The sequence below is a fragment of the Podarcis cretensis genome (assembly GCF_951804945.1).
Source record: "Podarcis cretensis genome assembly, chromosome: 4".
In the NCBI taxonomy this organism is placed as follows: Eukaryota; Metazoa; Chordata; class Lepidosauria; order Squamata; family Lacertidae; genus Podarcis; species Podarcis cretensis.
The window spans coordinates 48,903,379-49,047,388 of NC_137173.1; the positions used below are offsets into that span (position 1 = coordinate 48,903,379).

General features: G+C 41.5%; 1 protein-coding gene and 1 pseudogene across 3 annotated transcripts; one reads left to right on the forward strand and one right to left on the reverse strand.

Moving 5' to 3' along the window:
* Window positions 1-17,766: 17,766 nt before the first annotated feature.
* On the forward strand, window positions 17,767-50,171 carry CXADR (CXADR cell adhesion molecule). Of its 2 annotated transcripts, XM_079972081.1 has the most exons (8): window positions 17,768-18,091; window positions 33,507-33,667; window positions 34,018-34,216; window positions 35,142-35,294; window positions 35,927-36,049; window positions 36,165-36,303; window positions 38,328-38,514; window positions 49,641-50,171. In XM_079972081.1, the coding sequence occupies exons 1-8, from the start codon at window positions 18,037-18,039 to the stop codon at window positions 49,680-49,682; spliced, it is 1,059 nt and encodes a 352-aa protein (XP_079828207.1). In that variant the 5' UTR covers window positions 17,768-18,036; the 3' UTR covers window positions 49,683-50,171. The 2 variants fall into 2 exon arrangements, with proteins under 2 accessions (XP_079828206.1, XP_079828207.1); XM_079972080.1 differs by lacking the exon at window positions 49,641-50,171 and having other exon boundaries at window positions 17,767-18,091; window positions 38,328-42,309.
* A 26,461-nt stretch (window positions 50,172-76,632) lies between these two features.
* On the reverse strand, window positions 76,633-79,958 carry LOC307213826 (glutamate--cysteine ligase catalytic subunit pseudogene; annotated as a pseudogene). Its single transcript, XR_013844007.1, has 2 exons — window positions 77,090-79,958; window positions 76,633-76,713 (listed from the first exon to the last, which is right to left on the reverse strand). The product of XR_013844007.1 is annotated as a glutamate--cysteine ligase catalytic subunit pseudogene (transcript).
* Between the last annotated feature and the right edge of the window lie 64,052 nt (window positions 79,959-144,010).

A 144,010-nucleotide genomic window follows, 5' to 3' on the forward strand; every position in this document is an offset into this window, starting at 1 on the left:
CCGTCAGCGTCCGAGGACTCAAACCCCGCTTCCCACCCGCTCCAATTTCTAACGGGAGGGGCTTCCCAATCTGATTCCTCCTCCCCTGACGATTCTCCTCCTTCCTCTTGGGACGCTGGAAAACCCACAAAGTCCTCCTCCTCCTCATCGGTGGTGGCAAATTGTTCCTCCCAGAACCTCCCCAGGAGTTTGGGCTTCCTCGGATACCTGTTGTGGAACTCTCCCACCAGATACTCATCATCTATTACCCCTTCTGGAACCCACGTGTTTTCTGACTCGGGTTCACCCTCCCAAGCCACTAGGTACTCCACCTGCCATCTCCACCATCGCGAGTCCAGGATCTCCATTACCTGGTGGTGGTGTTCCCTCTCTTCCAGTGGTGGGTGTGTGAGTCCTTCTCCTCCTACCCCCCGGATCCCCCGCTCCCCTCTGTACGGCGAGAGCAGTGACCTATGAAATACCGGATGGATATTCATGCTGTCCGGCAACTTGAGCCTGAATGCCACCGGGTTGACTTGGTGTGTCACCTCAAATGGTCCCAGCCGCTTCGGCCTGAGTTTCTTACATCCCCCCTTGAAGGGCAATCCTTGAGTAGATAACCACACCCGGTCCCCCACCCTAATGGTCTCCCCTTCCCGGCGATGCCTATCTGCTTGCCTCTTGTACTCCTCCTTGGCCCTGTCCAGATTCATCTTAAGCTGCTGGTGCAGTGCTTCTATTTCTTCCACGAACTGCTCTGCTGCGGGCATGCTCCACCCTTCCTCCCCCCTCCCGGGAAATGCCCGGGGGTGACACCCATAATTAGCCAAGAACGGGCTCATCCCCGTGGACACATGCTCCGCATTGTTATACACAAACTCGGCCAGAGCTAGTTTATCTACCCAATCGTTCTGTCTCTCGTTAACGTAACAGCGGAGATATTGCTGTAATATGCTATTCGCTCTCTCTGCTTGCCTGTTAGTCTCCGGGTGTCTTGCCGTCGAGAATCCCACCTCCACCTGCAATAAGTTCATAAGCCTCTTCCAGAACCTCGAGGTACATTGTTTCCCTCGATCAGAGATAACCCTCGAAGGAGCCCCATGCAACCTGAATATGTGGTTGACGAACAGCTGTGCGGTTTCCTCTGCTGTCACCGCGTGAGAGCATGCTATAAAATGGCACATTTTGGTTAGCAGATCTACTACCATGACTGCTGTTTTACCTCTGGATTTGGGTAAATCTGTCATGAAATCTATCGACACCACCTCCCAGGGTTTTCCCGGCGTGGGTAAGGGTTCTAGTAGCCCTGCCAGGGCTGCCCGCTCCCCCTTGGCTCTTTGGCAGCGATCACACCCCCGTACATACTCTCGTACATCCTCCCTCACCACCAAAACTCCCTAGTGACCAGTAACATAGTCTTGTGTTGCCCAAAGTGCCCCGCTGTAGGGTTGTCGTGAAGTTGTTTGAGCACCCTTTCCCGTAGGGCCCCCCCCGGCACATACATAGCTCCCTTGTAATACAGTAACCCTTCCCTTTCCTCGAAGTCCCCACGGTCTCTCCCCTCTTCCCTTAGTTCCCTGATTCTGGTTTGGGCAAATTCATCCTGGCGAATCAGCTCGGTTAGTTCTCGTTTCCCAACCAACGCCCCCCCACAAACCCATCGTTCCTCCGGGAACACATGTCGAGCTTCCGGTGGTCCTTCTCCTTCCGTGTACTCCAGTTTCCGGGAAAGCGCGTCTGCTCTCACGTTCTCTTCTCCTGGCACATACTTGATCTCAAAGAAGAACTTGGAGAACTCCTGTGCCCACCGAATCTGTCTCTGGTTGAGGACTCGCGCTGTTCTCCAGTATTCCAGGTTCTTGTGGTCAGTGCAAACCTGAATCTTGTGCTGAGCCCCTATTAGGAGATGTCTCCACTGGCAAAATGCTGCATAAATAGCTAACAGTTCGCGATCATACACTGTGTAGTTCTGTTCCGATTTGTTCAACTTCCTCGAGAAGAAGGCGCACGGCCTCCAGGTGTGTTGGCCCCGTCCCGGCTGGAGTAACACCGCTCCCACCGCTCTGTCCAATGCGTCGGTCTCTAGCCTCATCGGCTTCTGCAGATCCACGTGCAGGAGTTGTTCCTCCGAGGCGAACGCCTTCTTTAGCCTTTCGAAGGACCGTTGGGCACTTTCCGTCCAGACGAACTTCTTTTTGCTACTGAGACAATCCGTGATGGGTGCGGTCAAGTGGGCGAAGTTCTTGATGAACTTCCGGTAGAAGTTGCTGAACCCGAGGAACCTCTGCACATCCTTCCGGGTTTTGGGGGCCTTCCATTCCAGCACCGCCTGCACCTTGCTGGGGTCCATGGCTAGGCCTCTGTCTGACAACCTGTATCCCAGAAATTCCACTTCTTTGGCATGAAATTGGCACTTTTCCAGCTTGACCCACAGCTGGTGCTCTTGTAACCTCTTCAGCACTTCCCTGACGTCCTGGACATGCTGTTTTTCATTGTCCGAATAGATCAGGACGTCGTCCAGAAATGCTACGCAGTTCTTGTACATCAGGGGACCCAGCACATGATGCATGAAGCTTTGAAAACAGGCGGAGCCCGACTGTAATCCAAATGGCATAACTAAGTACTCAAATGCCCCTAGGGGGGTGAACATGGTGGTTTTCCATTCGTCCCCCTCTCTCATTCTAATCAAATTGTATGCTCCCCGTAGGTCCAGCTTGGTAAAAATCTTACCCTTCCTTACCCTAGTTAGAATGTCATCGATTCTGGGCATAGGGAAGGTCACGGGTTCCGACACGAGGTTCAATTTTCGATAGTCTACGACGAGTCTCGGCTGATCCGTGTTTTTTTTATCCACAAAAAACACAGGGCTGCCCCCCACTTTCTTATATTCTCTTATAAACCCCCTCTTCAGGTTCTTGTCTATAAAGTCTCGCAACTCCTGCATCTCCCGGTCTGACATGGCATACAGCTTACCCACTGGCAGCTGCGCCCCAGGGAGTAGGTTGATTTGGCAGTCAAAGGGCCTATGTGGCGGCAGCCTATCCGCTTCCCTCTCGCTGAAGACCTCTTGTAAGTCCGCGTACTGTGGCGGCACTTCCGCTCTCTGCTTCAGAGTAGTTGCTGCCACTCTGGCCAACCTCACTCTGGGCTTCACTCCCCCTAGACAGTGTTCCAAACAGTGCGCTGACCCGAAGGTGACTGTCCATTGATGCCAAGCCACCACTGGATCATGTAGCACTAGCCAGCTCATGCCCAGTATTATAGGGGGTCCCGCCAGTGTGGCCACATGGAAGGCAATGGTTTCTGTGTGCCTGGACACACTCATTCTCATTGGCGGGGTTTGATGCGTTACCTCCCCTCCCAGCAGCTCCCTGCCATCTATCGTGGTCACTTGGAGTGGGAAATCAAGTGGGAGCAGGTGGATCTGGTGCTCCATTGCAAACTCCTTGCTAAAAAAATTACAGGAGCTGCCTGAGTCCAGCATTGCCTTCACCTTGACTGGGTGTCCATTTGGGAGTTCTAGCACCACCTCTATCGCTATAGAAACCTTGGGTGGGTCAGGTTGGGGCACTTCTGTTAGTTGTTCGCTTGGCTGCTGCGCCCCCCTGTGGGCAGTCAAGCGCTGGCATTTCCCTGCACCTTTGCCTCTGCCCCCTCCTCCTCATTTCCAGCGGCTCCCACCATCCCTTGCCAAGCCTTTCTTTGTGGACAGACCCTGGCAAAGTGTCCTGGCCGTTGGCAGAGGAAACATTTCTTGGTGCTTTTCCCAGCCTTTCCTTCCCTTTTGACTGCTTGGTGGGCGCTCTGAACCTCGCGTGCGCGCGCGCCCCATCAATTTCCATTGGCACCATGTCATCGGAAGGCTGCTTTGGCATCTCAGGAATGCGGTAGTCAGGGCAACGCTCTCCTCTCCCTTCCCGCCTTTCCAAAGCGCGCGCTTCCTGGCGAGAGCCTATCGCCATCGCAGCTTTCGTCAGCTGATCCATAGTTTCCGGGCGGGGTGCGTGGGAGAGCTCATCTTTAATGGTTGGGGACAACCCCTCCTCAAACAGCATCCGTATGGGGGGGCTATCTAGATCCCATTCGAGCCTGTGTATTAACATCGCAAAGCGGGACCAATAGTCTCTAACGGAAAGATCCCCCTGCCTGCATCTCATCAGCTCCCTTTGGGCCAGACTCTCCCCCAATTGGCTTGAATACATAGCATCCATTGCCTGAAGAAACTTCCTGACGTCCTTCATGGCGGGGTTCTGCGCGGCCATTAGGGGTCTAACCCATTCCCTCGCGCTGCCCTCAAGGTGCCCCACGATATACGCCACCTGCGCTGCCTCGTCAGCAAAGTCATCATGCTGCAGCTGCAAGGCGTACTCTATTTCTGTTCGGAATCCATTATATTCCTGAGGCTTCCCCCAAAATTTGTGTACCAGTCTGGGCACCTTCTTTGCCACTGGGGTGGGTCTCACCTGCGCGTCCTGGGTGCGTCTCTCGTCCAGCCGCGCCATCAGCAGTGCTACATGCCGTTCCAGCTCCTGGTTCCTCTTCACCAGGTCCTGCGCCCCCGCAGCTGGCTCCGCTGCCCCGGCGCCTCCAGTCTGGCTCATGTTTCCACTGCTTGGGCACAAGTAACAGCAGAGATTGACGGATTGCTGTGATGGTTGTAAGGGGTTACTTGTGCGTAAATTGCCTTCAGTTTAGTCAGTTTGTTTGCTCAACCATGTTCAGGGTTAGAGCTCGCCCTCTGTGACCTGTTAGTCAGTTGCAGAATCCGTCAATGGGCGTTTCTTGAATCTCTTCCAGCATAAAAGCTGTTTGACCCCAAGTCTCCTCCTATGTTCTCTGCGTGGAACGCGTCTGCGCAAGTAAGGGGAAGGCAGGGGCATGCCAGCACTCTCTCCGCTAGTTTTGCTTGAAGAGTCTTGGAGCCCTGACACCGCCTCCTTCATCTCCCTCTCCTCTCTATTGGTGTCACGCTGAAATCCTTCCCCTCTGCTGGTTCCCTCCCCGGCATCGTTCGGGTGCCCTGCCTCCGTTTCTCCCTTTGATGTCAGTTCCCTGACACTGCCACACAAAAAAAGCACATGTGCAAAGCTAGCTTGCACAACTATTTTATTGACTCAGTTCTTCATAATGCACTAGAAACAAACTGTCATTATCGGCTGGAATTCTAAGATTAAGAAATCATATAAATCATAGAAGAATAGACTACTTGCTGGAAGAGTACTGTAGTCTTCTTCTCTAACATAAGCCATGGCACACAGCAATAAGGAACCATATTGTGCTGGATTCTTCAGAGGTGGTGCTAAAGAGCTTTTATCTTAACACATGCTTGTAGTTTCCCAGCTGTGCTGCTGTTATGAGGCAAGCCATTTTGAATCTGCATCCACTTCATTGTAAATGAACAACATGCTGCAGGAGATATGCTTGAGAAACCTTCTCACACAGTGCAAAACAATTCTGGAAAGTGTCCACAGTATTAACTGAACACCCAAAACATCGGACATTTGATCTTCTTATGTGAACTACAAAGCTAAACATATATAAGGCTTGTCATTTTGAGGCATCTTGGAAAATAATTGATAACACTATTACTGATCATTGTAAGGCTGTGAAAAATATCTGGGTAAATTTATTAATTTATTCATCAAAATTTATAGGCTATTTAATAATATCTAAGTGCTTAACATAAAATAGCAAAAACATAAAATAGCAAAAATACTATTTTTTAGAAAACAGAGAGGCATGCATGCCATTGTATTGGCTGGAGAAATCAGTATTCCCAACTCCAGTTTTCAGAGCAACTATGCTAAAGAGTGACTTTCCTTCATTTCTGATGCAATCAGGATTGTAGAACCTTTCGTTTTAGATGGAGCAGAGGATATGGGAGGAATCTGATAATTAGGTCTGACTTCCTGCCCTGAGGCATGATAGCTTTGCCCAAATAACTTGTTTTCCAAACTATTTTAGAATGTTTGTAGCTCTCTTCTGAATCTCTTCCACTATAGGCTCCATAGGTCAAAACCAGCACCTCAAATTGGGCCCAGAAAACAACCAGCAGCCAGGGCAGTCAGGCCAGGATTAGGGCAACAATGCTCAAACTGTTTTGTCCTGGTTGCCGAATTCTGCACAAGCCAGTTTCTGAACTGTCTTCGGAGACAGCCCCCCCCCCACTCTTAATACTGTCATATCCTTTCATTTTAAAGCTAAGTGTCTGTAACCTGGCTATACTGAAAATTTAGCATAATGAAACTTTGCAGCTCAATGTTAGAAATAGGATACATTTGGGTGTGTATGTTTGATTGGCTTTTGCTTACAGAGACTGAGAGCACCAGCTGAGAGCATGGAAGTATAGAATCATGAGTACTGTAGAGTTGGAAGGGATCTTGAGGGTTATCTAGCCCTGCAATAAAGGAATCATGTCCTGGGTGGGTGTTTGAGCCAAACTTCTGGTTAACAGCCAGATGAACTGAGCCATTGTGCCACAGGAGTCTTAAGGTTGGTGGACATGAGCTTTGAAAATCAAGCTGGAACAAGCAACCTGAGATTTTCTATTTTAATATATGGAGACTCTGGGCCTACATAATGCATGTTCCCATGTTTGTGAAGTGGTCATAGCTAGAAAACAGATTTTGGCAATGCCATTCTCGATCCTGTTGGGTAGGATTTTGCATTCCAACCCATGTCCGTACAAAAGGAATTCTTTCTTTGTGCCAGTTCAGAGAAGTCTATGTGGTGAACTCCTAAAGAGGCAATGTGTCTGCAGTACTTCCTTTTCACACCTCACCCTTTTCCTATTTTTGCTTGCTACAAGGATTCCTGGCCAAGATAACTGGTGTGACCATCACTCCATCCTTGCTCTCTGTGTGTGGAGGGGTAGGGTAAGGTGGGGGGTGGGGTGGGGTTAGGGTTAGTCTTCTTGTAGCACCCTGCTTGTGGTTAACGCTTAGCTGGAATGAAATATTCAACGCAGCAATAGAGAAATTAAAATAATAATTTATTTGTCAGACAAATAAATATGAGGCACAGTGGTATATGGTTACCAAGCTCTGGCCTGGCCTCCTGCCATTCTGGCCAGCACTTATATTTCCTTAATCCAGCCCCCTTGCTCCTCCTGTGGCTGCCTCTGTCCAATCAGCCTGGTTGAAATTCCTATTGGCTGTTTGCTAGAACCAATCACAAAAGATACACCCATTTCCTCATGCCCTTTTTTGGGAAACAAAAAGCTATATATTCTTCTATCTATAAATGACAAATAAGTGGTAATATATCTTACATGTGTCTCAACAAGGAACCTTAATTACCAGCTCACCTCTTGCCCTCCTTGCCCTATTGCCCTCCAAAACAAATGGTTTAATCTCAAATTTTTATCTTAAACAGATGTCAAGGATCATCATTGAAAGATCTCCTTCCTTTGGAGGTCTCTAAACAAAAGCTTGACAAATGCTCTAATGATGTTTCCTGCTTGGCAAGGGGGGCTGGTGGCTGATGGCCCCTGTGATCTCTTCCAACTATATGAAATAAGAATCTAGCATAAGGATTTAACATTTCTTAGCTTCTAATTCCTTTGCATAATTACATTTAAGCCAATATATATTTAATACATAACATAAATAACCTTTTAAAAGGAAAAGAAATCTTAAAAGGATCTCAGTTTAAGAAAGAAACAACTTTAGAAAAAGACTTCCCAAAATACTCTCTTCTCCAGCCAAGCCAGTTGCCTTTTTCACTGCTCTTGACCTTTCAACCTTAGGAAAATATGGCTCAAGTTTAATGGGAGGCACATGGTTTTATTTTACTATTTACCCACTCTTAATTATGTTTATCTCTTTTTTTTATCTTCTGTAATATGTAGGGTCAGTGTAACCTTGGCTGTCAGCCTGTAATTCCCTTTTAACGACTTTGAGAATTGTTTTCTGCTATAAATCAGGGGGCCCCCTTGTCTAGGAGTAAAAACATTGCCAAGGTTCTTAGGCAGCTGCTCTTCTGCCTGGCATGAACATTTGAAAATCTTTAAGCTCATTTTAAGATACAGGCCCTGATCAAGCCTTAATAAAAATGCAGGCTTATGATTAGATGCCTCATTCTTAGGTAGGATAAATCTTCTCTACAATTTCTATTCCCCTTTTCATAAATATAACTTTCTGTTAGAGAAAGGGCACCCTAGCTGTGTAAAACTTTGATTAGGAAATAAAACTTTTAAACTTTCATTTTTGGTCTGGTTGTTTGCCTATGTATTCCAATATGAAGAAGGACCTCAGGCTGTGGTTATTTGTAAAGAAATCTACTGGGCTGTGTCTCAGGCCTGATCACTTTGGCACACACAGCAAGGCTATTGTTTAATAAATTAGCAATCCAATTCTGGCCCCAAACTGGATCCTAACAAGTAAACTGAAGGGTGGCATATATATTGTGATCTATTTTGGAACTCATTTGGGCCTTGAGAATTATGAAGGGAAGGAATGAAACATTTTTGCAGAATTGATGACACATCTATTTACCATTCGTTTTGAACTGTGGATTGGTTTCACTTCCTTATTACTAATCCACTAAAAATGATTCTTCCATGTGTCATTTCGGAAAATATAAAATTATTAGAACGCACAAAGAAACCAGCAATGAGCTATTTTAAAGGTGGGATTCACAATTCAGTTTGTATAAAAAAATTATCTCCCTTGCTTTCTCTTTGCCTATCCTCAATAACTGCTTGAACAAAGGTTCACTGTAAAGGACTATGCAACCCTTTAAAAGGAACCTTATCTGCCAAAATAAGGTATTGTTTAACCTTGCAGTAGGCTTTCCAGAGTTAGCATAATACAGCAGACTGTCGAAACCTGCCCAACCTGTTTTAAATGTTTTGAAAGCAGTTTGCATTGCTTGCTCTTTAAATACACATGTTGTAAAGGGTTTCAGAAGGTGTTATTTCAGAAGGCAGGTGCAGCAGCTTAAAGAACAAGGTATCTTAGGCTATACAAACTTATCTGAAACTACCATTGAACTTAATAGTATTTATTTCTGAGAAGATTTCTTAAGTAGACATGTATAAGATTGCACTTATAGTCTGTTTCAGATAAAGTAAAACAAGTGAAGTGACACTCTTGAAAGAAAATGGGTGATCACAAATTTTAAAAGTGTGTGTGACATTTAAAAAGGTAAAGGTACCCCTGCCCGTACGGACCAGTCTTGACAGACTCTGGGGTTGTGCGCCCATCTCACTTAAGAGGCCAGGGGCCAGCGCTGTCCAGAGACACTTCCGGGTCACGTGGCCAGCGTGACATCGCTGCTCTGGCGAGCCAGAGCCGCACACGGAAATGCCGTTTACCTTCCCGCTGGTAAGCGGTCCCTATTTATCTACTTGCACCCGGAGGTGCTTTCGAACTGCTAGGTTGGCAGGCGCTGGGACCAAGCAGCGGGAGCGCACCCCGCCGCAGGGATTCGAACCGCCGACCTTTCGATCGGCAAGTCCTAGGCGCTGAGGCTTTAACCCACAGCGCCACCTGCGTCCCGTGTGTGACATTTAGATATAGCTAAACAGTTTTATTATTCATATACCCACTTATCCAAGAATATGTACCATTGAACTCTGGTGCAAAAAACTACTCATTGTGGTTTATATGTTGTAACACAGGTTAACATTTAAATTCTATAAAACAATTACAAAAAAGAGAAAGGGTCCACATTTTTTTTAAAAAGCATAGGTTTTTATGTAGCTAGCAAAAAATAGGGAAGGAGAGGGGAGCCAACCACACTTTATGGGGCAATGTGTTTTGTAATCTTGATGCAGTCTTAGAAAGGGCACTGTATTGTCCCTCCCACCAGCTATACTTCCTCTCTAGCTCACAATCCAATTCTAACTTGTTTCCTTGGCCTGAGACTTTAGTGAAACCTACTTCCTATTAAGTGCCCATAGGTTTTCCTTACCTTGTGGCCTACAGTCTCACTTCTGAACCTATGATCCATGGACTATTGACTTGTTTATTTCTGCTTCTTTCAGCCACACTGTTTGACTGATACATGATCACTTCACTTTCTTGTTACACCTTTGGCTTTTATTAAATTATGTAATCGGGGAGTCATTATCCCATTAATCTCACACTGAATTCTTGTAAAGTATTCATCAGATTCTAAAGATGTTTCATCATAATCAGACTTGAGCCAAGTATCATTTATTCTAACCACGTGACCCTTTCCTTGGAATAGATAAGTTGTGGTTTGCTTTCATGCCTGTTCTTAGGTACGGAGTTTCGATAACTATAGTTCAACTGCAGAAACACTGTGGGGTTTATTTAATTAATGCTTGCTCCATGCTAATCACCATGGTGCCTTACTGTGTATATCAGGCATAGGCAAACTCGGTCCTCCAGATGTTTTGAGACTATAACTCCCATCATCCCTAGCTAACAGGACTAGTGGTCAGAGATGATGGGAGTTGTAGTCCCAAAACATCTGGAGGGCCGAGTTTGCCTATGCCTGGTGTGTAGTATTGCAGCCAATATTGATGGAGCTGTGTTCTCCTGAGATATGATGCTGCTTGTTTCTCTCTTTCTCCCCTCCTTTCCCCTGGGAGAGTAAAGAAAGACTTTCCTCTTCAAAAGCCTGAAACTAAGTCATTCCATTTCTTCTTACCTCAGACTCTTACTTTCTTCTTTTGCTTTTTGGCAGTGCAGTGCTGGAGGGCACATCTCCCTCAATATGACAAGTACTTTTTCTCCACATGACATTCATACTTTCAGGGGATGGGGGCAGGATGGACACCTGTGTTTCCACTGCTGTTCCTCTCAACTGTATGACCAAGTATAAGCAACCTGTCTGTGAAGCAGAAGTTCATCAAATCCCCCAAATATGTACCATACAGATGTGCCTTTATCCACTCATGGCTTCCCATTAAAATTAGTCATTAAAAACCATTCAGACACCTTTCTCTTCTAGTAGTGTTCATCATTTAGCTAGTCAAAAAAGAGAGCAAGAGATCCAATGCCTGTATCACACACAAGAGTAGACTGAATAGACATGAGAGTAGACTGAGTAGAATACAGGTGAGTAATCAGACCACAGGCTCCCAACTTTATTTTATGCAACCCACAAAGCTCCTATACCTTCATTTCCCCATTTTACTGACTTGTGTTTGTCCCTCGCTTTCTATGTAGAAGCTTGTTTTAACATGTTTCCCCTTGTTGTATGGCTTTAGGAATAGAAGTTTTATTTTTCTCCTTTTATTTTTCACACACACGCTGAGTGTGTGTGTGTGTGTGATATCGAAGTCAGAAAGGAATTACCTTCACTGACTTTCCAGAGCAATGGCTGTACTGGTTCGTCAGAGAACAGGGAAGCAATAGTATTTCCCCTTTTCTTGAACATGATGCATAAGTGACCATGATGGCTACAATAAGCAATTTAATGATGAACAATGATGTTGATGTTTAGGTTCACATAATTTTACAGATTTAAGCCCCATAAAGATATCTTGTCTATACCATTTTGTAAACAAGAAAAGACTGCGCTAAATTCAATTAGCTTTCATCTTTTTTCCATAAAGCCTCTTAATTTTAGCGACTTGCTGAGATACAAAGATCTCATTTCAAGCCAACAGGAATATCATTTCCCATTCACTCATGGGAGCAGATCTGTGAAGTCTAAACACAAGAGTTTCAGTTTCCAAAATGCTGTATAGTATTACATAAAATTACTAGGTGGTGTTATGTTGCATAAACATGAAGACCACCAATCTAACAAAGATAGCTTTTTATTTTTCTGTGCAGGGTATAATTACCTGATTAACTATTCCATCATGTACAATATATGTCAACAGGCCACGCAACCAGGTTTTTCACTCATCTAGTCTATAAAAACAAATTTAGACTACTACTGGTCTTCAGAACATCAAGGAGAGTGATGTATAGTCAAATGTATATTTCCAATCATGTATGATCACTCATATTAAATAGAAAAATACCACTGCAAATCTGCCTAACGTAATTCACCCCCACTCTCTAAATACCCAGGCTCTCACCCTGAGTGGTGTCACAAGCATCCATAGCAAATGACTCTCATTTCTTATCCACATTCGGAACGGAGAACAATACATACACAAAGGAAAAGAGAATGGCAGTATGCCATAGATTGTGTTCCTTTCCCCTTCCCAGTCCTGGGGAAGCTCAGGAACCTCAACAAGAAACATGCAGATGGCTTTACTGGCTACCCACATCTCTCTTCTCCTTAGCAGCTGACACAAATAGTGTTCAAGGTCCTAGACTGTATGCATATAGTCATTTGTACTGGGAAATCAATGTGTCTTGCCTCCTAGTGTTCCCACTGTCCAAAGACTGATCTGAACTCAGAGCACACCAATTATTAAGGTAAGGTAGTTATGGGGGCTGATATCTCAGTACAGAGATACTGATTTCTCCTCTCTCCCATTTTTCCCTTTTGCAATATGCAAAATAGTTCACATCAAGCGAATAAATTAAATCCCTTGCTTAAAGAACAGATGCAGGTTGAAATTTCCAGATAGGTAGCCATATTAGGCTGCAATGCCAAAACCAGCAACAAGTTTTATTGCAACACAACTATAAAAAAATTTGATTCTATGATAAAGACTAACAAATGTCTCAAACCAGGGATAGCTGCCCAGATTTTGCTGGACCACAGCTCCCATCAGCCCTGATCATTGGCCATTCTGGCTGAAGCCAAATGGAGTTGCAGATCAGGAACATCCACACCATGTTGGCTACACCGTTGTAAATTTAATCTGATGGTTGACACTAATCAACTATGTTAGGGTTGTAGTCAACATTAGTTCTGCTCAGAGTAGACACTGACAGTAATGGACCTATGTTAGTCATGGATACAACTTTTACTCTTCAAGGTGCCACAATACTATCTGTTGTTTATTCAAGTTAAAGAGATTCATGTTGTTTCTAAAATGGCTAAAAATACATTGGCTTTAGGGCTTGCTTAGTAACAAAGACTCATGATCAGTCTAATTTGGCAAGCCACATGTGCTTATTGTAATCTACCAGACTTTTCTTTTGGGGAAAAAACATACCTTTTAAAAAGCAATGCTAAATATATAAATAACCCCTTACACAAACATTTGTTTTGCCTGATCTGGAGGAAAATCTGAAGAAGCTGTTAAGCACAGTGATTGCCTTTGTAAAGGGTAAACAGTACTTTCAATTGTACTCTCAAGGAAAAAAATGACATGCATCTACTGCGTCGCCTGTAATTTTACCAGGAAAACAGAGACTCAGATTTGGCAGGTAAAAGTTGTAGCTTTATCTACGGTAATATAACTAATGATTTCAGAAGAGATAGGGGACATTTACATATTCATTATTTCAGTAGAAATGGAGGCATCCTGATTCTCATCAGTGGGAGCCATCTACCACAGCAAGTGACTAATAACCACCTTTTTGTTAGTAAGAAGAAAATACACTCTCTTAGGTAACAACCCATTGGCTCTATTAATGTCCATAGAAGGCATAAATTAACTTGGGTTAATAGGGCTAGATTGATACTATGAAGGAATACTCTCAGACTCTGCCCAGTCATTAAAACTCATTTTAGTAACCACAGTTGCATTGTTCTCTATACAATGCTGTTTCTTCCCACTGCAGTTTAACTAAAACCCCATTCCTGAGACACTTGCATGCTTTAGACAAAGTCCCATGCCTTCAGCAGAAATACAAAATGATGCTTGTGAAAGAAAATCCAAATATATGGAATTCATCAGTTGTGATACCACTTCAGTTTTTCAAAATGTCTTGCTGTTCACTTGATTTTTTGCAGCTTCAGACTATATATTATTATTTTATTTACTTTCCCTGAACAATTGTGTCTCTTTTTTCACCATGCTGTCTGTAATTTACAATTCATGAACTCTGTGTATTGGGGAAATCCTCCTTTAGTGTCTGTGTAATTTAATTCAGATCTTTCCTCTTCATGGGATTTCTTCCATGCAGGGACCTTATTGGGGATGGCCCCACAAGGTCTTTTGCACCGTAGCCCACATTTCCTGGTCCGCTCTGTGCCTTTTTAAAAACATATTTTTAAAATAGTTTACTTACAGAGCAGTTGAGCATCCTGTGAAGCACAGTACAGTTGAACCTTGGAAGTTGAACGGAATCCATTCTGGAAGTTCATTCGACTTCCAAAATGTTCAAAAACCTAATTGCGGCTTCTGATTGGCTGCAGGAAGCCAGTCAGAAGCCATGGAAGCCCCGTTGGATGTTCAGCTTCCAAAAATAGTTCGCAAACAAGAACAGTCAATTCTGGGTTTGCGATGTTTGGGAGCCAAAACCTTCAGGAACTAAGCTGTTCGAAAACCAAGATACAACTATAATAGTGAGAATCCAGCTACCTATCTTTTTCATTTGCTCAGAGGTATCTATCCATATAAATTAATATATGGGTATTTTATACCAATTTGTGTCATGCCTGGGCCCTTAAGTACCTAGGAATTCCCTTACTCCCATTTCCTCACAATAGCTTTTCTTTTAAAATTCTGTGAGGATTTTTTTTTAAAAAGACACTGTATATAGTTCAACATTTTGCCATAAAGTACACCCAACCAGCCTCCAGAAATCAATCCATGTAGACACTGGGCCACCCCAAGCAAAGAGCATTCTGTGAGCGTGTTTATAAAGGAGTAGTTGCAGGTGACTCTTGACAACGAGCCAAAGCCCTTCCAATTAACCATGGCACACTGTTTCATAATAAATTATTATTGGTTGAGGTATTTAGTTTTGTGGGTGGATTTAGGCATAGTTAAATAATCAGTCACTTGAACTACAATATGAAATTGTTATAGGAGAGTTAGGGAGTTCGCAAACATGAATTTAAGGAGTTGCTGTAGTGGAGGGGCTTTTTTAAAGGTAAAGGTAAAGGTACCCCTGCCCGTACGGGCCAGTCTTGGCAGACTCTGGGGTTGTGCGCCCATCTCACTTAAGAGGCCAGGGGCCAGCGCTGTCCGGAGACACTTCCGGGTCACGTGGCCCGCGTGACATCGCTGCTCTGGCGAGCCAGAGCCGCACACGGAAACGCCGTTTACCTTCCCGCTGGTAAGCGGTCCCTATTTATCTACTTGCACCCGGAGGTGCTTTCGAACTGCTAGGTTGGCAGGCGCTGGGACCGAGCAGCAGGAGCGCACCCCGCCGCAGGGATTCGAACCGCCGACCTTTCGATCGGCAAGTCCTAGGCACTGAGGCTTTAAACCACAGCGCCACCTGCGTCCCTGGAGGGGCTTTTTTAGCTGAATGCAAAACATATCACAATTAGAATAGGGTTTGACACCGTGTGACAGAATGAAGAAATCTCTTCAGTTAATACACAATCCCATAGCTGTCAACTTTTCCCTTTTCTTGCGAGGAATCCTATTTGGAATAAGGGAATTTCCCTTTAAAAAAGGGAAACGTTGACAGCTATGCAATCCTTCCTCCTTATAAACTATCCTTCTCAAGCAAACTCCTATTAAACTGTTTCTCATAACATTTTAAAAACACAAATACACTTCAAATGTTCAAGGTTTAGTTAACAATGTACCATCAGCTATCTCTATCTACTTGTCAGCAAAATTATATTTGCCAAGCTCAGTGTCTATTCTGAGAATGGAGATAACTGGGCACATGCAAACACATTCCAGTCCTAATCCTTCTTTCCAATGCACATTATCATCCTTCTTTTAACTGAATGTTAATGTAGTGGCTAATGTTGGCCTTTAACCTTATACTTTTACCTATTAGATTTCTTACCTGCCCTTTACTATCAGGTCCCAGGGAAGGTTATAATGCTGAACTATACAGACAAACAAACAAACAAACAAACAAACAAACAAGTTACAACCATAACAGCATAGCTTGACACATGTCATTGAAGTGCAATCTGTCTACCTCATAGCACTGCTGTTCAGGTGAAAATGACATCCTGAGCTCTATGGAGAGAGCCAAGACTTTAAGTAAGTAAGTAAGTAAGTAAGTAATAATAAAGGCTTGTAAATACACACTCCAGCCTAAGGTGTATATTTTAGACCACACTGCTGTATAAAATCCTGAAGTCCTGATCAGAGTTTAGAACTGTTTAGACAAATCAGCAGCTCTAGTTTTTAAACATTTGAGTTCTCACAATGAGTTTGATAACATTTCTAATGCACTGTTAGTGCAACTGTTTAACACGAGTGTTGGTTGGATCTCCAAATCCACTGAAGTGGTTGACAAGTGCAAGTGTGTCGGGGTTTAACAGAGAAATCGAAGCTCCTCTTATGCTGGCTGGGGAGAAGGGTTGGATTGGGTGGACGTGTCCCTCCGCCCAGTTCTGCTGGCTAAACTGACCTGTTGGTGGAGCGATGCAGGTGTCATTCTGCCAGTGCAGAATGTGGGTACCCTATCTGTGGGTAGGAGTGCTGTTGGTAGGGTAGGCAGCAGAAGCCCCCCAAAATCAGGTGTTCTGGAGGAAAGAAGGAGATGCTGAGCTGGCTTGGGATCCACTGGCTCTGTGGGCCCACTTGCTGTAGTAGTAGCTCTGCACTGATTATTCAGCCCCTTCTTTCCCTCCTGGCCACTATGAGAGGTAGAGCTGTAGATGCAGCAGTAGCCATGTGGCTCTCTTAAAGCCCCAGCAGTAGGAGCAGAAGATCTGGATTGCTCCCTTAGACCTGGAATCTTTTTTCACTAAACAAGTTCAGTGAGGAAATGCCTAACAGTTCCTTAGGGCAGGGATGGGCAGAAGGTATTTTGGCATCCGCTAGTAGATCCCTAATAATCTGCTATAGGTTGGGAAGGGTTTCTGACTCCCAATTGCTTTACAGTTGCAACAATGCAACTTTTTTCATCTAAGGTGCTGAAATGAAGAAAGCCAACAAGGCTGGCCTTACCAAATAGGCAGAATGAGACAACTGCCTCAGGCAGCAGATTGAATGGGGCAGGTAGCATGGGCAAAGTGTTGGAAGGTAGAGCTATACCCTACCCTAATCTGCTGTCTTCAGGTGCTGTGGAGATGTTGTCCATAGCCAGTGCTGGGGTAAGAGTCAACTATCAGTATGTCAGGGTTCCATATGTGGAATATCTTTTTTTTTTCCTTTGCCTAGGGGTACAAAATATATTGGGAGTGGAATTTTGTGCAAAAAACCCCCGTGATCTTCAGTCATCTCTGGAGCTGAATTCAAACGCCAACATGTGCTCAGAAGCACCCTGTTCCTTAATTTATAGTCATATCCACACCATCCCTTTAAAGCACTATTATGACACTTCAATAATTATGGCTCCTCCCAAAAAATCATGGGAACTATAGCTTGTTAAGGGTGCTGAAAACCCCTATGCACCTCCCAGGGCTACAGTGCCTTATGTAAAGATAGTTAAAATGGTGTAGAGTGTGGGCCTTTGTGCTGTTTGGTTGGGAGTGTTGCTGTAGCAACTGCAGCTTAGTTAGAGCATACCTACATGAGTGCCACATGGGCAAAAAACAAAACATGGGGATTCTGCGGAAAATAAATCGAACTCGCACTCCTTAATGGAAATTGGAATGGCCCCACTTCACTCACAAACAAGATATCAAAAAGGGGCAGGGGAACTGACACCCTTTATGTGTGAGGCTTTTCTTTTCTTTTTTAAGGTGCTAAGGAGCAAGCAACCCTAGCCATGTCTGCTCAGAAGTAGATCTCATTGAATTCAACGGGGCTTACTCCCAGGTGAAGAAGCAGCCGCGGAGCTTTTGCAGCCATTGTTGAGAGAGGAGCGCGCGCGCTGAAAGTGACCGCAGGGGTGTGCGCGGCGCTGCCTCGCCCGGCGGGCATTACTTGCTCGGTGGGAGGCTGCAAGGTAGGTGGGTGTGAGCTCAGCCCAGTCAGACGCGCAGGCGGGGAAGCCCGTCCTCCGCGGCGAGTCCGGCGCCTGCCTCAGCCTCCCATTTGTGCCAGCGCAGCGCAGCGGAGCGGGCGGCGGCGGAGCCGTGGCCAGGCGGAAGTGACGGCCGCTTCACCTGCTGGGCTTGCGAGGGTCGGGCCGAAGAGTGTCCGCCGGGAATTTACTCGGGAGTCGGCTCTGCTGCTTCTCCGGCTGGCTTGTCCCCGCCATGGAGTCGCTGCTGCTGGCGCGCTTGCTGTGGAGTCTCCTGTTTCTGTGCGCAGGTAAGGAAAGGAGGCGACGGAGCCGGCGCCCTGAGGGGAAAGAGACCCCGCTTCCTCCCCCCCCCACCCCGCTTCGCTTCCCCGACACTGTTTTCCCTGCGCCCCGCTTCGTGGCGGCCCCCGCCCCACCTTCCGCGCGCGCTTCCCGGGCGCTTCTTCTGCCGGTCTCCGCGGGAGGAGGTGGGGGAACAAAGAGTCGAAGTCGCGGTGGGCAGCGCGCGCGCGCGTGGGCTGATTTTCGCGAAATATGGCTGGAGGTCCTCAATCACTCAGCGCTTGGGCTGCTCCAAAGTATTGCCTACAGATACCCGCGCGCACTTTCTGAAATAAAAATGTTTTCGGAACTATGGATGAAAAAGAGAGATACGAGCGCCTCTGCTTGGCGCGAAGTACTTCGCCTGTTGGCGGCTTCCCACGTAGCTTTAGTGTTTTAAAATGTGGTGTGTGCAACTTCTCTCTCTTTTTAAACCTTTTTTTGTGGGCTTTGTTCCTGGGGGGGCGGGGGCGGCGAGGGCGCACTCAAACCGGACTGGCCTCAACCTGGGCTGGCCGAGCTCCTCTCTGGTGATTCACCCGGGCTGAGGTCGAAGGCTTTGTTGTGTGTGCTGAACGTCCGTCCGCCGCCCTGCCCTTCCCCACGCCCCATAGCGAAGCCCTCCCTCCTCTGGACTCGGCTGCCAGCCGGAATTTGTGTGTGTTCTTTGCGTGGGATGACTTCTTCTCTTAACAAAACAAATAAAAGCAAGGCTTCTTCCAGATCCTAGCACCGCCATCTCAGTCCACACAATCCAAACGCGGCTGACTGGCTGTGCTTTGGAAGGTGCAAGCAAAAAAAGAAAAGAAAAAAAGATTTTGCCAAACGTGGGCTCTTCGACAAGCAGCCAAGCCGGCAGCGCCAGGAGGGCTCAAGGGAGAGAGGGAGGAGGGGCAAAGCTCTCCTTGCAATCTCTGTGATCTGGGCAGCAGCGTGGTCCTTTCTTCTACTCTCTTCCCCTGTGTTTCTGGGAAAGAAAGAAAAAGACACCGAAGATCTTTTAAAAAAAGCAAAATATTGTGCTCTTCAGTTTAGGATTAATTTTTAGCGTCTCTTCAGAATTTGACTCTGTGACTGTAGATTGGGAAGCTAGTTGAATACTGGAAATAAATAGGATTAATAGCTGCATGTAGAGTAGGTCCTTCTTTTTTGTTTTTTTTTTTTTGTTTTGCTTAAAGGCTGAGGCTATTTTGCGGCTTGAACATGTGAACTTAAAGGCTGCCTTCATCACAGTGATTTTTTTACCTTGGTATCTCTAGGAAAGAAAACCTGTATTACCGGCTGTACTGAAATAAATCCATAATGCATGGCGAATGCATGTCTTTTTACTTTGGCACAATTCACAAAATGGGCAGGACTTAGAATCATAGAGTTGGAAGAGACCACAAGGGCCATCTAGTCCAACCCCCTGCCAAGCAGCCCCCTGCCAAGCAGGACTGTTTCTTAGTGGTTTGATACGACTTATATTTAGAAGATTCAGTTCCTGAAATCTGCAGGAGGAACAAGACTGGCTGGAGTGTCTATGAAGAAGTCTGGCAGTCTTGAGGCAGCTGCACAATGCACAGATATTAGTGCACATATGGTTGGTTTGTTTTTAAATGGAAGTCATATCCATAAAAAAATTGAAGTGGCTTTCTTCTAGTGTGTCGTCTTGTATTGAACTTGAGATACTGATGGAGCATCTTTGGAAATGAATTGATGTAGATGTTCTGCTCCATGAAAAATGCTTTGCCCACCAAGTATTTCGGCTAGAGCATAGGATGGTGGGAGTTTTGTGTGTGTTCTCCAAGTTGTAAATATCTTTGGTATGCTAACTTTTCAATAACCACAAACTAAATTATAAATGTAAGTTTGCAATCTGGATACCTTTGAAAATATAAAAGCTTTGTTGAAGGTTTTCTTCATATAACTGGTAATGTAATAGTGGACAATTCTCTTCATTTTGAGTAATTGCTTGTAATTATTTCCTCTTCTCAAAACCTAGCTATTAAATTGCATGCAACAATCAGAATTCAATGCATGCAACACCTGTGGGGTTAAAAGCTATGCAAAATAAAAGCTTTTCAACACTTTTCAGCCCTTTGTTTCCTGTTGAAATGTTTTATGCTATTGTTGATGTCATACATACTTTGGAACATTACTCATGGGATAAAAATCCTGTCCAGTCATCAAATAATATTTTGTTCAAAGTACATAGAAGTAAAAAACTGATCCAAGTTTTAAATAGTAGCCTAGAATCAGACACCAGCTTTTACTGTGTGGTAATAAAAGTGACGATTGATTAAATCTCATTTATAAGGCAATACTATTTTAACTTTGGTCCGATGTCAACAAATGCTTTCATTTTATCTGGAAAAAACAGATGGTTCAGAAATGGATTTCTTTCCCAGTTGTCACAGAATTATACCATACACATATAACTTAGGTTGCTCATCAAGTGCTGCACTGAATGTTAATCATCATAATTCCTCATGTAACAATGAAGGCATATAATAACACTGACCACTAGTTTATAGTTTGTTGGCTGGTAATTAAGAATTTTCAGAATTGAAAATAGGGTTGTACAGTTGAAGGTTTGCAAATTTTGACTTGGATTACTAGTTAAATTATTGTTTGTAATCTTCATAGAACTCTCCCTGTAGCAGACCTTTGTAATTTGCAGATACATTTAGGAAGAGCAAGTGCTTGCTTGCTCTTCTGCTAGACTTTTGCAAATGGAGAAATGGGTTCTGCCATTGCCAGCTTCTGCAAATGTCTAATGGGGAAAGGGAGTGAACCCATTACTCCTTTTCTTCCTCCCAATTCTCTGTGGTGGAACAGGAAATGTTGCTAATCCTATAGTAAGAAAAGCTGCAAAATCCTATAGTAACTAAAGCTGGGGATATAAGGGGAGGGGAAAGGAGTGGTTTGTTTTCTGTTTTTTTACTTACTACAAAACCCAGAGGTGGGACAGAACTCACAGCTTTTGCTCATTAAACTTTTATGGGGAGAAAAGGGCAGGGTAGTTAATGTCTCATGAATGGAAAAGCAGGGATTGATTGATTTATATTTATTAAGTTTGTATACTGCCCTTCATCTGAAGATCACAGGGCAGATCACAACATTAAAATACATAATAAAAACAAAAGCAAATCAATAACCCCCCCCTCACGCAGCACATTTAAAAGGCTAAATTCTGAGCATTTGTAAGGTCTTACTTCAGTGTGCGTTCTTTTATGTTTAATAAGATCAAATGGAGAAGTAAATCCCTTGTCGCAGTCTGAGCATTCTTATGTCCTCTCCACTTCATGGGTTCTCTGGTGTGCAATAAGCTGTGTGCTGCTCTGGAAGCCCTGCTCACATTCCAAGCATTTATAAGGCCTCTCCTTGATGTGGATGAGTTGATGTCTAACAAGGTTTGATTGAGAACTATATCCCCTACCTTAGTCTGAGCACTTGTGTGGATTTTCCCTTGTATGTCTTCTCCAATACACTTTAAGGCTGTTTTTGCAATAGAAGCTCTGTCCTCATTCTGAGCATTTAAAAGCCTTCTGTTTAGTCTTGATTCTTTGATGCACACTAAGGTTGGAATGAAAAGTATACCTCTTGCCACAGTCCGAGCATTCGTATGGCCTCTCCCCTACGTGGGTTCTCTAGTGTGCTTGAAGGCTGGTGCTGTAATTTAAGTTCTGCCCTCGTTCTAAGCATTTATAAGGCCTCACTCCAGTGTGAGTTCTTCCGTGTTCAGCAAGCTTTTCCTTGTAACAGAAGCCTTTCCCCCCCACATACTTGGCACACATATGGCCTGTCCACAGTGTAGGTTACTTGGTGTAAAGTAGGGCTTTGCATGAAGCTTTTTTTGACACAGTTCACATTTATAGAGATGCTCTTCAGATGTGGGAGGGTGGTTGCTAGTAGCAAGCAGGCAAGTTAATGTGCAGAACCTTATATATTAGAAAGAAATTAAATTGGGAACACCTAATAAACGGTTAAAGTAGTCAGAGCAGGCTTTGTAATTTTCCTTGTTACACCTGTTTAATGCAATGGCTCTCAGTATCTTAACCACATTTGATTTCTGATTTCCACAGTTGATGGTTCGACCACATGTTGCACGGATTCTTGTTCTGCATCCTTCTTACTAGTCGAGTCCTTGGAACATTTCAATGCGTGGAAATGAACAGGATAGTCCATTGGTGGTGAAAGGGTGTCTCCCAAGAAGTGCAAAGCATTCCACTTCTACAATGCGGCTCACTTGTGGCCAAAGCACCTGTCAGTTACAGGTGGTTGTGATTGGCAAGGAACCTTTTTGTGGGAGGAAGGATATATGTGAAGACAGATTGTGGCTACTAAAAAGTTGTGAATTGCTGGATTGAATGATTGTTGGCTTCACTTTAATTATTTAAAGGATTTTTATCCTGCCCATAAGCTAAGACTTCCCGAGCAGCTTACAGATCATTTAGTTAAACCCATCCAGACAGTCCCTGTCCTCAGGCTTTCAGTCTTAACTTTGGGCCTGTACAGATAATGCAGTGCAAATCAGATCTGATCCCATGTGATTAATCCTAGACATTCAAACTAAAATGTGCACACAGTTTTCAGACGGAAAAAACGCATTTCTCAGCACTAATATTTTTTAAAAAAATTAAGATGTACACAAACTGTTCACCAATCTTAATTTTTAATTTCATTATTTGTTAATTAAGGAAGAATGCTAAAATTCCAATTTTTGCAGTTCTTGTCTGGCAGGCATAGCATTTCTTAAGTATCTCAGTGTTTCCCAACCTTTTATGGGCAAAGGCACACTTGTTTCATGAAAAAAATCTCGAGGCACACCACCATTAGAAAATGTTTAAAAAATTAACTCTGTGCCTATATTGACTATATATAAAGTAACTCTCTTTAATAGGAATCAAATAAACACAAAGAAAGTATTTTATAATTACTTTATTATGAAATAGTAAGTAAACAGAAATATGAAAAAATATAAAATACTTTATTCAGTGCACCTTTTGTCCCTCTCCTCGAAATGCTCCAACTCAATGTTCCTCCGCGGGCTGGCCATTGGAGAGCCATGTCGCCCACACCGCAGCCCAATACAATATGAACCCTCCCCTCGCAAGCGGCAACCCCTCCACACTCCCCACCTTAAGCCTCCACACGCGCCCTGCCCAAAGAGATGCCCGCCCGCGCGCGAGGGGATCCTTTACCTCAGCATCCCACCCAAAAAAAAAAAAAAAAGAGGGCGGGAGACTGCGGTCCCTCAGAGGCTGGGCGTTAGGAAGAAGCAGCCGCCTTCATCCAAGCAGGAGCAGCAGCAGCTGTAGCTGTAGTAGCGCCAAGCTGTGCCGGGGACTCCGTGCCCATGAGGGGAGGGAGGGGAGAGAGAGGAGAGGCAGCAGGTCGCCCTCTTAAGTCACGCGCGCGCAGGCGCCCTCTCGCAGAGCCCCTGCTCAGCACCTCCCGCCTCAGGGACGCCCGTCATGAGCCGCTGAGAGGCCGCCAAGCCTCCAGGCTGCTCCCATTCAGCCTTAGGCGCGCGCCCGCCTCGGGAAAAGCGGTGCTGGGAGGCGGAGAGAGAGAGAGAGGACGCCGCTGGCCGCGTCCCACCCTCAGTCAGTCGGCTCGGAGCTACTGAGGAGAGGGAGGTGGGGACGACGGCGCGTCTGTTCCGCTCGGGGCCAGCGCGCCCCCGCCCCCCTCTCCAGAATCCCCAACTAAATACGATGCGCTAAGGGAGGGGGGAGAACCCACCCACAAAGAGGACGCCTTTCTGCAGGGCGCCTAAGGCCTCTCGCCGCCCGACTCGCCCGCCTCCCTCCCACGGCACACCAGGCAACGTCTCGCGGCACACTAGTGTGCCGCGGAACACCGGTTGGGAAACACTGAAGTATCTGATAGCTAAATAATTTATTAGTTTTTGAATTTTGTTCTAGCCTTATGTGTCTAAAATAATGAAAAGAGGCTGCAAGGTTTTGTTTTAGAGTTTGTCTTCTCTCTCTAGCATTAGAAAACAAAAATTTAATTGAGTGTTCTATGTTTTAGAAACTTCCTTTCATTCCCCTCAGTCTCTAGAGGTCTCTGGAAGTAATTATATATTACAAAGGGAAATGTGGTGGTCTTAATTCTGTGTTTTCTTGTAACATCAAAGCAGTGACAGAGTTGGCAGTTGCAGTGGTGTGGAGATGGAAGGAGGTGCATAAGCTTTCTGCTTTCTACCATTCTCACTACAAATGCCCAGCCCAGCAGATGTTTACTGGTTTTCGAAAGATGTGGGTAGGATGTTAACTAGCTACCTTGTAGTTCTGCTCTCTCATTGTTAACCACTTTCTAGGTAGTGTTATCTTGGCAGGCACTGGGCAGCCAATCTTTAGTGGCAAAGTTTTGTGGCAACACCTAGATAGGAGCTGGCTGGTGTGACTACAACATAGTCTTCTCTAGGACAGTTCAGCCTCTCAGGCCAAGTGGGCTGGGCTGCAAGAGTACTTTGACACAAAACCTGTGAGCCACACGCTGAATTCAAATTGTAATACAATAAAATACAATATAGAGGGATGTGGGTGGCGCTGTGGGTTAAACCACAGAGCCTAGGACTTGCCGATCAGAAGGTCGGCAGTTCGAATCCCTGCGATGGGGTGAGCTCCCGTTGCTCGGTCCCTGCTCCTGCCAACCTAGCAGTTCGAAAGCATGTCAAAGTGCAAGTAGATAAATAGGTACCGCTCCAGCGGAAAGGTAAACGGCATTTCCGTGTGCTGCTCTGGTTTGCCAGAAGTGGCTTAGTCATGCTGGCCACGTGACCCGGAAACTCTAGGCCGGCTCCCTCGGCCAATAAAGCGAGATGAGCGCTGCAACCCCAGAGTCGGTCACGACTTGACCCAATGGTCAGGGGTCCCTTTACCTTAAAATACAATATATACCAAATAAAAGGAGGAATTAGGATACAGTTGTACCTGGGTTCTCAAACGCCTTGGTACTTGTATGTTTTGGGTCCCAAATGCTGGAAACCCATAAGTAAGTCTTCTGGTTTTCTAACGATTTTCAGAAGCTGAATGTCCAACTTGGCTTCTGCTTGAGTGCAAGAAGCTCCTGCAGCCAATCAAAAGCCGCCCCATGGTTTTCAAATGGTTTCGGGAGTCAAATGGACTCGTGGAACGGATTAAGTTCGAGAACCAAGGTTCCACTGTACATAACAGCTTCTAACACAGCACATTATTAATGTTTACAACAACCAGAAAAATCATTAAGTGGTCCACCAAAGACCCTCAGCAATTTTCAAGTGGTGGTGGTGGGGAGAAAGTTGGGGAACTACTGGTATTGAAGATTTACTGAGGAGAAGCTACTCAGGGAGAAGACTTGGAACTTTAGATGACTGGAAGTTTTAGATCAGAAATAGCGGCAGTGGAGTTTGTTAGCACTGTCTCGCCAACAATTGACTAAAACATCCACGGATGTAGATCTATTTTCTCCTTATTTAACTGATACCGCAGCTCCCTTCTTTTCTGGGTGCAAGAAGCTTGTATGTATAGTAGTCACCTTCTCGGTAAGTGTGCCCACCCTGTGGAACGCCATCCCATCAGAAGTCAAATAAATAAACAACTATATAACGTTTAGAAGACATCTGAAAGCAGCTTTGTTTAGGGATGTTTTTAATGATTGATGTTTTAATATATTTTTAATCTTTTGTTGGAAACCGCCCAGAGTTGCTGGGGAAACCCAGCCAGATGGGTGGGGTATAAATAATCACTACTACTACTACTATCACCTATTGACCAATCTAATAATAATAATAATAATAATAATAATAATAATAATAATAATAAATTATTTATATCCCACCCTCCCCAGCCAAAGCTGGGCTCATTGCCATGTCCTTTCTGCTTCCAAAAAGGTAGCAAATATCAAGTGATGCTCGGTTAGCTCCCTTAAGTGCAGACCATTTCCTATGTAGGATTGTTTTAAGGATTGTAGCATGGATTTCTATAAAATATGATTGGGGCAGCCTAACATTTTTCTAGTATTTTGTCCTATGCTCATGATTCCACTAATGATGTGCTCAGTGCCAGAAAACTCGTGACAGTGTGGATGCTGTCAAAAGAGTTTCACATATGGTCAGAATTCACATTGAAGCAAAGACTTACGCTGGCCACCACTGATCTCCAAATGCCCACACTTACTTCCTCCACCAATTCCATAAATGAATAAATGCATACTTCCTAAGGGCAGGGTCATGCAGATAAAATACTTTTTTTAGGTCGTTACCATCATCATCCCTTTCCTTGTCCTAATTTTCCATGTGTAACATTCCCTATTTAATGATAACAGGGTTTTGGTATGTATGTATTTTTTTTAAGGTGTGGGAGGAGAAATGGCGCCCTGCATGACTCTCTAGTAAAGTGGCTGTTACTGCCCAATTGGAACTGCTTGTAGCACAACATGTGGCAGTTGGCTTGCACGGTAGCGACACGCACAGTCTTCAGCTACTGTGAGCCAGCTGATTTGTGCAGTACCACAGAAGCAAAGTCCTCCACCCCTCCCCCATTTTTATGTCTTTCTGAGGCCAGGCTGGCTGTCAGAGCTATGATGGGGAGAAGAATGCCATGGTGCTGCAAGTAACAGCCTGAGGAGTGAGTGAAAATGGTGGGGACTGAGGTGGAGTGGCCTTGGTTGGGGGGCACGGAGGCGGAGGACCACTGCTGCTACTACTAGCTCAAATTGCCACTGTTCCTGGACTTCTGAGCCACTCGCGTGGGGACTGGAATGTCACATTCCATATGTGCTATATGTAATGGGGTGACTAACTGTGGTTGCGCGGGACTGAGTGGGAGGAAGGCAGGAGGTGAAGGGAAGAGAGCAAGGGAGATGCGAGTTGGTGCCCTCCTTTGCTTTTGTAGGAGCTGGAGAATGTGCCAAGCTGGGATTTCTCCTGGGCGACTGCGAGAGGAGTGGGAGACTGGCGCCTGCAGGCTTCTCCCAACTTGCGCCTTTTCCTGTGTTAACCAGGCATGCTGGTTAGAGCTAGAGGGTGTGGGGAGGGATGGGGGTGCCTGCCTGCCTGCCTCTGGGTTTAGTCCCCAGACAATGAAGTCAAGTGCTATTATGTTTGCATGAGTGGGGAGGGTGGCAGGGGGACTGACAATGAGATATTCTTGCTGCTTAAAGGCTTATTTTTCTTTTTTAGCTACCCTTTAAAAAAGGATTTTCTTAAAAAGAAAAAAATAGTGCTTTGAACTACCTGCATGCTCTGCCAGGGTGCCGTCTGTTGCGGCTGTGTGCAGCAAGCAGCAGGAAGGGACAATGGGAGAGGGCATGCACCCCAATGGAGGCGATACCTCCTGAACTGGGAAGGCAGGTCAGCTGAGGAGGGAGGGGAGTGTGGACAGGAGGCATTGGCAGCACACAGTCTGGAACTGTTTCCAGGTGCGTTGCAGGATACTAGGAGGAGAACTTCCTGACCTCTGCTGCAGGTTTGGCTTGGCTCTCCCCTCCCAGTCTTGCCCACTTAATTCTAGAGTGGGGGTGCCCCCCTTTCATGCGGACGCCACCCTGTATACTCCTTCCTATCTTCCTCCTTCCCTCTCACCTGGTTGCTCTTGGCTGGCCCAAAAACAAAGGTAAAAATAACAAAACCGCAATCTGAGACCAAAAGAAACTGAAACCAGCAACCACAAAAAGGGGCTGCTTGGGAAAGCTGTCTCTTAGCATTAATAATAAGGACGATAATGATTATTATTATCCTGTTCCAAGAACTTCCACAATTGGGCCTTTGTTTTTTACTATTCTGCTGAAAAGTGTGTGTACATAGGATTTCAAGAACTACGCTGTCAAGGCATGTTTTGCTCATCTGCAGAGGTTTACATTTGCAGCTAAACTCAAAAAAATTCTTCTCTTTACCTGTCAGGTTGCTTAACAAATACAGAGACTCTCTTTGGGAGCTGCAACTATATTTAACATAACTGCAATACAATCCTCCTCCTCATAGAGGTGTCATATGTCCTTGGGAACTGCTGTTAAGAGAGTTGCCTTAGAAACATCTTCATTCTCTCCCAAGTGGCACAATAGTTGCCTGGATTCTGTTTGGCTACTATATTTACTTTTCTAGCCAAGAAGGGATGGAAATAAAAGCATGGTCACACAGAAGTATATTATATCTAATCATCCATCCCAGGTTACTTCATAATGTATGTAAAGTATCAATTTCATTTTTTGGGGGAAACCCACTCTATTTATCCATTCTTCAGTGCTGGCCAGTATCTTAAAAAATACTCAGACCTTTAAAAGCTTAGTGAAAGGAGGTTTTCAGCTGGTGCCTACAGTGAGATGATATCAGTGGCAGTCAAAGCCCAGGATGGAGGATGTTCTGTAATAGAGGTGTCATTTCTGAGAAAGCCCCTGTCAACTCCTAGACCTGCAGATTACAGAAAAAGGGGGTTCCTCCAGTTGATTCTCAAAAGCACCAGCAGTACAGTATGGGAAACACATTCACTCAGGTAATTAGGTCTTAAGCTGTTCAGGGCTTTTTTATATGTCAAAACCATCGCTTTTAATAAGGCTCCATAAGAAAAGGCAAACAGTGCAGGTCTTCCAGCACTGTCATTCCACTGTCCCAAGTTGTTAGGCGTATTAGATCTCCAGCAGCTGCCTTCCTTATGCACTAGCTGCAATCATTTCAAGGGCAGCTCCACATAGTACAGCAAATGAAAATGGGTAAAAGCCCTGCTAGATCAGACCAAAGGTCCTTCTAGTCTAGCTTCCTGTTCTCATTGTGTCTGTTCACAAGCCAGAAAATGAGCACAATAGCACTCACGATTCCTAGCAACCATTTTTCAGAGGACTGCTTATCCTTGAAGTCATGATTAGTAGCCACAGATCACCCAAACCTCTATGAATATTTCTAATTCTCTTTTAGTTGGTGGCCACCACCTCATCTTGTAGGAGTGAATTCCATAGTTGTACTGTGCACAGTGTAAAGTTGCACTTCTTTTTGTTAAGTTATTCAAGAGTCTTTGGTGAGAAACTTTATTAAAAACTTTGACTTAGGTTGTGCTATGGACTGCATGTCTTTCAGTAGGGTGCATGAAAGAGACATGACTTTTCCCACAATCCAGAGAAACCTTGTGAATATCAGAGTCCTCCATTCTTTCCTGACAACCCGTAATTACTCCAATTTGCGAGTGTCTTAACGGGAGATGAGACAGACTTTTCCTTTCCAATAGAGGCACAGCAATGTACCATTTCAAATGTATCTCAAAAGGACCAGCAAAGTACCGTTTCAAGCAGTGAACTCCTCCACCTTGATGCAAGCCTTCAAATCAGTTTTGGATGATATATTGCTATATTGCTGAGCCCTACACACCAAAGCTCAGGAAAGGCCCTGACATTCTAGGGGCGAGACAAAAAATGGCCCGGGTGGAAAAGCCCCAGTCACACTGTTCTCAAGTCCTGGAACATGTTGTGTTACAAATAAGATGCTGAATTTCATGCACTGCAGCACAAACTAAATCCTAGAACCGCAAGAGACTGTGAAGTCCGTGCACAAGGGCCAGAATGTTGCACCAAACAGTCAAGTTGGCAAACATGCATTGCTGCACATGTCAGCAACTGGTGAGATAACAAATAACGCTGATGCCATAGGCTCCCTCATTCTGTTGATAATTCTTTTGACCACAGGACTGACTGGCTGGTGCTCTCTTTTACTGCAGCTGAAAGAAAACAAATGTTTTCTGAATTTGATAAATGTGTCTCAGTAGAGCAAGGCCATCAACTGTTTGTTGCTAGGAGAAATGTTTGGTTAACGTTTAATTAAATTAGATTCTGAATTTGTTCAGAAAATGCTGTGAACCCACTAGTTTTTAATAATGGAGATATATTTTTATTTATATATTTATAGTTTTATTTTTTATGAGAATCAGGAGTGTATCTGTTCAACTACAGAAAACATTAAAGCTGTGCTGTGAAGTAACGTGTTAAAACGTGTTGCTATGACATAATTTACTGTGAGGACTGTACTGGTAAGGACTGTGTCAAACAATGTATAGTCCCTGGTAAGGGCATACACAAACAATGTACCGTATGTTTTCAAGCAAAATAGACAACAGCTCATGCAGTAGGATTTGACTTTCCTTGCCTCCGCCCAGTAGCAGGTTTTCAGTATCTGCATTGGAAGGTTGCTGGGGTAAGTGTGGGCTCTCTGAAGCAGATTTTGGAGATGCCCATTGGGTTGCAAGAGAGAGATGCGGAAGGTGAAATCTTCTTGCATAAGTAAGTCTTCTCTTCCAACGTTGGATTCCACCCAAAACTTACACATGAAATTTCAGTTTTAATTATGTGTTTGATTTATTTATTGCTATCTTGACTTTAAAGATCTATGAAGATGCTGAAGACAACACAGTTTGGTTCTGTCCATGCTAGCTTAAGAAAATAAATAGACATTTGTAGTGTAGAATATGAGCTTGAGGTACTTACAGGCAATAACTTTCTTATGCGCATCTGTGCATGTGTACATCACAGCGAACTGGAAAAGGGAGTGGAGTGGTTGTTGCACACGTTGGCCTGGAATGCAACCTCCACACAAATTGGCCGTTGCCTGTATTAGATTGTGGTTCTCTGAAGATTTTACTTTTTAGTAATTAAGTAGTACCCTAATTTTACATGAAGGAAACTAGTGTGAAAGCTCATGTTTGTGGTGGTATGCTTTTTCATGTCTACCTGGTCTGCTCGTATATCTAACCCAGTGTAGTGCCCTCCAATTGTTTTGGACTACAATCCCATCAGCCCCAGCCAACATAACTTCTCTGACTGGGGTAGTGAGAGTTGTAATCCCAAACTTCTGGAGGGCACTAGGTTGGTGAAGGCTGTTTCCTATATAGCTATTAGAATTATAGAGTTAGAAGGGACCCCAAGAGTCATGTAGTCCAACCCCCTGCAGTGCAGGAATCTTAACATGTGGTTGTCCATCCAAGTTGAAAACATACAGGACCCTGCTTAGCTTTGCAATTGTGCCAGCAGTTGTGTTGCTGCAACACTAGGAAGATGAAGTCTATAGGTAAAGTTAATGCATCACTTACCTTGAAAATTGCTCTACACTGGTGTTCATATGACACTTCTGTAAATCATGTAGACTGAAAACAGAGCCTGGTGAATTCTTCATTGTGACCCTAGTGCCTCTGCAGCACGGGCGTATTGGTCGTTGCATTCTAAGCACAAGCTGAACCACAGCTCTGGCACAAAACCAAGAAAATGGATTTGGTGTTCGGGCTTGCATCTTTTTAAGATGTGCATCCTGTTCAGCTCTAACATTGCAGGAGGGAGCTTTAGAACTACAAGATTACATTTCATGTCCAAGTAACACATTCTGTCTACAGAAAACCCACACTTCCATACATGTGAAAGTTCATGTGAGCTGTCCTGAGAAAATGAGAAGAGCACCATGGTAGCACCAAAACATTATGGAAGAATTGCATGTTGGAATGTTGGATAAATTTGAATGGAGGGGCGGGGAGTACGATTTCTATATATATCTAAAAGGGCTTTTATCCCAGGTATTTCTGGCAATATATCTGTGTTTATGTTTTATTTCCTATATTATACCTTTGTGGAAAACAGTATTGGACAAACAAAAATCTGTTTTAAATATAAATCTATATGTCACAGCATATGTTATGGATTAATGGCATTTAATAACTCTAGTACTGTATGGTGGTATAGCAATTCTTGCATGACTTTGAAGCATTCCTTATCCTTTGTTACTTGGATGTTAATGTAAAAACAGTAGAAATCTGCCATAAAAATTAATTGGTAGCAAAAAACAGTATAGGAACAAGTTTGTTTCTTTTTTAAGCATGGCAGAACACACCTCACCATTTATATGGAATAATTTTGAAAACTACTTTTCACTTGGTTTTTTTGAGAGTTGAGAATGTATATTCTTTTTAGGATCCCCAAATTTGTACAAACATTTCTCTTGGTCTTTACTTAACTTATCTCTGAAAAAGTTCTTTGGCCATTATGCAGATGTTGTAATCATTTGCTTGCCTAAATGTGTGTGTCAGAAATTTATTGTCCTTCTGAGTATAGCATGCAACTGAGGATTATGCTGATGTTCCACGAGGAGATGAAGCAGAAAAGGCTGCCAAAAGCATTAGATCTGAAAACTCATTTGGGATTTTATGAAAATGTTAAACTACACAGTTGTTTAAAATTAAGCTGTCTTTGTCTGAAAATGGAACTTCATGATATGGCTGTAGATTTACCGTGTTTTCTTTTGAAGAACGGTGTGAGAAGTGTCATATGAATTCACTGAGAAATAGCAGCCATATGTTGATAGTCCTACACTTAAAATTATATAACTTTTGTGAAAAATAGGAGGAATGAAGTAAATGTTTCCTGATTCTAGTGAATTGTTTATCAAACAGTGGCCTGTTTCTCATATTACATCAAGCCATAGTTAAAAGAAACGATGGTTTAATGTGAAGAAGCTGCATGTACCACTTCCCAAAAGTCCACACTTCACTCCTCCCTTGCTCCTGCTGTGCTGTAAAATAAACAAGCCAGAATCTTGCCTTTTCATGAATGAAAACATGAGCTTGTGATTTTTTTCTAAGCTAGGTTTGTTTTTGGGGGGAGAAACTATTGATAAGTCCGTGTTCACACATGATGGCAAGCCAGACTGTGGCTTGTTTCATTTCCAGCAGGGGAGGAATTGAAGTGCAAATAGCAGTGCATACAGCATGGCCACATAATTGGTTTACTATGTGAATTGGGCTAATATGTCAATACTAGATTATTGTCTGAATGTGGACACATGGGAGTCTCAACGTTTGACATTACCAACTAACATCCCCCCCAGTAATAACACACAGAGAGATTTATGGATGCTCAGAATAACTCCATGAAGTTATTGCAATGAAAGTACCGTACTCAACTTTGCCTTCCTCGTCCCTTGATTTTATAGCGTGTCTCTTAGATTATAAACCATTATTGTAAAATGGAAACTACTTTTGCTGTGATAAAAGGAGGTAGATAGTATACTGTTACATCATCGTTACGCAGGTGCCGTGGTTGTAGAATTCAGTCCTACTTGCTTTAGCCTGCACAGCGTTGCACTGGCCTTTAAGTATAGCAGAGTAATGAAAAAGGCATGCAACATCTATTTAACATAAAAAATTCTTCAAAAGATATGAGTAATGTTTTAGTCCCTAAGGGCAAACAGCTAATGTAATCACTGTTTCCTTTGTACCTTGCAATACATAGAAATGCAAGAGGTTTGCAATAGTTGGTTCCAAGTCACGTGGTTTATTTAGATGTCTAAAAGAGAGAGAAGCTATTCCTATTTTCAAAGTTGTGCATACAATATATTTTCATACTTTTTAAAACTTCTAAGGTGTTAAAATTTTGGTTTGCTTCTAGATCTCACTGAGGGCGTAACAATAACATCAACTGAACAGACGATGGTAACAAAGGCTCTAGGAGAGAAGGTTACTTTGCTCTGCCAGTATACGCTTGCAGCAGGAGATGAAGGACTACTTGACATTGAATGGGTTGTCTTGGAGCCAAAAAAGGAGCAACCAGTAAGTGAAAACCTTTATTAAACTCCTAGGTCTTCCATATGTTTCACTTCCATTTTGAACGTAGGTGAGCCCAAAGGTGAGACTAAGAATTCAAATGTTTAACCTAATGTCCTTCCAGAAATAGTTCCAGGACATATTTATTTACTACTGGGAAAAATAGAAATCATATTGGATAGAACATACATAACTGTAGAGCATGAGACTCTTAATCTCAGGGTTATAGGTTTGAGCCCCATGTTAGGCGAAACACTCCTGCATCATAGGGGGTTGGACTAGATGACCCTAGTGGTCCCTTCCAACTCTGTGATAACATATACAAGATAGAGTCATCTGTCTCTTTTTCCTTTCAGGTAATTATGTACAGTCAGGACACGGTTTATGACAAGTATCACATGGCTGGGCGGGTACAGTTTGTTAATCAGAACCCAGCTGATGGAGATGCGAGTATTGATATCCTGAACTTACAGCCGGCCGATAGTGGCACATACCAGTGTAAAGTGAAGAAGGCTCCTGATATGCAGACCCATAGAGTTCAGCTGATTGTACTTGGTAAGATATTTCTAGTTTTGCAATTGCATAAACTGTACATAGTGCAGGCTCGTGACACTCTTTTCTGTTGAGAGCTGTATTTGCTTGGAGATACGTGTTCGCTGCATGTTGGCAGGGGGCAAGGCTACAGCAGCAGCATGTGGAAATGGGGCCAAAAGTAGGTGCCCCCCCCCCCGCTTTCATCCCTTTTCAGCAGTCTGCGGAATAGGGGGAATGGATAACTCTTTGTTTGCAGAGGGCTTCTGAAATCATGAGCTGCAGGTTGCCCTGCTTTAGTGAGTTATTGCATGCATACAATTAATATTACTTTTTATCTGATTTTATAAAGTGGCTGTAAGTATTGAATGAATAGTTGGAGATTTGCTAGTATTTATTTCAATTCATATAATTTATATATCACCCTTCATCTGAGGATCATAGGGCAGTTTATAGTATAACAACACAAACAGAACAGTACCACCCCCTCTCCCACACAGTTTAAAAGGCTACAGATTCTAAATATTGTAAAGAGGAGTTGTTAGATGGACAGTATTTAAATCAGCCCCCTTATTGTCTTGCATTAGCTGGGCCAGGAAATAAAGCATTTTGCATGCCATATTTCAGATTAAAGGGCACCATGGCCATAAGTTTGTTACATTTTGAAGCAAGACATAGTACAAACTGGTGGGTTGGACAAATATGTGGTGTGATATGCTAAGAAATGGCTCTGTAGTTGGTCTCATATTGTTCATGGAAGACGTAGCTTAATATTTTTGAAATTGTAATAACAATTTGTTGGCAAACTACTGATACTGTATCTGAAAGACAATAAAATATCTGTGATGTCTGTGATGTATGTATAGTTTATGTTGCGGCTACATATACCATTTAATGAGCACATAGTTCTAAAGTTTGCATTCATAGTACAATAATATTCTTTTATTAGAAAAACCCCAAAAGACCAAATGCTATGTCGAAGGATCGCAGGAGATTGGAACTGATGTTACTCTGAAATGTAAATCCCAAGGAGGCACTCCCCTTATAAGCTACCACTGGGGGAAGATGGGTAAAGAAGGACTTCCGGACAGATCTTCACTGAGTATGCTTCTATATTATTACTGTCTTTTTCATATTTGAACACGAGTGTCTGTGCCCTTCTAACTTCAAATACTAAACTAATTACAAGCAGAGCTTTGAATTTTGAAGAGTTGATTTTTAAAAAATTGAGTCTGCTTTGCTGAGTTTCTTTAAAGAATTTTCCAGAGATGTTTCCTTGGGCCATGAAGGTAGTAGAAAAACCCAAATCTCGAGATCAACCTAGATTAAATGGGTGAGTAAATATGTGGAGGCAGGAGTTTTTCCAGACACCTTATGAAAAGTCAGTTTAAGTTATAGCTAGTAAACATCTAAATAGCAGTAGCAGATTTGGTTGCTAATCAGTTTGGTACCTCATAGCTACTTCATCTTGATTTGGAGGGTGATTATAGCAGCAGCCCCAAGACTATTCCTAATAGGAATGGGGTGAGTGAGTTGGCAGAGTGAGTGTCTCTGAATATGTTTGGAAACCAAACTTCTTCTGCACCTTAGCTGTGTTGAATTATTTTGTGTAAGTAATATGCACAGTCAAAAGTTAAACACGTAAGAACATAAATCCATGCTTTATTGATTATTCCTACCAATGCTACTTTTGACAAATTCTAATGAAGTTTATATGTATATATATATTTACAGATTCAGATACAGGTGATCTTTTGATTAAAAATGCTTCTCGGGCTTCCTCTGGCACATACAAATGTGTAGCTTCCAACAGAGTTGGTGCAGATGAGTGTTCTCTTGTGCTGAATGTCACCCCTCGTAAGTATTATGCTTTGAAAGCAAAAACATAGAAATAATAATTTGGTAAGGCTTTATCATTAAACTGAAGAATTAATTCCTGCCATCTCATACATCATTGTTCTATTTGTTTTAGCGGTGAATAGAGCTGGAACCATTGCTGGAGCTGTAATAGGGACTCTTTTAGGACTCTGTTTATTAGCTTTTATCATCTTCTGTTGCTGCAAGAAACAAAGAGAGAAGAAATACGAAAAAGAAGTGCATCATGATATAAGGTGTGTCACTCTGGCATGAGAAACTAGGCATGAGCTCAAAAATTTAATTGTCAATTTTACAAAATGTTTTGACAAAGGCATATAGTTTAACCAACTTGCATGAAATACCAGAAACGTTGACATCTACTCATGTACTTCTTTGACTTCATACTTTTCCCTTCCCCTGTCCTCAGTTTGAAAGCTCAAAGTTACTTATAACTTATACAAACAATTTAAAGAATATTAAATATATACAATAGTATGTATAGGGTTTATAAGACTAAAATATCCTAACAACTTGCCCTGGGGAAAGTAGTACATAAGCTACCAGTTTGAACTATTTCACTAAAAAATCACCACCTTGCTTAATCTATACAAACATCCTTTAAATGCAGGGGAGACTATGTAGTGTATGTGCCAAAGTTGGCCCCTAAGAGGCAGTTTCATAAATGTGTAGTCATTCCTTGGATCAAGCACCTGGTATAGTATTTCATGCTTCAGCTATTTAGTGGTGGCGACAAAGAACGTTTCTTGGCCATCATTGCATTCACAAGTATCCATCCAACACACCATTGCAGAGTCACCTGACCAAGAGAGCCTTGCTTTGACACCATTGAAGGCCTGCTGTAACAACTCTGCGAGGCACTTTAGGGACAAAATCACTTAGATTTCAGTGGCATTGGATGCCACAATAAGAGCAAATCCAATTGAGGGGTCTGCAGCTCCATCTATAATGGATCAGTTTAGGTAGTTGCAGCTTGAGGATGATGTGGACAAGCTGTAGGGGTTGACTGGGTGGGTCCAGAGGGTGATTAATCAGCAGTGGTGCTCCCTCTCCTTAAGAAGATATCCTTGGACAATTATCACCCAGTGGCAAATGCCCCCTTCCTGGGCAAGGTGCTCAAGAAGGTGGTGGTGGTCCAGATTCAGGCATGCTTGGAAGAAGTTGATTATTTAAATCCATTCCAGTCTTGAGTTCAGGCTTGGTCATGGCACTGAAAATGCCTTGGTCTCCCTGGTTGATTACATTTATTGGGAGAGAGCTGGGGAGAGTGGAACTCTGCTTGTTTTCTTCAATTTCCTGGTAGCTTTCAGTACTGTTGACCACAGTATCCTTCTGAAGTGTCTCAGAAGGTTGGCGCACTGTTTCAGTGGTTCCACTCCAGGACCATTTTCAGAAAGTAATCATGCGAGGCTACTATTCAGTGCCATGGGAGTTGTCCTGTTGGATCCTGCGGGGTTCAATCTTGGCCCCCCACCCCATGCTATTTAGCATCTTTTGCAAAACCTCTGGGAGTTGTCATCAGGATATTAGAATTGTCATCAATATGCAGTTGACTCCCAGCTCTGTCTCTTTGGTCTAGTTGTGGTGTTAGATTGGTGCTTGGATGAGGGGATATGCTGGATGTGGGCCAATAAACTGAAGCTGAATCCTGAAAAGACGGGTGTTGTGTGTTCCAAGTTCTCATGTGCAGGAGGTGGGGAGATGGCCTGCCTGGACAGAGTTGCCCTCCCCTACAAGGGGCAGGTTCACAGCTTGGAAGTGCTGTTGGATCATTGCAGGCTCAAGTGGATTTGGTGGCTAGGAGTTTCTTTTTTCACCTCTGGCTGGTTTGCCAACTCTGGTCCCTTCTGGACAGAGATAACTTTGCTCCTGTACTCCATGCTCTGGTAACTTCCAGATTGTATGGAACAGTGCTTGAAGGCAACTTGGAAACTGATTGGTCCAAAATGCAGCAGCCAGACTTTTGGCTAGGCTTCTGTTTATATCCCATATAACCCCTGTTTTGAAACAGCTGTACTAGTTGGCATTTCATTGCTGGGTCCAATTCAGGTGCTCAGGATGGTGCTTAAAGCCACAAATACCTTAAAGACCACTTTCCCTACAGACCTCAGGTACCAGGATAGGCAGAGGGGGGCCTTGAGGCAATGTTTCATTGAAATAAATGGTACCAAGTCAATATGGATAGGGATGTTTCTAAGTGTTTGGGTTTTCCTTTCTACAAGACTCTTAAGTAATTTTAAAAATCTGCTTAATTTTTCAGAGAGGACGTTCCTCCTCCGAAGAGTCGTGGTTCAACAGCCCGAAGCTATATAGGGAGTAATCGCTCTTCTTTGGGTTCAATGTCTCCTTCCAATATGGATGGATATGCCAAGACTCAATACAACAAAGTACCAAGTGAAGAGTTTGAGCGTACTCCTCCTCAGAATTCAAATTTTCAACCACCAAAGGTAGCTGCACCTAATCTAAGTAGAATGGGAGCAATTCCTGTGATGATTCCAGCACAAAGCAAAGATGGTTCCATAGTATAGTACAGCATTGATTTATACTTTCTGCAGTTCCGTGCAGAATTGATCTCGAGCATTGACAAGTGCGCTTTGTTTACCACCTTTGTACCAATTTTGACCATATACACTAAAAACTGAAACTTTTGAAGAAAGTTTTGTCATCTCTGAGTAAACATGAAACACTAGCAATATTTAAATTCTGTATGGGTTGTTAAATGAACCCTTTGCTCTGAATTTTTGATAATATTAGGAGATACTGAACTGTATGACATGAATTGTTTGTTCTTACATTTTTAGAGTGAATGAAATATATTCAACATCTGTTACAGTGATGGAAATGTCTTGTGAAAAGATGGACGTAAATTCTTGTAATATAGACCCCGGAATATTTTTATCAACAACTTTAAACTGAATGAATTGTCAGTTCCAGTTAGACACAACCAGCTTGGTTGATTTTTTATTTCAGTTGTTCAGAAGGCACTACCACTGATCTCTTTCTCTTGTAGGAAGATAGTAATTTACTATGACCATGCAGCCACTAAATATATCTTGTACTGCTTGCCCCATGAGCATAAACCTCTTTATTTTTGGATACATAACACTGTGTGTGTTTGCACAATAAGCACCTGATTTTTAAAAAAAGAAAATTTAAAACTGAAGTCTTATTTCTAAATTAACACTTTGCATTCTGTAACCAATACTTGCTGCATGTCAGACACTCTGAATTTCTGCGGATTTGTGTGTGCAGAAGTCTGAATTGCGGGTTTGTTTGTTTGTTTGTTTTTTTTAAAAAACCCACTATCACTTGTGTGTTTTTGGGATATTTAATATTGCTCTTTATGTTGTGTAACGATAGTGAAGGACTTAAGGATTTTGTCCCCTAGCTTTCCTGCAGTATTGATACCTTCAATGGCTCTTTCCAATACCTTCTGATAATATTTTTTGGTTGTTCCTCCCATCTGTGTTCCTATACTATTTTAATTAGAAAACAGAAAAGAAAAACCTAGGAGGCCATAAAAGTGAAACCTCTACTTAATTTATAGCCTTTTATCTGTTTATTTAAATAACCAGATGAATTACTAGGAAGCCATTGATACTGAATTTGTATAGAAATGTTCCCTGTCATAATTCCACGGATTTAAATATCAGCAGATATTTAAACTGCCATTGCAGTAAGCTATATTACTGTGTATTATTTGCTCTGATGTTAGTAAATACAATGTCTGCATTATCTGCTCTTCCAACTTGAAGAAATTTGGATTACCTGTGTGTGTAGCTATGAAAACATCAGATAAAAAGCCAATGCTGTAAATATCTATGATTTTCTTAACTTGGGTAGATCTGATATTTTCATGTATTATAGTGAGTATTGCATAACTTCACATCAGGACTCTTATGTGAAGTACATACGCCCTGATGAATTTTGGTAGTGAATAGATTGTAAGTGTGTAAATAGTATTCATATACTGAGATGTTTTACATTATCTGATGCCGTTGGTTTGAATATCCTTTTTTTTTTCATCTGTGCCTTTTCAATAAACTTTACATCTGATTGTAAGTTAAGTTTCAATTATGGAATATTCTGGTGCCTGACTTTACTTTTCTTAAAGGTGCTACAAGATGAAGGTATAGTTTTCAACACAACACTGTGACTTAATTCCTTCTTACTTGATGTTTAATTTTTTTCTCCCTTGCCAATGTTTTGGATGTTGCTCAATTGCCTACATAATGTCATAATGTCCTGTATTTCAAAACGACTCCTTTTTGTTTGTTGCTGTGTCTATGATACCTTCATGGGGATTGTTACTATTTCCTGTAAAACTTGTTTATCTACTGTGTTGCACCAGACAGATGGATGATTAGGAATTTAACATGTGGCTTTTGAAAAGAGGAGACAAATAATGATGATGATGATGATGATGATGATGATGATGATGACAATAATAATAATAATACCTAAACGTGCAATATGAAAGCAAGCCTCCTTTAAATATGTAACATGGTAGAACCATTTTTTTTTGAGGGGGCAGGGAGCACACACTGCTATTCAAAAAGGTTACCCTTCTGCACTGTTTCTGAAGTAATACAGTCCAGATTCTAGAATTCTGCCACACTGCTTAAGTAGATTAACTCTCACTGAACGATTTAAAAATGCCGTGTTGCACAGTTGATAAACATGGGGTATATTCATATAGCATTTTCTCAGTACTCTCTACTTGTGGTATAAATGGGCAAAAGGCATAATTGTGTGGTAGCACACCAGTCAGAAGAATTTCTGCATATTTATTAACTTGTCATCTCACATGAAAGTAATAAATGGGTAGAATGAAGGATAGCACGATGAGCCTTCAAAACATAGCTCTTAGGCTTTGGGACCTTGACAGTGTCTGCTTGTTTATAAAATTGCATGGAGATTGTAGTAATAGGAACTGACATAGCAGATCTATATGTTTTAGGTAAGAAGTGACTTGGGACAGACTTTGCTCTAAGCACTTAACTTCTAGACCCTACTGAATAACCAAAACACCAGTCTGAAGGACACTGCTATTATAAACATGATAAGGTCCGAAAAAGTTTCCCGTGGTAAACTGTCGGATTTTCTTTAGGCTGTGTGTGTTGTTGCTTTGACAAACCAGGAAGCAGGAAAAGGGAGAGAGGTCATGGCCTGGGATGGCACTGTGCCCCTGCATACCAATAGTGTCAACACAGCCAGTTCATTATTGTACTAATTTACCATCTGGATGCTGATTATCTGTAGAGGAGCTGTGCAACAACAGCACAACCAGTGTTTGAGAGGGGAAGCTGGTATGTAGGGTTTAAGGTTAATATGGTCTGCATTGATTTGACATTTAAAAAATAGATGTCAGATACTGATTTATGTAGAAGAAAAAATAATGTCATCCCAGTTGCTAGATGGGAGGAGGTAGCAGAATAACCTAAGTAAAAGTCTTCAGATGGTAATAGTACTTCTGCTAAACCTCTCTCTGAAAGGCAGCAAGCAGTTAAATAAAAATATTAGCGCCATCTGTAAGGTAGTTCATTCACAGCAGTTTCGTATGTTGTTGATTTTAAAATGGCAAATCTTTTAGCTTAAATATAAAATCGCAGTCTTCATGAAATACATTTGTTTTCAATCAAAAGATGGTACCTAGAATGATTTAATAATTTTAATGTATTACCATACATTTAAGCAAATAAATATTTAACAGTATTCCTGATTGGCATGCCCTCATAACATTGAACTGATAATAGTTTTAAAAAAGGGATTATTTTTAAAAACGTCAGTAACAAAATTTTGAATATCATCTCCTTGGGTTTGAGCCTCCTCACTGTTGATAGAGGCAATCTTGATATTGTTCCTCTTACGAAATAATTCATTTTTCTTGGCATGTACAAGTCGTTGTCGCACAAAGGGTAATTCATTTGTGGTAATTCATTTGTTTAAAGGCAATGGGATAAATGTACTTGTGGACCTTCCTAGTTTTTGCTCATTGTTAAGAATGCTTAGGCCCATTTGGTGTTAGTGTATAACTCAGCAATTGGAGCAATAATACAGGACATTAATGAGGCACCGTGATAGGTTTTGGATTTGGCAATGAATGCAGTTTGTATGCAATTCGCTTTTTCAGACTTCTGAAGTACAAGCACTGAAATTTGTAGGACAAGTCCCAAATTGTTGTAGTTTCATGACTTATGTATTACTTGAAATAAAGTTGTTAGTGAAAACTATTATTCTGATACAGTGTCTGAGTGTGTGTTCTCTCTGTACTCGCCCCCATCTTCTCCTGTAAGTAATTTTGAAAGGGTTATTCGTTTTTGTGAAAGTTGATTGTGGTCATTCTTAAAAATTAAGATAGAAAGTAAAACCATGCGGAAAGCTGGGGCAGTTGTCCTGTTTATTAGCATCTAACTGTTGAGGTATAATTTGTGTCAGCATGAAAGATGTCAGCTTATCCACAAGCCTTTTTGCAAATGTATTCTAACACATCAGACAGCAAACTAGAAGGAATTGTGGGTTTAGGGTGGCTGTCAGCTATATTGATGCACACTTTCTACTGTGCTAATGCAGTTGCCTTTGCATCCAAGGGACAGTGAAACATGGAATTAAACCTTAACACTTCCCAAGTAGGTGCCTAAGCATAATTTGGACTCGACGCAACATGAAAGCAGCCAACATTAAGCTTCAATCATGCCTGGCTGTGTGTGGAACTTCAGCTTTCAATCAGCACGTAGTCCAAAAGGGAAAATCGTAATAACTGCACACCCAGTATGGCCAGCAACCTTGGGGTATTTTTATCTTAAGTATTTATACTCCTGCATATTTGTATTCCTGAATATGCTCAATACTTAGTTGATGTGTGCTTTCTGTATATTTAGTAAGTTTTATGTTCTCCCTTTCATGAAAAGGAAAATCACATAAAATATTTTTAACACAATGCAAATCACATGAACTTTGTATTTCCAGAGGATGGCGACATGTTTTATGAAAACATAAAGATGGCTTGTAAAAAATAATGGCTTTGTTATTGCATATCTGTTCAGCCTTGTGCTTATTATTGGATTTTAGATATTTTAACTACAGTATAATGTATGTTGTCAGACAGATGATTGAATGAGTAGGTGTGTGAACATTGAAACTATTGAGGTGTTTTTTTTTTGTATACTGTACCTTCATTATATAGAAAGAGCAGGTCTATCAAGAATAGAGTCTGGAGTGTCTGGATGTTATTGTGTATATATTTTAATTATATTTTGGTTTTTTACATTTCTGTTGTGCAAAGCACTTGGAAGCACTTCTTGAGAAGCTGTTTATAAATCCTTCATTAAATCTCTTTAGGATTTTCAAAAATTGGTAGCAGGCATGATAGTTTATTTTTTTCCCAGGTTTTCCACAAATAAGAGTCTGGATTCTTGAAAGTAGCTAGCCCTTTTCATTGTTATAACAGGAGCTTAGTACATTATTTGCTTTCAGGATTTATAAACTGCTTCCCAACAAGTGTGTTTGTAGGAAAGACATGTAAAAACAAAAATCCATATGCAATAAAAATAAATTTATACATAACAATCTAAAACCACGTATTAAATCATAAAGATTCCACTTGCTAGTAGTATAAAATGGCTGAGCCTCCCCTAAGGGAAAATTTCAGTAACTATCTAAAAGCAAAATACAAATATTTGTTCACAACAGGGGTTCCTGTAGTGTTTAAGATTGGGGTGAAACTAATAAGATACTTTCCCACCAGTATTACAGAGATTTGGAAAACTAGAGAACATGGGAAAACCCTAAACTCATTCATATTTTTGTAACATAGTTGTTATTCATTTTCATCTGTTTAACATTGTTGCAATGAGATACATATTCACTTTACATTACAGCAACAATTACCTAAAGTTAAAAATAAAACAATAAACACCCAGATAAACGTTTCTGAATATATTCACAAAGTTAACAATTATTACAAATACTACAGATATGAAATGTTTATTAACGTTAAATTGGCGACCATAAGCAAAAGGTACTTCGTATCAACAACAATTAGAATTTATAGGGAGGAGAGAAGGGAAAAAAATAAAAATACAGTGGTGCCCCGCAAGACGAATGCCTCGCAAGACGAAAAACCCGCTAGACGAAAGGGTTTTCCGTTTTGGAGGTGCTTCGCAAGATGAATTTCCCTATGGGCTTCACAAGACGAAAATGTCTTGCGAGTTTTTCCGACTTTTTTCCCCTTTCCCCCCTTTTTCTAAGCCACTAAGTCGCTAATAGCGCTAATCCGCTAAGCCGTCAATGGGCTTGCTTCGCAAGACGAAAAAACCGCTAGACGAAGAGACTCGCGGAACGGATTCTTTTCGTCTTGCGAGGCACCACTGTAGGCACTTTATTCATGCCAGACTGTGCTGTAAGCTATGGGTACTGTTCCCAGACTGCATACAAATTCTAAACTCATACTTTTAAAATTCTCTTTGTGTGTAGAAATTTGTGTAGTTTTCCCATTTGGGGTATGATTGCAAAAGTTCTACTTTTGATTTAAAGAAAAACATGTTGTCATAACTTCTGAAGCCAATTTTAAGATTATGGGTTGAGATAAAAATTCACAAAGCCCAGAAAGGCTTGCCCTCAAAGCTTGCAAAGGATAGTTAATGATGCTCAGAAATCAAAACTTGAGAATACCATAATTGTTATACTACTGGTCCTGTAGTATAATGCAGCTCTAATAATAAATGATATCCCACTCTTACTCTGAAAATATGAAGAGTAGAATTCGTTTGTTGTCAAAGGTGTGACGCTTGATAAATCAATTTAGGACTTTCATTCCCTTTCTGCTTATACCTTTTTCTGTTACTTTTATCTAATTCACTATACTGAATCATACAAAAGCTATGCAAGGCTTTGGACTAGTGAATGATTACTTTTGAGGCTGAAGCAAGCTGACATCTCTGGGCACAGCTGGTGAATTGAGGAACATAGTTGAGAGCCTGTGTTGTAGCTGCCAGCTTTCTCTGTGCTAGATGCTACTGCTTTCTGGTAGTAAATAGATTGCCCTTTCCCATCACCTCTAATTCTATAACTATCCATACTGTAGTATTTCCAGTAATACAATATTCTTAATAAAACAAACGAAAGAGGAAGTGCAATTTGTTAGTCATGGGCAACTTAAAACCATCAGGAGCGACGCCTCATGCCTTTCATATGGACTGAAGATTTTGGGTGTCACGTGGCAGTACAGAGTTTCAAACAAATATGTGCTCTCCCACATTCCAAGCATGTTTGCACTCCTTTCTCAGTGACACCTATGCTGTCTTGGTCATGTCCACAGAATGGAAGATGGCAGGATCCCCAAGGATGTGCTCTATGGGGCTTAGGGCACCAGGTTCATTGGCAGACCTACTGCATTATGAAGATGTCTGCAAATGTGATGTGAAGACTGGCAACATCAACCCTGCCGTGTGCAGACAACCACAGTGCCTGGAGACATAGTCAGGTTGCGTATCAATAGCAGTGACCAGAGAAGGAACGACTGCTGGGGGAGCACAGAGAGAAGAAACACCATGATTCATCTGCAGCAGCACAACCGGGCGCCTTCATTTGCCCCAGCTGCAACAAAACAGGCCTCTCCCATATCTTTGTCTACAGCAACAGCAGGCGCTGCAACCTTCCAACAGTTCAAAGGAGCAGTCCTCCAGTGTCTCCTGGGACAGACGGATGCCAACAAATATCTGTGGGACTTAACATCTCTCTGGGAATAGGAGTAGAAGCTTCAGGGAATGGAGTGACAAATATTGGATCTCAGCCTATAGATTAATACTTTCCCCCATTGAACTGCAAGTTTTATTTAACCTTGGTCTACACTGGTTCTTAACATAGCCTAAGCACTGTGGCTCATGCACTGGTAACCCTAAGGCTGGATTCTGGCTGGGGCAGGGAACTTTGTTTTCACACCAAAGGCCCCATTCCCATCTGGGCATCCTGTGGCCTCCATGCCAGAAAGGGCACACACACACACGTAGACAGGTACTTCCTTTTAGAATGGGGTGGCCTAAATAAAATATAAACCATAAATATTGACCTCTGTGGTAAAGTAAGCAGTTCCTCATTGTTGCAGTAAATGTTGCTTAATATTGGTTAGAAACAGTAGAAATACTTTTTAGTTTATGCTGCTTATCGTCTTAAAATGGTGAAACGTTTAGATGGATGACATGACCCATTTGTAGACCCTAGTGTCTTGATTCCTTTTGACTTTAGTAAATGTGTAAAAAATTCCCTTGTGTGTGGGGGGGTTGGTATAAGACTACTCAAAGACTACATAATCTCATAAAAGAGTTTATCTATACAACATGCACCAACCATTTCCCAACTCAGCTGCTTATAGCATTATTCAGTATTTTGCAAAGCATTTTAAGTAAGTGGAGGAGGAGGGGTGCTTTGCAAATGCATATTGTCCTTTAAATAGGCTGACACTGCCATACCTGAATAATAAAACTGCATTGATAGAAAAATAATTAATTCACCCTTGTGGCATAAATTTCATTGTTTTACTCTTTTTGTAAACAATTTTGAGGTCTTTCTTTCTTACAATCAAGTGGTATATTAATTTTATGAGATTTTTTTTTCTTTTAGTGATTGCATATCACATTTTTGAAGCATCCTATACCACTGTTAAAAGTTTTGATTTAGGAAACATTTGGCTTGGATTTGTTAATGCGTAACAGACTATCTAAAATGTTTTATTCCCCTTCATGGTGATAAAGCTTTGCATTTTCTTCCTCTGAGTGATGATACTTTATAATCTTTCTTTTAAAAACTGCATTGGTTCTATAAAACCAATTTAAGTTTCATTTCCTGTTCATCCCTATGGAGTTTCTTTCAATTCCACATAGCGAATTTCTGTATCTTGAATATAGAACATCCTTGGTTAATAAAATATTATAAAACATAATTATTTCACTGCATTGAATTTTGAAAGAGTTTTGGCATGCAGCTGTTCCCAGAGAGAGAGAGAGAGTATGTACACACACACACACACACACACACACACACACTATAATGGAACTAAAGGGGCTGATATTTCACCCTGCCATTATTGAAAAGATGAGTAGTTCAGTTGCAAACATACTGTTCACCAAACACCTAAAATTCCACTGTGTGAAGTCAGGGACATTTGCTTTTTTTTTGCATGAACCGATCTGTTGTTCTCACTGTGTTAATATAAACTTTCCTGATACACCAATAGCTATAAAGCCCAAAGTTAAATTCCTTTTATAGCAAAGCTGTCAGAGGAAGAAGCCACTAACATGTCAGTTCATCAAAGACCAAACTTATCTAAGGCACTTGGAAAAAATCTTTTTTGGTTCACTGCCCTTCTAGGGAGATATAAATTCCTGGGACAGGTCTTAATGCATCAGATGAGAAGACTCTGGAAGCAGGAAAGAACACTTCTCTAGAGCAGAAATAGTACACCCTGATCATGCCAAATCATACAAAAAGTTGAGACATCAATTCTCCCTTGTTTCCAGTGATGATGTGCTTATAAGGGAGAAAATCCCTTGGTTTAAGATTCCTTGTGACAGGTAGTCTGTTAGTAGACCTAAATTGAGCTAACCAGGGCATTCTGCTTTATTTGCTTCCAGTACTTCTAATGAATGCTTGCAACATTAATATCCTTTAAAAGTCTGTTAGGTATCAGACAGAGGTTCTCTCTTATATTTTTTATTCCCGCTGAAGGCCTTCCTTTTCCAGCCAGTATTTTAAATGACTATCTGTATTGTACTTGAACTTTTTAAAATACATCTTTTTATTGTAGATGTTTTTCTTTTTAAAATTGCTTTTAAATGCTTTATGGCAAGCGATTCATAAATGGAATAAGGAAAGATTTGTGGCATTTCGGCATATCCATTGTTTCTTATGCTATGTTGTTCCTGTACAAAGTAAAAAAAAATCCTTTCCCCTTAACTGGCATCTATTTCTTAAATATTTATCATTCTATGTTTACCCCATTACCATTGTTTTTGCACCTGGCTCTGGTTGAGGGATTTGGGTATTTTAGAAGAAAAAAACCCCAGTAGATCCCACAAGCCTAAATTCTGCTCACCCCTAGGTCAATGAGTTCCTGCCCATACTGAAACCTGGGACATTGTAGCATGCAAATTAGTTTTATGTTAGTGGGCTCTCATTAACTACCATATTTATGTGGTTCTAATGCACCAGTGAACGTAATGCACACCTCAGTTTTCAAAAAATGCTTGAAACCAAAAAAGTATTAGCTGGCGCCATCAAATCTAATGCACACCCTAATTTTTGTGACATAATTTGGTCCAAAAAGGTGCACTTTACATTCAGGTCAGTACAGTACATACCTATTTTTTAAATCCTAAATCGGGGACTAGGACTCACTTTGCATATATGCAAGGGATTTAAGCTGTAAACCACTCTTGAGAGCACTGCAGTGTTGAAGGTGTGAGATATAAATAAAATAAAATTTACAAATATTGAATTTAGGCATAAATAGGAAATGATTTTGTGCAAATAGTTTTGCAAGTGCTTGCACAATCAGCAAAATATCTTCTGGATAGTCATTCTTCTGTTCTTTAGCTAAGCTGGATACATCCCTCCCACAAGTGGAATCTTAGATCCAGACAATTGTGCAAAATTCAGAAGGTTTTAAGGCTTAATAAAAGACTGTCTGAAGCTTATAACACTGAGTCCTCTGGGTTCCCCCCCTCTAAAAAAGTTTTTTTAAAAAAGAAAAAAGAAAAAAAGAATGATCATTAAAATGATAACAGACCTAGACCTAGAGATGAAAGCAGAATGAATAAGAATTAAAAGAAGGCAACAGCCTTGGAGACAGTTATGCGAATAATGTCAATGGAACATCAGCTTGCAGAACTTGATAAGAATTTGGAGTGAAAATTTGGGAGGGAGATGCAACAGAGAAGGAAAGGTTTATTTCAAATTGACTACAGAAACAAACTAAGATACCTACACAAATTAAAATAAAAGTAGGGGGTCAAAAATGTTGATTGTTTTGTGTTTTTGAATTCTGCCTCATACTCGTAACCTTGAGTTCTACATCTTGCTTTCCACCTGCTCCTTCAGTCTTTAGAATTGGGAGTCAGAAGTACAAGCGATTCTGCAGTGTTTCTTACTTTTGTAATGTGCACCATCTTGTTCAGAATGATTTGATTATATGTAAAAAAGAAAATTCATGTATAACATATTCCTAATCTGGGATGGAAAGAGTAGTAGCACTTGTGTTTGTGAACTAGGTTTGAGATACTCTGTATAAAACAAACATACAACAGAAAGAATCCTAAGCCACTTAGCTTGATGAATATTCCTTTTGAATACGTAGAACTGGTTTTATTGGAGGGGAGAATTTGGATCCTGGAGCATTTATACAATTTTAATTTCATTGACTTTACAATTTCAATTAGACTTGCAGTTTTCCAGCCACGACAATTTTACAGCTCAGGGGTGTCTGGATTAATTTTTTTATATTCCAGTTCAAATTGATTATTTATATTTGAATATACTAGAGCTCTGTATTGATTGATAATATTTTCTCTATTTATAGTATGGCCACGCATGCAGGATGGGTGACATAACAGTGGTATAAACTTGAAGAAACAACTTGTTTGTCATGAATTTCAAGTTACGGAACAAATGAAGTACTCTGTATTTTGTCATAACTTTTAGAATCTACAGACAAGATGGTAATGTAGACTAAATTTATATTGCAGGTAGTATTTTGCCTGCTGAATGTTTACAACATGTTTTGCTTTAAAGATTTCTTCCATTGTAATAGTCCTAGACATGAATATGTGGGAAAATATGAAGGTTAACACTGGATCTGCGTGCAAATTCAGAAGATCAACCCAGATAACAATGTAGCTCATATTTTTTGTGTTTAATTAATTCAATCTATTTGCTTAGATTTGTATGAAATTACACTTAGCAATGAATTAGTATGTTTGAAGCAACATGTGCCTTCCATACTGTATATTTTGGTGCTGCCTTTTTTAATCTTCTGATTTTTTTAAACATAAACACACCTTTTTAAAATACTTGTGCTTTGTAACACTTAATAAAATTTTGTATGATGATACCTTACATGTACAGCACATGTTTATCCATTGAAGTTGGGAACTATTGTAATTGCCATTGATTTCTATGATTTGCATGGTGGTTCAGTAATTTTAAGTGTTGTGCTCTTAAATTTTTTTTGCAGTGAACCTGCTGACTGCTTCTTAGATATTGTCATTACTAGCACTTCGATTTGGGTCTTGAAACAAATAAGAAGCCAGTGCAATTGAGTAATATGTTCACCACCAACTTTCCTTCTCAGGAGGGTGAGCCCACAGAATTCTGTATTGGCTGATATTTATATGCAGGAAGAATAGGCTGGAGTGGAGAACATCTGACTTACAAGACATATAAAAGCCACCCATTTACTTCCACAGAGAAGCATTTTTTCCAAGCCTAATGCCCTCCCAGAGGGCTATTTAGGAGGGTTACAGCTGTAGAGGCAAGGCTTAGTCCAGGGGTCGGCAAGGTTTATCTCGTATGGGTCAGTTCACTCCAGCGGAGATCCCTCCGTGGGCCAGATCGTGTGTGCGGCCGCAATTTCGGGCGTCTGCGTCTGCACAGATGCAATTTCTGGCACCGCGGAAGCGAGTCCCTGCGCTGTGCTGGTTTAGTGCAGTGTGTGGGGACTTGCCGAGCGGGCAACTCAGTTCGGGGGCCAGTTAAATGACCCCCGTGGGCCACTTGTGGCCCATGGGCCTTAGGTTGCCTACCCCTGACTTAGTCCTCCCCTCCTTCCTCCACAAAGATCACACTGCCGTCTGGCAAGACTCCTAATACTGTTTTCAATACTTTGTGTGTATAAGAGAATATGAATGGAGGGGAACGGAGGCACATGATGTGTGGATGTGTGTGAATTGGTGTGTGGGGGGGAATAGAGGAGAGAGAGAGATGGTAGCCCTGCCCATTTTAGTACTGGTCCTGCCCACCATTGGCATGCAGTCCCAGAAGTTCATCCATGAGGGAACTTGTTCCTGAAAGATGTTTCCACCACACCTTGTACCTTGCACACTCATCTAGATGGGTAGATCTGTGGACACTCTATCCCTAGACTGACCCGCTACTATAGTTTCTGTCTTGCATTAAGCTTCTGCTTCTTAGCACTTAACACCACTTAAATTAGCATTATGTGCTAGATGTTGGCCTGTGTTAGCTTTTAGGGGCTGGTTCAGTCTTATCTAAATTGCCTTTCGGCTTATTTATTTATTTTTTTGGTAAAAAGTGGCAGATACATTTAATTAATAAATAATGAAATCTAAAATTAATTTATTCCAACGGGCCTTTTTGTGGGATGTTAATGACCTGGTCGGATTCTGATACTAGTTTACTGGTACTACTGACTTTGCCATAATTTTTTATCAGTTTCTGTTTTATTGTTTGTTTGATGATTTGTAATTGATATTTTTTTCGCTTTAATTTCTTTTACCTTGCCATAGTTTCACTGTGTGAAGAAAGGCAGGCTAGAAACATTTTTTATTAAAAATTAAAATAAATAAAATAAGATTAAAATAAACAAATTCTGTTCTTTTAAATATCTTCTGTAAATAATAACAAACTGAAGGACCACATCTCAGTGGTAGAGTATCTCTGGCTTGTACGTAGAAGGTCTTGGGTTCATTCCTTGGTAGCCCCAGATAGGGCTGCCTGAGATTCCTGTCTGAAACCCAGGAAAATGACTGCCAGTCATCGTCTTGTAGGGACCAGTGTCCAAATCGATACAAGGCAGCTTCATATGGAGTCTCAGATTACGCTTTTAGCAATTTGGTTGCCACTGTATACATTTTCTATAGTTCACATAACAATGTGATGTTATCTGCTGCTAGACCTTGGAACTTGAAAGATGTGCTAGGAAACTGAAAATGAACTCCTTTTCAGTGCCTCTTCAACACTTCTATCTTCCATCATACTGAGATTTGAAGCATTTTATTTTACTGTAGTAGTAATATTCCAGACCCTGAGCCGATATAAACTAATTTTAGCATGACCTTTCCATCGAATGCTGGGGGGGATGCTTCTATTTAAGTTCATAAGGTACCTCACCATTCTCTCCCATCCTTCAGTACCAGTAGGGACACTGAGGTGTTGCCACTTTGCAACATTGTTAGGTTGATTCATGTTTAATTTAAATCCAGGTGATTAATGAAGGGAGGAGGAGGATTGGCAACCTGTGCAATACTTCCCTTGAAGCTCTGTGTTGGGAAGAGATTAGAAATAAACAAGAAGTTCTTGGTATGTGAAGCCTGCTGTGTGGAACAAGAAGTACCTTGCTGGCCATAATGTTCGTTCTGAATAACAAATAAAGAGGTAGTTTTGTATGACTTGATGAAGAAGCAGGAGATTTCGATCTAATGTTATATTATGTAAAGTATAATTGAATATTTGATGCCATGTACAAAGTATTGAAAATGATACTCGTAGCTTAAAAATTATTTTGGGATAATTGCTTTTATTGCTCAAACTCAGATTTCCTGAAGTAGATTGCGACACAAGCAGGTCAGCTAAGACAACATTCTTTCATTCTGTTAAAAACAACAACTGGTAGTTGCTCTTTCTTCCTGCAAACGGTGTGTGTTGCTCTTTCAGGCAGAAAGCAGTAGTTTATTACCAGGTATTATCTCTTTCTGTGGGCTGGCTGACTCACCCACAGAAAATGTGCTTATTCAGGAAGTCTGCAATCCTTAAACCTCTTGTTTGGAAACAGATCTCTTGGAGGTAATTGAACAGCTCTGACTCAAGAGTATTGTGGGTGGCTGTTGTAGTCTGGAGAGGATGGAGGGAATGTGAAAACTAAAGGAGTCAAAATAAATGGTTAATGAGGAGAATTACAACAAAGATCACTCAGAGACCTAAAACATGGAGCAATTTGGATCACAGATAATGGTGCTGAAATTGCAATTAACTCTTCATACTCTGGGACCTTATGGTGAAGGGTGGCTAATTAAGAGGTAAAAAAAAAGGTAAAGGGACCCCTGACCGTTAGGTCCAGTCGCAGACGACTCTGGGGTTGCGGTGCTCATCTCGCTTTACTGGCCGAGGGAGCCGGTGTACAGCTTCCAGGTCATGTGGTCAGCATGACTAAGCCACTTCTGGCAAACCAGAGCAGCGCACGGAAACGCCGTTTACCTTCCCGCTGGAGTGGTACCTATTTATCTACTTGCACTTTGACGTGCTTTCAAACTGCTAGGTTGGCAGGAGCAGAGACCGAGCAACAGGAGCTCACCCCGTCGCAGGGAAGGGTGGCTAATTAAGAGGTAAAAAAGAAGGTAAAGGAAAGGACCCCTGGATGGTTAAGACCAGTGAAAGGCGACTATGGGGTTACGGTGCTCATCTCGCTTCCAGGCTGAGGGAGCCAGTGTTTGTCTGCCCATAGCATTCTTGGTCATGTGGCCATCATGACTAAACTTCTGGCACAAGGGAACACCATGATGGAAACCAGAGCGCATGGAAATGCCGTTTACCTTCCTGCCGCAGCGGTACCTATTTATCTACTTGCACTGGCATGCTTTCAAACTGCTAGGTTGGCAGAAGCTGGGACAGAGCAACAGGAGCTCACCCATCACAGGGATTTGAACCACCGACCTTCTGATTGGCAAGCCCAAGAGGCTAAGTGGTTTAGACCACAGCGCCACCCTAAACAACACCACCCTAAAAGCCAAGACACAGTGTGTTCATGACCCATCATACATTTATCATGAACTAACTCTTTTTAATTCATGTCAGCTGCCTCCAGCTGCCTATTTCTAACAGTAGTATGAGGCTTTGAGGTGGAAACTGCTTGAAGGCTATCTGCTAAAGGAAATTGCTGCTTTTGCAAAGGAGCTATTTCCTCGTCTTCTTTTTTCCCCAGCAGCACCTCTATCTAAACCTCCTTTTTAAACTTGGAGAAGCATATGCTTCTTCCAAAACATGTGGCTCTCCAGTAGAAGGTCCACAGTATATAGGTCCACAGTAGAAAGGAGGGGACTGTACATGCTTGGCCAAAATGCATAAGCTGGATCAAAAGGTGTGGTTAAAGGCCCATCCAGTACAGTAATTAGATCTTTGGAAAAGAATCAGGGAAATCCAAGTTCCGATGCCCACATGGCCAAGAAGCTAGGTGACCTTGGTCTGGTTGCTGTCTTTCAGCCTAGCTGCCTCGCAACAACCAGGGGTGCTGTGCTGAGCTCTTAGGATAAAAATGTAATAAATGTGCCCCCCCCCCCGGATCCTTTGACCTGCTGTTTTGATTGTCAGATGCTGAGGAATAACCAAAGGAGAGATTTCTCCCACACTCTGCTTGCCACTCTGCGGCATTTGTTTACTGTCACATGGAATATTTAGCTGGCTAGATCATTGGTATACTTTTACATTCTTAAATATTAGCAAATGGTGTTAACCCAAAGAAATCACAGTTTGCCTCTCATATCCAATTTGTTTTCAGCACAGCCTATGACTAAGGTTTACATTTGTGTGCAAATGACTTTTCTCGCTGTTTTCATAGGTCATGAAATGGGGATATTCAGAATATGGTTCATTTGTCTGAACTTTTGCAACGTCCTTTGCTTTTAGGCTGAGCTGACAAGTAAATATTTAAAGAGTTTGTCTCATGAAATGTAATCTGCATGCATGGAAAGTGTTGGGAACAACTCAAACAAGACATGGGGGGACACTGGGGATTTTGGATAATTGACTGGGGTGTGTCTAGGTTGTCATTTTGACTTGCTCTTCAGTTAGAAGTAGCTTAACATTATGTGAAGTGAATTTCTGAGTTCTAGTATTCTTTCCTAAGTGTCTATTCAGGGTAACTGAGACATGGAATTATTATAAGAAGAATAAAAAAATACCCCGAGCCCAAGTAGTTATAATGTTAGTGAATAGTCCACGACATGAACTAGTGTCTGAAGGGGGTGGCAGGCTCAAAGAAGACTGACAGCTGATAACAAATGTATAACAAGGTGGCAGAGCATACATAATTCATCTTATCAAATTCACTAAGAAGTATAAAGATAGAATTCCAAATATTGAGTTGGAACAACCTAATTAATCTCAAATGCGTGTCATATGGCTAATACCCTGGGATCCGTGCTGATATACAGGATAATCACCTCATTAATAGTATTTAGCCAATAATGTAATGAGATAAAATGAGTGCTTAGAGCAACTAGATACCAATCAAAACCAAGAAGAACCTAATTCCCTGTATTTTTCTCATACCCTCCGTTTATTTCCTAGCTGCTACAATGGGTATTTAGAAGAAAACCTTTTATTAAATTAGGCCAAATGCTAAGTAATGCAGGCTTGTAATTTAGGATTACAATTAAATGTTCGTTAATGTTTCCGCAAGTCTGTTGATAAAGGGGGTGGGGCGCAAAGAGGCAAATAATAAAAATGTGCCTGTGTCTCTACTGAGGTGAACAGAATTATTTTTCCTGCTTCTCTGATCTAAGTGGAACTGAGCTGCAGCAACAACAACAAAGAGATCCATGCACAAAGGTATGCAGTGTCTCAGTTGTCATGATGTGGTGTAGAATGGAAATCAAAAGCACTCTCCCTATGGGAATCCAATGTTTTTCTTTTCCTTGAAACTGGCCTCTGAAGCCTTGTGGAAAACATCTTCAATGCTGTGGTAACTTCCTGAATTCATCTATCACAGTCAGAATTCAGTAAAATGACACTGTGGCCATGCTTTATGGTTATATGGTGAGTTACTGTGTTTGTGTCTTTGTGTACGCAGACAAACAAGCCTAATCTAGTTCCATTCATTTCAATACACTGAATCAGCATTTAGTTCAGCTGCTTGTAGCAGCAAATTGTAGATGGTTAGGCTGAATGTCTCTTCTTGTGAGCCTCATTCTAATCATTGGGAGGCGGAGATACACATTGATCTATCCCCCTTAAGTTGTTTTATGTATTTCAGAACAGCTATTGAATTAATTAAAGAAATTATGCACACCTTGTATATTTAAAAGGGAAGATTATTCGTATTCTGTTTAAGGGGGAACTAAGTCGCATTAAATGATGTAGCAAAACAACTGTGAAGGTAAGAAGCTGCTTTGCAGACCTCTAATTAGATGCTGATGCAGGTGGCGCTGTGGTCTAAACCACTGAGCCTCTTGTGCTTGCCGATCAGAAGGTTGGCGGTTCGAATCCCCGCAACGGGGTGAGCTCCCATTGCTCTGTCCCAGCTCTTGCCAACCTAGCAGTTCCGAAGCACGCCAAAAATGCAAGCAGATAAATAGGTACTGCTGCAGTGGGAAGGTAAACACCGTTCCCATGCGCTGCTTTAATTTTGCCAGACGTGGCTTAGTCATTCTGGCCACATGACCCGGAAAAACTGCGGCTCCCTCGGCCTGTAAAGCAAGATGAGCACTGCAACCCCAGAGTTGTCTGTGACTGGACTTAACTGTCAGGAGTCCTTTACCTTTACATTTTTAATCAGATGTTGAAGCAAACATGAACTTGTCATATCAGAAATGGTCCAGATATGCACTGTAGTTCCTGGAAAGACTGATTTAAACTTTATGATGAATTCCGTACTTGAAACAGGTGGAAAGGGAAGATTGCGAGTGGGAGGAGGTCAAAATGAAGTTTCTGAGCAGAGTGTGGCATTACTTTTGAACCACTTTGCTATGCAAATTAAATGGGAGGTGAGACGTTGATCTGAAAAGCGGATTGCTTTGGATTAGACACCCACCAAGACAGCAGTTTAATCTGGCAGCCAATTCACAACCAAACTAATTTTGCAAAGAACCTGCAAGTGAAGAACAGGCTGTCGCATTGTAATGAAAACTAGGGTGGCAGATTTCCTAGTAAGTGACAGACTGTGTGTTCGCTCATATGAAATTCTATGGCAGATTTAGGGATGGCAGAGAGCAAGGGGAATGAAGCATCGCTAGTAAGCAAAGATCCCACCCCTGCTTTTCCCATCCTTAAACAGAGGACATGTTGACTTATTCCCCCCACCCCACCACTCCCAACAAAAGTTACAGAAACAGAATTTTGCTCTCTCCTTATATTTATGGTGCTGAACAAGGAGCTACTAAAGAGGATTCTTTAGTACTTGAACTTATTTAACAAGATTTATGTACCTCTTAACCAACACAAACCGATAACAGAGCAATCCTAACTACAGAGAGACAATGCCATCTTAAATTACAGTCGTACTTTGGTTTTCAAACAGAATGCATTCCGGAATTCCATTTGACTTCCGAAACGTTTGGAAACCAAGGTGCGGCTTTCTATTGGCTGCAGCCAATCAGAAGCCATGGAAACCACTTTGGAAGTTCAGCTTCTGAGGCAAAGTTTGCAAACCAGAACACCTACTTCTGGGTTTGTGACGTTCGAGTTCCAAGTTGTTCATGAACTAAGCTGTTCAAAAACCAAGGTACGACTGTACCCTTATGTCAAACCCAGTTTAGGAGGAATTTGTTTTATACTACTCCTTTTGCCATTTAAGCTCCACTAGGTTCCTAGGTCACATAACATGAGTTGAAAGGGGTTTGGAATAAGTGCAAGCCTCTCCTTGTTCTGTCACTTGGAGTGGAGGGACTTGCACTGGCATAAACCTTTCTGAGCCCCCAGTGAGTAGGGGTGTTTTATGCTGGCATATCTTTGGCTCAGCCAAGGTGAAGGACCTGATACCTGCTGAACCCAGTCTCAGCTGGGAAAGCCCAAGATCCATCCAGTCCAAACTCTCACCCTGGTGGATCTTGAGTATGGATTGCCCTATGAGTGGTTTACATAAAACCACACAAAATATTCATATACAAACAAACTTTAAAAGCAAGTAGACATAACACTGATCAAGATATAGATTAAAAACGAGCACCTTTAAAGCATATACATCATAAACATTGCAGAGAGCTAGTACAAGGTAATAGATATGTTTAAGAGGTGTGTGTGTGTGTTTGTGTGTGTGTTTGGTGTGAGGGTGTGTGTAATAGCATTGTTTCTCCAAGGTGATGCAAGCTTTGCAAAGAGTGGCTATAGGAATATGAAAAATGACAGGTGGGAATTAAGACTCCAAGCTCCTCAGAAGGAATGAGGTCATGTTTGGCAAGATACATTAGTATCACCTTCTGAGGCCACTAGAAATAATAAAATATGCTCGAAATCGTGTACACAATACATTACTACCTGTTATTTTGAAAAATCTTTGGTGATTTAAAAAAATGTATTATATGAAAAACAAATTTGGTATCACGTGAAAACTGATGGGGAAATACAAAGTTTCTTCACACACATGAAAGATAAGTAGTGGCTGGGATATAATAATAATAATAATAATAATAATAATAATAATAATAATAATAATTTCTTATTTATACCCCGCCCATCTGGCTGGGTTTCCTCAGCCACTCTGGGCGGCTTCCAACAAAACACTAAAATACAATAACCTATTAAACATTAAAAGCTTCCCTAAACATGGCTGCCTTCAGATGTCTTCTAAAAGTTTGGTAGTTATTTTTCTCTTTGACATCTGGTGGGAGGGTGTTCCACAGGGCGGGTGCCACTACCGAGAAGGCCCTCTGCCTGGTTCCCTGGAACTTGGCTTCTTGCAGTGAGGGAACCACCAGAAGGCCCTCAGTGCTGGACCTCAGTGTCCGGGCAGACCGATGGGGGTAGAGATGCTCCTTCAGGTATACTGGGCCAAGGCTGTTTAAGGCTTTAAAGGTCAGTACCAACACTTTGAATTGTGCTCGGAAACGTACTGGGAGCCAGTGTAGGTCTTTCAAGACCGGTGTTATATGGTCTCGGCGGCTGCTCCCAGTCACCAGTCTAGCTGCCGCATTCTGGATTAGTTTTAGTTTCCGGGTCACCTTAAAAGGTAGCCCCACGTAGAGCGCATTGCAGTAGTTCAAGCGAGAGATAACTAGAGCATGCACCATTCTGGTGAGACAGTCTGCGGGCAAGTAGGGTCTCAGCCTGCGTACCAGATGGAGCTGATAAACAGCTGCCCTGGACACAGAATTGATGTGCGCCTCCATGGACAGCAGTGAGTCCAGAATGACTCCCAGGCTGTGCACCTGGTCCTTCAGGGGCACAGCTACCCCATTCAGGACCAGGGAGTCCTCCACACCTGCGTGCCTCCTGTCCCCCCAAAACAGTACTTCTGTCTTGTCAGGATTCCACCTCAATCTGTTAGCCACCATCCATCCTCCAACCGTCTCCAGACACTCACACAGGACCTTCACCGCCTTCACTGGTTCTGATTTGTAAGAGAGGTAGAGCTCATCCTCATACTGATGAACACCCAGCCCAAACCCCCTGATGATCTCTCCCAGCAGCTGCATGTAGATGTTGAAGAGCATGGGGGAGAGGACAGAACCCTGAGGCACCTCACAAGTGAGAGCCCAGGGGTCTCAACACTCATCCCCCACCACCACTTTCTGAACACGGCCCAGGAGGAAGGAGCGGAACCACTGTATAACAGTGCCCCCAGCTCCCAGCCCCTCTAGACGGCCCAGAAGGATGTTATGGTTGATGGTGTAAAAAGCAGCTGGGAGATTCAGCTGAACTAGGAAACAGCTCTCACCTTTGTCCCTAGCCCTCCGGAGTTCATCAGCCAGCTCAACCAAGGCAGTTTCAGTCCCATGATGAGGCCTGAATCCCGACTGGAAGGGATCCAAATGGTCCGCTTCTTCCAGGCGTGCCTGGAGTTGTTCAGCAACCACTCACTCAATCACCTTGCCCAAGAATGGAAGAATGGATAGATATAATTATGATCTCCTGAAAGCTAGGTAATATCCTGATGTCCAGGTCATACAGATTATTGGTATGGGGGGCACTGTGACTCAGTGGGAGAAATCTGCTTTGCATACAGAAGGTTGCAGATTCAATCAAGGTGAGTCAATGGTCTGACTCAATATAAAGCAAATTCCTATAATTCCCACTTATAGCCGAATAGCCACAGTGTTAATTTAGGGAAAACATGCAATATACTTTTCCTTCTCAAAAAAAATAAATCCTGGTCCACTATTCTTTTACCTTTTAAAATGCAAAAGTTAACCTCTACACTGACTTTTAACAACACTTCATTGCAGACAGGCAACAATGAAATCCATTTATGGCCAGCATAAAATGCAGATGAAGACATTAAGTTGTTTCTACATTAGTTTTTGAAATGTGATAAAAACTGATAAGGATTTCCTGCCAACTTTGATTAAGAATGCAAAAACAGTAAGATTGGCACATTAGTTTTTGAAATGTGATAAAAACTGATAAGGATTTCCTGCTAACTTTGATTAAGAATGTAAAAACAGTAAGATTTGCGCAGCAATAAAACTGCTAGCACATTTGCAAAGCTAAGTATGATTTCAAATTGGATGGACCGCATGCTGAGATATCGGCATTCCAGGGGGTTGGACTAGATGACCCTTGGTGCCCCTTCAAACTCTACCTTTCTGTAATTCTATGTATCTATGACAATGGGAACTGGAGATGCAGTGGGTTTTTAGTAGATAGAACTGCAGATATATAATCTGCAGGCCTGAGATATTCTTAGAAGAGAGAGGCTGTTGGAATAACCAAGGTTAGGATGTGAGAAGAGGAGAAGCATTGCTGGGAGCCTTCTATACCCACAAGTTCTCCCTGCATGGTTTAAGGTTCCGTCAGGTGCTATGGCCTGAAGAGAAATACAGGTAGAACAGGCCTGTATGGTTTAGCTCTATCACCCAGATCCACTCCTCTGTTCCCTTCAGGAATTTTCAGCTGCTGTGAGGAAACTTGTGTATCTGTGGAGGCGTCCTGTATAAGAGGGATCAGGGTTCAGAGAGCTTCAGAACCCTGAATAAAAGGGGGTCTTGAATCATGGGGGAAACCTTCATAAGTACAGGATGCTCCCCTGTTCAAGCTCTTCATGATTTGGGGCTGGGAACAAATAATTTAGCTCTCCCTTTTGATTTTACACATGAGCTTCTGCATAGGGGTTGACTAGTTTATCCCAGTTAGTTGATCATGGGTTTCCATGATAACACTTTGTGTCATCAGCTATGCTTCAGAGATTAAAAATGCAGACAGCCATGTTGGTCTGTGAGGAAAGGAATGGAAACAGGAGAAAGTACAGTGATGCCTTAATGAGGAGGGTCAAGTGAATGTCACAAAACAACGGGGTAACTTTCATGTTCCACAGAACTTTCTCAGGCTGGGTGCTAAAGAAAAAGATGGTGTGAGTCAGTGGAGCAACAATTGGGAAAGAGAATATTAAAGGTGCTGTTTGTAAAGGGAATGGTAGAGACATGTCTGTAATGTGCCCAGGCTTAAGATGGTGATCCAGGAAGCTCTTTACAGAGCAATTATGTTCCTTTGTGCCAAGTGTAGAAGATCTCAGGTTGCATCAAAGTGTACAGGAACAGCAAAGCAATGATTGTTTTCATTTTGAAAATAGAGAAGCACCCAGTTTCTCAGATCTACAGCTTTGCTAGCACAAGTGGCATTGATAGAGAGCACTCCATCTTTCAAGCAATTTCCTAAAATGTACTAGCCCTCTTATTGTCTTGCACACCTATCTGTGTAAATTATTTGTGGTCCAGATCCAACCTGTGTCATTCTCCAATGATAATCTCCCATGTTCTTGGAAGCAAAAAGTTTGCATAGTGTATTTCCAACTGTTTCTTAACTAATGAATGAGAAATAGTAGTTCCTGAGGTCTTCCACTAGGGAGTACCATTGCACTTCTGAATGAGAAAGGCAAGTTGGCAAATGCTTCCAAGGAATGTATGTACCAGAGTGCTTTTGGATTTTTCTGTTCTGTAAAATATCACCACCAACAACATCTTTGATAGCTATAAATAAATTTGTTCTTTACTTTGTTTACTCTTCCTGCCAGTGCCTGGTGGTTCATCTTAAAGTAAAAATAAACCACTGAAATGCCAAATTTCAGAGGGCTTGTTTGTTTTAAAGCAACTAGCATAATCGTAACTGTCCATAACAATGAGTTAATCTGAAAATTATTGTAATCACTGCAAAAAAAAAAAGCAATGTAGAGTCATCACTCATCACTTTACCAGAGTATCAAATTACTGCTGGTATTTTTGTTTTAAGGTTGTTGTAAGGAAGAAAAGGGCAGCAGGAGAACCACATATATCATCCACCATAGGTTCCTTGGAAGAAAAAAGTAGCATATATATATATATATATATATATATATATATATATAATAATAATAATAATTATCTGGACTTAGGTTGTAGGGTATTTCCAGCCAAACCAGAGTCATGGAGCAAAAAGGAAGGTGGGGTTAAGATCATTGGTTCTGTAAGAATTCTGGTTTTAACCTTTAAAGCCCTATACGGCCTAGGACCCTCATACCTACGGGACCGCCTCTCCTGGTATGCCCCACAGAGAAACCTACGGTCTGCAAATAATAACATCCTCAAGGTCCCAGGCCTCAGAGAGGTTAGGCTGGCCTCAACTAGAGCCAGGGCCTTCTCGGCTGCGGCTCCAATCTGGTGGAACGCTCTGTCACAAGAGACTAGGGCCCTGCGGGACCTGACATCTTTCCGCAGGGCCTGCAAGACAGAGTTGTTCCACCAGGCCTTTGGTCAGGGCGCAGCCTGACTCCCTCCTCTGGCAACCTGCACAGAATTTTGCTTAATCGGTTGCCATTAATTTGATTTTAATTAATTTTTATAATGAAATATTTTTAGAATGTGTGATTATTTGATTGTTTGATTACTTGATTATTGTTAGCCGCCCTGAGTCCGGCTTCGGCTGGGGAGGGCGGGATATAAATAAAATTTATTATTATTATTATTATTATTATTATTATTATTATTATTCTGAGGATGCCACCTTTCTTTAAAACAAAGTTTCTAGACCTATTGGTGATGGAAAATATGCATGTTAAATATGACAGAAAGGGCTGCAGCTCAGTTGTAAAGCACAAACTTTACATGTAGAAGGTCCTAAGTTCAGCTTCCAGTGTTTCCAGTTCCACATAGGGCAGGAAAGACTTCTGTCTGAAACCCTGGTGAACTGCTGCCAGTCAGTGTAGACAATATTGTGCTGTTATGCAGCTTCCTATGTCTATGACAGTTATGCATACCAGAAATCAAATAAAAACAAAATCCCTATGAAGTTTAATGAATAATTTTCAGATTTATTGAAGTTTCAGATCTCCTAATTTCTTATCCTGACTTCAGCTAGTTTAACAGTACAAAGAGCAGAATCCTACCGCTTTTGCCAGTGAAACAAGACATCACTAGTTCACATGCGTTTGTGTAAAAATCTTGTCCGATCATCAACATAGCTCAGTTAAGTGCACAAGTCTTCTAAGAATGGAAATATTTCAGCACTTCTCTGGCGATCGGTTTCTTCCTGTCCTCTTTTTACTGATATGCACTTCATAAAAGTGACACCCTATCACAATCAGTCATTATTTCTTAGGCAGCTATAAAAGTACATTGGAAATTGCAGATAAAAACTGGCCCCAAGATCCACTCTGTTTAAGTGCTCATCCTGGGAGCACAACCACCACAAGAATCATGCAACATTAACATGTCTGCCCTCGCTGCGTCAGTGTGCAGCCAGTCACACTGGCGTTAGTGTGCAGCCAGTCACACTGGCACTACAGGGTGGCACAGAGTCACTCTGTTGGAAATAGCCACTAGCAGCAGACATCCCATGAGGGCATTGGGCCAGGTAGGATGCCATTCCAGGTAGCACAATCACAGCATCACACATTTCTTTTTAACGAAGGTACTGGGCTTTTGAAAGAGCTTATTTTGGCTCAGAAAAGGTGGCTGTTTCCACTTCTGCATACTTATCCACAGGATCAGGATAACAGGTTGATAAGGTAATTCATTGTATTGACTGGAGGTAGAGTTTTTTATTGTTTCATGCTACCCCAATCTCTGAGCAATATGAGATTTCAGGGGTTCCATGTGCTCACCCGAGGTTCATATTTCTTTTGGGAACAAGGCACAGAGGAGAAGGTGGTGTCTTCATGATATATGGTTTATTTACACCCATATATAACCTGAGCCTACGATGGATGTGTTTGTAGCATCAACACCCCAAAAAGGTATTGATCTCCCATAGCCACAGCCTTGGATTCAAACAGAAATCAAACTTTGCTCTCAAACATTGCTCTGAGTTTTTCTCTAGCCCATCTTGCCATCTCTCACATAGTCCCTTTGCTTCATTTATCTTAACTGCCCATCACTGAGGCTATCACCTCAACACAAGAAGTAAGCCTGGCTTATATTTTAACACTTGCTGGAAAATAAAAGGAAAATAAAAGAAATTACTAAGATAACGTAACACCTCCTGCATTAATGCTTTTTTGTTTTAAATAACTCACATTACCAAGAGCTTAGAGGCAGGCAGTTATGACAGAATGTTTCTTTCAGAAGAAAAACAAGACTGAAATTGTATTTCCTTGTCTTCAGTTTAAACTTTAAACTATGAATTAATGCTGCAAAGGTAGATAACATTATTATGTTATCCTTTAGTGGCTAGGGAATTGCCAAGTGCTTTAGTTCTTTGTCTCAGAAGAAATGAGACATGTTAAATTAACGAGACAATGACTTTCTTTCTGTGAGGTATAAAAATCAAAGACTATTTTGCTTTACAATGTAAATTAGTTTCACACAGATGTCATACCCCAGAAGAACAGCTTTATCAGAACTGCTTCAACTGTTGCTTTGCCCTCCTCATGTTCTGAATATGTGTTGGGACATGGTCAGAAATGAGAAATGCAGTGCATGAACACAGACAACCACAGCAAGGGGTTAGCTTACTATAAAGTTCTCAAGGGCACTTGATAAGCTACTGGTCCAAACTAAACCAGACCAAAAGAAGTCCTATGCGAGTTACCTATTGCAGGACAATAGCATTTAAGTGACTTCAGGGTGCTGGTGCTGGTGTTTGGAATGTCACCCTGTTTGGAATGTCACCCTGTTAAAATATTGTCGACACCAGGGGTAGCCAATGTAGTGTCCTTCAGATATTGTTGAACTCCAACTCCCATCAGCCTTAGTTATTCTGGACAATGATAAGGTACAATGGGAGTTGCAGTCCAATAACATTTGGATAGCAACATGTTAGCTACTTTCAGTCTACATTCTATGCAATTATGGACTATTTGTAAAGAACTGGAGCCATTTTTAAAGTGAACAAGCTATTAAGGTCCAGCAGAACATGTAATATATGGTCAAAATGCACCAGAACAGTGGTTCCCAATTAGCTAATTACTGAGGACTCCCTATTTTTCAAATCCAAGCCACAGACCCCCTACTTTGATCTCTATGGTAGTTAAACAATAACTATAGTAAACGCGGGTGGCGCTGTGGGTAAAACCTCAGTGCCTAGGACTTGCCGATCGCATGGTCGGCGGTTCGAATCCCCGCAGCGGGGTGAGCTCCCGTCGTTCGGTCCCAGCTCCTGCCCACCTAGCAGTTCGAAAGCACCCTTAAGTGCAAGTAGATAAATAGGTACCGCTTTATAGTGGGAAGGTAAACGGCGTTTCCGTGTGCTGCTCTGGTGCCGGTTCGCCAGAGCAGCTTTGTCACACTGGCCACGTGACCCGGAAGTGTCTGCGGACAGTGCTGGCTCCCGGCCCCTAGAGTGAGATGAGCGCACAACCCTAGAGTCTGTCAAGACTGGCCCGTACGGGCAGGGGTACCTTTACCTTTTACCTATAGTAAACTACAGTCTTCATAAAAGTTTTCAATGGAGTGCATAGCACCTGCAATAAAAATAAGAAGCTACAGACAACAACTGATTGAACAGAATTTGATCTGAAGCACAGCTTCTTTTTAATTATTTCCCCCCTCAGTCAGTCACTATCAGGCTCATGGCTTCATTATAAATATTTTTAAGACACTGCTAATTACAAATTATATATATATATATATATATATATATATATATATATATATATATATTTAAACCCTGCAAAGCCTAATGTATTGATTTCTGGCAGATTATTAGCGTGCAAGCAAATCGGTCTGTGTTTCTAGAATAAGACTTGCATCAGACTTTCAGCTTAAATGTTGAATCTAAAGAATGATGATGATGACGACGATGATGATGACAACGACGATGATGTTGATTTATTATTTGTGCCCCGCTCATCTGACTGGGTTGCCCCAGCCACTCTGATCTCCCTGCAGAGTTGTAACCAAACTGACAAACAGCTCTCAGCCAGCAGCTACTTATACTATGCCTGTGAGGGAACTTTATATTTGAGAAGCCTTAATTAAAATGCTGAAGGGGACTCTTGTTCCAACAAATTTCTATCTTCTTGGCTAAATATGAAACAAATATTTAGAATAGGAAGCATATACATAGGGGTGGGGGAAAGCCAGAAGTAAATTATCTACTTTAAAGAAGTATTTCAGAACAGGTGCTGATGTATTTTGAAGTAGGCATTTGCTCATTTCTACAGCCTTCTACAATGGAAGATCAGATTATATGGAACAGCCAGCATTGGCTTTTGTACTCAGCTCCTGTTGTTCTGTTGCACAATAGCTGCTGGGTTTGTTTTCTTGTTCTATGCATGTCTCTAATCCTTTGAGTTATGCTAGCAGCTGGGCAAGTTCAGAGAACAGTGAACAGGCACACACATGGCTTGGATGCCAGGACTCGCCAACTCATCCTTCATGTCTCTCTTCTCCTCCACCCTCATCCTTTCTCCAGGTTCTCCAGCCAAAGATTAGTGTAGAGAGTTAGAAGCAATGTGAGCTAGAAGCTTAGAGCAGTTAGGAGTGATGCCATGGAGAAGGCAGGCAGCAAGTGCAAAGCCAGAGAAGCAGAGCACAATGTTTGATGTTTGTTTGAATCCAAGGCTGCAGGTATGGGAGAAACCTTTTGGGTTGTTAATTGCTGTGAGCCCCTCCATTGTAGGCTTCAGGTTGTGTATATATGTATGTATAAATAAACCATATATCATAAAGACACCACAGTCTCCACTGTGCTTCTTTTCCAAAATAAAACACACACCCTGGGTGAGTGCTTGGAATCCCTAGAATTTTGTACCGCTCTGAGATTAGGGTGGCATGCAATAGCGTTTTAGACCATTGCTAGGAATGTTTATGTTTAATTTATGCCTGTAGAATTAACATTCTCCACATCGAGTGTGTATTACATGGCCTAAATATTTTAAAATTCACTAAGCAAGTACTTAAATTCTGTCCTCCTCTGAGGTTCTATCCTGATATGAAAACAAAACAAAGCTGTTTGACATGCTCCCTATGTTTTCCTGTGAACAATTAACTGTATTTAAGGATTTAAAAGCTTTGTGCCAGTTTTGTTTGGCAGTCACGACAAATGTCTTTTGCATTTTTAGCACTTATCTAAAAGCAGGAACACATCCTGCCTTGAAGCTTTTATTCATGACTCCAAAGTCATTTGGAGCCTGTAGATATTTTTCCTAACACATTTTCCTAATATGGTTGGCACTATGTGGGTGCTAATCTGGAGTAGTTAAGAGGCTCAGTTTCATCTCCCATACAATGCACTAGAGGTATACTTAAGGATGATAATGTCGTTTGGCTAAAGCATCCTGTTTAAACTACATTCAGAATATGGTTTGGATTACTCAGGGGCAACTATTCCAAATAATGTTTGGTGATGATTTGCAGTTGATCCGGCTGCTAACATAAAGGGATAGTTAATTAATGAAACTCCACAGCCTTTGTAGGCAGATGGGGAAAAACATAAGCAGTAAACTATCTCTCTTTTAGTTGCTCATTAGATATTAAGATTCCATTAATGCACTCATTTAAATTTTGGTTAAGGCCTTCAAGAGATTTGAATTACTCTGTTTAAAAGCCACAGAAACTAAAACCAACATACACAGAGAGAGTGATATGCCTAGAGAAGAATAAAAACTCTTAGCTTGCCAGTTACTCACCTGTCCCCCAATTACAGAGTAGGACGGTGTACACACCATACATCTAAGTCACTACCTGAAGCAGAGTTTGCTCAGGGGGCTGGGAGTTGTAGCTCTGTGCAAAGCAAACTAGATTACTCTCCCCCTTTGTGGGGCAGGGAAGAAGAGATGTCCTTTAAATGTATGGTGTGTATGCAGAATATAGACACCTGGCCAATATGTGGCTGTCAGCTTATGTCTTTGAGGACCAAGTCTACTTCTATGTCCACTAAATCCACTAGATCACACTAGAGTTAGGACAAAGTCACCTCTAAATACACAAATAACTTGACAGGACCTTGACAGGACCAAGAGACACACAAATGCTTGGCCTCTCAGGCATTTCACCTTGTTATCTTAGCATTAAAACAGAAAATAAGGCTAGCTGCAGTGAGGGAAATGTACTTAGCACATGTTCAGAGCCAATCTAGGATCCTCTGTGTAAATGCTTCAAGTATTTCTCATTTCAACATAGTATTTTATTTTACTGTAAAAATGGTTGTAAAATCAATCCAGAGGGAGTGTTTTCTGATGATACATAGCATATGAAATTTTGGAAATACGTATTACCAAGTGCATGGTCGATTTCAGTCATCAGATATATCAGTCCTGCAGCCTATAAAAAGCCATGGCAGTATATGCCACGTTTAGCTGAGAGAAACACATGTTTTCCGCAGTGAACTAAATGGAATGTAAAGGCTGTTTTTGATTGTGTTTACTTAATTAAGATTAAAAAGACGCACTGCTGTATGTTCAAGCTGAGCCTTAGTCTGTGGGAAATGTCAGGCAGCATTAGGCTCATTGTCAACACTGGCCTAATTTCTGTTGATGTTAATTAAAAAGTTTTAGTTCGCCAAGTCAAGGAGAAATAGTGGTTGATGGCCCTGAAGTTAATTTAGAAAGTGGCAACTTGCTTTGTCAATCCGCCTCATGTACTTGAAAATAACTCAGCAGGTTGGAGGAAATAATCCTTCAGTTCAGATGCTTCCTGACTCCGTTTAACACAACACCATGCCTGGCCTTCTTCAAAACCCTGCCAGTGCAATTCTATACATGTCTGCTCAGAGGTAATCCCCACTGTGTTCAATGGACTTACTTCCAGACTAGGATGTAGATTTGTAGCCTGGCAGCATAATCCTCTGCATATTTTACCCAGAGGTAAGTGGTACTGTGGGCAAACAAAGCAGGATGAATTTTCACTAAACAAGTCCTCTGGAAGCAACATCAAACTATGAAACCAGGGAAATCCTGGCTGTGAGTCCTGGAGGACCTGCTTCTTGCCTGGCAGACCTTTTCACCCTGGTCTAGGAGGGCTGAGCCCTGACTGACTCCAGCTACAAAAGCTGAAGCTGCTGAACAGAATCTTGGACTGTGGGGTTAACTTGTGTGGGTTATTTTTCTGAGGGAGGGGAGTTGTGCCTGGGAAGAGAGGAGCTAGGGAGAGGAAGGGGACAGTTGCAGTGGTTCAAGGAAGGAGGAGATATGGTGTGGAAGGTGAGACAGGCCGGGTAAGGGGTACACAGCACTGACAGTGACTCTGCCGTGTGCCCATTCCTCCTCCAGCCTGGGAAATTGTTGTCCTATCAGCCAGCTGTTGGGTCTGCAGATGCTGCTGCTGCTGAACGCCAGGTCACCACTGAACAAGACCTCCCTCATACATGATCAGATTGTGGATGAGGAGGCTGATCTGACCTGCATCACTGAGACCTGGGTGGGTGACCAAGGTGGAGTTTTTCTCACCCAATGGTGCTCACCTGAGTATTCCGTGCAGAATCAGGGCAGACTTGAGGGTCTGGGAGGGGAAGTTAGGTAAAGGTAAAGGGACCCCTGACCATTAGGTCCAGTCATGACCGACTCTGGGGTTACGGCGCTCATCTCACTTTATTGGCCAAGGGAGCCGGCGTACAGCTTCCGGGTCATGTGGCCAGCATGACTAAGCCGGTTCTGGTGAACCAGAGCAGCGCACGGAAACGCTGTTTACCATCCCGCCAGAGTGGTACCTATTTATCTACCTGCACTTTGACGTGCTTTCAAACTGCTAGGTTGGCAGGAGCAGGGGCCGAGCAATGGGAGCTCACCCTGTCACAGGGATTCGAACCGCGACCTTCTGATCAGCAAATCCTAGGCTCTGTGGTTTAACCCACAGCGCCACCTGCGTCCCAGGAGGGGGAGTTACCATGGTCTATATAAATGCGCTCTCTCTCTCTTTCTCTCTCTCTCTCCCTCTCTCTCCTCCCCCCAGTTGGTGTCTGTGTGTGTGTGTGGGGGGGGGGTCCTAGAGTGTGTGCTGGTCAATCAGGACAGATTAGGGATTCTGCTGGTTTACCACCCGCCTTGCTGCTTACCTGAGCTGACAGCTGGTTTCAGAGGCAGTGTTGAGGACTCACAGCCTGCTTATTTTGGGGAACTTCAACATCCCTGCCGAGGGGACTGGCTGTAGGGTGGCTCAGCACTTCATGGTTGCCATGAAGACTGTGGGGCTGACCCAACATGTCACCATCCCAACACATGCAGCACACCACACTTTGGACCTTGTTTTTTCAACTTGGTAGGAAGAAGGTGATCTGAAAGTGGACTTGCAAACTCCACCCATTTGGATTTCTTTATAGAAAAAAAAAAAATCACACCATGAAACTTTATGAAAGAGGCATTTCTATAAGATGCTGACTTTCATCAACATTTCAGCTCATTTCTCCCTGTAATTCACTTCTGGGATATGTGAACAAATTATTTTTGCACTGAGTCCAGGATTTATTATCTCAGAATAGTTGATTATGTAAGCACCCGCCCTTCTATTGCCTCACAGCAAGCTCCGAGGCTCATGCCATAAGTTGCTTGTTAATCAAACAGAAGTATGTTATATTTCTGTAGCTTTGCAGTTGAGATTGCCAACCCAGCGCCAAGTTCAGCAAGTGCTAAGCCAGTCTCACTGTCACGCTGAATGCTAATTAAACCGAGTTGTATCATGCTTTTCTCTTTTGCTTGCCATCTGTTTACTCTGATCATTTTTCCCTCAGAAAAATCAGCTTTCCTTTCCTACTTTCATTTGCATGATCAAAATGCAGCATGCTTAATTATGAATTGTAACTGTGCACATTTGAAAACTAAATCAAGGGAAAGTAACTCCCAAAAGTGTTTCCTTTGAGGAGAACTGAAGATTTGGTGTTCATTTCCTTCAGATTTTGATTAGTTGTAAGACGTGATGTAACGTGCGTGTTCATCTCACCAAATGATGTTAATTTTTTATTGTCACATAGTAAGCAAAAGGTAGCTGTGCTGACCAGAAACAAAATGGATTAATGAGAAGAAGGCTGACTTGGGGTTAAAGTCACAAGGTCTGCAACTCATGGATTATGCAGTGGTTTTCAACCAGTGTGCCGTAGCACCCTGGGGTGCCTTGAATGATGGTCAGGGGTGCCATGGACAACACTGGTCTCTGTCCCTCTTTCCTTCCCTCCCTTCTCTGATACCCTCTTGCGTCTCTGCCTCCCAAAGGCCTGCACAGCTGTTTGTTGCAGCAGCCCTGGCTACAAGCTCCGCAGGTGAATGATGCCTCTGGATCTGGCCAGGGGGTGCTTCCCAGGCCCCTGTGGGGCAGTGTGAGGAGACACCTCTCTTTGGGGCAGGGGGGCAGCTCAGAGGCCAGGGGCAGCAGCTGTGGCTGCCCAGAGGACTCCCAAGGAAAGGGGAGAGGAAATGAGGTTGAGGGAACACTCCACAAGTGTTTGAAAAATGGTGAGAGGCTGCCAGCTCTGCAGGCAAGTGGTGACCCAACTAGGCTCCTGAGCCCCACTGGGGTGCCACAGAATGAATGTAGTTGGTCAAGGGAGCCGTGGAGTCAAAAAGATTGAAAACCTCTGGATTATGGTACAAACTAGCAGATTTAATAGGTTAGGCTCTTATAAGTCTCCAAGGCTTCAGCGTTTAGCTGAATTTTTTCTCCACCCAAAACCTGTCTGCCTTCTTTGCTTTACACCCAGCCCAACAAAGATCTCTGGAGAACTCTAAAGTTTGTTCACTATTTTTGATATTTTTGTGGGCCTAACAGACATCCTGTCACACTATAGATTATGGATATAGATCATACACATTTTTGTACACATTATTTGGCTGGAGACCTGTATCCCCAAATTAGATGAACTATGCATTTTGAAGGAGCATTGTGTTTCAAGTTTGCATATTGTTTCAATGAGAATTAAGTAGGTTCACATTAAAATGTAGACCAAGCCAAATTCTTCCCCACCCCTACAATGCGTAATGCCTGAGAGCAATGCTACTTTTTGAGATAAAGAGGTGCCGGAACTCACCATGAACACCTCCATCTTTCTCATAGAATAAAAACGAAACTCTCCATGTGAGGAGAGCAAGCTTTTGTAGTCTTTTTCACAGCCAGTAGTATCTTTGTTCCATCAGTTGTTTGGTTGTTTAGAGGTTATATTTTTTAAAACCCACAGGCGGCGCTGTGGGTTAAACCACAGAGCCTAGGACTTGCTGATCAGAAGGTCGGCGGTTCGAATCCCTGCGACAGGGTGAGCTCCCGTTGCTCAGTCCCTGCTCCTGCCAACCTATCAGTTCGAAAGCACGTCAAAGTGCAAGTAGATAAATAGGTACTGCTCCGGTAGGAAGGTAAACGGTCTTTCCGTGCGCTGCTCTGGTTCGCCAGAAGCGGCTTAGTCATGCTGGCCACATGACCTGGAAGCTGTATGCTGGCTCCCTCGGCCAATAAAGCAAGATGAGCGCTGCAACCCCAGAGTCGGTCATGACTGGACCTAATGGTCAGGGGTCCCTTTACCTTTACCTAGGCAAATTCATGGAATATTAAGCTATCAATGGCTATTAGCCATGATGGCTATGTTGTATCTTCACTGTTAGAGGCAGTATGTCTCTGAACAGCCATTGCTGAGAACTGCAGGTGGCCAAGTGCGGTTGCACATGGTTCCTGCTTCCCACAGGCATTTGGCTGGTAACTTGAGAACCAGATGCTGGACTAAATGGGCCACTGGCTTGATCCCGCAGGATTTTTTTAGGTTCTTAGTATTTAACAATGACTCATGTATGTATTTGTATAGTACACATACAAAACTGAAGGATGTATATAGCAATGAAAACTAGTCAATGTGTTCATGAAAGCCACCCCTTCCTCCAGTTTGGCATGGCTCTAGATATGTTACAAAATACTTTATCATGCACTTTACAATATTTCAATGAATAGCTAGCATTGAAATCCTCTTCAACTGTTGCTTTTTATGCTGACCTCTAGTGGACAAAATGAGTATTAAATGGAATAGAAACATAACCAGAAGATTACAGATTAGCTGTGTTCATATATGAATCGAAACAGAGCACCATTTTTTAAGCAGAAGACTGCAAGTCCTTGCAAGGGACCTAGTCCAGTTTGAAATATGGCCATTTGTTATCTTATGAGAGAGGGCTACTTTTTAATCACATTGAACCTGTTTATAGTGAAGTGTATATAACTGATCTACACCAGCAGGTATTTAAAAAGCTACAAAACATTTGCGGCCAGCTGGTTTATTGTGGCATAACTGAGATGAATTACTGTCCCTTATGGAGGATAAACAGAGCTGACAACCTAACTAAAAACTAAATATAATGGGTATGCAAAACACACCCTCATTTTTTGGAGCATTAAAAATATAGGATCATTCAAATGTAATACCAAACCATGGCTTGTTGGTATTAAAATGAATCCTAAGAAGCCTTAGTGCTTTGTGTTCATGTCACAAATGATAGTCTGCCCTTTTTTTGGTTATTCAGTATACTATGGTTTGCTACAAACTGTGTTTGAAAGTTTCCAATTACCATAAAGTTTCTAATTACTATACATGATGGCACAATGAAGGTGGAAGAAAACAGTACATTCATAAAACTAAAAAAATTCCTTCCAGTAGCACCTTAGAGACCAACTAAGTTTGTTATTGGTATGAGCTTTTGTGTGCATGCACACTTCTTCAGATACCTTCTTCTTAAAACTAGACTGTGTGTGGTATCCAAAAAAGAGTTCATTTATCACAAGGACTTCTGGCTGCACAACAGAACTCCTCCCTCTCTTTTTCTTCTTCCACACCCCCTAACACTGTTCTGTGTCTTTCCCCAGCCTTCTAGAGCAGATTTGGAGACGGTAAGGGGGCAGGTGGGGAGATGAGAGGAAGGGTAAGTCCCGTTGCACAACAAAAATCCTTGCACTAGCAGAACTACTTTGTTAGATACCACCCTAGGGTTTACAGTCTTATTATAGCGAATGCAAGGAACAACCAAGTGAGAAATGGCTCATATATATATGAGGAAAACACTTTCAATTCTTTCTAAAAGCCCAAGAAACATAATCATTGTATAACATTTAGATCACTGGGCTTTGCATACACCCAAAAATCCTTAAAGAATTAAAATGTTCGGATGACGATAACAACTACTCCTCACTTAAGTCAAGCTATTTTTTTTGGAAAATTAGAAGGCAGTTAACAAGCAATCGTTTTTTGAAAAGGTATCCAAGATGGAGGAAAATATTACAGGCCAGCTAGCCTAATGCCTCTTCTGTCTAAACTGATAGACAGCATTGTTAAGGTATAATGATTAGAAGGAAGAGAAAGCCTTGCTAAGGAAGACACCACATGATTCATTTATACCCCGTCTCTTAGCCATGGGCCAAAGGTTCCCCACATCGGCATAGTGGGTGAGGTTCCCATGTTTCCTACTTGCATGTCATCTTGTTTTAAAGACATGCAGACATAAAAGTGGTGCCAGCAGTTTGCATACTTGAAAAAAAGTATCTGAATTGACACCAGAAGGCCCAACTAACAAGGTCAACCGGACTACCAAATTTGGTAGCGACTTTAATATCTGTATATGTAGTGTGCTCCAAAACAAGTACAGTGGTACCTCGGGTTAAGTACTTAATTTGTTCCAGAGGTCTGTTCTTAACCTGAGGTACTACTTTAGCTAATGGGGCCTCCGGCTGCTGCACGATTTCTGTTCTCATCCTGAAGCAAAGTTCTTAACCTGAGGTACTATTTCTGGGTTAGCGGAGTCTGTAACCTGAAGTGTATGTAACCCGAGGTACCACTGTATTAAATATATTTTATGCTCAGTGGATAATTAAGTACCATACTGTATTTTCTCAGTGGGATAGCAATCTGTACCTCAGAGCCACCCTGTGCACAGGAGTCATTGTGTGGATAAATTCTGAACTTGTGGATTAGCTGTCTTGAACCTGGCTTTAATTTCAAATCCTTTTTTTTTTTTAAAAAAGGGATAGTCTACATGAAAGTGCTTGGGACTCTTGCTTTTTTTGCATTTCAAATTGAAATGGTGCAAGAGTTCATACTTGTCCACAAGAGGGTAGCAAGATTACATAGCTGCTAATTTATGAAGATTTCAAGAATATGCCTGTTAGTGGTGCTTTTTTTAGGGCCCGTTGTTTTTCAAATGGGAACTCTGATCTAAATATTGGTTTTCAGGTGTCAGATTCTGTAGTGTAAAAGCCATTTAAAAAGATGTAGGTCACTGATTTAATTGGAGACATCCTATTTTCGTTAAAAAAATATTGTGTTTTCAGCACCATGTGTCTTACAAACTGGGTTTAAATTTATGAAAACTTTTTACAGGAGGAAGAGATGTGTCATTTGGGTCTCCCCAGAAACATGGCGTGTCAACACCATGTATTACAAATAGAGTGGAGGTGAGGAACAGGGTGAGGTACTTGCCTGCTCCTCCACCATGGCAGATGTTATGTCCAGGTAGAATATATGGCATGCTCTCCAGTATTCCCAGCCCACTGACCAGCAGAACCAAGAGATGTGATCTGATCCTTGATGATTCCTCTATCCCCGCCACAAGTGACCCATCTACTCTAATCTGCTTGAGGGTTGGAGGATCCCTCTGGAGCATATGGGGTGCATGTGAGCCATGCGTTAGAGAGAGCACCTAAAACTCCCTCTTTCCCAATTCTTCTGATTGATATCCTCCACCAGGTAAGAGTCACCACTGGACACCATGCATGAACTGGGTCAGAAAACCATAATGAAGTATGAATATATTGGAGTTATGATAACTTTAAAACAGGATGAAAGTGGAGTAAAAACTAAGCACTTCTATAAACTTGGAGTTAAGAGGATGCTGTTTTGACAATTAATAATAAATGATTCCCAAATGTCAAGTTACTTGGATGTGACTCAGCAGAAACTGTAGCTATTGGGAACTTAAAAATCTGTGGCATGAAGCCACTGAATGAAGCTGACAGACTTGTGGAAGAGACAAAAACACAATTAGTAGAGAAACATGTTGATTTTTACCCCAGCTTAGTAAAGAAAAATACTTTAGATTCATCATATCCCATTTACAACATTTAGACAAACATCTATTTAAATCCAAGTTTGTGAACTGGGCTGCTTGACTGGAAACCTGATTTCACATGTCAGCTTCTGGTAGAATCAGGACCACATCACCTTCTCAAGGTAGAATGGGGAAAATATCTATGTGAATCAGGTTCTGGTTATTTCCTTAAAATATAGCAGATTGTTAAATGCCAATAACAAACGTTTGAGAACACTGACTATCCCTGCATTGCCCCCAAATAAGCACATTAAAAAGTACCAGTTGGTTCACAATGTATTTCAATATAGCATTATTAAAATACATTGATGTTAAAAAATTCAAAAAAAAAACAAAACCATTTTACTATTTACATGTACTGTACACAGCATAATGGGACGCAGGTGGCGCTGTGGGTAAAAGCCTCAGCGCCTAGGGCTTGCCGATCGAAAGGTCGGCGGTTCGAATCCCTGCGGCGGGGTGCGCTCCCGTCGTTCGGTCCCAGCGCCTGCCAACCTAGCAGTTCGAAAGCACCTCCGGGTGCAAGTAGATAAATAGGGACCGCTTACCAGCGGGAAGGTAAACGGCGTTTCCGTGTGCGGCTCTGGCTCGCCAGAGCAGCGATGTCACGCTGGCCACGTGACCCGGAAGTGTCTCCGGACAGCGCTGGCCCCTGGCCTCTTAAGTGAGATGGGCGCACAACCCCAGAGTCTGTCAAGACTGGCCCGTACGGGCAGGGGTACCTTTACCTTTACCTTTACACAGCATAATACATAAATATAAGACTGTGCCTATTGTAGGGAGTTTTAAGAGAATATTCTGGCAGATAGGCCCATCTTAAATGGAAGTAGAATCTATTTTGGTCTTCGCATTACAAAACTGCAGATATTTACCAGCAATGTAGCTATTGCTCCAGCAGAGAATGTGAGATCCTTTCCACAGTTGATTAAGGCATTTCATAAAAAAGCATCAGTTTTAGTTTCATTGCATTTTACTTTATTAAATCATGCTCCAAGCAGTTCAGGGCATTCAGTTTGTTCTTCAGCAATTTGGTTGCATTTCCAAATCAGACTATAATTCACCTCTTCAGTAATCACACTGTCATTTTTGTATGCTGGGTGGCTAGCGACAAATTGCCGCATCCATCGAGCAGCTGTCATTAACTCTCCTGATGCCCTCTTTTTTATTAGTTTCAGGTATTTTAAAATGCTGCACCTTGTATCCACATCCACTTCCACACTTTCAAGGTAAGAGTTTAAAATTGGAAGTAATCCAGGAAACGTTCCCTTCTTCCCATTGATAATTGTATCTATGCTCATTAAGATATACTCTTCGGCGTCTGTTTCTGGAACATTCTGAGCTGAGCCACATCCACCCACTGCAACATTTCCACATTTATAAATATCTTTTCTGAAATAAAACATGCCCTGCTGGACAGCATCTCGTTTCTGAGCCACTTTAATGTTTTCATCCACCTTGGACAAAGGAATAAGAAAGTCTAGTTTGTATGAGAGAATGACTCGTGTCAGCAACACCACAAATGCAACATACGCAGAATTTTCAAAGTCTGTTAACTGGACATCCATGGGTCTGAACTCAACCCTCCATCCGATATCTGAATTGGGAGGAGGAGGTTTAAATCTCATTGACTGCCAATTCGTGGACTGAATATTTTCAAAGTGGTCAGATTCATTTGCATCATCCAAGTGTAGTTTCTCTTCGAAGATAACTAATGGATCACGAATAAATAAGTGAGCAATGTGTTGGGCCAAAAGATGGTCAATGCCTTCTTTTACCAGCTGCTCATAGATTTCTTTATCTACTGCCAAATCAATGTCGTTGTATTTTTCACCACTTTCAGAGAGGTAAGCGTCTATGGAATCATATCTGGATTTGTTGATTCTGTAGCGGTTGTTCTTTAATGGCTCCAACCCCTTCTCCTCCCTGGTTCTATCATCTACCGATGCAGATATTACTCCCCAACGGCAGTCAACATCCGTCACATAGCCCCGGTAGAATGGAGCTGCAGCACTTAATGCCATCAGAATGGGACACATTGTGGCTAGCTGGTCATAAAGGTATCTCGCTTCAGAAATGCTGCAAGCCTGAAATGTTACTTGAAGGCAGCAGTTGCCCATTCCAAACCCCATAGCATCCATATATACATGGTCAGGCAGGGCTGCTTTTGCTGCTTCACCATCATCATTAGGAAATGTTTCTATAAACGGCGATGGGGTATTCCTGTCCTTAAATATTGGTATGTTTATCACTACTTTTTCTCCTCTTCTGTGCCGAATGTTTCTCGTTAAAGTACCAAACCTGGGGTGTTTGCTGATGGCTTCATCTGGGAAGAAGAGGGACTTGGAGGCTCCTGTCTCAACAGGCGTGGGGACACAATCTGGTACCGTAAATCCCGGGCAACCTAATCTTGGAAATGATGTTATAGTGCAAAGAGCTTCATTTTGTTTCAGCACTGATGCCACTTCCTGCCGACGCTTTCTCATGTTCTCTTGCACAGTGTTAAATTCAGACATTGTTTCTCCATATGGCTGTCCAGGAATCCCTTCAACCATATAGCATCCATATTCTGGCTTCCAAAGAGTTGGATGATTTGAGTCTACCCTTTCAACCTTGTCTTGCAAAGTATGTGCAATTTCTTCTCCAGTTAAGGACAATCGTGCTCTCTTATTTTCATGGTCAAAAGCTACCACCATGTATTCTACCTCATCCCCCCACTGGAGCAAATCCTTGCGCCTTTCCCCGACAGCTCGGTAGATGTGCAAAAACTGGAGGATGCCGTGCTTGCGCACATGTTCTGCGTGCTGCTGCGTCTTCTCCCAGCTCATTGGGGAGCCCTGTGTCAGAAGCCCCATGGCCCTCAAGGGAAGCCGTGAGGAGAGCTGAGATACCACAGGAAGGAGACATAGGAAGTGGCTGAGGGGACAGAAAGCTGTGGCTGCCGAGAGGGTGTGGGAAAGAAGCAGATCAGCCGTGATGAAAATTATTTCAGATGGTATAAAAGGCAGAAGAATTAGGAGGAGGGAGAGAAAGGAAGATATACTACTATTCTCTTAACTTCTCTTTCACTTCCATTAAGCTGCCTGGCCCCCAGGATGGAGTGGTCCCTGGTTCATGCTCTTATGGCTACACTGGAAGAAGAAAGTTTTGAGGAGGTTGTCAGTGACTGTGTATATATAGATGTACTGTGTATAGATGCATGTGGTAGCAATGACTGTGTCAGCAGCAGGGCACACTTGGTTGGGGGTAGAGGAGGGATGTTGGTCCTTTATGTTGAATTTCTGTAATGGGATAATTTGCTTTGTCCTAGGTTGAAGGAGAGAGTGTACACAATTTTTTATATATAAATGAGCTGAGTGGGTTGGGTTGTTGTCCTCAGCGCAAAGCCAACAATGGCAATCCACCTAACTCACATGCGCAGTGGAAATCATGTGACATATCTGTGGTATTGTCAAGGAGCATGGCTAGTTGGAGGCCACAGAAGGGCAAAGAAGTTCTGGTCTGCAGGACAGGAGTTTGGCCCTTTTCGAGCCGCAGTCTTTAGACCAAGGGGGTGGAGCTTGGGAAAGAAGGACATGAAGAAGAAGAGATGCATGTAGTAGATAGTAAAGAGAACACAGTGGTCAAGAAGATGGAATACTGGAGAAACAGAGTCATGGCAACAGGTGCTAGGCAATGGTTGTTAGCAGGGAGGCGCGGCAGTTGGAAAATGTGGTTGGAAAAATTGTTGTTTGTCTGTTTCAGTGTTTGCATTGGTGCCTTGAGCCACATCCCAGAAGGAGCTCCCTGAGCATTGATAGTAGGAGAGGTACCTCTAGTATACTGTTTTTGACACCTACCAGAAACATTGCATAAGCAAGTCTCTCCAGCCATGTAGATCTGACATGTATTTGAATATGTAAATTTTATTTTATAAAGTATGCATTTAAAACTGTTGATTTTATTTTTTGGGGGGAAAGGCTACTTTGTTTTTTTTTAAAATCTCATTTTGTAGGTAATTTTAACGAATATTTTGTGTAAACTGTTTAAGGTCCTGACAGTTAAATAAAAAGCAATAAATCACAGATTCCTCTTCACTTGAACTCATGGCTTCATAACAACTCAAATGCTGGGCTGTGTGTATGTGTGCTTATTGGATTGAGCAGAGCCATCCCTCTGTTAGTTTCTGCCATCTTGGATAGCCTCCTGCCTGCCACTGCTGACACTGCCCAAATATCCTCATTCCTAATGTGAGTGCAGGTGGAAGGCCTACTGGCAATATTTTCACCAGCAGAACTTTGCAGATAGTCCTTTAATGGGCACCATCAGATAAGGATAGGGCCAGCCAACCCAGGACCTACTGAGCTGCTGTCATAACTGGTGTTAGCTGGATCTAAGCCAAATCAAAGGCCTAATCAATGCAACAGCTGGAAGCTGGTGCAGCAGTTGGGCCCAATCTGCCTACTTCTTCACTTTCTGCTGCCACTGTTATGAGTGGGCAAGCTGGAGGTATGGCAATAGCTCTGCCACTCTGCAAACCACAGTGGTTGCCACAGCAGCGAATAGTTTGCACTGTAGTCCATTCACAATCCAAACTCTAGATGTCTCCCTTGAACTTGATCTCACTAGTACCCTTGCAGAAAAACCTGAAGACAATTGGTTTCTTCTGCTAGCACACACTGTACTGAAGTTCTGTGGTGATCTCAAAGTTCACCCTGGTCTTCAAGGTGCTGGTGGTGATCATGACACTGCTCTCAGTATTGTGTATGATAGCCTGTTTATGTTCCTACAAATTTTGCTCCAAGGGGAAGAAGTCCTGAAGGCTGGTGATGACAACAGGGACAACAATGAATCTAATGGTCAGCTGAATAGAATTATGAATGTTACTCAGGATTTGGTGTATTACATGAGCAGAGACAAGAAATTGACTCCTAAGCATATTCAACTTTCCTCCACAATTCACCAAGCAAAGAGGCAATTAAGTTAGTGGAACTTTTTTTTATACAGCTGAAGAATGACATGAATTATGAACTATGAGCATAACTTCAGAGACAGCACATGTGTTAACAGATCAGTGGACTGAAATTGAATTTCTGAGGTGGTTGGTAGTCAAATATTTAGACGTGCCAAAAATGCCACAGACAACAATAAAGCTCATTTTAAATAGAATAGTATCAAACCTGGCAGCAAGTCAGGTGTCAAGTCCAAAGTCTGGGGGATCAATCGACACAAGCAAAGTCCAAAGGTCAGGAAATGCAGTTCAAGCTCAATGAAAGTAATCCACACTTGAAGTCCAGCAGTCAGGATACAGTCCAGAGTCAAACCCAAAGTACAGTCCTGTAGAAATCCAGGAGTATCCAAGCCAAGGCCCATCAACACGGGCTGTTGAACAGACACAGCACCTGAGCTCTGCTTCCCCTTTGTACTTTGCATGCTGACTTCAGGAACTGGGCTTGATGAGGCATGTGACCCTCACCTGTTCCAAGCCATCTCCAGCTGAGGAATCATGTCCCTCCTCTCAGAGCTAGTGAGCCCCACCTGGCTAGCTAGTCAGCTGGGCTGTGGGTCCTTGCCTGCCTCAGTCTCTTAGAGCACCCATCCTGCTTCTCCCTACACTTCAGAGCCCAGTGTGTTCATGGAGAGAGCAGCCCTTCTGGCTCTGGTGATAGTTCCTGCTGCTCTGGTTCCTGTGCATTGTGTCCCTTCCTCTTGTCATCCTCCATCACCCTGTGAGTACCTCCTTCCCCACCCCCTGCTTGCTATGGTGTGTCCCAGTCCTGGCTACACCCTTCACTAGGTTCCTCTTCCTCCCCCCCCCCATTGTCCTACCAGTTCATGACACAAAATCATAGAACTGTAGAGTTGGAAGAGGTATCCCAAGGGCCATCTAGTCCAACCCCCTGAAATGCAGGAATCTCAACTAGATCATACATGACAGACAGCCATCCAACCTCTACTTAAAAACCTTCAAGAAGGAGAGTCCACCACCTCTCATGGGAGTCTGTTCCACTGTCAAACATGTAAAAATTAATAATTTCCCCATTGAAACTACATTTTATGTACTTTAATAATCCCACTGAAAAAAGTTGTACACCACAGAAAAAATTGCAGTGACAGTTTTATGAACTGATTTCTTTTTTAAAAAAAGTTCACAGTAATCCTTGGGAAAGTGGCTACAAAATCTGACATGAAAAATGTGAAGGGTTTGCTAGATTGTACACAGTAACCAGAAATGTAAGAAATTGTTGCCATTTTCCAAGATGGCAGTCAAACTAATGAGAAAAAAATGCTTTCTTTCTAATATCCAGATTAATATGTCAGAATTTGTACCCAACATTATTGATGAGCACATAAGCCTGCTTAGTTAATTTTGCACAGATATGTGTAGGGTTCTCATGTAGCCCTGAATATCTGTATGTGTGAGCAAATTGGAACATCACAACATTTAAAAATCTGTTCCTATTTACATATAGTTAAAATACAGCTCTGTAGTTTTAGTATAATGATTAACCATTACATATATTTGATTATATGTAACTGAAAACAGCAGAAGACTCCAAAATAGAGAAGCTGTGTGTGCGCATATGTATATTTCTGTTGTATGTTTAGTTTCCAGTGATTTATAATGCTTTGAAAACCTAATAAAATAAACACAGGAAAAAGGAAACTAGAAGCTTATTAATTTATTGGTAGGAAGCTATCAGTGGAATGCATTCAAAAGGAAATGTTACTAGTGACAATATGAAATAAAAAAGAAGAAACTCTAAGCATTTTTTAAAAGAAGAAGAAGAAAGCTTAGAATACTTTGACATGTTTTTTTTAAAGAAACGAATCAGGTTCTTTTCTCCAAAGAGAGACTTTGGCAGATACCTGCCTAAAATGTAAATAGAAATATTCTAGAATCAAGTCAAAGCTTTAGAAGTGTAAATAGAAAGAACCTGCTGAAAGAATTCCAGCAATGCATTTTTTAAAACAGTAGAAAATAAACATGTTAAAGGCATAACTTGGGATAAGTTTACACTGCTTATGCACCTCTTATCAGAATCCTATATAACCGATGACATACTGGAATCAGATTTGCCACTAGGTGGAGACTTTTGTCTAACTTCTTTTATTTTAAACCTTGTTTTTCAATCTCCCAGAACCTGAAGATATATATTTTTTAAAAAACTACTGTTGGCTGTCTTCTGACAATGCTATTCCTTTTGCTGTTTCTGTCACTGCATGTGACAGGAATGGGTTGTGGCTATAATCCAATCTTTTTTTGGCAAAGAAGTTGCCAACTGCTAGTTGAATGGAAAAGGATCAGATGGAAAGGGGAATACATACTGCTTTTCTCCAATAACCATTCCTAATATCTTGTTTAGGCATTTCTTTTGAGCATATGGAGGAAGGTGAATCCCTTTGAACAAAACAGGAGATGAAATTAAGACTTGGCAGTAACACAGACCTCTGAACTGATGACATGCCAGATTTTCCAAAGCTGCATTTTCATTGAAATTCTTACACAATCTCCTTAAATGTGAGCAGAACTTCTAGACAAACAATAGTATATCAAAGTTGCAAAAGCAGAGTAAAGCTGAGACAGCTCTATAGATAGTTGAACCTGTGGGGCTGTGCAAAGGCAGAACAGCTGATAAGAACATAAGCCTACAGTTGTACCTTGGAAGTCGAACGGAATCTGTTGTGGAAGTCCGTTAGACTTCCAAAATGTTTGAAATCCAAATCACAGCTTCTGATTGGCTGCAGGAAGCTAAGGGTTGGTTGGGGCATTGTTCCACCTTACACAACACAACCCCACTGGCTTTGATAAGTATTGGCAGACTCTAGCATTAAGTTCCAAAGATGGTTAATGTTGGAGTGGTTCTGGGGAAAATTCAGTTGTTGCACCAGAATGTCAGGGCTGGGCTATGGGCAGTAAGTCACAAGCTGGGAACTGGGAGTCTGGATTGAAGAGTGATCAGGTGAACAAGGGCTCAGGTGAACTTTGTTGCTCAAGCAAAACACCACTGGGACAGGAAAGCCTCTTATTCTCTTTCCTGCCCAGGAGGAGCCATTGTCCAGTCCAGCAGGCACAGCCAGTCCAGGGCAGAGAAAGGTTTTAATTGAGAGGTTGCAGCTATGCACTTTACCACATGGGGCAGTAGTCAGCAGTTGCTGATACAGAAGCTGTACACTCCTCACACTTGAAGCACCTTTAAAACCTTTCTCCCATCAAAATCCTTTGAACTGTAGTTTACCCCTCAAAGAGGATTCTTTGGGAACCAGGAGCAGGTGAGGGTATTGGGACGATTGCCCCTGAATAACATGTTACCTGGTGACCAGATTTTTTTGCTTGTCTGCTAAATTGTCACTCCTGCCCATCACTCAATCTCTGCTTACCTGGCATTTCAGTTTATTGCCTCTTTTTATATTTAACCATTTTTGTCAGTAAATCATGATGTTACTGAGAGAGCCTCTCAGAACCTATTGTTGATCTAATGGAGTTATTTTGTTTCTTGAAAGTATGTTTTTAACCAGCTTTCCACTTTGATATGTATATCCATAATTTTGTTAAATGGACAGGCTCTTCACCCACGAATTCCCAACTCAGTTTTCATTGTAGCTCATATTCTCCATTTATATTTCACCCTTGGTATGCATTCTTTATCATTAACATATGTATTGAAAAAGATTTGGCTGAATACAAAAAGCACAAACCAGAAGGAAAGCCCAACAGGGAGACTAGAAAAGACATGCTTGGGGAAAACACATCTTTATAATGAGCTGTGATTATAAAGGAAACTTTGTAGTGTGAAGCATCATTTGGGAGAGATCAGAGTGGAAGGATTAATTCAATTCTGGCCAAGTGCTTTACTCTTCTTGCTCCCACTTCTTCTATTTCCTCTGCACATTTTATGGGAAATTAATTTTGCACATGTTTTCAGCCTCTTATTCACAGACGAGTGTGACATAGTTCAGAAAACTGAGCTAAGAAACATCTTTAGGCTGTGAGATATATATGCCAAGTATAGTTGAATACTGAAAAACAAAGGTTCTTTCTTGAATTTCTCCCCCCACCCGAATAAATTGGACAACCTCCACACAATCTGACTTTGTACTCAGGTCTAGAATGTAAGCATATTCATTTTGTAAGCATCTCATTTTAAAGAAATCTCTACAGAGTGGAGTGGACGTCTTGTCTTATCTGAAAGGTAGTGAGAAATGGTCTTTATTGCCATAAGTAGCATGAGTTTGACCAAACTGCGGGAGGCAGTGGAAGACAGGAGTGCCTGGCGTGCTCTGGTCCATGGGGTCATGAAGAGTCAGACATGACTAAACAACTAAACAGCAACAAGGGGCATGGGTGGCACTGTGGTCTAAATCATTGAGCCTCTTGGGCTTGCTGATCAGAAGGTTGGCAGTTTGAATCAGTACAATGGGGTGCACTCCCGTTGCTCTGTCCCAGCTTCTTCTGCCAACCTAGCAATTCAATAGCACATCAGTGCAACTAGATAAACAGATACTGCTGTGATGGGAAGGCAAATGGTGTTTCTGTGTGCTCTGGTTTCCATGACGGTATCCCGTTGCGCCAGAAGTGGTTTAGTCATGCTGGCCACATGACCTGGAAAGCTGTCTGTGGACAAATGCCGGCTCCCTTGGCCTGAAGCGAGATAAGCGCCACACCCCATAGTCACCTTTGGCTGGACTTAACCGTCCAGGGGTCCTTTACCTTTTATTGCCCCTGTTGTTACATAAACCCCTGTAACAATTACACGAACAATATCAGGATTCTTTTGTTTTGTTTTGCCTTTAGAAATTGTTCATGAGTAATTTTACTGGTTCTACTTCATTGGTTTTGGTGAGTGTGTGTGTGTGTATGTATGTATATGTATGTTTGTGTGTATATATATATATGGCATTGTTCTTCAATGTTATTAACCCTTTCCCCTATACATCCTGCATGAGGGAGTCATAAGATTTTATTCTGGTTCATTCCTATCACTGAAATTATTTATTTCAGCAGTCCTGTTTCATTCCTAATATATCTATATCCATAAGTCCTAGAAGATGGGGAAACCAGCTATCTCTGTCCTAGTCTTATGGGTTTCTGAGAGGCATCAAATGGTCTCCAAAAGTGCCCAAAGGGCTGGTGTAGATCAGCTCCTCATCTGCTCTGGTACAGGCTATTTCAATGTTCTTAACAAATTACCTACTGCCTCTGAATCTCAGGGCCACGGAGGAAATAACTCTGGCTTGGAAATGGTGTCCAGAGCAGCCAGATGTTGGTCTCCTGTAGGGTGGGGCTTCCTTATTCAGGTTGCTGTTGCATCTCTTGCAGTTTTGGCTCCTGGTGGCAGATTCAAGGGGCAGTAGGGGAAAAAGGTGTTTAAAGGCTTCCTCCAGTCCACAGATGTAGTAGCTGCTGCCAATCTCCTGGCTAGTTTTGGCAAATAGCTAAAAAGGAACACGAAAGGTCTAGAAACGAGCATTGTTCTTGCTTCTATTTGCAGCTTTGTTGGAGTGTCTCTTTCTCAGGCTTGTCAAATTCCCCAAGGATGCATTTCTTCCCTATAGCCTACAGATATTTAATCAGAGAAAATACAAGTAACGGATAAGATTTTTCAGCAGGGTAGAAGAATGATGTAATTGTTTCATTTGAGCCTCTGAGTCTGGAGAGATCCATACTCGCTTTGATTGTGTTGAGCTGCCTGAATCATATGCAGGTGGGAAAGACTCTCTAATTTCCATCTGCGAAGCCCTAGATAATGCGATTTAACCTAAGAAACAAAATAGAATCAACTCCCCCCTTCCTCCCCCCCTACCTGTCATGCTGTTTTTGATGGCTGGACTCCTACTCTTCTACAGTACAGCTATGCTAAAAGTTAGAATTTATATAATGCATTCCACATACACTGGGTTATATTCAGCTAAATCCTACTTAGAGTAGAACCACTGAAATCAAGGAGTCAAATTAGTCACATCCATTAACTTCAATAGGCCTACTCTGAGTAGGCCTAGCATTGGCTATCATCCATCCAGGATGGTCTACTTTGTCTGGCAGACTGACTGATAGGATTCTAGGAAGAGAGGTGTTAGAAATGTGCTTTTCCTAGGAATGCTCTTGACATAGACTGGTTGTAGAAACTGCAGACAGAGATCTCTCTGTTCCCCAGCACCCAAATATTCCTTTGCTAATTCTAAGACAGAGAGATATAGCCACATGCCACATGCCCTATCACTTGTATTATGGTCTCCCCATATGAGATTTATACACTGGTGGTAGGATGCTGTGGTTGGGTGTTGAGTGGCAGCATCTCCTGTGCTCTGTTGTGGTGACAATATAATCTTGGAGCAGTGCTATTTTTCTAGAAAAAGAGGTGCTAGAACTCACCATGAACACCTCCTTTGTTCTCTTAGAATGGCAACGGCACCCACCTGAGAGGTGCTGGGACTGAGTTCCAGTGAGTTCCAGCTGGAAAAAAAGCCCTGACTTGGAGTAATTCACCCAATCACTTCCCCCTAAATGAGATTTTATCCTTGAATGGTCTCATAAAGGTAAAGGTAAAAGGCCCCCTGACCGTTAAGTCCAGTTGCGGACGACTCTGGGGTTGCGGCGTTCATCCCGCTTTACTGGCCGAGGGAGCAGGTGTTTGTCCGCAGACAGCTTCCGGGTCATGTGGCCAGCATGACTATTTTTTTTTTAAATGATATTTATTAAAGTTTCCAATAAAAACATATAAACACAAACAACAATAAAAACATACACAAACAAAAAACAGAAAACAAGTATAATTTCAGACCTTATTTTCTTAAACCTGACTAAGCCATAGCTGTCAAGTGTCCCTTATTTGAAGGGACAGTCCCTTATTCCAGCGCGATGTCCCGCTGCTGTCCCTTATTGATAGATGTCCCTTAAATGTCCCTTAAATGATGTCCCTTAAATTTCAAAGGAAGCAGCTCCTCTCCCTTCCTCCCTGCCGGCCAGGGAGGAGGCAGGCTTCAACTGTGTTGCTTGGCTGTGTTGCTCACCCAATAAGAAGTCTAAGAACGACTGGGGGGTGGAGCTTGCATGCCTTGTGTGTGGCTAGTTAATGCAAGCTGAGGGGTTTTTTGAATGCTGGACACCATTTTGTTGCACGTGCTGCTGCAAACTTTGCAGTGCAAAGCCAGGCCGGGGAGCCATCTTAAGTTGAGGCTGCATAGGCCTTGTGGTGCATGTGATTCAGATTCTATTCAGTTGAACCTCTGGTTACAAAGTTGGTTGGACAGTGTTCTCGAAGCTACCAGCATGAGTTTGACCAGACTGCAGGAGGACAGGAAGACTGGAGTGCCTGGAACAGGTGAGGCTGCAGGTCCCTTATTTTGGCTGCTGGTCCCTTTTTTCAAATCTGTAAGTTGACAGCTATGGACTAAGCACCTCAAAATGGGTCTTTTAATGATTCATGGTGATTTTGTGCTTGACAGTAACAGGGGCATCTTGGAGTGGAATGACATTGTAAGGGCAGTGAAGTCCTTTTATACATCCTGGCCCTGACTTCTTTTCAGGCTCCACTCCCTGGTTGTGTATTCTAGGGCCTTAAAAGAGGCAGCTGTGGCCTGGAGCTTAACTCTCAGTTGCCTCTCATGTCAGGTATGTCGCCTTCATTGGCACATTCACACTGAAGAGTGCAAGACCCAATTAATATTTTTTTTAAAAGAGTACAAGGCTGTTGGAGGTGAGTATGCTGGCCTGTGACTTGGAGGTCGCAGTGTCTGAACTGGACCCAGGCCTAGGGGTCTCTGGCATCTTGGTCTAGGACTCTTTAGAGTTTTTGGGTCAGGGGTCTCAAGTTTTGTAATGCTTCTTGGGCCCAGTTCCTCCTAATCAGCACCACTTGCCTCTTGGTCTCTATGTCTGGGTCACTGCTGGATTCTGGGATCGTGACCACACAGCCATTGCTGTCTGAGCCACTGGGACTGATGGAACAGGGGTGCTCTACCATCATTGTGTGTGATGTGTGTGTGGCAATGCAGGTGCATGTGTTAGGGATATCTCTTCATCGTGATGAATTAATTGGCTTCATCCAAGCTTGGATGCCTGTTGTCTTTGTCCATGGAGTTTTCTTGGCAGGGATACTGGAGTGGCTTGCCGGTTCCTGCTCCAGGTGGATCACGTTTGGTCAAAACTCTTCACTATGACCTGTCCATCTTGGGTGGCCCTGCATGGCATTGCTCATAGCTTCTCTGAGTTATTCAAGCCCCTTCGTCATGGCAAGGCAGTGATCCATGAAGGGGACCATAAAGAAGGCTGATCGCCGAAGAATTGATGCTTTTGAATTATGGTGCTGGAGGAGACTATTGAGAGTCCCATGGACTGCAAGAAGATAAAACCTATCCATTCTTAAGGAAATCAGCCCTGAGTGCTCACTGGAAGGACAGATCGTGAAACTGAGGCTCCAATACTTTGGCCACCTCATGAGAAGAGAAGACTCCCTGGAAAAGACCCTGATGTTGGGAAAGATTGATGGCACAAGAAGAAGGGGACGGCAGAGGACAAGATGGTTGGACAGCGTTCTCGAAGCTACAAACATGAGTCTGACCAAACTGCGGGAGGCAGTGGAAGATAGGAGTGCCTGGCGTGCTCTTGTCCATGGGGTCACGAAGAGTTGGACACGACTAAACGACTAAACAACAACAACAAGCTTGGATGCCATGAGGATGTAGCTGCCTGAGCAGGTCAGGATTAGTGGTGTTTCTAAGGACATTGGGGGTGTGCCTGTCATTCTTACAATGATTTTTTCTTTCTTTCTGGTTTTGTGTATCCCCGTTGTCTCGTGGTGAGATTAATCTCCACATTCTCCTGGCTTATAGGCTTGCTTTGTCCTGTTCTTGTGCCTTTTATATGTTGTTTTTGGTCACCAGGCTTCCTAATACAGTGGTACCTCGGGTTACATACGCTTCAGGTTACATACGCTTCAGGTTACAGACTCCGCTAACCCAGAAATAGTGCTTCAGGTTAAGAACTTTGCTTCAGTATGAGAACAGAAATTGTGCTCCGGTGGCGCGGCGGCAGCAGGAGGCCCCATTAGCTAAAGTGGTGCTTCAGGTTAAGAACAGTTTCAGGTTAAGAACGGACCTCCGGAACGAATTAAGTACTTAACCCGAGGTACCACTGTACAACTTTTAGTTGTTAAAAGAAGTACAATAGGCCTAATACAGAGACAACAAATATCTCTATCTATATATGTATATCTACCTATCATCTATCTATCTATCTATCTATCTATCTATCTATCTATCTATCTATCTGTTTAACTATAGATACTAATAATGTAGCTCTAGCTAGCATTTTAACTTTTGCTTTTTGACAAATATATGTGTATAACAGTGAGTTTTGGTGCATGTAAAAAAAATAGCAGGGGAAAATACAAGGAAATGGACATGGAAGCATAATTTCAGGCACCGCAAACCTGTGAATTTATTTGCATATACCGGTATGCCCCATTAAAATCATTCTATTGTATTCACCACATGGGGATTTTAGCTTATTATGAGTAAATTGTTTCGGTTAAAGGTATATCAAGACATAGCAGACTAATTATAAAGGGATACCTAAATTCCCAGACTCAATTACATTCATGTGCACCAGTTATGCTTATTGATTTACAACTCAATTCTATGGATTGTCTTAATTTTATTTCTTTAAGTTGCTTACTAAAGCTGCTGTAATGAACCCTTCAAGCATTTGGCCTAAACTTCATCTTATACTTACAAAACACAACAGAATAAACCTTCTTTGCCCTATTCACCAGGCACCCTTCTCTGTCCCAGAAGCAGTTCAACATATATCCCATCTAAGTTTATACACCAACATTTTATTATATGTGTTATATGACACAGAATGATAAACTCCAGCTGTGAGGGCCCACTCAGAATATAGTAGTTCCTCTAGGAATAACTAAAATAGTGAAGCAAGCATATCATGAGCCGCTAAAAATCATAACCAAAATGGGCTATTTAACCTGGCATTTCACAGGGACAAAGGCTCTCATGGGGGGGGGGGGCAGGTCATCATTAGCTGAATCATCTTCTCTTACTGTGTAGATTTGTGGAGACTGTTTAACTAATTATGGAGTCAATGGCTGTCAGTCTTTTCGTGCAAGTGTGCATTTACGTGATTTGAAACCTGTGGTGTCATTATATCAAATTGCCTGAGATGCTTTTTTAATAGACTGATTATGCCAGTGACTTACTTCTGAGGAGTCACGATCTAATTATTGAAAATACATTTTGGATGACTGCAACAAAAAATATAGGGCAGTGTTTATAAACAGGGAAAACTTAGGTGCTAAACATTTACAGTTGTGTATGGCTTCTGCAATGTGTAAAGCTATAAAATTTGTTACATTGGGCTACTGTGCTACTCACAAACAAGCCCACTCTATATCATGTCTGTGGTACATGTGGCTACTTCAAGTTATCAGTTTCCGCCCTGTGGAACGCCCTCCCATCAGATGTCAAAGCAATAAACAGCTACCTGACATTCAGAAGACATCTTAAGGCAGCCCTGTTCAGGGAAGTTTTTAATGTGTAATATTTTAGTGTATTTTTGGTTTCTATGGAAGCTGCTCAGAGTGGCTGGGGAAACCCAGCCAGATGGGCGGGGTACAAATAATAAATTATTATTATTATTATTATTAGAAGTTTACTTTGTTTTGTAAAGGGATCAAAGTCTATAGCTGACACACCAGTCCAATTCAGGGTGGATGTTGGGCTTCTGGTTTGCTACTCCAGTCTTATTAAAGTGCTCCTTCTCCCCCAAAACTAGTTGCTAACTATGACAATGTGTCCTCAGTTTTTAATATTTTATTCCAGCTTGAATTGTCCCCTAAGCAGGTACCAGTTATGAGCCAAGAATAATTGTCAGGAGATTGGCATAGGGGAGCCAGACAACTTTTGGTTGCGTTCAACCAGTGCTTTTTTTCCTTTAAAAAAATGTTTAGGAGTACTCTCATTTTCCCACTCATAGTGAAATGCTGCCCCTCAATGAGGCCAAACTTAGATTCACAAAATGTTTAGGGGTATGCGTACCCTTGCGGGCCCCCCAGAAAAAAGCACTGTGTTCAACTAACTTTTACTCAGAGTAGTCCCATTCAAATTGATGGGCCTAGCCCCACTGTATATTTAAAGCAGTATCATACTATTTTAAATAAAAATAAATAAATAAATAAATATCTGAAGAAGTGTGCATGCACATTAAAGCTTATACCCAGAACAAACTTAGTTGGTCTCTAAGGTGCTACTGGACAATTTTTTAATTTTTATTTATTTATTTCGACTGTGTCACACCAACACGGCTACCTACCTGAATCTAGAACTATTTTAAATAGTTAGTCTTCCCACACAGAATCATGGGAACTGTAGTTTATTTAGGGTGATGGGATTTAGGAGACCCCTGTTTCCCTCACATGGCTATCATTTAGAGAGTTCCCTGAAAAGAGGACCTGAATGTTCAACACTTTGCAAATTGTAGCACTCATAATGTACCTGCAGCTCACTGGTAGGGCATCTGTTTTGCAGGCAGAAAATCCCAAGTACAATTCTTGGCATCTCCAAGTCAGACTGGGAATGTCCCCTGTCTGACACTTGAAGAGCTGCTGCCAGTCTATGTAGTCAGTACTGAGCTAGATGGACCAAGGGTCTGACTCAGTATAAGGCAGTTTCTTATCTTCCTACTACCATGCCCATAATTTTAAGATTGCTTTACAGTCTCTCTTAGTGCGCTCGCCCTTTAGTGAGGGAAATGTTCTTCTCTATGGTGACCCCATAAGCTATGGAATTCTTTTCCACCAGACCTGCATCAAAATTCAGGTTTCACAGAAGGCCCTGAATACCTACCTTTTTCCAATTGGCTTTCCAGGTGAGATGACTATTGGCTTTCCAGGTGAGCTGGCTGCTGGTCTAGTTGGAAAAGTGAGAGAGTAGAAACTTCAGGGTCTTGAAGCAGGTTTTGTGCTGCAAAAGAGTTTCGTAAGAGTTAACAAGAAGTGTGCAAAGACACTACCACATCTCATTCATTTGAATGGGACTTGTGAAGCAGAAATTCCTGCTGCATGTGCCTCCCCCACTTCCCCCATACAAAAAACCCTACAGCTCTATTGATGAGCTCTTAACTTTTATAACCAAACTGAACAGAAGGTGGCAATAGAAAATTCTCTTTAAAATGTGCTTGAGCAGCACTGCAGTCTGTCATTTCTTTTCATTTTTTTTAGCCTGCATAAAGAGCTGGCATGAAACTCACATATTGCTTCTGTTGCACTGTAATTGCTTATATGCAGGTGGCTATATATTATTTTTTTAATCATTGCTCCCTTCCCACCAAATGTTTCGCCATTAGCCTAGCAGTGCAGATGTGTTACTGCCAGCAATAGCAGAAATTTAATAACTATGCCCAGCATAGGCAATAATATCTTCAGGTACCTTTCTATCGGAGCCTAAAGTTCTCCAGTGAATATTTTTGGCATGACAGTAAAGGCAGACAGTTGCTCAAAACACTCCTTCTTCAGAATTTTATTTTGGGAGGGGATGTTTGCAGACCTGTTCAGTTCTGGTTTCTGTGCCAAAGTTTTGTGTTGTTTTAAAATCACATATTTTTCAGAGTAGTAGTTACATTGTCAAGGAGCTAATCTGAAGTGGCTAGGCTACATGATAATATTCCTGAGGGGAAAGGGAGCTAATTCAGTGTGGGGACAATGCCTATTCAGGAAGTATTGCCTTCAACTCTACTTAGCTATATGACAATGCCATTGTTACTGGTGAGAAGAAGAAGAAAAAGGCTGTTTGAAAAGGAAAATGTGGTTGTTAACGGGATGGCAGATATGAGAAGCATAAGTTGTCTGCATATATTTTGGGGTGGAGGTGGACAGCCTGAAAATGTCCATGCCTTTGCTCAGCAGCACCCCACTGCAAACACACACAAATCCCTCCACTAATCAGCCGCCTGAAAGTCACCAGAAGTGGATGCTTTTTCGCAAGAGTAGAAAACCTGTACAAAAAGCAGCCACCCCCTGTTTCACTTTATCCCCATGCAGCAGTGCAAGTGTAGGATATGTTGTTGTGCCTTCCAGATGTTAGACTCCAACTCCCATCAGCTCCCAATGAGCATAGGAATGCTCAGGAATGATGGGGCTTGTAGTCCAACAACGTCTGGGAAATGCTCCATTGGCTTTCCCTGCTGTAGTGTATGGTCCAGTGCCCCAAAGCAGGTTTGCATGCTAAGTTTTGTCAAGGGTGAAGGGGTGTGAATCAGTTTAAAAATATTTGAGAGTCAATTACTTTCTGGCAAGGGGACTACTGATTGAAGAACCCAAGGTCCAGAAATGGGGAACAGGTGGATCTCCAGATGTTCTTGGACTCCAATTCTCATCAGACACAGACAGAATAGCCAATGGTCAGGGATGATGGGAGCTGGAGCCTGACAGCATCCAGCAGTCATAAGATCCCCATCCCTACACAAGGTCAAGTCTCTGTGGGCGTATGGAGTTAGCTTTGTGGCTCTTTGGATCCTAGCCAGCTTGTGAGGCCACCAGCCCCATTGATAAACTACTAAAACTAGAGGACCTAGGCTAATTTATGGCATATGCCAAATTAAAGATGCATGTTGACTCATTCTGAATGTCAGTTTCAGACAAAAACACTTGTTTGGTATGTTTATAGAAAAACCTGACCTGGTAGTTTCAAAGTAGCTGGCAAGTGTTTTGCTTAGAGACAGCCGGCCAGCTTCAAATCCCTGTTGCCTATGAAGCCACTTGGGTGGTCTTGGGGGAGGTCACTCTTTGTCCGTTTCACTTACCCAAGGAGTTTTATGACGCTCCTTGGAGCTCCTTGGCAGAATATTTTGCAATAAATCATATCATGAAAACAACAGAATTTTTTTTAAAAAAAACATGTTAGGGCTTTCCTTTCAGAAGCTCAAAGGTTGAGGGGTGAGCCAATTTTCTGATTAATGTCAGAGGTTGCAAAGGAACTGTTTTTGCCAAAATGTTAAGAGAGGAGAGAAAAACAAAACAGGTAGAGACTGAAACTTATAGTGGGTCTGATTTGCAGCTTCCAAGCCCTGCAATGCAGCAGTGACAGAACTTCTGCATAGTCAGGGAGAAAATGTTGTTTAATGAAACCACACATCTCTCTATCTCAAGGAAGCTTCCTACCGGGGTGAATAACATCTTCATGGGAAGAGGGAATCCTCATAGGATTGTGGCATTGGGGTAGGGTCAAACCCTGTGCACTGTAATCTCAATCCTGATTCCCACCACCCCCATTGCAATATTTTTAGATTTGCAATTTACATCACAATTTACATCAGGGCATTCCTCAAAGTTACAACTATATTTGTAGTTTGTTCTCACCAACAAAGCCAACATTCAAGGCTCCTCATTCTGAGGACTCCACAAAAGAACTGTCCAATACCTGCACCACTTTTATTTGATTTTCCTGACTTTCATACCAACTTTGGGTTGCCATTCATCTGAATTCTGCATTTATAAAGACTCTCATTTAAGTCATTTCTATCTCACCTCTCAGCCCAGTTTAGATTTAATATTGGTTTCCTTGATCAACGGCATAGGAGCATACTTTTGTATTTTGCCCCCACACCCTGTGGATGCATATGTATCCCTGAATATCAGCTAAAATTAGTCTCCTAATAAACCCACAACATCGATGAAATGGAGTAGAGGATGGCATGACAGAGAAAACAACCCTTCAAATTGAAACGTTATTCACCTAGCAAGGCAAAAGAATATTGGAATAGAAAGGTCTTCATGAGCTGGTGGAAGACAGTAATTAGTGGGTGCTGGGAGCATCTGAACCTCCTGGAACAAAGGGTTCCCCAAACTTGTGCAGCCAAAGTGAAGGCTTTCTCTCCAGTCATCATGGATCATGTTTCCACCATAAGAGATATACAGACAAGTGCCTCTCCATCACACTTTAGGCAGTTTAAAGACAGCTTAAACGTTTCAGCCTCTCCAGAGACATGTAGGCAATACTGTGTTGTTGTTGTTGTTTAGTCGTTTAGTCGTGTCCGACTCTTTGTGACCCCATGGACCAGAGCACGCCAGGCACTCCTGTCTTCCACTGCCTCCCGCAGGTTGGTCAGACTCATGTTTGTAGCTTTGAGAACACTGTCCAACTGTCCTCTGTCGTCCCCTTCTCCTTGCGCCCTCCATCTTTCCCAACATCAGGGTCTTTTCCAGGGAGTCTTCTCTTCTCATGAGGTGGCCAAAGTATTGGAGTCTCAGCTTCAGGATCTGTCCTTCCAGTGAGCACTCAGGGCTGATTTCCTTAAGAATGGATACATTTGATCTTCTTGCAGTCCATGGGACTCTCAAGAGTCTCCTCCAGCACCATAATTCAAAAGCATCAATTTTAGGCAATTTTCAATGCTTCCAAATGGGTGTGGATTTGTGTGTGCGCACGTGCATTTTGCAGTATGTGCACAGAATTGTTGGCCCACAGTTTCCCTGTATTTAATCCAGATTTACTCTCTCTGGGAAACCAACCACCTGTAACCAATGACCCATTTGTGAGATCTCAGTGAGCCATTTTCAGTATTAAGGCCCCATCTGGAAGTACCCTTTTATGATAAATCAGGTTATTTTTCTTTTCCTTGCAGCTTTTATAAGCTTTGGTTCCTCTGCAATGTTATTACACTTAAGAGGAAATCTTCCAAGTGCAAGTTAGAAACCACTGCAGTATATTTGAACTGTAAAAGAAAAAAATTGGCTTAACTTACAAAGCTATTAAGTTAATTGACATACTGGGCCAAACATAGATGAATTTAGCCCAATCCTTGGGGAGGTGTCACTTTTTGCAAAATAATGGGTGCCTTCAAACCTGATAGGGAGTTAATAGCAGGTACTTAAGGTTTTGGCAGGGCCTTTTTTGCTTAGCAAGAGATTTTTCTGACACTGTGGCACCAGCCCAGGAACCGTGCTTCCCAGATTTGAGTGGCATAGGTTTTCAGGCAACTAAAGCACAAAAAACAAATTAATATAAATGTGACTTGGGTACGTTTGACTGCAGAATTGCTTGGCATACATTTTAAAATGAAAGGTGTAGACATCTGAGGATAGATGGAGCTGCTTTTATAATTATAAGTTGGTGTATGCATTGTAGCTTGTTAGATTTTATTTTTTGCGTTGCTCTTGTTTAAATAAATGATGGAAATAAAAGAATAATTGCTAAGGTTTAAAAGCGAAATGGGATTTATTTATTCCTAAACAGTGCAATTACATTGATGATGGAGATGTTCGCAATTGTTCTAGAAATGCCTGTCACATCAGTGGAATTTGCAGTAACAAAATGTCTTGGCAATATAACAGGGATAACTTTTGCTACATTCACACACCATAGGTTGCTTCTAATGAAGCTGTCCTAGCAACACAAGGACGTCAGACTACACACAATGAAACTTCCTCTTCCTCTCTTCTCCCTGCCCCACCCATCTATTTGGGGTTTCCCTCCCAGTCCCTGCATCTGAATTGGAGTAATTGCAGGGAGAAAAGAGGAAGAGGATGGCTCATGCACAGGTGGAAAACCTTGAGCAAATGGGATTACCTAAGTGAATACACAAGCCCATCATGTAACTTTTGCTGGTTAAATTCAAAGTGAAATTTGAGGTCAGAGGGCACCACCCTTATATGATAATGTGATCTGTAGAATCAACAAATCTTGAATCATCTGCCCACCACCTAGGCAGCATCTAGGCTCCATTTTAGAGCTGTAGCCCTGAGCTACAGTATTTCCTTCACTTACTTCAGTATAGTATCTTACTCCATGGAAGCTATCCCATTTAAGCTTAGATCAGGGGTAGGCAACCTATGGCCCATGCGCCACAAGCGGCCTACAGGGGTCGTTTAACCGGCCCACGAGCTGCACCCGAACCAAGCGACCCACTCGATGAGTCCCCATGCGCTGCACTAAACCGGCACAGCACAGCATGGGGACTTGCTTCCACGGCGTCAGAAATCTTATCTGTGTATGTGCGGAGGCCTGAAATTCCACGTGTGTGTGCACAAACCCATGGAGGGATCTCCGCTGTAGTGAACCAGCCCAGGTGAAGTAAACCTTGCCGACTCCTGGCTTAGATCCTCTCTGCTGTGTTGGAGAGGCTGTCAGGTTATTGGAATGTATCTTCATATATTGTGGGGATGCCATGCAGTTCTGGAGAAATTTTTAATTAAATTAGTGTTATTTCAAGATAGGCTATACAACCCTCTCCACAGTGAGGTTTTAAAAAATTATTTCTAGGGCAGGCTGGAGATCTGAAAAGTAGGGAACTGATAAGCCCATTGTTATCAGCAGCCAGAGTGTTGGTGGCACACACCTGGCATCATTTCTGTGGAGTCACTTTCCAAAAGTTTTGAGAGATTATCTTTACTTAAGAAACTAGGACATCAGTTTAAGGTGATTTACATTTGGCAGTGTGCAGAGGCAGATTTCAGGAAGTGCAATGGGTTCTCCCACACAGGGTGCCAAGCTGAGTGGGCGCCTTCCTGCCTCCTTCCCAAAACCTACTAAGTGCTTGCTTTCAGTAGGAGGCGCGAGGGCTCTGACAGGGTCCTAGAGCCCTCCCATCTCCTTCCCAAAGACTAGTTAGTGCTTACCCAGCTTGATGTAATGGCTGGCAGGTGTGTGTGTCAAACTTTGGCCTTGCACAGGAGGTCATATTACCAAGGTTCACCCCTGCAGTGTGGCATGATTTTTTTTGTTTTTACAAACATGGGGCGGCTTCCCCTGATGTGTTTCTTCACTGTGGGTGAGAGAAGGGAAAGGGTAGGAAAAGCATCAGTTTACTATAACAGTTCACAACCATTTCTCTGTAATTGCTCTAATATTTTTTTTCCTGGGATTATTTATTCTTTGTGATTCATATTGGCTCAGATGATGATGATGATTTAGTGATTTTATATTTCAGATTTTTTTTTTGTTCTGACTGTAAAATTATTATTATTAGTATATGGGAACATCTGTATTACTTTTGGATTGCAACACACAGTTTGGAAAATGATAAGCTTCCAGGGACTACTGTACAGCTGTACCTTGGTTGTCTTGCAACTCGAACGTTTTGGCTCCTGAACACCACAAACCCAGAAGTGAGTGTTGCTGTTTGTGAACGTCCTTTGGAATTTGAACATCTGGCACGGCTTCTGCGGCTTCCAGTTGAGTGCTGGAAGCTCCTGCAGCCAATTGGAAGCCACACCTTGGTTTTTTAATGTTTTCAGAAGTTGAACGGACTTCTGGAACAGATTCTGTTTGAGAGCCAAGGTATGACTGTAATTGGAATTGCTTTGGGTGTCAGTGTTGGATGTTGTGAATGTGATCTAGAAACCTATGTACATGAAATGTTATCCTTTCCTCTATGAGCATTTTGTCAAGAACAAAATGAGGCCTTGAAATTAGATGTCACTGAGCCACCTAAATCACATCATGAAACTTTAGTGACAGATTCCTAACTACAAGATAGTCCTGCAACAAATAGAAGTCCTCTGGGATAGTTTTGGAAGCTCCTTCCTTTGATGTTTCACAAAAAGCTTAGACAAGCATCTGGTGGCGATGTTCCTAGAACAGATTATTGCTACACATCCTCTCCATATTCACCAGTGAATTGTGCTTCCTGAATGGACATTTCATTATTTAAGATATTTATATATCACCTTTCTGTCTTGCTTCCAAGATGAACTAGGCACATAGCATCATGGACATGTTAAAACAATCACATATCGTTCATAGTTATGGGGAAGATTGCTCCTAAAGTAGATGTAGCAGACATCTGTTCCTGAGGAGGAAATTCACTCACTTTGGATTTTAATGGTACCCTTACATTTCCATGACAGAGCTCATAATTCCTGTGTTTTCACACTTCATTAACATTTGAAGCCACACTTAGAACTCACCTACACAGAAGAAAGGAAAGCTGTGTGAACCATTGTGTTGCAGTTGGGTGTAATGTTTTTGATGCAATTATTTAGATACTGTAACACTGAGTCCTTATTTCCTACACTCCTTCATACACATCATTTCCTGTTTCCAGGATGTTCAGTTACTTGACGTAATGCTGGGAATTTTGCTAGCCACCCAGTTAGACTAGGCATTCAATGAATTCTGAGAAACCCAGAAGCCATCAAGTATGCCCTTTGTTACATAAACAAGACATCATTTGAAGACATACCTAACAAAGGTATCTCTAGTATTTCTATACAACCTGGTATTTTGTCTTCTCATGAAAATAATGGTTGATGATTAGCGCAGGGTTTTTTCTTCTTTGACTTTCAGACACCCAACAGGCAGCTGTTCCAGCAAAATCTTGAAAGCAGCTGTCTCCAGATTTAACAAGCTGAGTAGGAAGCACACTTGTTTCACTGGAACACTGCCATTTCATTCTTTTGCGTCTGCAATCATGCCATCCTCACTATAAAAACAAACAAACAAAAAACCCTCCCAAATAAATCTGCATTGTTTGCTAATTCAGATTTACAGCCTCTCCATAGCTTAATGGGAGTAACCACATTCCTTAACTTGGTTATCTTTGCAATATCTAGGAGTGCAAAATTGAAGTGCTATCAATTTCTAGAGGAATGCATGTTGCCTGTTTTGTTGAATCCAGTGAATGGATTGTTCCTTGACGAGCCTACATGTTACTAAGTGCAAAAGTGTTGTTTAGTTGGTTTTTTAGTTTTATTTACAAAATTTATATAGCACACCATCAACTGTCCTCTGGGCAGTTAACCTCAGGCTAGATTGGCAGGGTTGTGGGGAGGAGGGCGCTCAGGTCAAATGCCCTCTAGGCCTACTTGAACTCTCCATAGGACACAACCTACACCATCGCTGCTTTGCGCTCCAAGTGCGGTCTGTAATTTGTCCTTGAACTCTGATAATGCACCTTACTTGTCTGGGTGAGGGACAGAGACTGGTGCATGAATATGTTTAGAAACTAGTCCACTGTACAAAAAGTTAAAATTTACCTTTTATTCTGGCCCCACCCACCCCTAGCATGTGGCCCTCAGAAGATTCTGCAGAAGTGAATGTGCGTCCACCCTACATGTTGCTTGAATGCCGAGATAGAACTAGTGAGTGGAGTTCATGGCTCAGGGCAGATGTGAACTGAGGTCTCCTCAATCCTAATCTAACAAGCGCATCACTGCAGCACACTAACCCTGTTATGCCTAAAGCCAAAAGCTGAGACACAGATTAAACACATCTCCTAGTTGGTTGGTTCTGCTGTGAGGCAAGGGGAGAGTATGTCACTATTTTAAAAATAGGTGTAACCTTTTGGCACATTATGCTAAAATGAGTTCAGTTGGACGAGATAGGTCTCACTGTGGAAAATATTTGGCTAGGTACAGAAGCAAACAAAGCCTAGGCAGGTTTTTTTTACTTAAAATCTGGCAGGTTTTTTTTTTACTTAAAATCTCTAAACAGCTTGAATTGTTTCATCAACAAAATCCTTTGTAGCTTGTAGTTTGTCACATATTACTAGCCAGATGACTCTATAAAGACACTGCTGGACATCTTGGCTATAGCACACAAATTATTGTGGTTTTATTAAGCCTGTATTTCCTTACTCATTTGCTCCTGCCCTTTCAGGGAGTCTGCCTGCCAGTCTTCTCCCTCCAGTCTCCCTTTTCCCTTTCATGCATTGTTATCTTTATAGAGAGGATGAGACTCTGTACAAAATCCACTTTAAAGGTCTGCCTTATTCTGGCTTACCTCTGAGGGGATCTTAGAACTGGCAGCAATTTACCGAAGCATTGCGGGGGGAGGGAAGAGAATCAATTTTAATTAGTATTTTTGGCTTTAATGAAAAGTGATTACAGAATTGGCATTTTAGCTAATACTGTGGAGATTTATGGCAGGGTGATGCTAATTAATTTTCTGTTGAATTGCTGTCGGCCATGAATAACTGCCATAAAATGGCAGTTTTGCTGATATCAGGACTATATCAGCACTTCAGAGCTTCTGGAGCTAAATAGGTTGCAGGTATACTTTGCATTACTTCTCATAAATGGCACATTTCTTTATATAAATGTTCTGGAGAACCCAGACCTTTTGCATTTTTTATAATTAGGGAAATACCTTTCCATATAATTTGCTGCCAGAATATATACAGTATGTTCCTATTTTTACAACAAAGAGCATTCTCTCAGCAGTATCAGGGCAGGTTCTATAGATTTATAGAATCATCATTCCCTGTTGCTTTTGTGCTTCCTGACTGAATTTATGCAGCATTTATTTATAGTTGGGTTTGTTTGTTTTTTTACAAGATGCATACACTGAGATATGTCACTTGGATTTACGTTGTTCTAAATGAAGAAACTTTTCAGGAAAGGAACCTTTCTTTATACCTGTTGCTTCAGGGATTTGTAGAACAACGTTTTGGCAGGAGATGCAAGGTGCAGATTGCAAGGCACAGACAGCTCCATAGAAGCATAGAGTTGGAAAAAACAAGGGTCATCTAGTCCAACCCTCTGCAATGCAGGAATCTTTTGCCCAATGTGGGGCTCAGACCCATGACTCAAGAGTCTCATGATCTACTGACTGAGCTATACCAGCAGAAATCAGTCAAGGTCTGCTTTTTAAAAGGGGTGTGTGTGTTGTGTTGGTTTCAGAGCAGCCAAATAAAAGGGAGATCAACAGTCTGGCATCTGTACTCAATCCTGGAATCCATGCAGTCTAGCTAGATGAAAGTACCCCTGGTCAGGTGCCAAGTATATTTTCCCACCACTGAATAACTACAAGGAGTTCCCACACATCAGAAATCAGGGAGAAGGAGTTCCTGATCAGATGGCAACATTATCAGACAGACATCGATCCCAGCACCTCATTTCTCCCTTAGAAATTAAGCATGGGGCAGTGGTGGTAAGAAGAAATGTCCTTATGGAACAAGGGAAGCCTGTCAGACTAGCTCATTTGGAAGTTTTCAGGTGCTGACAAGAGATAAACTGTTTTTATTTAACCAGGGTTTGGGACCTGAGGTGATCTGCTGTGTGGTTTGGTTTCTCTCCACCTGTTGTATGATTTTTGTTTCTTGTTTTGAACTGCCAAGTGTGTTTCTCTTGTATAATCTGTGTAATCTGGAAAGGTGTCTTTTTTGAGGGTAAAGAAAGGAGTATACAATGGAATGAATGAAGGACTGAAGGAACTGTTATTTAAACAGGAGTTCAAACCACAGCTACCCAAACTAGTCTGCTGAAATCTTGAGACTGGGCAGCTTTTTAAAATTCAAAGGTCATGGATGAATGACAACTCCTTAGCTCCTACTCAAGGTACATGACTTGCATGGGAAAGTGAAACCAAGAAAAGCAGGGTTATTTTGGCACTTGCCACCCACTTCTCACATCTTATGTGTACTTTGCTAACATGGATGTTAGTATGATAGTAGGGAATTGTTAAGTGGTTTCACTCATGCGGATGAGAATTAGATGCAATTTTGAGGGTTTTCTAGGAATTAATGACACACCTACTTTTACTTTGGTTAAGCACCAACAGCCTAGACTGTCATTTGTTTCTCCTTCAATGATGCACAACTTCAATTTTTCCCACTGCACGGAAATTGGATATACAACAGCCGCAACTAACACACTCGTGGGAAATTGAGGAGGAGTTTATGAGGCTATGAACTTTGGATGACACTATGCTCTAGCCAGAAGTTGGCACAACTGGCTTACGGCAATTTTATCCTTTGTACAAATGTTAGCCAAATAACGTACTTGAGGTCAGTGACACATGTGGGTAAAGTATTTTTCTGAAACTTCATGGGCTGAATCCAGTTGTGATCTTGCAGATGCCTCCACTAATGGGAGGGCGGGAATCCATTTCTCCTTTCCCCTCCAGCCCTTGAAAGTCTGCTTCAGATGATTGGGGGATCCTCTAGACTATCACAGAAGCCTGGAAGATGGTGTGGGTGGTTTTAAGGGAGAATCCATGAAAATCATTTCACTTCTCCCGCCCATTGACATCCAAAACACAATTGTATTCAAACCCTGCTCGTCTTTATTATTATCTTCCTGCACATTCCTCCTGACACCACTACTAGACAGTCAGTTTAATATTTGAAAAGAAATATCATACACTTCTCAGGTGCTATAAAGTGCAGCAATAATAGCTTCCAGAATTTTCATATATCAAAGGGGCCACAAGCTCATTCACCCAAGCACCAATCATCATACAAGATGAGGAAGAAGACTGAAGTCAAGAATTGACAATGAAAAGTGATAGTAAACTAGGGGAGGGTCTTGTGGCAGCAGAGGAAGAACACAACCAGTGTTACTTGTGTTATACAGAGTAACAGAAAGTGAGACTAGGACTGTTTGTGGAAAGCTTTCTGATCAAGATGGGCCTTGAGGGACTTCAAGGGCAAGAGGGAAATGTCTTAAGTTCCAGATATATGGAGAATCACAGCAGAAAACACCCAGCTGGGGAATGGAAGTTGGGGGCAAAGCAGACTGATGGGCAGTAGATAGTTTTCTGTGGTGTAGAAGGAAGGAGAAGGTGTGACAACAGTGGAGAAATAGTCAACTCAGCCACAAAAAGAGTCAAATTTCATTTCTCTTTGTGGCTTGGTTGAATGGTTCAAAAGATCATAGGTCTGTGCACGCATAGCATTTCATCAGACTGAATAGCAGAGGAAATTTACTAGGATGATGTGCCTTGTCAGCATATCCGAGAGACTGTTTAGTGGACATTAAATAATCCTTTATGTGTGTAGTCCTGCTGGATGAAACTAAAGGGTCATCTTTTTCAGCATTCTTTCCCCACAGTGGCCAGCCAAGTGCCTGTGGGAAGCTCACAAACAGAATTTTACTTACTGCTCTAGAAAATATGCCTCCTCTGATAGTGGAAGTAATATATAGCCATCTTGATGATTTATTTTATTTACGAATGTTTTAAACTGAATCTATATTGATATTGATATCTATATATCAATATATCTATATCTATTTATATTATCTATTTCCAAAACAGTATACAACCATAAAATACGCAATAAAACAATATAAAACCATTATATAAAAATTCACAGCAATGCAATACCCATTGGGGGTAGTAGGATTTGTAGTCAGTAATAACAGTCAGGAAATAACCATGCACCATTCCATTTCTCTTTATACCGTATGAAGTATCCTTCAGGATTAATCAAACACTCATTTCCTTTTATGGCATAATTTCGATTGTAAGCAAGCATCTTCCTCTGGAGGAAGCATTTATTACAATAGTACGCTGAGTGATTCTTTGGCAGCCCAGTTCTCCGAGGTTTCCTATTGGGCTCTTCCTGTTTCCCACAGCAGCCATTACATGTCTGTCCAGCTCTTGCTTCTCCAGTGAGAATCTCAAATGCAAGGCCCTCAAAGATGCCTACTGGCACATAAAATCAGGGATGCGATCCAGTGGACAGTTTATAAGCACATTAAATTTCCTTTAAACCTTGAGCACAAGAATTAAAATGTTTACCTTAAAATATTTATTTTGCTTTCTGGTTTATTTTGAGCCAGTACAGAATGTAAAGTTAATCAGTCATAATGGAATCAGCTTCTTGCTCCATGGCACCATTGTGCTCAGCAAACAACCCTTAGGAATAAGTGAATTGGTCCAAACCTTTCATAGCAATTGCTATGTGTGTTCCAAGAAGACTCTTGAACTCTTGGATGTGTGTTCCAAGATCCTCACTACATCATCTGGCATATCTTTCACTCAGGAATAACTACCATTCCTGCTCATGTCTGTGGAAATTTGGAAGAAACTTTTAGAACTACCTTCCACATAGTATAAGTCTGTCAAGACCATATAATAACTCTATTGTTTTCATACATTTATGAACATACTGAATTTGCCAGAAATCTCCATCCACCAAGAGCTGTGAATCCTCTAGATTTCCTCTTTGTTCAAGCAGCACAGTGTAGCCTACAGACAAACTAAATGGATGTCAGGTTTTCAGGAAATATTGCAGATGTATGTTAGCATAAAAGCTTGAAATATTTCAGCAGGAAGAGATTTTCCAAATATTGCAATTCAGATCTTTAAAATCCTATTAAGGAGGCATGTGAGAAATATAAGATAAGGCAAATATAAGTCTTTAGTTACTCAGTCAATTTTGAAATGACGACGGTGGGGATTTTCTCCATCCAGAAATCAGATTAGGAAGGCCATAAAATGAAGAATTAGGAAGGGAGAAGATAACGTATGAAAAGGTTATTAAAAGATTATAAAGACTGATAATAATAACACCAGGGCTACTCTAGGTAGATCACTAAGTTCAAAGGAAAACTGAAAGCAGCAATAAATTAACTTGCAAAACAGATTTCCCAGGAGCCAGAATGTGTCTTGGGGGGAAAAAGTAATAACATACAAAATATCACCAAACAGTTATGCATCAAATATGCTTTGCACTAATGTCTTAGAGCTTTCGAAATGTTTGGCAGTCTTCAAAAGTAAAATGCCCACCTCGGTATAACTGTAAAGCTAGCTGGTAAGAACGTGTAATGTTATTAACCATATGTTTTTCTTGCAGTTTTGAAAGTAACTTCTACAGCTACTGACAAGTAAAGATCTATAATTGCAGAGGTGTGTAAAAAAATAAAATAACAGCTCATGCATATAGATGTTAAATTAAAGAAGGCAAGTCACAAAAGAAGAAGGCAAACCCAAGGAACATTAGAAATCATTCTTAGAAGTAAAGCTGTTATGTAATTTGTTCCCACACCGACGAGTGATGGCCACCAACTCAGATGGCTTTAGAAGAGGATTAGACAAATTCCTGGAGGATAAGGCTACCTATGGCTACTAGGCATCCAACCTCCACTGTTGGAGGCTGAATGCCAGCTGGTAGGAATTGCAAGGGGGGAGAATGCTGTTGCTGTTGAGTTTCCTGAGTAATGATCACATGTCTGAGGTCCCCCTTTATATGCAAAGGCAGTTTTAAAGAATGAATTTCTCTGTCCTGTATGTTTCAGTTGAGATTCCTACATTGCAGGGGGTGGACTGGATAACTCTTGGGGTCCCTTCCAACCCTACACTTCTCTGATTCTATGAATTACACTTTCACAACACCACTGTATACATGTCTACGCAAAAGTAAGACTTCTGTGAGGATTCGGTGAGAGTTACTCACAGGTAAGTGTGTACAGGATTGCTGCCTCTGTGCAGAATGTGCACAGAACACTGATCTTTTAAAGCACATGAGGAACTAGAAGAAGAGCCATATTTTGGCAATGGAGCAATTGTTTTGCATACAAAAAGTCCCTGTTTCAACCCATGGTTTATCTGGTTGGGGCTGGAAAAGGCCCCTCTCTGAAACACCCTCAGTGACTACTGGTAGTCAAACAGTTCACCAAGTTGACGAAGGCTAGGATAGTTAACACTGATATAAATGGACTAACTGTGTGAGTCATATTTCTATGTTCCTTCATGGCATCAATTTGCCAAATTTCTTTCTTTTTTTAAATTGCCGCAATTGATGGTAGTCCATCTGCTTTGCTATACCCTGTGCATCTTTAACTGTATGAATCTCCACAGAGTTACAGTTCTGTGGTCTTTAGTAGTGGATCAGCAAATGATAACCACATTTGTGGATCAAAAGTTTCTGGTGACTGCATGAGTGCCATCTTTAATGTATTTTACAGTAGCAGGGAACAGAACTAGAGTGCATTGGCTACAACTTCTTGCCACATACAATAGAAGCAGCTTGTTTCTGCTGTTCATATAATTTATTGAGGAGATTCCCATACTGGGCGTGCATATAACCGATCCATACTTACTTGCAGGGCAAAGTGCATTAATGAATTTCACTGAAGCAAAGTATTTTTAATGAAAAACGATCCGACTTTGCATTTTCTTGTGTGGAAGGAACCACTCCATCACTCACTTGGAAACATTCCATATAATACAAAAAAATGTAATGGGAATTTGTAATGTAGGTATAAGAAGAGAGCCAAGAATAATTACAGAACAAGAAGCAGGGTGGGGGCAAAAGCCTTTAACATCTACTGAAGAAAAGAAAAACGCAAATAAAAATTCCATTTGCTATCATGGAACAAAGAGGAGGACTCATTTAATTTCATAGCCATTTGGCTAAGATTCAGATCACTCAAGTACCATAATGAGGTGGGAAAGGAAGTGTACAACTAGGACACAACTTCAGTGGCTGCTTATTCAAGAGGATTTAATCTGTACATTTTTGTTTAAAAAAGATTTTCTGCTTCCAAGATAGTTTTCATTGTGAAACCTCTCACATATCACATTATTAACAGCAGGGCTGTTCTGTCTTTATAATTTTTGTTTTGTCCGCCATCTTGTACCTCTTGTTCTGTTCCCTGATGAAGTATTTAGCTTCTGGAAAGAAATAATTGCACCAAAATGTTAGAGTTATGAATACTGTGATATGCTGAGTAATTCATATGCCTGAAATATTTCTCATATCCAATGCCATCCATCTAACTGGACCTATGAAGACATGTTCAGCAGCATCTGATGACTGTAATATTCAACCAAAGTTATGCATTTTCTCTCTCCTTTGTGTGCATGGGAAGTATACCTTTTTGTATAATTATATATAACCATAAAGGCAGAACCAACTTAACCCACAAATTAACAATTTTAAGTGGTACATGTTTCCATATGCAGCTCAACTCTTTCATCATTATCTTCACGAGATTAAGTCTTGCCATAATGCACCTTCATAGGTAACAAATACAAGGAATAGCTACCACACTGTCACAAAATTGTCCTTTAAAGATTGCTTTGCTACATAGTTGGCTGTCTTGGTTAGTTTCTTCTGATAGCGCAAAACCTAGACAGAACCTGAAACCATAGTTTAAAGTTGCTTTAAGATCCTGGCTTTTTCAGTATGGAGTTCAGTTTGTGTTTCTATAGCATATTCATGAATGCAAACCTCCATTTACAAAAAAAAGTCACAATTAGCACTGTGATGATAGTAGAGCTGACTAATAATTCATAAGGGATATACTTTAGTGAGTTGGCAGTTAGGTTGGCCAAAGGAAGCAAACATTTAAAACATGTCCATATTGTAAAGGTTAATCGATAAAGTAAAACTTTTATTTAAGAAGTAGCCATGTTCACAAAAGTAATGCCAGAACAATCACACAGCCACCAATCAGGAAAAATCCAAGGTAATACTTGGGAATACTAGACAACAAATAGTTTTAAGAAAGAAGTCTATAAAGGTGCATTTATGATTGCATATTGCAAATACAAGGACACCAAGTGTACAGTGTCATGGTAGAAAGATTAGCAAAGCCCACTGGCAGAAGAAAATTCCATTCAAAAGATTTGGAGGTCTACTTGCATTTTCCTGAAACCAGCTTTAGTGTCTATTTTTGTAGCTGCTGGCTTTTAGCTACTTAGAACAGCTTTAGTTTCAGTCTCAGATATGAATACTTTACTTCAAACAGTCTTTGAAGTATACCTGGTTTCATCTTGAAGCTATTATGAGAACTGCTAGTTTCCCCCATGGTGGGCAAATCAGGTATCTTCCAGGTCCTAAAGCTGCTCTCTTTGTGACTGAAACACCTATGTGAATGTAGGCTCTGAAGAAATTCCTAGAAAAGCATTATACAGCACACTTATTAGTTATGGCCCACTGTCTTGTTTTTATACTTTCTGAAATTTGACAGATTGAACTGCTTGTTAATTTATTGGGAACTGCAGATTCTCGACTGGGCTTGTGCGCAACAGGAGACACAAAAAGAAAGGAAAGTAAGCAATGTCTTCAGAATATTTGTTACTGAGACCATAACTGTACTGCTCATTTGGAATGAAAGAAAAACTGGGATGGATGGGAGTTGTAGTCCAGCAACATCTGGCAACTCACAAACCTGCACCGTAGCAGGGGTGGGGAACCTTTAATCCTTCAGAAGTTGCTGGACTCCGATTCCCATTATCCTTATCCATTATGGACAATAGTCAAAGATAATGAAAGTTGCAGTCCAGCAACATCTGGAGGACCCCAGGCTCTACTAAGATGCATGATGCAGTTTGTAAACCTTAGTCTTTATTTTGAGACGCTCCTGGTACCACGATAGTCCCATTTGCAAAAAACATAAACAGATTAGTCCATAGTAGCTGTTTTTAAGGCATTTTTTCATTTGCATAATAAACAATATGCAACACTAAAAGAGGAATATATGCTATTCAGTGCCTATATGATAAGGTCCAGGTGGCATGAGAATCAAAACAATGCCAAAATGGAAGAGCACAAAGCTGGCTTAGAAATAATAGGATGCAAGCCCCTCGGTTCAATGTTTTTGTGTTCATGTGTATTATCATATGTATTTCAAGTTTTTCCGCCTGGGGAATGCTAATGCTTATGGACCCCTACTATACATAGTGAACTTCTGCAGAAAGAATTGAACCAGAGTTATATTTTAAGGAACATGTCTCCAGGATGGTTAAATGAAGTAATGGTGTTATGTACTGAGTTGAATAAGATCCAAAAGGCAGCAGTCTGATTGGTCCTAGAACAATAGGGTCCAGAATACAGCAGTCTGATTGGTCCTAGAAAAATGCAGCAGTATGATTGGTCCGCAGGAGCCACCCAATCCAGCTCCAGGTGGAAGTGAATCCGCAACCTGATTGGCCTACAGGAGAATCCCAGAATTAGCAAATCACGAGTGGCCCATTGTGTAAATAATGTATATAAAGCAGATATTTTGGGGAAACTTTCATTCCTCACTACTATGAGCTGAATAAAGAGCATTGAATCCACACTCGACTCCAAGTATATTTCAAATGGATTAGATGATAATGCACTAATTAAGGTTGTGACCAAATTTGGTATTGGAACTAACTGATTTTTTATGGCTGCTTGGCTCTAATATGTTATCTTTGTTTATTTGTTGCCTTCTCTTTGACATGTGGTTTTCCACATGCAGGGATGCTGTGTGTAGGAACATTTCATCATGCAAGTACTGTAGTTCAGACGCAGGTTTACTACGTCGCTGCTAACATCAGAATTAGGCCTCAATGTCATTTAGTTGGCAGGATTCATTAAAGTGAAAATGCAGATAGAATGAGGAAAACACATAAGACGATCAATGTATGTTTCTGACTTTTGCAACCTCTCCATTATTATAAGCCGCCCCCTCAACGCTGCCTGTAGGAAATAATTGCCCATATGCAGACAGATATTTAAATAAAGAATTATTAGTTCAAATATGCCAGCTTTATAGCCAGATTGATATAGCTCCACTTTATTTACAGAATCTTATTGATTTTGCCAGTTCCTAAAAGGCCCTTAGAAGGCACAGTAATGGAAAGGATAGTTACTTTTTCTTGTAGATCAATCAGTGTGAATTTCATGGATGGTATAAAGTGGGCGAATTTACAGAGCTCAGCAGATTATTCTGGCTGCTTTCAGCAGCAGCCACTTAGTACTAGTTACCTACTTTCCGGAAAAGCTAGTAAGAAGAACTGAACAATCAAGCACAATTTTTGGCAGCAGATACACACGTTTCAGCTGCTTTAATTTCTGCTGATTATACAATATCTTGCACATCTCCAATGAAATATTACAGTCCAGAACTGTACTGTAAAACATTCCTTTCACTCTTAAATCAGATGCACAGTCATCCTGGTACCTAACACTCAAGACTTTGCTGAATGGGTAAAGCATTCATTTTCATATGGATTTTGTATATGTTATCCCCCTCTGTTAGCATTTAGAGAAACAGCTGATTAATTTTTGTAAATTCATTTGGAGGCAAAGGTTCCTTCCATACCACTGAAGGAATCGTTGGAGAGAAAGACCGATTCTGCTCACAGAAAGACTGCTCCCATCAGAGGAAGTTCATTCCCCTGGAGCAAGGGATTTTTTGGGATCCAACACATTACCTATTAGACTGAAATATTTTTATGCTGCCCAAGTGAAATAAATGGCCCTCTTTTTCCAGTTAATGTTTCTAATACAAGCAAAGTGTGTAAATAAAGTCCAAACTTGGATCTAGGCATTCAGGAATTTTCCTTTTATGATAACATTTTTTTCCTTTAACCAAAATACAAACAACAATAACAACAACTTTGTCACATGAGCACATTGGGAGAAGACAAGGATGCTTGGATGTAATGTAATGTAATGTAATGCATACCTCCCCCCCCCCCCCCGGCCGAGAAACTGACCTGCTTTAAGCATGCTAGGGCAGTTCTGTTTATGTAAGTTAAACTAGTATGCTACCAGAGTGTTTAACTTCATAATTCCCAGGCATGGATAAGCAGATGCCCTACCACCACCATTTCCAATTCTGTAATAAATAAAATTAAGTTTGTGACTCGAATTATTATTATTAATTTCCCATCTGTCCTCCTGTGGAAGCGCAGGTTGGCAAACATTCTAAATGCAATTTAAACCATTCTAAAAATAGTTCAAAGGGACGCAGGTGGCGCTGTGGGTTAAAGCCTCAGTGCCTAGGGCTTGCCGATCGAAAGGTCGGCGGTTCGAATCCCTGCGGCGGGGTGCGCTCCCGCTGCTCGGTTCCAGCGCCTGCCAACCTAGCAGTTCGAAAGCACCTCTGGGTGCAAGTAGATAAATAGGGACCGCTTACCAGCGGGAAGGTAAACGGCGTTTCCGTGTGCGGCTCTGGCTCGCCAGAGCAGCGATGTCACGCTGGCCACGTGACCCGGAAGTGTCTCCGGACAGCGCTGGCCCCTGGCTTCTTAAGTGAGATGGGCGCACAACCCCAGAGTCTGTCAAGACTGGCCCGTACGGGCAGGGGTACCTTTACCTTTACCTTAAAAATAGTTCAAAACTGATTCCAGGATTGCCAGAATCAGTGTCGTTTAGCCACCAAATGCCTGGGAATGTTTAAAAATCCCTCCTGAAAGTTAATAATGAGGAAGACAGATGCGGCTCACCAGACTCACTAGAGAGGGAATTCCACAAATGGAGAGCCACCACTGAAAAGGCCCTATCATAGGTCAACAATAAATGGGCAGCCCCCAATGGTGGCACGACCATGGTTCAGCAAGCATTTACTTTCCTGTTTTGTCCCACTGACTTCAGAAGCATCTAAGGTTGCACAATTTTGCCCCACATTAAGGATTTTTATGTATGTATTATTGTTGTTCATAGAATTGTAGAGTTCTATGGGGTCCAAGAAAGGGGACGCAGGTGGCGCTGTGGGTTAAAGCCTCAGCGCCTAGGGCTTGCCGATCGAAAGGTCGGCGGTTCGAATCCCTGCGGCGGGGTGCGCTCCCGCTGCTCGGTCCCAGCGCCTGCCAACCTAGCAGTTCGAAAGCACCTCCGGATGCAAGTAGATAAATAGGGACCGCTTACCAGCGGGAAGGTAAACGGCGTTTCCGTGTGCGGCTCTGGCTCGCCAGAGCAGCGATGTCATGCTGGCCACGTGACCCGGAAGTGTCTCCGGACAGCGCTGGCCCCTGGCCTCTTGAGTGAGATGGGCGCACAACCCCAGAGTCTGTCAAGACTGGCCCGTATGGGCAGGGGTACCTTTACCTTTTACCTTTATGGGGTCCAAGGGTCATCTAGTCCAATCTCCTGCAATGCAGGAATTACAGCTAAATAATCTCCGGCATAGGGCTATCCAACCTCTGCTTGAAAACTTCCAAGGCAGAAGAGTCCATTCCTACCAAGGTAGACCATTCCACTGTCAAACAGCTCTTACTGTGAGAATGTTGTTGTTATTATTAATTTTATTTATTTACTACCATTCCTCCTTAAGGAGCTTATGTATATATGCATGTATTTACATGTATTTACATAACTTTATTTATGTATTTATTCATAGCACTATCAATGTACATGGCCCTTTACAATGTACAGGAGAACAGATTCCTGCCCTGAGGAGCTTACAATATTAAATTTGATATGGCAGGCACAGAGGAAAGAAAGAAAATGGAGCCAGGCCAGATAAGGAAGGGGGCATACATTGATTTCTGGAGAACTATGCTCAAATGAATGGAATATTAATAGATTGTTGAAATTCTTTTTTACCTACTCACCAAACTGTTTCCCCTCCCCATCTTCAAACATAGAAATCTGCATTTCATAAATGTCTACCCTCATTTCAAAGCAATGATTTACTGAAATAGTCGTGTAATTCAGATACAAGGCTCCCCACTCCTCTATTGACACATACGAGAAAGAGTGAGAGTGCGGGATAAAAGAGTGAAAAAGCACATTAAAAAACTGAAAAGAATTAAAATATCATCCACTTCCATTAGGCTTGCAAGCATTTCTTCTGAAAAAGAATAAGCTTGTAAATTGTGGAATGACTAGCTGTGACCAAGCCCAGGCTATTAGCATTACAAGAAGCAATTTGTGGGAAGACAACATCTTAAAGTTTATTGGAAGTGGAGACAACTCAAAGAATCTCAACGATAATAGAATTTAAGAATATGTTTATCTCCTTACACTCTGTCACAGTCATCATGGGCCACTCTTTAACATTCAAGAAATGGCAGAATGAATGCATAGCATTTATTCAAAGGTTGCAAGAGTGGCACTTCATGGAGCGAATTCTTAAATATGCATGCATTTAAATAGGTTAATTAATATGCAAATTTTACTGTGCTTTTCTGCACCTGGGTTTTTAAATTTTATTTTCACTCATTTCATTTCTGCAGATAAAATGATTCCTTCTGGAAAGGTTTTTCAAGAAATGGAAAGCAGTAATTATTTACCCAATAAAGGCATGCTATATAACCTATGGTAAACAGTATTCAGTTACAATGGCAGCACCTGCTTCTCAAGAAAACCCTACTTTTCCTTAATTTTGTAGGTTGATAGTTTACGTAGTGCTGTAAACACCAATTGGCAAAGTCTAAGTTTTAAGGTCTTCCCTTTGCATGAGCTCACGGGAACCACTGGTCATGTAAACACATTTTCTAGTTGTTAACTAAACTATATTATGATTCTGCTCCTCTTTGGAGAGAAGTGGGAGTTAAGGGACCATTTACACTCCAAGGCTGCCAGACTTTTGAAGCACATTTCCACCCCAAAGAATCCTGGGAACTTTTAAGCTCCTTGCCTTGTTTGGGAAGCCAGGCCACCTCTGTGTTCTGGCTTTAGATGCCCTAGGATGTGGCTGCGAGATTTCATGGGAATGTGAAAAGCTCCACAAGGTCTCACACGAGGGCAGTTCCAAGGGTATGAGTAGAATGTGTTTTTGCAAATCTGGGGGTCCCTTAAAGAGGGCACGTTTTGCGGTGAGACCTGGCAACCAAACCCTGTGTTGTGGGCGAGTCGATTGATTAGCCACAACACCCAATTGGTAGGTCCCTTGATGCTGAGTTTAATCAGGCCAATGGGATGCAAGCTAAATGGATTGAGGGACTCATGCACATGACCCAGAGCTTCCACTTTTAGTGTGTGCTTTGGAATACCCACCCACCTCCTTCTACTTTTAGGGCTTTTGCACTTGACCTTGCTATGCCGTTGTGTGTCGTCTGTCATTGGGACAGGGGCACAGCAATAATTTTCCCCACTTGGCTGATTGGCTGGTGCCATTTGGATTTCGCCTGCCACGTAGTAAATTGCCACAACTTGTAAGGTTGCGGATAGGCTCTGGTTCAGGTGATAGGGATGGGAGAACGCTCTCACCATCCCTATGTGAAAGGTATTCCATTAAAAGAATCCAGGGACTCAATGGTTTGGTCAACCCCTGAGAGGGGGTTGTTCCCGTGCTTGAGTCCAGGAGGACATTTGGGTGGTGGAGATAGCCTGTTCCCGGCTTTCTGCTTATCCAGGTGTTCACCCTTGGCTGACCTATGCTGGAACCCGGGGTGCATGACAGGGAGCTAGTCAAACCAGAGCCTATGCAATAAAGTAAGAGCCTGTAAGCAATAAAGTTGTGGCCTAAATTCTTCCAAAAACCAAACCAAAATTTGAGTCTTGTCTGAATTTATTTAAGGGGGAGGTTTAAAGGTCTGAACATGCAAATAGGCAGAGCCCTTTTCACTGAAGCCCCACATCAGATGTTGTATTCAGAGGCACCTTTCCTCTCACTACATCCTGTGGGAGCTAATTCCATAGCTCAACTAGCCACTGAATGAAGAAGTACGGTACTTTCTGTTCTGAATCTTCCAACATTCAGCTTATGAATTACATTGCTATTCATTGTTTGGGGTTAAAGATGCTAACATATGTGGTGGCATTAAAACCCATCCTTCAAGACAAGTTGCTTTATTCTGGTTTGTGGCTGTTGTCTTACAGAGAGCTGATTTTTGACTGTGATGATCAGGAGCTGTAGGCAAAGAAATGCAAAAATGGAACAGACTGCGATACAATGATCTTGTCTTCAGCACTGAACTTACTCTTGATAAAATATGTTGTAAATAGAAAAGGATAAAATAGATATGCCCTCCTACCATGAAAGCATTTCCAATGAATTATCTTTGTTTTAATTGTTCATGACATGAGAGTAGGTGAGTGTATTAATGTTTTAGACTGCATAATTCTACCCGCCCCCTTGGGTTTTGCATGGAAGAAAGCTAAAATGGTTGCCAAAGAAGTAGTTGTTTCAATATATACCTGTAAGAAAAGAAGAGGAATTAAAGTTTAATTACTAAATGCATTAAAACCTGGGTATTAATTAAGTGGTTGCTACTCATGGCAAATCAGACATCAGCACTTTTCTCTGCTCTCACATTTTGCTGACTCCAGGCAGTAATATGCTTTCAAGCTCAGCACAGGCACAGTGAACACTCAAAGCAACCAGCCAGGAAAAGCAGCCAACAAATTTTGTCGATGTTAAAGACTAGGGCTCCTTCCCAATTATGTTAAAAGTCAAGTCTGCAATTGCTTCTTGACTATCGAGAAAGCAAAGTAAAGTGGTTTCTGTGGTAGAGTTTTTAATTAAGGGTTTGGAACATCATACCTGAAGCCCCCAAAGGTCTATAATCAGCTAGATCTCTCTCTCTCTCTCTCTCTCTCTCTCTCTCTCTCTCTCTCTGATAGTAAACATGAATTAAGAGCTGTGCAGGCAAGATGCCCAGTGCCCAATCAAAGATGGCATCTGGGCAAGAACTCATTGGTTGATTGACTGGGTTTCCAAAACAGCTTTGAGATTAGGCTGGGAAGACTGGCAGAGATGAGTTTTTTTATCTGGCTGGTCCAGCTTTTGTTGTAGTCTTCCTAGGATGCTCCCTCTGTTTCAGTCTAGACTCAAGGGTCAAATTAAAATCTGAATTTTTTTAATGGCAAAAGTAAAGAACAAATGAAAAAGAGCAGACTGTTTTAGAATCTCAGAGAGGCTCATGGATGTGAGATTGATGAGGAGCTTCCAGGATAAGCTTTTTCTCTGGCTTTTCACTACATTCTCCAACATCCGTAGGCTTGTGCACTTCTATTTGGACTTTCACATATTCAGTGCAGAGGTCTGAAGAGGAGCCCACAAATTTATGGACATTGAGCCCCTACCCTTCATTCATTCATTTTATTCGTATGCCACTTTTCCACAAAAAATAATAATCACCATGCTCAGAGTGACTTACAAGAGAGATGCATTTCAAACAAACACTACAAAAACTATCTAATAATAACATTGCAAAAAAATAACATAGAAAGTAACATTAAAAATCCATTTCAATACTATAAATATAACAAGATTACATAACACGCAGCATCCAATAGCAAAAAAGACAAGGGAGCTTCACAATTTCGCCTTAGTCCTAGAAACATCCCTCCCATGATGTTGCTCACAGTCCCTCTTCTGCAGCAGCTTCTTAAATGGCTTCCAAGAGCAAAGAGTGAGGTAGCTGGAAACCCCCCTCCCATGATGTTGTTCCATGGAAAAAATTCTGGGGGAATAGATACAGCTCTGAGTTTGTAAGTTCATCATTCCTGTTCTGCAAGTTGTCTGGGTACTAACTACAAAATCTGCCATCATTTAGCTCTAAAGTATGCTTTTTCAATTTCCACTTTAACACCATTTACCGAATGTACTTCTTCCTTTACCTGTATCCTCCTGAAAAGTACACTCTGTTGCTGTTGAGCTTTGTATTCTGAGACCAGAGATTTTTTTCAACAGCATTTTCACATACCCATCTGTCAAGACTTGTACATTCTGCTATGGTAGGTGGGATAGTAGTATTTGTAAATATCTTCTTCTAGTTTAGTGGTTCTTTACATTTTCCCCCTGGAATATATGGGGTGTTAGGGGAGGTAGAGTACCTCTGGTGAGGGACATGTCATTCTCCTTCTGAGGTAAGTTTGTCCACCTTTGGTCCCCACTCTGTACTCAGATCTCACCTGTGGATCCTAGAAGCTGTCAGCATGCGACAGTGGCCGCACCCCAGGAAACGGCTATCAACTGGCGGTCTAAACCAGGTGAGAGGGGCAGATGGGGCTCATCAACCTGGGAAAGTATTCCATCTAGGAAAAGGAAACTTCTGGTTGTAAACCTCCTCTGCCTTGAAGCTATGCTCTTTCAGGCTTCAGGAGTGAACCTCAAGGAAAAATCCGTAATTGCTGCCTTGCTAGAAAAGGCCGACAAATAACCCTACACAAATCTGGCATGCAGTCCCTGAGACAGTTGGATGGTGCTTTGTACATGGCCTTCTGCCAACTCCTAGGACCAAGTTGGAACCAAATGTATTGTTCTGCTTTTCTTTGGACCACACCAGCAAGGCCAAGAGGGGAGTCTCGTCATCTGGGCAGCCCAGGACCTCCCTATACACTGTCCAGGTTTGCACGCTGGAGTGGTCACTATGTGCTCCCTGGAGGTGCACTCCATTGTCGCTTGAGATAGATGGATGTCAACAACCAACTACAACAACATTTTTTCCAAGTCATGGACCCCTTTGAGAACCTGATGAAAGCTATGGACCCCCCCTCCCCAGAAAATATACACACAAAAGTTTGCATGAAATTTATTTGATTGCATTGGGGGGTGGGGCCTTTTTCCAGTTCACAGCTCCCCTGGAGCCCATTCATGTACCACAGGTTAAAAGCAAAGAAACTCAAATCATATAATGTGCAAATACAAAAGCTGATTTCCTTTTATTTTTTTAAAAAATGTTTCAGATCAGGAGTCTTGAAACAAAAGTGATAAAAGTGAGAAGAGTTATTTGCTTACTCTTGAAATTTCTGCTGCTGGAGGCAGATAGCCAAACGAGATGCAAAAAAATTCTCCCCAGTTTCATCTAGCAAAGCCATTCTTTCTATCTCCTTTGACATTTTCTGTAAGGCAATTAAATATAAGTGGTGACTGGCAGGTCAAACCGGCAGAAACAGACTGTTTGTTTTTGAAGATGCATTTGCAAAAATCAATATGAATCTATTCGAGAAAGGGGAGCAATTTAGAGAAATATCCACTTTCCTCATTTTGGTTCTGTCCATTTACCAAGAATACTGTGTGAAACAATAATGAAAAACACCAGGTACCACTAAACATCTGCAATGAATAGCTTGTCGGACAGAAACATGATTGTGCAGTTATTATCAAACCGACGTTTCTCTCAGGTTTGGTCATTTCCTCCCTTTATACAAAACTCATTTGAGGAGGCATTTAAACAAAACTGCCTTAAGTAAAATCCTGACATGATGTGGTGAAGTTGACTCTGTAAACTTTGGCTAATTGCCACCAACTTTAGTGTTCTGTTAGCAAGCGGCCTATTGGGACTTAACAGAAGAGCGGTTGAGGCAGATTGGTTGCAGCCTTTATGCACTGCAATAAAGTCTTTTAGATTCACACTTGAGACTCTTACAACTGCAAGATTAATATCAGCTCTTTATATATATAAAAAAATCATCCTTTAGTAGAGATTCATGTGGAGGCTAAGCCTTCCCCAAAGACCATGCAGAGTCTGGCTAACTCAACTCATTCCTGGGATCAGATTCATCAATGACTTAAAAGCAATAACAACAAAACTCCCATGTGCATTTTCTCCCTGACCTTTCAGATCTTATGTTTCTTCATTTTCCAAGCCCTTCAATCCAAAAGAGATGCACTCCCACCCTCAATGAAATGAATTAGATATATGCCCACCAATATGACCCATCCGTAATTTCAATGTTCATGGCTTTAGCTGCAGCGTTACTGACCATGCAGTGTTTTCAGTCATTAATCCAGTCAATCATTTCACACCGTTTGAGATATTGTCATGTCAGGCCCAGTTTGCATGTTCTAGGTGCCATGTGGAAGCCACTTTAAAAGGTCAAGATTTCCTGGCGTGTGCAGTGGCACACAACACTCTGGCATTTTCATTGAGCAATAGCTTGTCTTAGGAAAAACTATTCTGCTAGCTTCTGTGCACAACCTGGTTATCACCACAAAAAGTCACCCACAATTTAAAGTGGCATGTCCACTTTCTTGGCAGCTGGAATGTGGGAAAAACAGCCCTTGCTGCTTTGTTTTGTGCCATATTCTCTGAGAAGGACATCATTTAGGAAGTAATTTCATTTGTTTTTCCCCTCACTCTTTGTTTTCAATATTACATTATAGTTTCAAAATAAATTGACAAATGCTCTGTACGAATAAATAGATGAAACATTAGGTATAAAGTTACAAGAGCTGTAATTTCACTTACAAAATTAAACTCATTTAAAACGTTTCAGAATAATTATGAATAACCGCAGTAAATCTCTTTCCATCATTATTCAGGTTATATCCCACAGCAGTTCTTCTCTTATAGATGAATATTGATCTATATTTAAGGGGCTTAGGGATCCTTCTCTAGGATCTGCATAACAAATAAATCAAGTCAAATTAAATTAAAAAACTGAAACATTTACCATGTCAATGTGAGGGAAATGGGGCCATTTTCCTGTGACAAGAAAATACAACCATAAGTCTTGTAGTATCTGCAAAGTTCTATTTAGAAATATAGGTAGGGAAATTTTGTCCCCTTCCCCTAGCTACTGCTAATATTGATGCCTAGTCCTTGGGTCAGTGATGTGCAATGTACTTCCTTAAGTTTCATTGGTTAATGGGTGCTTTTCATGGGGGTTGAAAATGTTTCCAACATATTGGCTACTTTTAACATGTGACTAATTATTTGTCTGGAGCATATGGACAACTGGGTTTCCAACAGGATACAACCACAGTTTTTCAGGACTAGTCCTATCATATAACAAGCTGGGGGGCTGCTTCTGGTGGCAGAATTTTGGGGCTCCTTTTTCAGGGCAGTGCTCTCACAGGACAGCAGCCATTTTTAAAGTTCTGCCACTTAAAAACCACTGTCCTCCAAATGTATAAAATATAGGAAAATGAGAACTGATGTCTGGCAAGTGTTAGCCCTTCCATGGTGGCTTCTGGCATTAACTATGTGGTACAGGTGTAGGCAGCATCTACAGATGTTGTGGACCATGGATTCCAGCATCTCTGAGCATCATCTATCCTGGTTGGGACTGTTGGGAGTTGTAGTCCACAACATCTGGAATGCATCATGTTGACTATTACTGATGCAGTAACAAGAAAACCAAAAGGAAACACACACACACACACACACACACACACACACACACACAACAAGGAAGCAGCATCCCAAAGATGCTGGAAAGGACGGATGTTTATTCTGATGAAGTTAGCCCATTTAGATAATTTAATAACAAACACTAATTCTTTCCAGCAACATTTCTCTTTTTTGTAGTGCATGGCTGTCAGAAAGAGAGAAAGAGAAAAGATACACAGATAAACCTGAATTCCTAGATCAGCAGTAGGAAATGATCTTGGGTTATAGCTCCCATCAGCTATAGCCAATATGGAAATAGTCAGATGGGAGCTGTGTACAAACATCATCTGGGGGGCAACACATTAGCTATCCCTGTAGATGGATGGTCTGTGGGGAGGTGGGCTGAAATATCAGCACATTTAATGCACAATAGCCTGGAATTCTTGTGTTGCTGGGTCGAAGTACTATCTATCCGGAGAAGCAAAAGCAGGGGAGGCAAGCATGGGATGAGGTTGTCAACTGCAATATGGTTCAGCTCCATCTGAATGCAGATGTCTGTCAGAGAAAAGGAGGAAGTTAAAATTATAGTATGCCTGGGCTCCAGTTACCCTCTCAGTGAACCTGTTCAAAGTAATTACTTCTTTTAAAAATAGTCTGTTGGGATCTGCTCAGCAAACAGCGGCTGAAGCCTCTCCTCCCCCGATTGTAAAACTGTCTGTACAGAATGGTCTCTACTAATGAGGTGCTTATGTGAAAAAAGGTGAATGATGAGGTCTGTTTCCCTTTGCTTGTTAAAAGAGATCCTTGGACATCAATCAACACTCCCATTGTTTGGCTTGTGTGCTGCTTTTAGCTGTATCTCTGAAATGGTCAAACATGCAAATGTAAAACAGGAGGTGAATAAGTATGCAGAAGGATGCTGCTTTTGATATCAAGTTATAGCTTGATAGGGTATCATATTCTATCATGAAGGAACTTTTATTTGCATGTAGGTGATTTGAAAAGGAGCATTAATATAATGTTATTGAACAAAATTGCACAGTAAACTGTCCCAGGCTGGCTATCAAACACCCCTCTCCATCCTAATCTAGTTCTCACCATTTGTGAGAGAGTCCCTCTTTCATACAGACACAACACTAGGCCGTATCTCTATCAAGCGCGCTCTAGCAGTCTGCTGCTGTAATGGAGGCTAACGTATCAGACTTACATTGTATTATCAGGGTTCAAGGGCATGCTCCAGCCAGGCAAAAATATTTCCCACCACTTTAATATCTATTCCATATGCATGAAAGTGCACACATGGAAGGCCTGGCTTCCAAGCACTTGGGCCTAGAGTTATGATGGACCATGGGGTACACCTGGTATACCAATACAGGGGGCGGACAGTGGAGAACAGCAATAGGACACAGGCTCTAACTTGGATAAAAATGAACAAATAAAGGTTTGTATTTATTGAAAAACACAGAAGCAGTTAGTAGATAGTTATTGATATACATGCCAAGGTTTCATCCTGATAACATTCTGCCTGGTCTACCAGCTCAACTGACCAGTTCTATGGAGAAGAGGAGAGAGAGATGTGTATGGAGAGGATTACTCTTGTCCTATAAGAAGAGAGGAGGGTACTAGGAATTCAGCAGACTAATGGAGACTTAAGTACAACTGCTTAACTCAAAATGTAAATAACTTGGGTATAGGCCAAACGAGGTTTGAATGGTGAGATCAAGAAAATGAGAAAGAGAACTGGACAGACTGAAATGCCAATAAACTGGGCTTCAGGTCCTTAGCTCAGACAGAAATGAAAAGAAAGAAAAGAAATGGAAAGCAGACAAAAGTGCAGGGCCATGGGTTTGCCGAATGAAAAGGTAGAGGGGCATCATTCATAAAACTGAGCACGGAGCCTAAGTTCACATTGATCTTGACCATTAGCACCTGTCTAATGCAAAAGTACTTAGTGCAAAAGGGTTCTTTCTTCAGACCTGAAACGGAAAATCCTTAAGAAATGCAGATCTGTTGACTGAATATAGTGGAGGTAGGGACAGTGCTTGTTGGAAGTGCTTTTGCTCTTCCGAGGGCTAATAAATGACCAAACAGGAGAAGATACTTGTGGTGGCTGTGTACGAAAGGAGTAGGATGCAGAGTAAGTCACTCACATATGTCTGGACTCCTCGAACTTTGTGGAAAAGAAGGGTAGGCGTACTCCAGCCACCTTATCCAAGAGGACTAAACCATGGTTTGCTTCCTCTGTCATGTTGGGCTGCTATCATATGTAGAATGAAATGTCAGGAGACTATTTTAATTAGGAGATGATGATTATTAATCATTGTATTTATATCCCACACATTTCCTCCATGGAGCTCAAGGTAGCACCCATGGTCTTTCCCTGCCCCTCCTTCCATTTCATAGTCACAACAATCCCAAGATATATGTTATGTTGAGAGATAATGACTGACACAAGCTCACCTAATAAGCTTCATGGCTCAGTGCAGATTTGATTTTGGGTCTCTTCAGTCCTGCCACTGGATCTCAACTATGATCTGGCTAGTAAGAAATGGACTGGGCTTCTCCTTTGCCTTTAGATCAATTAGCAGCTGACTGATCTGAAGATATCAGCAGACAGAGCTTTTCATGGCACAAATAATACACATTATTACCTCCTTCACACAATGCACACATGATGGAGGTCCACAAATAAGGCAGGGAACAGGGGAATGATGCTGGAAATGCTACCTGAGATTACATGCAGAATTCATCCCCCTCCCCTTTTATTGTCAGGGAAATATTTTTCTCTAATGTGGCATTGGAGCATAAATGAAAATGCATATGAATAAACCTCCAGCTCCTTTATTAAGACCACCAATTTATTAACTTCACCAATCACTATCCTGTATTGATTTTGGATGATCTTGCACCAGGGCAGTGCCTTGTTGTGATTGTGTACTCATAACTAAACATATTAAAAATAATTTGTCAATTTAAAAAGAAATTTAGATTGATTAATCTTCAATCATGACAGCAACTTTATTCATATTGGAGTCAGCCTTACACTTTGTAACTCCAAGCAAATTTTTGAGGGGTCTAGGCCTCTCAAACAGCTGGCCCACAGTTTAGTATGAAATAGGCAAGTCAATGCACGATGCTAATCAAGAATGTTGACACATATTTCTAAAACTGCTTTTTTCAACTCATGCTCAAATGAAATTGGCTTTAATTTCAATGGGTGTATGGATAGCTGTTTTTATGCATGTTTCCAAGCTAAGCTCCCCAATGGGAGAAAGGGCCAAACATAAATCAATCAAACAAAATTCAGTTGTGCACTGAAACACACACCCTGTGCCCAATGACAATGTACAATAGGATAGCACAATACAATTTTATTTCTCCACCCTTCTCTTCTGCCGCTTATTGATCTTCTAAACAGATCTGTACAAATGCTGTTATACAAGATCAATAAGCCATGCTCAGAACAGGTCACAAAATATATTGACATTTTCATCTTGGCAATTATAAAGAAGCTGCTTAATAGCAATCAGAATGATTGGCATCAAACAAAGAACTGGAAACACAATTGTGTGAGGTTTATCATCTGGTATGAGGCTTATTGATACATTCTTGGCTGTGCTTTGTTTTGTTTGGGATGTATTGGCTAATTGCTCATGATGCACAAAAATTGCTACAAGTAGGTAGCATACCTGTCCCATTGCCCAGATAGGATAATGTAACTGTATGCTATATCTCTGTGTGGAAAGACCAACAGAAGTATATTTTTGGAGCAGAGACTGCAATAGAGAGAGAGCTGAGATGGGAGCTGTAAGCTAAACAAATCTTGGGGTGCAAAAAGGAGCCATTTCCCAACCAACCAATAAAAGTCTATTGTATTAGCCAAAGAGCATTACAGTACATTCAATAGAACTAAATTCTCTACTTTTAAATCAACATTGTACTTTTGATTCACTTCAATTTGTAAAGGAAAAGAGAGAGAAAGGAGACATATTATTAATTGTGTAGATTACCACTTTTCTTAATACTTTTAGAATTTAAGCTGCTCTGACTGTGGAGTAAGTCTATTGTTTGAAATATATGTCACTGGGAATGAGAGGCTGTACATTTAATATGACCTTTGCAACTTTTGAATAGTTTCCAGCTGACTTCCAGTCTTCAGCAATTTCTCTGAGAAAATACCTCCCGCTTAATTAATTGAAGAAAGTGTTAAAAGTAGCCAGTTGCTTGACCCTCAGTTTTAGTAGGTTAATACACCTTCTGATAAGAACCACTATCTGCTTTTCTGGTATATCAATTTATGGTAATAGCACATTATATTCAACAGTTTTCAAAATTAATCAGAAACATTTGGTAAACACACATATTTCAACAGATTTCATTATTTGATTGCTTTTCTAAGTCAAAGTTATTGTTGTACTTTTTTGTTTTAAAGATCCTCAGTCTGTGGCTCTAGTTACTAAGTATAGTACTGTACACCATATTTTTTGTCATTATACTGTCCTTGAGAAATTCGGGTGCCTATTTGGGGTCATTAATGTACTCCATTTATGTGGGGAAATTTTTCTTCAGTTCATCCAGTGTTTGTTTTCCACTACATGTGGAAATTGTGCAATAGACATACAAGTGTCCTTAAAAATATGAATATTGGAATATTATGAGGATTGTCTTTGTGTCTGTCATTCAAGGAAGACACTGGAAAAACTAGCTCATATTGCACTGTCCTTTGTCCTTTGAGACAAGACAATACCATTGGTTAATACTTACTGTGGATGACATCAATCTTATCTCTTTCATAACCAAAACTTGCATTTTGGGTGTTAATCCTGGAGAACCTGCTTGCTGCCCTAACTGACTTCAGCTACAAAAGCTGAGGCTGCTGAACAGAATATTGGGCAGGGGTTTTGTTTATGGGTTTTTGTTGTAGGGTCATTGTTAATGATGTTACTTTTTGTATCTTTATTTTGGATCTTATCTTGATTTATGTGGAAGCTGCTTAATTTGGTTGTGTACTTTTTCGTGCTTTGTTTATCCTTTTGTTATATTTGTAGCTATGCATTTTTAAAAAATATGTTGTCAACTACCTTGGCTTCAACTTTGGAAAGATGGCGTACAAATAAAATGATTGGTTGGTTGGTTGGTTGGTTGATTGATTGATTGATTGACTGGTCTACTGATTGACAAAGAATCTGAAACCACAAGATGCACGGCATCCTTTACTATGACAATGACTAGAATTAAAGCAAAGTGTGAAATATTTTGGCTATTATTTCCCAATTTATTGACATTGTGACAGCTTTTGAGTTATTGGGTATATCATTTTATTTTTTAAATTAAATTATTGTATGCATTGATCATAGTACATATGCAACAGATTTTTGAAAGTGCTGTGAAGTGTATTGTTGTGGTTTGAAAACCCTGAAGCATGAGTTGGAGGATAAGATTAGATTCAAAACTTACAATTACCATTTGTATATAGTCCTCACCTATGCAACAGGTTAAAATTTAAAACTTTGTGTTGGAATTTACAAGTTGAGAGCTCAAAATCCAGATCTGGATTTTGCAGCCAAGCCCCACTCAAACACTGTTAAATACACATCTTGGCATTGATTAGGAAGTCAAAGTATATTCACGTTATGTGTGCTGAAAATGGAAGGACTGGTGTGTTTCCATTATAGCTCACATTTCTTCAAAGAACACTTATCATATAATCTCACTCACACAGTGATGTGAAGTAAGAAAACAACACTCAATTAGATATATTGTGTAAAGAAGTGGAACATGTTTCATATAATTTTCTTCCCTTTAATTTTATGGCAGGAAGTTTATCAGCCTCTGATGGGAAATCACTTTTAAGTCATATAAAATCTGTGCAAATAATTGACTCCCTTCAAATTCCTTTCTGGAGAAATCTTTGTGTCAAGCATTTTTCTCATAATATATTCCATAAATTAAAAGTTAAATGAACTATATGTGAAGAAGCCCTGAAAACACGTGACCATCAGTGTCAAGTATTAATTGAATGGTTTCTGTTTCCTCGTAATTTGATAATAAATCTCCTGGCTTTTAAGTGGTACAAGCTAATATCAATGGAAAAATCATTTAGTTTTCAAAAGGAGAGGTTATTTCTTCTGCTCTAGGAGGTAATATCCTGACCAATACAAAGAAGGTAGTAAATATTCTTCTTTGTCTATAAAGCTTTAGCAGACCAATCACTCATTGTCAACATGCGGACTTTGAACACCAATCTTGAATGATACATTATTCAACTGCCAGGAAAGGAAGACTGTACCCATCATGGGCTGAGTGATTTCCACCTGCTCAGCCTTGCTCCCTTGCCTCAGAAAATTTGGGTGGAAGTTGCTGCCTTGTATGACATTAGGGAACAGCAAGGATGAGGTCTGGAAATGCCACAAGTTCCATATGGGCACCATGCAATTTTTGTTCCTGTGCTAGATCTGAGTGGAATTTTATGTTAAGAATCTTCTGTAAGCTGCTCTGAAAGTCTCTAGAGGCTGTAAAACAGGCTATACATATTTTAAATCAATAAATATTCATTCATTTCCATCCAGCTTATTCAGAACCAAGAATTTTCTGAGTTAAACAATTAGTCAAATGTTAAAATCTAGCTATTCATTTTTAGTATAGAATATCTTGTACTGTGGACACAGGCCCATGTTTAGGAAACTATACCAAATCACAAGAGATTAGAAAGCATGTAAGTTATATTTGGGCATGTCACTCATTTGTAAAGACTACAAATGAGTGGGGCTGAATGTGCTAAGGTCCTGCATACTATGCCTGTTGCTCTGCATGACTTGAAGAGCCAAATCTGAAGCTCAACCACTTGTGAAGTATCCCTATGTGATATAGAATCCCATTTTTTCAGGCAGTTCCTCACTTCAGACTTCACTCAGCCACTTGTGGAGAGCACCAAGTATAGCAACACAGCAGGGTGCAGAACTTAGAGCACTTGTCCTCACTTGGTCTGTTTGTGTGCAAACAGCCTTTACCCACAAGTAACATACCCAAATAGGGCTATATCTGGGGCTTAATATGAGGGCTGTGTTGAGGTGAGGCCTGTGTGCCCCATTCTATGCATGGACCTCCTTCACACGAGTAATATGTGAAGGGAGCTTTCCATTTTTATAAGTGTTACACCAACAAATAGTCTCAAAATCTTATTGCTGACAATGAGTGATCCCTAGAAATAGCCCCACGCTTACAATATTTGACACCCTGATTTGCCCAGCATATACTGGCATTCAGGGAACAAGAGCACATTGTAAGGAAACTCTTCTAGTTGCTTCCCATCAGTTAGGGTCCCAAATAGCTCAGTTGGTTAGAGCATGGTGTTGATAATGCAAAGGTTGCAAGTTCGATCCCCCTAAGGGCCAGCTGCATATTCTTGCATTTCAGGGAATTGGATTAGATGATCCTCGGGGTGCCTTCCAACTCTATGATTCTATGAAATGTCTGCTTACCAACTGAAGATGTTAGATCCAAAAAATGCTTTTGCTTGCGCAGGCAGAACACGGGTAGGTTCACCAGTTTAATGCAGGACCCCTGTGGATCTGACATCCACGCTTTTCATATGGACCATATCTTAGCCAAGAGACCTGGCCAGCCACTGCCTGACACTTCTAGCATCCCAGTTAAATGAAGGGGTGGTGGAAGTCGTTCGGTAATTATAGTAATGCAGGAATGACCAAGTTGTGACTCATAAGAAGTATTTCTCTCAAAATGGAATCAGCACCCTATTAATCAAGAATGCATTTGGGTGTATTTAAATGTTGCAAAAAAACCATTAATTAGAACGTTACTGCAAATATGTAGAGGAATTAATTGGTCTTTTCTCCTCAAATATACGGACAATGTTTCTCATTCACGTTTCAAGGAAATGAAATCATTAGTCTCCTATGCACAGAATTATATATGTGGTTTACTTATTACAATGGTTCCCAAACATTTCCAGCCGGCAGCAGGCCTTGAAATATGGCATGGAAGATTCCTGAGCCACTTGGCTCCTAAGCAATTCGTCTTGATGTCTGCTCAGATCTCTGCAAATTCCAAGTGGGAGTTTATGGCTGGAGTAGGGAATACATATATAATACGTTTATAAGGCAAACTATGCAGCAATCTTCCTTCTCATTCCCCTTTGTGACACCTCAGAGGCTACAACAAATTGCTGATTGATTATGGCAGAGGAAGGAAATATTTGTTTTGAGGGAAGAGAGCACAGCCTGTGGGGACATCTGTCTACCCTATTCTCAATAAGTTTAACACACATTAGGGTTGTCTTTAAGGGACTTGTCATGACACACAATATCTGAACTTCTTTCAGTCTCTGATCTGTCACATTTTCATCTTGCTCTTTCTCCATTTATCTTATCTCATTACAGCCTTTTGAGGTTGCTTAAGATACATTCCTTAAGCTACTAGGAAGACCTATACAGTATATGAGCATGGAATTAAAGCCAGATTTTCCTAGCTGACAGGCCCCACCACACCTTTTTGTGGGTGTATTCTGCACTATGTCATTGACACAAGAACACTACATGGCTACTGGACTGTTAACACCCTATTCCACTTTATTAATTGTTTTGTGATGTTTCTCCAGTGTGGTGAAGAGCCAGTGTGGTGTAGTGGTTAAGGGCGGTAGTCACGTAATCTGGGGAACCAGGTTCGCGTCTCCGCTCCTCCACATGCAGCTGCTGGGTGACCTTGGGCCAGTCACACTTCTTTGAAGTCTCTCACCCCCACTCACCTCACAGAGTGTTTGTTGTGGGGGAGGAAGGGAAAGGAGAATGTTAGCCGCTTTGAGACTCCTTAAAGGGAGTGAAAGGCGGGATATCAAATCCAAACTACTACTACTACTACTACTATTCTTCTTCTTCTTCTTCTTCTTCTTCTTCTTCTTCTTCTTCTTCTTCTTACTGCATTATTGCCATCTGGAGGGGCACTCCAGGAAAGATTCGAGATTTCAACAGGAAGCTAAAGGACATACACCAATCGGAAATGAAGCAGTATGACCACCCAAAACTATTGTAGGTGCAAACATTATTTATAACTGGATTACATATAATTGCCCCAATATCACTGTGAGAACAAATCATTACAAATGCACAATAAAAAGGTTGTCTGGTGGCTACCCAAGCTCAGCTCTCCATCTTCTACACTTATCAAGTAATTTCATGAACTGACACAGACAGACAGATAGACATACTATTTTTAGGTCAAATATTTCTTTTCAAGCCGGCAGCGAGATTTAGCCAAAATGTAAATGCTTACTGGTCACACATTAAAGTGTGTTCAGAGAAATGGGCATTAAATCTCTTTCATTTGAGCCACAGCTATTCCTTTGTTGGTAATATTTAGTTATTGAGAAACATGATTCAGTTTAATATTAGAAATCAGCTTCTCTCCTGCCTCTAATTATTTACATGAGAGTGATATTTTGTTTCTCTAAACTGAAGTAATAAAAATGCAATCTCAATACAAGTTTGAGCTAGAGTTGGATTAAAGTCATGACTATAAATCCTAATACCTATGTTTAAGCAGACTTCAACTCTCAGGATGAACTCACGTCATGCAATTGTCAAAAGAAAATGCTGAACAAACACCTGTGTCTAACATTGTTATATTTATTGCCTGAAAACAGATGGTCGATATTAGCCTGCACATTAACTAATAGCACCAATGATGCCCCTGCCCATACAATATCATAGTTAATAGCAATCATAATGTCTTGCTACCACAATAATTGGCTTCCTCAGAAATCGATGGACTCCATTTCTAACAGAGACAGAACAGTTGAAAAAAACATTTTGCATTTAGAAAGGGTTGTTTATTCAGGTAACATGAAATTTAGAAAAAAAAAGATGGATTTATTGGGCCGTGTGTGTGTGTGTGTGTGTGTGTGTGTGTAAATTGCTACAACATTGATGCATGAAAGCCAGTGGCAGTGCAGAAGAGTCTGCTAGGTTGGAAGTCCTGAAATACACTGAAATCCAGGCATACTTGGTTGCCCCATCTATTAAAAAATCATTGTTGTTTTAATAATATACTGTTTGTTTTAGACTGTACAACCACTTAGAGATTCTTGAAATATTTTAATATTTTTGAAATATTAAGTGGTATATAAGTGCTGTGCAACAAAAATTAAACTAGAATTGATACTTCTTGGGATCTAAGGTCTGAATTGACACAATTTGTTCTCATTCAGGTTTTGCCTACTTTCCCTCTTTCCTTTTGGACTCATGGCAGCTGAAGAAAGCACAGAGATACTTAAGTGTCAAGAAAGGGCTTTCTGTCTCTCAACTCTGCCTGTTCATCTAAACAAAAATTCCTAACTTCTCATATACATTAAGAAATGATGATTATTAACCAGGAATGAAATCTTGGGGTTGGGTGATTAGCCCAATGAAAATGTTCACCTAGTGAGTGACATCTGTGAAAATGGTGAATTATGTGTTCCATAAAACTACCAATATCATTATACCATTAAAGAAATCTATTGTGTGACCACACCTGGAAAATTGTGTACAGTTCTGGAAGAGCTGGAATGGTGCAGAAAAGGTACTGAAACAACTCCCTAGTGAAGATACCTTACAACATTTTGGACTTCTTAGATTAGAAAAAGGCAACAGGGAACACGATGGAGGTGTGTATGCATGATATAGAGAAAATTGATAAGAGATATGTCCCCCCCACACCCTCACAACACTAGAAGCTGGTCCTGGGGTCATCCAGTGAAGCTGAATATTGGAAGATTTTGAATGAAAAAAGGAAGTACTTCTTCAGACAGCACAAACTGGACTTCTATACCACAAGATTTAGTGATAGCTACCAACTTAAGCAGCTTAGAAGATTCATAGATGGTTAATCCCCTTGCTTAATAGCCATGAAAGCTGTGTACTGGAAGTGTTATGCCTCTGAACACTAGCTGTTGGGGAACATAAGAAAGAAGAGTGTTATTGCCCTCATTTCCTACTGGTGAACTTCTCATTAGCATTTGGTTCCTCACTGTGAGAACAAGATTTTGGACTAAGTAGGTCTCTAGTCTGATCAGGCAGGGCTCTTTTGATGTTATAACGAATTTGATGCAAGCTAACTTATCCATACAAATTTAGAAATAATACACATAATTTAAATGGGGAATGCTGAGTGATTGCTTGGTGTGTTGTTTAGGTGCTAACAGTTGATGGGCAATTTCCAGGCCTATGTTCTCCCTTCTTATTGATCGTTATCTGGAAACTGGGCTTGGACCACACATCCCTTCAAACTGGGGACTATCCTTTACAGATGGCCACCCTCTAATCTTCTTGAAAAGGAAGTAGGACTCACAACATGATGTGGGGAGAAGAGATTTAACATAAGCGAGTGGGCATCATCACCAAGCTAAATGATTTTTTTTAAAAAATTAGACCTTAAAATGTTTAACCTATCTGATATAGGAGCATGATTTTTAAAGGATGCTTGAAAAGATCATTACATTCAAATTAAACCATGCAGTCTTCTGCAAACCTTAATGGACAGGCTTCGAAACAGATGATGGATCTGAAAGACATGAAAGACTTCCATTACTATCTCAGCAGCTCTTTGCAGATGATGATAATAATTTGCTAACTGACCACATTTTAAAGTTCCGATCATCTTCTCTTATCCATGTTTCCACACTATTTATTGAGATCTTAATTAATTAAATGCTTTAAGTGCTGAAGTAAATCGACATTGATTTTTAAACTGGAATAGTAATTCCAAAAATAGGGGAAAGGGGATATTTATGAAAAGCCATAGCTTGATTCATTTATAGGTACTTTCTGGCACCAGCTCGTATGCAAGTTGTTAACCAGCAGTGCTTTGATTATTGATAGTATTGGAAAAAGAAAGCTTGCAGCTTTTTAAAGAATATGTAAATGAGGTTTCTCTGGCATAAATACTAGCAGATTTTTTTTTTTTTTAAAGTCATAGGGCTTCTCTATATATACATTTTAGTCAAGATGATCACTCAGCATTTTACCACCAGCTGGTAATTATCCAAATGCAGCTGCCCCCCTCCCCACTTACTTGTATTTCTGAGGCCCAGGCCTGGTGGACTTTTTTCTTTCACCGAAAGATAGGTGCAGAAAAATATACATAGACAAAATATGTACAAATTTTAAATGAAACCTTTATTCAACAGAGCTTCCCTCCTGTCCTTAATATCCCCTCCCCATATTCTCCTGGCTTGCACAGAGGTGCACTGTTGCACAGTGGTGGAAGCTGCTTGTCTGTGGTGCAGATTTCAGCCAGACAACAGCAACAGGCCAGCCAGATGCCTGCCTGCCCCCTAGAAGTCATCTTAAAGTGAGAAGTTATTGTCAAATGGGGTGGCAGCTGTCTAGCTAGGAGCTATTCTTCCTGTTGACCCAGCTCTCCACCTAACCCCGATATGGTAATAATGAGGAACAGCTTCCCCAAATAAGCACTCCTTCCCTGGTTCAGGTATTCAAAATCTGATGGGACAAACTGTTCTGTTGAGCTTAGCAATCTTTGGCCATGATGCCTCTCCATAACAAAATGTTCTGTGAACCACCCTGAGACCTCTGGATATAGGGAGGTACAGTGGTACCTCGGGTTAAGAATTTAATTCGTTCCGGAGGTCCGTTCTTAACCTGAAACTGTTCTTAACCTGAGGTACCACTTTAGCTAATGGGGCCTCCCACTGCCGCCGTGCGATTTCTGTTCTCATCCTGAGGTAAAGTTCTTCACCCGAGGTACTATTTCTGGGTTAGCGGAGTCTGTAACCTGAAGTGTCTGTAACCTGAGGTGTCTGTAACCCAAGGTACCACTGTATATAAATTCAATAAATAATAATAATGATAACTTACTACAGAAGATGCTAAGGGATGGTAGGGAGAAAATGAGGAATGCCTATTTAATTAATTAAATATTTTGATTGACTAAGACTGTATCTCAACTAATCAGGCAGCAACTTCTTTTTAAAATGATAATAGACAAGTAGTTATAAAAACTGCAGGTAGCAAATACCATTTTAATCAATGCATTTCCACTTTTCTCTCACAATGGAAGAGATGCCTTTTCTAAAATGATGCCTGGTGTGACTCATATGGGTCTCACTTAAAAATAAATATGTATCTGTAATCAGAACTAATGTTTTTGCACACATGATTGATAGATTAAACAGTTCCATTGCAATCCCATGCACATTAAGAAGCAAGCCCCAATGTGTTCAGGTTTACTCCTAGGTAAGTTTGCATAGGATTGCAACTTTCATCAGCTAAAACATATATGAATGATCAACTGATATGTCATTAATCGGGTGACAGCACTAGAATAAGGCCATTTAGTCACATGAGCAGTGGGAAAAGGTGGCCATTTTTTGTAAATAGAAAATGCATAAATTGTCATCTTTTCGTGGCAGAGAAGGAGTCATTTTGCATTGAGTTTGTGCATTACACATCACACTGTTTATATGAACAGACCTCTCTTGTGAACGCAGCCCCACAGCCATCATCATCCTTGGCATTTGAGCAGAACCAAACTCTCAGTAACCCTGTCTTGAAGGATGGAAAGAAATACTGACGTGTGCACTTTGTTCGTGCAATCAAGTACTGACCCTTGTGGAGAACAAGCTTCTGGGAGGCAAGATAAATCTGAAAACATCTGTATATAGTATTCATCGCATTTTCTCCAGGTATATCAAAAGGTCTCCCATGGTGTATGCAAACATCCCATGTGCTGAGAAACACTTTCCAATTCCACATGTCCCATTGCAAATATTATGCACTGCAAGAGTATCATCCTCTTTGCTGCCATTTAGGCAACTGCAAATGGAATGTGCAATTTACTTTGCCAAAGCCTGGCATAAGTCACCAAATGGAAAAGACAGAAAATTATATTTATTGAAATCAGGATCAAGCTGCACAAGTGCCAGATTTCTGGAAGCCTACAGAAACTGGCCAGCAGCCATAGACATTGAATTTCTGCTGAATACAGTTTTATGTGACCACTGCTGTAGAAGTAAGCTTGCCCACAGTTACTGTATATCATCCATAAGACTGTCAGATCTGTTTCTTTGCACACTCTTCACAAAAGCATCCATTTCTCCCATCTTATACTTCTTTCTTTTAAAATAGCTGATGTCAGATTAAGCCATCAAATCTGGTTCATTTTTCCCCCTAAGAGGGCAACAAAGATCACTTCTTTGCTTGTCAGCAACGAGACTCCATAGCAAAGTTTGAGGCACCTGTAGATCAATGAATGTAGCACATCTAAATATGAATGACTTGTTATCATAGCAAGAGAAGTACATCTTTCCTTTCTTTTATTACAGTTGTACACTTCATCCGTTTTTGGAGTAATCTGTTGAGAAAAAAATTTCCATAAAGAGAAGCAGTCTTGATAAGCATGTCTGATGCTCATAATTACAGTGATTTTTCAGGATCATTCATGTCTTCTCTCACTTGCACTCATGTTTATTTTGCCATATTCTCTTTCAGCTGTAGTGGCAGATAGTAAAGCTCCTTAGCTGAAGGTAATCTTATAATCAAAGTATGTGTTGTATGACAGTAGAAATAATGCACAGTTGCTACTTGAATGTTCTCTTTCCTTCCACTAGAATAAAAAGCCAAAGCTGCAGAAATAGGCCAGGGGTATGGATTGAAGATTAGGCTTTGTATCTCGCTGATATAGTCTCTGAGATTCCTGCATCCCAGGGGTTTGGACTAGATGACCCTTGGGGTCCCTTCTAACACTACAACAGCTGCCCTAAAGAATTTACACCTAACATGTTTAGGCTCCAGCAACTCATTCAACAAACTTTTTTAAAAAGCACCTCTTATGGTCTTTTCCTTTCTAATTTTTTTAAAGCCATCAGTGCACATCAGGGAATGACTTGTACATCTGCTAAAATGTACAGACTAGCCCTCAAATATTTGTATAATAAAGCCCATGAGCAAACACATAAGGAAGGCAGAGTGATGCATGAGAAGTGGATGAATGACTGAGAACAGCCCTCCCACCAGGCAATCCACAATGATTTGTCCTTGTTGTGTTTGGAGTCAGAACATCATGATGTGAGTATATTTGCTATTGCAGCAACATATGGAACCGCCCAATCAATACAATCGACTCTTCATAAGCTATTTGTTAGATTTAAAATTTCCTTTGGGGATTTGATTTCCCTTCACTACAAAATTTGGGGCTCCATGAATATGCTTCTGTCAGACAAAAGGTAAGCGATCTTGACATAAATTAACTGCTGCCTGTCACTGCAATCCTATGGATCAGCTTAACAACACAGTGCTACAAACAGTGAAATGCGAACCATTCCTATGTTTAGCCAGGCCAGCATCAGCATCTGGTATCCTCAGGCAGAGGTTGAGGCTTCTACACTCTCATGCCCCATTATTGATGGGTGCCCTGGGCTTCCCGTTTCCAGTGCTCTGATGAGTGCTGGGATGCCTCAGAGTCACAATGTAAACATCCCACAATGCCCTGGATTGCCCCCATTGCTCCACCCATTTCCAGGGAAACCTGCCAAGGCTCATGGAGGCCACTGAAATAAAAGAGGCCTACCAGAGGACATGGCTCAGAGAGTTTTCTTCAAACTTCAGATCAACTTGCTGCCAAAGAATCAGGGTGGTGTTGACTGGCAAACAGGGATGGGCAAAGAATTCATGGGGTCTGAATTCACCGGGGAACTCTCCTTCCATACTAGTGTGCTGATTTGGATGGAGTTCACCTGAGGAATCTGTACCACAACAAATAGTTTGAGGTGGTCTAAGGCTGCCTTTCAAACCTTTCCATCTTTTTTTCCAATCAGGTGGCACTGTGGTGTAAACCACTGAGCCTTGGGCTTGCTGATCGGAAGGTCAGCGGTTCGAATCCCCGTGATGGGGTAAGCTCCCGTTGTTCGGTTCCAGCTCCTGCCCACTTAGCCGTCAAAGTGCAAGTAGATAAATAGGTACCGCCCTGGCGGGAAGGTAAATGGCATTTCTGTGCGCTGCTCTGGTTTTGTCAGAAGCGGCTTAGTCATGCTGGCCACATGACCCGGAAAAACTGTCCACGGACAAACATCGGCTCCCTCGGCCAGTAAAGCGAGATGACCATCATGGACCAGGGACATGTTGAGCCCCCATTTTCAGGATATGGCAAGAGCAGTGCTTGCTAGTTCCTCCAAGTAGCTGTTAACTGCTTTAAAAAGGTGAGAAAGAAGATGTAGAAAATAGACCACTATGTAAAAATGAGTGGTTCATTTTGTTTTGGGAGTGAGAGGGGGAGAATATGGTGTTGTTTTTGTTTTTTAAAAATCCAACAACTGTAGAAATACAGTACACCGCTTGATTGTAAAAAACCTCAAAGTGGTTTACAAAATCAAGAAAAATTCACAACCATACTTTAAAACATACTAAAACATATTAAAATTACCTTAACTTTCTAAGCATGTGGGTAGGTTTGTCTAAAGAAGAATGTTTTTAGCAGGCACTGAAAAGATTAGTGCAGTGGAACTTCTTTGTGGGTAGAGACTACACCAAAGCCATGTTCACATCCAGACAATGATGTGCAGGGATGAACTGTAATGGTCAAAGAGTCATGGTTCAGTCCTCAAATGACGAACTTCAGAACAGCCACACTCCAGCTAGAGCAAAGCAAAGCACAGCACTTTAGCTGCTCTCGTTTTCCTACACCAAAGAGACTGAATTAAACATGCAGCTTGCCAAACGTGTGACAGCTCTGAACACGTCTTGGCAATCTTCCTAAAACATCACTTGCATGTTTCTTCTTTTTATGCTCTGATTTAATTATTTATTTTAAATAAAATCTAGGCGTTAACTGCATAGCTGTAGAGACTGAAAATAAAGAACAAAAGGCAATGAATTGAAGCATTTTCACCAAAGGGATTTACCATAAAATGGATCTGATAATTGCTAAGGAATATATAAGGAATGGGGGAATCATAAGAAGGGTGCTGAGAGATGTTAGGTGACCCATTCCCCTCACAAACTGCAATTCTCAGAGCAGTTTAACATTCAATCCCTTCTCTCAGGAAACAAAATTTCTGCCTCTGATTCCCACTTTGAGCCTCTTATCTGAGAAAAGTCTGATTAGTTCTTCCAGGAAGCAGCCTAGTAACATGATCCATCATACGTAGCAAGTTTAGCAGACAGAGATCAAAAAACTCAGAATGACCCATGCAGATAAAAATTAGGTACCAGTGAAGCTCTCCAAGTTTGGGATCAGAAATTAACTTGGGAGGCTTATTCCAAACTCTTATTCCAGCTCTGATTAAAATTGCAGAAGCCCTGGGAATACTATATCATACAGCATGCTCTACAGTATGCTAGGGTGATAGAAAGTAGATGAGGGAAATGTCTCTTCTCTATGTGTGCATTCACTGTTACACCTGCTACTATTGATTCAAGGTAAGGAAATATAGGTTTGGAGTGTTTTGGAGGAGTAAGGAATAATGAGGGTTGTGGAGAGAGGCAGAGTTTGTCCAAGACCCTGAAACTGGATGGAAAAGTTACCTGAGAACTTCCTCTCCCCCCCCCTGCCCCCCTCTCTAATCTTTGATAATTGCTGAGTTAACCTGAAGCAAGTTTGAACTGCTTGTCTGATTCCAGCAAAAAAATGCTCTTGAGAAGCCTATATTTATTTCAGTGGACCTTGTGTGGGAGATGGCCGAGTGGCCTGACCCTGAGTGAAACCCTTTGACAATCTGTCAGTTTGTTAAAATATTCCCAGACTATGAAAAATAGATAATAGTGATTTCACCACTACATACCAACTTTATTGCTCATAAGTGCTTGATACAGTGTCAGCTGCTTCTGACTTATAGAGGCTTTCAGTTCCTTAGTGACACGGTAGGAACATATAATTGGTGGCTGCTTAAATGTTGAAGAATGTCAATGAAATGGAAACCGCTTTACCATATTGATTTGCTTAAGAAGAGGGTGGCACAACATTAATAGTAGCCCATTATATGTGACAAGATGTTCAGAGACCAGATGTTATTGTAAGGCTCTGTCACTTTGGCTGTAATAAGATAGGGGCTTTGAGCATTCTAGCTGTAGAAACTGACATGGTAACTATTATATTATCCTTCATGGAGAAGACCTTGTCACCATTTCCCTTCTTGAATATGTCTGGCATGGTAGATGGATTATAAAGTGGCTGTCTAGGAGGGAATAGGACTTTCAGACAATTGGTTTTCAATTGGACAAAGCCTGGACCCAAGAATGGGCAAAGCCTGCCAAATTACAGGCAGCTAAGTCCATGGGCTGCCATGCTAGCTAGGCATCTTGAAAAATTGCCTGGGTGGTGTTCAACTAAGTTTTACTCAGAGTAGACTCATTGAAATTAATGGATGTGATTAAGTCAGGTCCATTCATACCAATGTGTCTGCTCTGAGTAAAACCTGAATTTGAACCATATTGTCAAATCCACAATATTTTACAGAGGGTGCATTTGGTTTGGAAAGCATTTTAATTCTAGTGGCTTGAAACTGAACAATTCTTCAGAGAAAATGTCAAGAAAATAAAGATTTTTTAAAAAGCCTATTACTTAAAGTCCATAAAAGCGTATTTAATAGAATGGAAGCTTTCAGAACCATTGAGAGTGGACAGCATGTCTCCTTACATTGCTGATTTATAAAATAGTGCAAGAGTTATTGGTATTTTACAATCCGTTAACCACTTTATTGTAGTAATAGCAGGAATTGTACAATCCTCTGTGTCTTATAGCAGTAATTAACTGAAGCCTATTTTAAAGCCCCTGTTACTAACTGCTCGTACAGGCAGCTCTAAGTGTGATTTTTCCATATGAATGCGTGATTCCTTATATTTCACTGGAGCTATTAATAAGATTTGGACAATAGGTACTCTAGAAAATGATTTGAGCCATGCATATTCAAACATTTTTACTCACAGTTAATGCCAACATGTGTGTAGCAAGCAGGGCCATGCTGAATGACTGTTCTTCAATGTATAATACAAACATCTGAAAATGACTCTTGGTGTCAGGCTCCTACTTGATCTGGAACTCTAATGGTTCGAATACTTCCACGGAAGGGCCTGTTCAGTAAGTCTTCACTTCCCATTCATATTGATTTTAGCCATGTGTAGACCATGTGACCAAGGCTTCCACTTGAGGTATAACACCCTGTCATGCAAACTGGGTGGAATAGCAAAAAGGGACCAGAAAAGATCAGTGCAGACAAAGTACAAAGTAAATCATGCTAAGGGGAAACAAGCTAAAACCCTCAAGAGCTGATCAGATCTGAATTTGCTTTGACTGCTGAGGAAAGAGATATCTGAGTCATGATAGTTCACTGAAAGCATACAGTGTTCAGTGGTAGTGAAAAAATGTAAACGTGGAGTAAAACCTATGTGCATATGAAAGTAATTGCAGCAACACTCAGTGGGACTTAGACCCAATTAAGTGTAGACATGACCACCACCTTAATGGAATTATTAGAGAAAAGACTGAAATTAATACAAGGATTATTTATTTTAATTTAAAAATGTAGCCAAAAGGTGGTATACTAAGGGCCCCATTTCAAAAGGGACATTATAAAGACTTTACATGATCAAGTAGTTCCTTCCTTTTGCTAGTAGAGGCAAAGTATTTACTGCAAAAGAGCAACCTGCCATGATCTCTTCCATTAGACTAGTCAGTGTGCAAGGCAATATGGAACTTCAGTATGTCAGATTTAGGAGCAGCAAATACATGAGCTGTCACATCAGGAATCCAAGGAAATGCAGCAAGAAACAAATATGACCAAAGTTGGATTCAACATGTCCTTAAGATATTAAATATATCGAATTTTAGATGTCTGCTCATTAAAAAGATTTCATCAAAGAACTTTCAAATACAAATTTGTCTCATCTCCCACATTTCAGGGGATCTAGATGGATGCCTACAACTAACCAAAGTTGAACGCTAAGTTGAAGGCTATGGGTATAAAAATAGACATTTTGTCAAGGCCACTGAACAACAGTCCCATAGATCCTTCTTTAGTGTGTATGAAGGCAGTGCTGTAACGGGCACCTCAGTTCTTTAGTTCAGTAGCTTGAATCCTAATATTCTCTGCCCTTTTCTTTCCCACATTGCTCAGGGAGCTCCCCTGACCCTGCGGAGAGGTGGGTGGCTCGGGTGCAGACTGAGGTTTGGGTGGCTTGGGCTTATAATAATAATAATTCCCCAGCTCAGGCTGGCAGTGGCTCGAGGTGCCTCCTTTTTTTGCTCTTCAAGATATGGCAACCCTAATATATGTAAGATTTTCTGTTTTTTCTCATAATTCACAGATTTTAATAAAAATTTTAAGAATGAACAATGAGTGGGAGCTATTATCACAATCTGCTCCTCACTCTGACTGCTGAGTTCACACCAATAATGGCACAGGAAAATGGCACCTGTTTTAACTAACATTTATTCGGGTTAGTTACAAATGTTAGTATCTGTTTCAACAGCCACATTATCTTACTGAAAAGAGCAAAGCAAAAATCACACATGTTCCAGGCTGTCTTAAGAATCACTTAAGGCTGAGTGCTGCTTGAGGATTGAAGAATGCTGAATTTGAAAGAGGGTAATGGATGAGTGCTTTATCTAAACACCTGAGGGGAGAAAAAAAAGGTGTGTGTATGTTACCTAAAATGCCCTTTCAGGTGCAGTGGATAGTTTCCTTCACTTCAGCTTCTCAGTTGAAGTGTTCAGTGCAGTGCAGTGCAGTCTCAGGTTCAGTGTAAGACTATGTGTATTGTTAGAGTTAAGAATTCATCTTCTAGATAAAACAACTTTCAGAAGAGAAGAGTGGAGATTAGGGAAGTTAATTCCATAGTCAATATAGTATTTTCCATGCAGTATCTATCCCTACTGGACATATGTCTATAACCCAATTGGAGAGTGGTCCATAAAGCAGGAACTGAGCCTTTAGGGCTGTGACACCTTCCCCACTGGAATTCCTTTCCCTTGACTATTAGACAGGCACCATCTCTGTTGTCTTTTCAGCACCTACTGAATATCTTCCTCTTCCAGAAAGCAGAGATCTTTCCCTCTCTGCAACTGTGTTGGAATGGTTGTCTGTTAACAGGTGCGCCAACTCTAGGGAGCCGAGGCACCTTCAGCCCCCTCAATATTTTTTTAAGGGGGCCTGCCCCCCTCAGTGTTGATGGGGCCCAGTTTGACATCACAGAAGGCTGCACTGGCCTGCTCAGCATCAGGAGAGGTGTGTGACTTCCCATGTGCAATGCACACTGGGGGCCCCCAATCTTGGGGGCAACCTGGCCCCTCTGCCTGTTAAGGTGGCTGTATTGTTTTAGCACTTGTTTACTGCCCTGGGCTTCTTTGGGAAGACGTAAGAGATATAAATTTAATAAATAATAAAACAAGCAATAATTGCTTTCTTTGCTTTACTTAAGAGTATTCTTATAAGTTTCCATAAGCATACTGAGATCCAATTCTCACATCCAGAAGACTCCACAGAAGATAAATCTCTACAATTTATCCTCTGAACCTTCAATGCTGTTCTTCATTGTTGGAATCATGGCACTATTCAGCTTAATAATTGAGGGGCTAGGAGGGCTGCAATGTAGGACACATCCCTCAGTTACTGGGACAGGAGTCAGAGGGACAGGCTGTGTAGTTAGCACTGAGTCTGGGGCCTCCACAGTTTTTGCTTCAACATCATGGCCAGTATCCTCATTGGCCAGTGAACAACTGTCCTTTGTTTGCAATGGCTTAGACTTTTCAAATCTCAGGGCAGGGCCAGAATAATCGTATTCTATTGTATCATCCAGGTTATCCTCCCCAAGACGATAATGTCTCTCTTTCTTTGTAGAAATCTGAAAACAAGTAAGAAGTTAGGTAAGTTCCATTTACCCCAGTTCCAAGAGCTAGAGCATAGATACCAGCACACACTCCATGAGAAGTGGAGACCACCATAGTCATTCCTCTCCTCCCAAGCACCAGGCGAGACATTTTAGGACCCAAAATAAAAAGGAGCTGTTGCCCATCCCCTCCAGGTCAAAGTGCATAGTACCCAAAGGTGGGAAAGTTTGGCATCTAAAGTGGAAAATCCAGAAGAATACCTCCCTGGGAGTAAAAACACCATAATGAACTAAACAACTAAACAAAAAACACCATAATGACTAAACAATGTCATGGTGCCAAAAATCAGCTGCTCTTTCATGACACCCAATATCAGTTCTCAGAAGTGGTAAGGTCAGCCCTGCAGGGCAGTAGATGGCATAACATGGGAATAGAAGAACTTCACAATAAGCCTCAACTACAAATTG

Bases quoted from the DNA above. Each gene is read 5' to 3' on its own strand.
- CXADR (XM_079972080.1), top strand. From the start codon at position 18,037: ATGGAGTCGCTGCTGCTGGCGCGCTTGCTGTGGAGTCTCCTGTTTCTG. The intron at 33,668-34,017 runs GTAAGTGAAAAC...TTTTCCTTTCAG, and splicing joins AGCCAAAAAAGGAGCAACCA to GTAATTATGTACAGTCAGGA. The intron at 36,050-36,164 runs GTAAGTATTATG...TATTTGTTTTAG, and splicing joins TGTGCTGAATGTCACCCCTC to CGGTGAATAGAGCTGGAACC.